Raw genomic sequence first — 144,179 nt, 5'->3', positions numbered from 1 at the left:
AAAATAGGAACATGATTTAAGTTTTATCTAGGTGTGTATAATGACAAGTGTGTATAAATAAAAAAGTGTCAATACTAGTATAATTCTATACTAATAATGACAAGTGTGTATAAATATTAATATAATTCTATACTAATATTCACCTTTTCGAATTTGTCCAAAACTTCTCCTCCTTTATAGTAGAACATCATTCTAATACTATTATGGAAATAATCAAGTAAATAATTTAAGGTTTATCTCCAATATTTATGAGTCATATAATATAGTATAAGTATTGGAATACTTATATTATTTTCAGGCTACTATAAAGGAATAATAACAACTAACAAACTTCAACTCAATAGGTTTCCATGATATATAGTATTATGGAAACACAACAAATCACAATAAGTTCTACAAAGGATTATTTCCGTAATAGTATATTTTTGGTGCTATTTGTGATTATTAAAATTTTAGTTGGTTTTAATGAATTTTGTTTAGTCAAATAAAAATATTAAAAATGCCCAAACAGAGGATATATACAATATCTGTGCACGTATAACAATGGCTTTGGCCTCATGGCACAATGCTTACTGCATAAACATAGAGCTTTGCTTTCCCCTTTGGTCCGAGGTTCGAATCATTTTAAGCGCGCTTAAAATAATACTATACTTCCCTTTTATTATGTGAAAATACATTCAAGTGTTCACTTTTGATTATTGATTAATCAATTTATACCCTATGGAAACATATCATTAAAATTGTTGGAACAATTTTCTACTAATAAAAATACCAACATATGATCTTGTAACAATTGTAATAGAATACGAGATTATGAGGCGAACTTTCCTTCAATTTCAAAAAGGTGAATATTAGTACATGAGATAAAATAACAGAAACACAAGTTTGAAAAAATAAGAGAATAGATTTGGTTCCTCGTATTTCAGGTTATTACAAGAAATATCTAAACACCAAAAATCATATGAGTTTTAATAATAGAATCGCAAGCTTACAAAATGTGTCCAGCTTTATTCGGGAGAAAACAATCAACTTTGGAAAACAAATACTACTTGTACATGGTTTAAAATACTACTTATATAATTATTATTCATTTATAAAATCAATAGACATTCTTGCTTTGTTAAATTATTGGAGATAAAACTTATATTATAGTATGTTACTTGTTTCTCCATGAAATCATGCTAATTTCACATGAAATGTCAAAACAAAACAAATCATATTAGTTTGAATAATAGAATATTAAGCTAAATAATTAAATGGATTAAAGTTTATTGCGGATAGGAATAACTTACTGACTGCTACGAGTACCGCTTTATTGGGTTTAACCTCTACTAGTTAGATTATACTCAGTTATAAACCATTTGTAGAGTAAATAGACACTCTTGTAATTCTTATATATTGGAGATAAACCTTAAATTATTTTCAACTATTGTTTCTCCCATAAAGGTTATTTCCATAATATTATTGGAATTATTTTCTACTATAAAGGGATAGTAATAACAATACCAACATATGATCTTGAAACAAGAGTAATAGAATACGAGATTATGAGGCGAACTTTTGGACAAATTCGAAAAGGTGAATATTATCATAGAATAAATTAGGCTCTTCGTATTCCATGATATATTAATGGAATTAAAAATAAAGGTCGAATCACCACAACAAATCACACAAGCTAAAGAACAATGAAATGGATTAAAGTTTCTTCGTGAAAGAATTATCTTACTGGAGCACAATCGTAACTTGTTGGTTTGGTTTTAAACCGTATGTCTTTAATTATATATAGTAAATAGAAACTCTTGTTGTTCTTAAATAATTTCAACTATTGTTTCTCCCCTAAAGGTTATTTCATAACATTATTGGAATGATTTCCATAACAATACCAACATATCTTTCATCCTGAGGAAGTATGATATTGTAACAATTCTAATAGAATGCGAGTTTATTAGGCGAACTTTCCTTCAAATTCGAAAAGGTGAATATTAGTACATGAGAACAAATTCGAAAAGGTGAATAATAGTTGTTAGGGGGGAAAATACCCTCTTGATGACGTGGTCAGATATGCCAAGTGGAGCATGCGTGGCTGCCAGCAAGGCATGACAAAGCACCCTTCCATCTTGCTCCCAACGGCTACGGGAAAGGCGACGGTTACAAGCCGTTCCCAGCAAGCCCTAATTACCTACTTAATGCCCAATTATGTACGTTTAATGTTATACGTTACATTTTATTGTGTAGTGCCTATAAAATGGCTTAGCTAGATCAGTTTACATATACGAAATACTCACTAATAATAATACTCTCATTTCATGCTTCTACGACTTACTCTCGTTACTCTAAATTATCTTGCTCAATCGATTATTAGCACCATCATCAAGGCAAGTTCATCTCTAAGTAGAATTTGCCCAAAATAATTTGGCGCCCACCGTGGGGCTGACAATCAAAAGCAGCTCGATAATACCATTCCAATCACCATGGCCGGCAATGGTAGCTCATCCAACGATATCACTCGTCGTTTTGAAGCCATGGAGCAGCGCATCAATATCCTCCAAAAGGAAAATGAAGCAGTGCACTCCCAGGTCCGATTTGCTGCCTCCATCGCCACCGGGTCCAGGTTCCAGTACCGGCGAGACACCTCTGGGCTGAGCCGCCGCTTAGACCTCGACGTTGCCCCGGATCATCCTCTCCATGTGCCCTTCGGCGAACCCGGAGGCCCAATCCTCGAGCAGATCCGTGAATTTGAGCCGCTTCCAAGTCAGCCCCGCTCGAATTCGAGTTGGTTGCCTCCCCCTCCAACTCAAACATCTTTTGCAGGTACATCGGCGACCGCCGCCGCTACAATGGCCGCCCAAGTCACGTCATCTCAGGTCGGCATGACGACATCTACCATGGTGTCGGCGCCCGTCTCCAATCCGACATCTCGTCTGTTACCTCCTCCAATGGTAAGCATGCATGTCAATGCCCCTACCCATCTCGGCTCCAGTACAGAGGCCAGTACCGACGACCCAAGTGCCCTGGGATCAACTCTTCTCCCAGCAAGTCGTCCAACCCGTTGTCAACCTAGTCACCTCGGCACCAGGAGCACCTCCCCAGATAATGGCCAATCCCTTGGCCAGTCAAGCACCACAAGCAGTGTTCTCACACACCCCGATGCGCCCGGATTCCTCTCGAAACTATTCCCTATACAAGACTCCTAACATGTCAGTTGTTCCGATTAGTCATGGTTTCGTAACTCCTTTTCCTTATGTTGCAGGTACCAGCGCCGCCCTGGGGACACCTCCCTTCATGCAACAAGTCGTACCGCAATTCACTCCTCATCAACCTCACAACATATATCCGCAAAACACCTATTACCAACATCTCCAAGCCAATCTCCCAGAAACGTTCAGCCCCCTCGTCCCAGTGCTCAACAACATCTGTGAAAACACCAACCACCAACTCCAACAAATCATGACCATGATAAACAAAATTCCAGGAGTACAAACGCCAATCATAGAAGCCAGCTTAGACAGCTATGCCGACTCACCATATGCCGACCCCATCGACGCAATTGACATACCGAAGCGGTTTAGCCCACCCAATATGCCCATGTATGATGGAACAGCCGACCCTAGAGAGCATATCTTAACCTACAAGCAGTGGATGATGACAATCCCAGTTCCCAAGCACATGAGGGAAGCTAGTCTTTGCAAAGGATTCGGCTCGACACTGATCGGACCCGCCTTGAAGTGGTTAACCAGCCTGCCAAACGGATGCATCACTTCCTTTGCCCACCTGGACAACATGTTCAATCAGCAATTTGCTAGCAGTAGAGGTTTGGAGAAGCAAACAAGCGACCTGTACCATCTGAAAGAATGTGGAATTCTATCAGAATTGCCTCCTCCCGGAACACCTCATTGAACGGTGTGTCAGAACGGAGGAACGGGATCTTGCTAGACATGGTTTGATCAATGATGGGTCAGGCCGAACTTCCAATAGAATTTTGGGGACATGCACTAAACACAACTGCACTCACACTAAATAGAGCTCCTTCTAAAGCTGTCGAAAAGACTTCATATGAGTTATGGTTTGGAAAGCATCCAAATGTGTCTTTTCTTAAGATTTGGGGTTGTGAAGTATACGTCAAACAATTAATTTCAGACAAACTTCAACCGAAATATGACAAATGTATCCTTGTTGGCTATCCAAAGGAAATAAAGGGGTATTACTTCTACAATACATCTGAGAACATGGTGTTTGTTGCTCGAGATGGTATCTTTTTGGAAAGAGATCACATTTCCAAAATGACAAGTGGGAGAAAATTAGATCTCGAAGAAATTCGAGTTGAACAACAAACTCTAGAGAATGCTCAAGATGACATTCAGGTTGAAACTCAGATATCTTTAGAAGTATCTGGTGAGAATCAAGAACCAACTAGAAATGTAACCCCGCGTAGATCGTAGAGATATAGGTCTCAACCGGAAAGATACTTAGGTATTTTGACTAATGAGAGCCATGAAGTTCTATTGCTGGAAAGCGATGAACCTGCGACTTACAAACAAGTTATGACAAGCCCTAGCTCCAAGCAATGGCAAGAAGCCATGCAATCTGAATTAGACTCCATGTCTGAAAACCAAGTTTGGGATTTGGTCGATTTGTCAGATGGCTACCAAGCCATAGGAAGCAAATGGGTTTTCAAACTGAAAAAGGACAAGGATGGGAAACTAGAAGTTTTCGAAGCTAGATTGGTTGCAAAAGGTTACAGAAAAGTCCACGGTGTGGATTACGATGAAACCTTTTCACCAGTTGCGATGCTAAAGTCTATTCGGATAATGTCAGCAATCGCTGCATATTACGATTACAAAATATAGCAGATGGATGTCAAAACCGCTTTCTTAAACGGCGTTTTAACATAAACTGTGTTTATGACACAGCCTAAGGGTTTTTGAGGATCCAAAGAATGATAAAAAGGTATGCAAGCTTAAGAAATCCATTTATGGATTAAAGCAAGCATCAAGGAGCTGGAATATACGTTTTGATTAAGCAATCAGTGACTTTAGCTTCGTCAAGAACGCAGACGGATCTTGTGTATACAAGAAGGTAAGTGGGAGAAAAATTGCTTTTCTAGTATTATATGTCGACGACATATTACTTATCGGAAATGACATTCCTATGTTGAACTCTGTCTAGATTTTTCTTGGGAAATTTTTTCGATGAAGGATCTAGAAGAAGCACAGTACATACTGGGCATCAAGATGTACAGAGAAATATCTAAAAGGATGATTCGACTTAGTCAAAGCACTTATATCAATAAGGTGCTTGAAAGGTTCAATATGGCAGATTCCAAGCAAGGCTACCTACCCATGTCTCATGGAATGACTCTAAGCAAGACTCAGTGCCCAAAAACACTAGATGAGCGTAGACGAATGAGTGGGATTCCGTATGCATAATTGATTGGTTCAATAATGTATGCTATGATATGTACACCCTTGGATGTTGCGTACGCACTCAGTGATACGAGAAGATACCACTCAGACCAAGGAGAGGCGCATTGGACTGCCGCCAAGAATATTATGAAGTACCTGAAAAGGCACAAATATGATTTCCTGGTATATGGTGGAGATGATGAATTAATTGTTAAAGGCTATACGGACGCAAGTTTCCAAACCGACAAGGATGATTTCAGATCACAGTCTGGGTTTGTCTTCTGCCTCAACGGAGGAGCAGTAAGCTGGAAAAGTGCTAAGCAGAGCACCATTGCGGATTCTACAATTGAAGCGAAGTACATTGCTGCCCATGAAGCAGCAAAGGAAGCTATTTGGCTAAGGAATTTCATAGGTGAACTTGGTGTAGTCCCCTCCATTAAAGTACCAATAGCTCTATATTGTGACAATAACGGAGCTATTGCACAGGCAAAGGAGCCTAGACACCACCAGAGAGTCAAGCATGTACTTCGTAGATTTCACCTTCTACGAGAATTCGTTGAAAGAAAAGAAGTCGAGATAAGCAAGATTGGAACTAACGACAATATCTCAGATCTATTAACTAAACCTCTGCCGCAAGCGAAGTTCAACTCGCACACTGCAGCTATGGGAATCAAGCATGTTGGAGAATGGCTTTGATATCCTTAATTAATGTTTTAAAAGTTTTAGAGTTTAATACTTTGTAAAAAGTTTTGGTTAACCATTCATATAAATGAATAGAATTCATTTTCCATTTAATTTTGTGGTTTATTAAATGATGAGTCCTTTCAATTTGACGATATATTCAAGATAGACTGTCAGGACCAGTCCTGTGACTAAGAAATGTCTATCAAGTGAACTTGAATTTCAAAAGTTGAAAATGGTCCCTGGTCGGAAGTTTTCTATAAAGATGGACGCATAGAAAACGCTAGACGACTAGAATGCAAGATGACTAGTAGTTCTGTTTCTTGAACTATGTGGACATGGCATTGTCGTAATCATTTGCATAGATACTTACTTTGAGAAAACTAGTATCGCACAGACCTATGAAACTTTACTGTAAGAGATGAAAATCTGTCATAAGTAAATTTCATTACATTATTAGACACTAATCCTCAATACCTAAGTGATTTGAGATTACTTGTTTGAGAACTGGTTACTTTGACGTTGTAAACCGTCGCACCGTAAAAGGAGACCATAACGGCAACGCTCAGGTAATCACCTATCAAACGAATTCTAACCTCAAAATCACAAGATTGGGATTGTCCTCCCACAAATCGGGATAAGATGCTGAAAGTTGTACAAGGCCACTTGGAGAGCTAGAAACTGAAAATGCATGGTCGTGCTCAGATGAATCATAGGCTATGATTATCTGTTTATTTGATCAGTTGAACTTTGAAACCGAGAAATACCTCTGGACATAATAAGGATGACTACTCTTACCTTATGTTCATGAGCAAGCATCAAGCGACAAAGGAATTAGGCAATGCACACTTGTCCCTAAGGACAAGTGGGAGACTGAAATGTCCTTTGTCCAAGTATGCATTCAATGCTAAGTCTAATAAATGCGATTCAGTATTAATTAATGAAACAAGTTAATCATTCAGTGAGATCAAGTGAACTGAATGCCTAGCTAGAGGTCGGTTCAGTTCGAGTGGAATTAATAATATTAATCCACAACTTACTCTTGACTGAACCCTTAGGGTCACACAAATAGTACGTGAACAGATCAAGTATTTAAGTGAATTAAATACTCTATTTATGAATATTCGGAATCGACAGATCTCGGTTCCAGTGGGAGCTAAAATCGTCAAAAGGCAAAATATGAATACTCCGGAAATGATGATATTGCCGGAAACGGAAATATGGATCATAACGGAAATATAAATATTATCCAAGTCGTAGATGTTGCCGGAAACGTAAACATGGTACGTATCGGAAAATATTTTCGGATATAGAAATATTGTTGGAATCGGAAATATTGCCGGAATCGGAAATATTGTCGGAATCGGAAATAAATTCCGGAATCGGAAATATTAAATATTTGTTCGAATCGGAAATAAATTCCGGATTCGGAAATATTAAATATTGTTCGAATCGGAAATGAATTTCGGAATCGGAAAACGAATCGGAAAACGAATCGGAAGCGTGACGTACGAAACGATCGACGAACGAGCTTGCTAGACGCAAGGCCCCGCACGAAGCCAGGCCCGCGCCTAGCGCAGCCTGCGCGCAGCGAGCAGCAAGGCCAGCGAAGCCCGCGAGCAGCGAGCAAGGCAAAGCTCAGCGCGCAGCAAGCGAGCAAGGCAAGGCCCAACAGCAGCGCCCACGATGGGCCACGTGCTGCCAGCGCCTGCCTTGGGCCGAGCAGCACGCGCACCAATGCCCCTTGTGGGCTGTGTGGTTGCTTTGCTACGTACGACCGAGTCCTTGGTCGTTTGAGATTGCTTAATATCATTTTCCTAATAACTAAGCTTTCGAATAAACATAATATCTTAGAGAATATCCTAGTTGGTTGAATCTAAGGCGGATCCGAACGTGCTGTGGACTATCTACGGAGGGACGAACATTTGGAGTCCTAAACTTGTTCTTGTTCGGTTCGGGAGCAGCTAGGGAAGGCACGCATCACATGTATGTATCCTAAATTATGCTAATTGATCGACTATGTGGAAATTAATTTGGATTCTTAGCTTTATGGTTTTTCCGCATGAAATATATGATTTATATTTGTAATAACCTAACACCTTGTTGCTTGTTTGCATTATTAGAATTAAAGTTGAGAATAGATGCTTCACGCTTGAATTAAGGTCTTTTGATGTAAGGTTGAATGTTGGAATGGAGGAGATATGTTATGTTGCCCAAGTAATGTGAATCTATCATTTTAAATGGTCTTAAAAATTCTATGTACAAACTTCGAGGATGATACTTGTTTTAAAGTTTGGAAAACATATTTTACCTATACAGTTATTTTAAAAACAAAAATTATATTTGAAATCCTTCTCCAATGACCTTAAGAAATGTATATATATATATTTTTTTTTTAAATTCTACCCTCGAAAAGAAAATTCATTCCCTTCCTATTCTCGTTAATTGCCTTGTGCTTTAAGATGTCAGTGTATTGTTTCATTGTTAATCTATTTAGCTTCCTCCTACTAAATGGGTTTGAGCTTTCCCATCTCCCATTTTACATATCTTGCACTGGTTCAATAATTATATTCTAACTTGAATATGTTCAGAGTGATTGAGTTCTCAATTATATTCTAAGGTTTAAAGATCTTCTACCGCGATGCATAAAATTGAGTAACTTTAGATTGTTTGCTATATGTGATTCCCAAATGTATTTTAAAATAAATATCTTAAACAAATGATTTGAAGTTTCGAGGACGAAAATTATTTTAAGGGTGGTATAGTGAAATAGCCTGGATTTTAAGCTGATTTAATCTGATATTAAAAGATTTTCTTAAACTTGGTCTTAAACTATCCTTTCAAAACTAGCTTGAATTTTCCGTTTAGCAATTTAATAACTTAATGCGTGAATGCAAAATTTCTATTAAATATTTATTGAAATTGTGATTAATTCTCGATTCATTCTACAAGTTGAATTGTGAAAATGTATTCGTTAAAGGGATTTTAGATTTCGTTATTAAAAAAATATATTTAATAATAAAACTAGTTTAAACTCAAGATTTATTTATGAAAATTAAGATTTTTATTTTAAAATAAATTAGTGATGTTATACCATATTTTCAAAAAAAAAATTGATTTTGTCCAAATGAATAATTGTTAAATTAAATTTATTAATATTAGTAAATTTATTGAAGTTAATTTTAATTAAGCTTCAACAAAAATTAAAATTATATATATATGACTCTTTAATTAAGTGGAAAGATCCAAATGCCCATTTTGCTCCAATGTACAAGATACATCCTTCACTCTTTCATGACAAGTGTTCCCTTTAAACTTGCTTGTTGTCACTTAATCAAACATGTTCCTTATTTTCTTTGACTGAGAAACCAAGACCCACAACACAACCCCTAAACCCACCTTGCTAATCACGCATCTCCCTCTCCCCTCTCTTCATCTCTCTCCTCTCTCGTCTTTGCTCTGTGTCGTCGCCGCCGCCGGAGATGCTACCCACCGTCGATCAATCTCTCGTTGCTGTTGTCCTTGCCGGCGATGTTGTTGGGATCTTACGAGTTGGTGTTGAATTGGTGTTGTTTCCATTGCTCTCCGTAGCTTTCTCCCCCCCTCGTCTGTGTTAGGTTATGATACATATGATATTACATAAATCATGCGGAAACAACCATTAACCCAGGATTACATATTATTTACACATAATCATATAGCATAATTTAGATGCATACTCTTTGTTGCGTGCCCTCCCTAGCTGCGCCCGAACCGAACCAGAACAAGTCTTTAGGACTCCAAGTGTCGTCCCTCCGTAGATAGTCCACAGCACGTCCGGATCCGCCTTAAGATTGACCAACTAGAATCGCCCTTAAGGTACTAGAATTTTCGGCACTTTTGAGCAAGATGTGTGGCTGAATTTTTCTCTCAAAAACTCACTTTGAATACTTTTTAAACTCATTATAAATTGTGAAACCTGGCCACATATTTATAGGGGTATGGAAAGGGAATTGGAATCCTATTCAGATACAAATTGATTAAACCTAGAATCCTACAAGAACTCTGATTTAATTAATTTATCAAATAGAATTAGGAATTTAATCATTAACCGAACTCTGCACGTTTTAGGAAACGTGCACGAACACAAACACTTACACACGCACACACGGCAGCCACGATGGGCCGCCCATGCGTGCGCACGAGCAGCAGCCCACGCAGCGAGGCCTGCGCGAGCTGCAAGCCCACGCAGCTCCCGCGCGCGCTGCGCGCGCTGTGCGCGCTGCCATGGCCTGCTGGGCCTGGCCTTGCGCTGGGCCTGGCGTGGCTGTTTGTGCGGCGCGCTTGGCTTGCTGGGCGATGGCCTGGCTTCGTGCTGGGCCTCGTCCGGCAGGCCTCGTCCGATGCTTTATTCGTACGATACGCTTCCGATTAAATTTCCGATTCCGGAATTCATTTCCGATACGAACAATATTTAACATTTCCGATTCCGGAATTAATTTCCGTTTCGAACAAATATTTAATATTTCCGTTTCCGGAATTATTTTCCGATTCCGGTAATATTTCCGATTCTGACAATATTTCCGTTTCCGGCAATATTTCCGATTCTGGTAATATTTCCATTTCCGATAATATTTTCCGATACGTACCATGTTTCCGTTTCCGGCAACATCTACGACTTGGATAATATTTATATTTCCGATACGATCCATATTTCCGTTTCCGGTAATATCATCGTTTCCGGAGTATTCATTTCTTGCCTGTGACGATCTCAGCTCCCACTGAAAACAAGATCCGTCGGTTCCGAATATCCATAGATAGAGTATTTAATGCCATTAAATACTTGATCCGTTTACGTACTATTTGTGTGACCCTACGGGTTCAGTCAAGAGTAAGCTGTGGATTAATATCATTAATTCCACTTGAACTGAAGCGGCCTCTAGCTAGGCATTCAGCTCACTTGATCTCACTGAATTATTAACTTGTTAATTAATACTGAACCGCATTTATTAGACTTAACATAGAATGCATACTTGGACCAAGGGCATTATTTCCTTCAGTCTCCCACTTGTCCTTAGGGACAAGTGTGCATTTCCTAATTCCTTTGTCGCTCGATGCTTGCTCTTGAACATAAGGTAAGAGTTGTCATCCTTATTATGTCCAGAGGTGTTCCTCGGTTTCAGAGTTCAACTGATCAAATAAACAGATAATCATAGCCTATGATTCATCCGAGCACGGCCATGCATTTCACAGTTTCTAGCTCTCCGAGTGGCCTTGTACAACTTTTAAGCATCTCATCCCGATTTATGGGAGGACAATCCCAATCTTGCGATCTTGAGATTAGACTTCGTTTGATAGGTGATTACCTGAGCGTTGCCTTTATAGCCTCCTTTTACGGTGCGACGGTTGGTCAACGTCAAAGCAACCAGTTCTCAAACAAGTAATCTCAAATCACTCAGGTATTGAGGATTTAGTGTCTAATAATTTAATGAAATTTACTTATGACAGACTTTCATCTCTTACAGTAAAGTTTCATAGGTCTTGTCCGATACTAGTCTTCCCAAAGTAAGTATCTATGCAAATGATTATGACATTGCCATGTCCACATAGTTCAAGAAACAGAATTACTAGTCATCTTGCATTCTAATCGTCTAACGTTTTCTATGCGTCCAATTTTATAGAAAACTCCGATTAGGGACCATTTTCAACCTTTGACATTCAAGTTCACTTGATAGACATTTCTTAGTCACAGGACTGGTCCTGACAGTCTATCTTGAATATATCGTCAAATTGAAGGGACTCATCATTTAATAAACCACAAATTAAATGGAAAAATGAATTCTTTTCATTTATTGTGAATGATTAACCAATAATGTTTTACAAAGATTTAAACTCTAAAACTTTAAAACATTAAACAGAGACATCAAAGCCATTCTCCAATATGCTTGATTCCCATAGCTGCAGTGTGCGAGTTGTGCTTCGCCTGCGGCAGAGGTTTAGTTAATGGATCTGATATGTTGTCATCAGTTCCAATTTTGCTTATCTCGACTTCTTTTCTTTCAACGAACTCTCGTAGAAAGTGAAATCTACGAAGTACATGCTTGACTCTCTGGTGGTGTCTAGGCTCTTTTGCCTGTGCAATAGCTCCGTTATTATCACAATACAGGGCTATTGGTCCTTTAATGTAGGGGACTACACCAAGTTCACCTATGAACTTCCTTAGCCATATAGCTTCCTTTGCTGCTTCATGTGCAGCAATGTACTCCGCTTCAGTTGTAGAATCCGCAATGGTGCTTTGCTTAGCACTTTTCCAGCTTACTGCTCCTCCGTTGAGGCAGAAGACAAACCCAGACTGTGATCTAAAATCATCTTTGTCGGTTTGGAAACTTGCGTCCGTATAGCCTTTAACAATTAATTCATCATCTCCACCATAGACCAGGAAGTCATCTTTGTGCCTTTTCAGGTACTTCAGAATATTCTTGGCAGCAGTCCAATGCGCCTCTCCTGGGTCTGACTGGTATCTGCTGGTAGCACTGAGTGCGTACGCAACATCCGGGCGTGTACATATCATAGCATACATTATTGAACCAATCAATGATGCATATGGAATCCCATTCATTCGTCTACGCTCATCAAGTGTTTTTGGGCACTGAGTTTTGCTTAGAGTCATTCCATGAGACATGGGTAGGTAGCCTGGCTTGGAGTCCGCCATCTTGAACCTATCAAGCACCTTATTGATATAAGTGCTTTGACTAAGTCCAATCATCCTTTTAGATCTATCTCTGTAAATCTTGATGCCCAATATGTACTGTGCTTCTCCTAGATCCTTCATCGAAAAACATTTCCCAAGCCAAATCTTGACAGAGTTCAACATAGGAATGTCATTTCCGATAAGTAATATGTCGTCGACATATAATACTAGGAAAGCAATTTTGCTCCCACTGACCTTCTTGTATACACAAGATTCGTCTGCGTTCTTGATGAAACCAAAGTCACTGACTGCTTCATCAAAACGTATATTCCAGCTCCTGGATGCCTGCTTCAATCCGTAGATTGACTTCTTTAGCTTGCATACCTTTTTAGCATTCTTTGGATCCTCAAAACCTTCAGGTTGTGTCATAAACACAGTTTCTGTTAAAACGCCGTTTAAGAAAGCAGTTTTGACATCCATCTGCCATATTTCGTAATCGTAATATGCAGCGATTGCTAACATTATTCGAATAGACTTTAGCATTGCAACTGGTGAAAAGGTTTCATCGTAATCCACACCGTGGACTTGCCTGTAACCTTTTGCAACCAATCTAGCTTTGAAAACTTCAAGTTTCCCATCCTTGTCCTTTTTCAGTTTGAAAACCCATTTGCTTCCAATGGCTTGGTAGCCATCTAGCAAATCGACCAAATCCCATACTTGGTTTTCAGACATGGAGTCTAATTCAGATTGCATGGCTTCTTGCCACTGCTTGGAGCTAGGGCTCGTCATAGCTTGTTTGTAAGTCGCAGGTTCATCACTTTCAAGTAATAGAACGTCATAGCTCTCGTTCGTCAAAATACCTAAGTACCTTTCCGGTTGAGATCTATATCTTTGCGATCTACGCGGGGTAACATTTCTAGATTGACCATGATTCTCACCAGATTCTTCTAAAGATCTCTGAGTTTCATCCTGAATGTCATCTTGAGCATTCTCTAGAGTTTGTTGTTCGACTCGAATTTCTTCGAGGTCTACTTTTCTCCCACTTGTCATTTTGGAAATGTGATCCTTCTCCAAAAAGACACCATCTCGAGCAACAAACACTTTGTTCTCAGATGTATTGTAGAAGTAATACCCCTTTGTTTCCTTTGGATAGCCCACAAGGATACATTTGTCAGATTTTGGATGAAGTTTGTCTGAAATTAATCGTTTGACGTATACTTCACATCCCCAAATCTTAAGAAAAGACACATTTGGAGGCTTTCCAAACCATAATTCGTATGGAGTCTTTTCGACAGCTTTAGACGGAGCTCTATTTATAGTGAGTGCAGCTGTATTTAGGGCATGTCCCCAAAAATTCTAATGGAAGTTCGGCCTGACCCATCATTGACCTGACCATGTCTAGCAAGGTTCTGTTCCTCCGTTCCGACACACCGTTCCATTGTGGTGTTCCAGGAGGAGTCAATTCTGATAGAATTCCACATTCTTTCAGATGGTCATCAAATTCATAGCTCAGATATTCACCGCCTCTATCAGACCGCAGTGCCTTAATCTTCTTGCCTAATTGATTCTCTACTTCACTCTGAAATTCCTTGAATTTGTCAAAGGATTCAGACTTATGCTTCATTAGGTAGACATAACCATACCTACTGAAGTCATCAGTGAAAGTGATAAAGTAGCTGAAACCACCTCTAGCATTTGTACTCATTGGTCCACATACATCTGTATGGATTAAACCCAATAGTTCATTTGCTCTTTCTCCAACTTTAGAGAAAGGTTGCTTTGTCATTTTGCCAAGTAAACATGATCCGCATTTACCATAATCCTCTAAGTCAAATGGTTCTAGAATTCCTTCCTTTTGAAGTCTTTCTAAGCGTTTCAAGTTTATATGGCCTAATCGACAATGCCACAGATAGGTGAGATCTGAATCATTCTTTTTGGCCTTTTTGGTATTTATGTTATATACTTGTTTGTCGTGATCTAATAAATAAAGTCCATTGACTAATCTAGCAGATCCATAAAACATCTCTTTAAAATAAAACGAACAACTATTGTCTTTTATTAAAAAGGAAAATCCCTTAGCATCTAAGCAAGAAACTGAAATGATGTTTTTAGTAAGACTTGGAACATGGAAACATTCTTCCAGTTCCAAAACTAGCCCGGAGGGCAACGACAAATAGTAAGTTCCTACAGCTAATGCAGCAATCCGTGCTCCATTTCCCACTCGTAGGTCGACTTCACCCTTGCTTAACTTTCTACTTCTTCTTAGTCCCTGTGGATTGGAACATAAGTGTGAGCCACAACCAGTATCTAATACCCAAGAAGTTGAATTAGCAAGTATACAGTCTATAACGAAAATACCTGAAGATGGAACGACTGTTCCGTTCTTCTGATCTTCCTTTAGCTTCAAGCAATCTCTCTTCCAATGCCCCTTCTTCTTGCAGTAGAAGCATTCGGATTCAGAAGTGGGTTGACTGACCTTCCTCTTTGCAGATTTGGCGCCAGTTTGCTTAGTTGGGCTGGCCTTGTTGCCACCTTTCTTAGCATTCCTCTTCTTTCCAGATTTCTTGAACTTGCCCCCACGCACCATAAGCACATCCTGCTTATCACTTTTGAGCGTCTTTTCAGCGGTCTTCAGCATACCGTGAAGCTCAGTGAGCGTTTTGTCCAGACTATTCATACTGTAGTTCAGTTTGAACTGATCATACCCGCTATGAAGAGAATGGAGGATGGTGTCTATAGCCATTTCCTGAGAAAATTGCTGATCCAGCCGACTCATATTCTCAATGAGTCCAATCATTTTGAGAACATGTGGACTTACGGGCTCGCCTTTCTTAAGTTTGGTCTCAAGAATTTGCCTATGAGTCTCGAATCTTTCGACTCGAGCCAGATCTTGGAACATGTTCTTCAACTCACTGATGATTGTGAAAGCATCTGAGTTGATGAACGTTTTCTGCAGATCCGCACTCATGGTGGCGAGCATTAGACATTTCACATCCTTGTTGGCATCAATCCAACGATTGAGGGCTGCCTGAGTGACCCCGTCGCCTGCAGCTTCGGGCATCGCCTCATCTAGGACATACTCCTTTTCTTCCTGCATAAGAACTATTTGCAAGTTCCTTTGCCAGTCAAGGAAGTTTTTTCCCGTTCAACTTCTCCTTTTCGAGAATTGATCGAATGTTGAATGAATTGTTGTTTGCCATATTAAAAACTACAATTGAAAAGAATAAACAAATAAATAACCATTCACAGTTTCTCTTAATAAACTTAAATTCTAGCATACATGCATAATTCAATGTTTATTAAGCATTTTATTCAAATTATGTGTTCCGGCAGGTGTGAATAAAATGATTCCAAGATCCTAAAATCATTGAAGAACTAAGCACAGTTTGTCGACTTAATCCTAGAATATCTTAGGTAAGCAAAAGCCTTTTGCTAATAGTCTAGAAACTATTCTTGGTTGATAGGTACGTCTAAGAACTTATTAGGTAAACCTATCGAATTTACCACGACATAAAAGGACTCCTTACTTATATCGTTGAGTTTCACCAAAACTAACATGTACTCACAATTATTTGTGTACCTTGCCCCTTTAGGACCAATAAGTAACACCTCGCTGAGCGAAAACTATTACTAGATTGATGTAAAGGATATCCAAGCAAGTGTATATTTTGGCATGGCACCTTATAACTCAATTTTTAAGTTTGGAACTTAAGGCTCTTACTATGTTGGTTAGATTTTAAGTGAACTAAAATCCTTAATCATGCAACATAATCAAGCTTTTGATCTCATGCATTTTAAGACATATTTAAAAGCAATAAATAACTTAAAACATGCATAAGATATTTGTGATCTAGTATGGCCCGACTTCATCTTGAAGCTTTAACTTCAAAGTCCGTCTTGAAAATCTCCGTGGGAGGCACCATTTTCTTCAAATAGGATAAGCTATAACTAATTACAACTATTTGATGGTACGCAGACCATATTTGAATTGAAAAATAACTTTGGTACTTCAGACCAATTACATTCAAATTAATGGTACGCAGACCATATTTTCTATCCTATTTGGGTCATACTAGTCACTTCATAACCTGCAAAACAGTACATATACAATATATACCATTCACCCATTCATTATCATGAATGGCCCACATAGCTGGTTAGTAAAACACATTATGCATCACGTAAACATTTGCAGCAATTAATCAAGGGCACCAATAATCTACCAATTATTCAGTCCTTATTAATTCTAATCAAGTTGTTTTAACCTTAAGGATTTGTAGACCTAATCAAGAGTTTATGACTAAAAAACGCTCCCACTTAAACCAATAAATTCATATGCTTTACTAATTTTAAACATAACAATGTATTTCTAGTCTAACCGGAAACATACAAATTTAATTAAAATTTAAAGCTCATATAAATTTATAATTGAATCCAAAAAGTTTAATTTAATTTCAGTCGTATTTAAATTAATTCATGATTTTAATTTTAGTAAAATAATTAGAATAAATAACATTTATTATAATTACAATATTCAAAATTAAAATCCAAGAAAATAATTTAAATTATTAATTTTAAAATTAATTAAAATTACGTGAACTGAAATTTTCAAATTAAACATTCAAAACGATCTAATCGTAACGCAAACACCCTACGCATTGCACGCCCATGGGCCGCCCGCACACAGCCATCGCTGGCCATGTGCGCGCAGCCCATGCGCTCGTCGCATAGCTGCTGCATTTCCATCGCAAGCCATGGCACGCTGCGCGCGCGCCAGCGCTCGTCGCACGCGAGCCATCGCTCGCAGTGCGCGCGAGCCATCGCTCGCTGTGCGCGCGACATCGCTCGCTGGGCGCGCGACATCGCTCGCTGGGCGCGCGACATCGCTCGCTGTGCGTGCGAGCCATCGCTCGCTGGGCGCGCGACATCGCTCGCTGTGCGTGCGAGCCATCGCTCGCTGGGCGCGCGACATCGCTCGCTGGGCGCGCGACATCGCTCGCTGGGCGCGCGACATCGCTCGTTGTGCGCGCGAGCAACGCTGGGCGCAGCGCTCGTGGCACGCGAGCTTGCGCTCGCTGCGCGCGAGGCTGCGCGCTCTTGCGCGAGGCAGTGCGCGTTGTGGCGCAGCTCGCTTGCTGCCCACACGCGACTGCCTTGGCTCGCCCTTCGCCCATGCCCATTCGTCCATTGCTCGTGGCCCACGACACAAGGCAGGGCTGCTGCCTTGTGCACGTGCACCATGCCTTGCTCATTGCATTCGTGCCGCACGGGCGACGAGCTCCCTTGCTCGTCGTCGCATGCCCGCACTATACAACACCCCTTAAGGGTAACACGAAGCGTCCATTGCTTTGTGCGTGCAAGTTATATGAACGAATCGCATAAAAAATTTAAAATTTATAAAATTAATGACAAATTAATAAATATTATTAATTTCATAATTTTAGGGCGAAAAATTGAAAATTTATTATTCAATTGATTTCCGATTTACATGGATTCAAGTCTAGGTCATAAAAATTTAAAATTTATCAAAAATTTACAATTTTTATGGTGGTTTTTAATCATAGGTTTCTAATTAAATTATAATTAATTATGAAAATCAAATTAATTCTAAATTATTCTAATTTTCAACAAATTAATCATAATTACAAATTAGATTGCATAATTAACAAGGCTAGGCATTCAAACTTGTTAAACATATACAGTAGGTCAATCAAAAATTCAAGATTTATCAACAAGAATCGCAAATATTTAATTTAACATCTTAAATTTACGAAATTTTGCATTCGAAAAACTAAAACCTTCGAAAAGTCATAGTTAGGCTTCGAATTTGAGAATTCTGGGTTCGGCAGAAAATTCCAATTATGTCAAAATTTTAGAATGCCTTTTACATGCGAAATTGACACAAAAATCACTCGATTTGGATGAGTAACGAAGAAACTGCCGAAAAACTGCGTACGTATAATTAAATAAACACAATTTGCAATTAATTAACAATTACGAAAATTAATCACCCCTTTTAATTCTTGCAAATTTGTAATATTTAACCATGTTCATGCAATTTAGATTATGAAAATAATAAGGGGCTCGTGATACCACTGTTAGGTTATGATACATATGATATTACATAAATCATGCGGAAACAACCATTAACCCAGGATTACATATTATTTACACATAATCATATAGCATAATTTAGATGCATACTCTTTGTTGCGTGCCCTCCCTAGCTGCGCCCGAACCGAACCAGAACAAGTCTTTAGGACTCCAAGTGTCGTCCCTCCGTAGATAGTCCACAGCACGTCCGGATCCGCCTTAAGATTGACCAACTAGAATCGCCCTTAAGGTACTAGAATTTTCGGCACTTTTGAGCAAGATGTGTGGCTGAATTTTTCTCTCAAAAACTCACTTTGAATACTTTTTAAACTCATTATAAATTGTGAACCCTGGCCACATATTTATAGGGGTATGGAAAGGGAATTGGAATCCTATTCAGATACAAATTGATTAAACCTATAATCCTACAAGAACTCTAATTTAATTAATTTATCAAATAGAATTAGGAATTTAATCATTAACCGAACTCTGCACGTTTTAGGAAACGTGCACGAACACAAACACTTACACACGCACACACGGCAGCCACGATGGGCCGCCCATGCGTGCGCACGAGCAGCAGCCCACGCAGCGAGGCCTGCGCGAGCTGCAAGCCCACGCAGCTCCCGCGCGCGCTGCGCGCGCTGTGCGCGCTGCCATGGCCTGCTGGGCCTGGCCTTGCGCTGGGCCTGGCGTGGCTGTTTGTGCGGCGCGCTTGGCTTGCTGGGCGATGGCCTGGCTTCGTGCTGGGCCTCGTCCGGCAGGCCTCGTCCGATGCTTTATTCGTACGATACGCTTCCGATTAAATTTCCGATTCCAGAATTCATTTCCGATACGAACAATATTTAACATTTCCGATTCCGGAATTAATTTCCGTTTCGAACAAATATTTAATATTTCCGTTTCCGGAATTATTTTCCGATTCCGGTAATATTTCCGATTCTGACAATATTTCCGTTTCCGGCAATATTTCCGATTCTGGTAATATTTCCATTTCCGATAATATTTTCCGATACGTACCATGTTTCCGTTTCCGGCAACATCTACGACTTGGATAATATTTATATTTCCGATACGATCCATATTTCCGTTTCCGGTAATATCATCGTTTCCGGAGTATTCATTTCTTGCCTGTGACGATCTCAGCTCCCACTGAAAACAAGATCCGTCGGTTCCGAATATCCATAGATAGAGTATTTAATGCCATTAAATACTTGATCCGTTTACGTACTATTTGTGTGACCCTACGGGTTCAGTTAAGAGTAAGCTGTGGATTAATATCATTAATTCCACTTGAACTGAAGCGGCCTCTAGCTAGGCATTCAGCTCACTTGATCTCACTGAATTATTAACTTGTTAATTAATACTGAACCGCATTTATTAGACTTAACATAGAATGCATACTTGGACCAAGGGAATTATTTCCTTCAGTCTGTACTCTGTGATGTTGCCGCCCTCAATTATCGGCGAACTCCATCAACTTTTTTCACTCTCATCCAACACTCAATTTCTTGCCGCCGACGTGTGTGGGGTTGCCGCCGGCTGCTGCTGTTGTGGTGATGTTTCCTCATTATTGTTGTTGATGATGATGTGTCCTCCTTTCTCTCTTTCTCACGCCTTACTCCTCTACTCTCCTCCTTAGTCGAGAGCTACGCCGGCAATGTTGTTGTTGTCATTGATCCTTGTTGCTGCTGCTTGTCGTTGTTGTCGATGGTTTCTTGTTGTTTGTCCTTTCCGCCTCTCCAATTTCCCTTAAGGGTATGAACTCAAACTCAATTTAGTTTTCATCTATTTAGTTATCCTAATTTAATTGTACTAGCTTTATGGAATTAATTTGAGATTGAATTATCATTTTGATGAAGTTGGAAATGATTTTTGATTACTGAATTAAGTTGATTTTGACACTATTTTGAGTAATTGAGATTAATGTTTATTGATGCAAAAAAGGGTTTTAAATGAAAATATGATTAAGTTTTTCCAAATTGAGTTTATTACTCAAATAATATTATAATTATGATTTCAATGCTAATCCATTGCGAGCAATCCATTTCGTTTTCTTAAAGAAGAATCTATGCCATCTTAATTCTAAAACCGAGTTTTGAAAATCGTTCAAGAAAAAGGGATTCAATTATGACCATGGGTAGCATAGGATGAAATTCTGAAAGGTTAATTTGGAAGATTTCTAAGAGAAATTGACTTGGTCTAAATTTTGAAATTTAGATGAATGGGCTATTCATTTCAGACATATGAAGTTTAATCTGGAAATAGTTGAGAAGAGTGTATGTCTTTATTAGTTCAACAAGTCTAGAGGATGATTAATCAGGGTAAAGAGCTATGTCGATTTATGAAGATTCGAGAAACCTTAAAGCCTATTATGTTAGTATCTAAATTGATGGTTTTAGACTGGTGAACAGAGTTACATCAATATTAGTGGCTGATCAAGGAGTTATGTGTCTGAGTGGAATTCAAGTAAGTTGTTCAATAAGTACATTGTAAAATATCACTTCACATGTTACCTAAGTTAAGGGGAAAGAAGCTGTGTATGCGTTGAGTACGACACTCACATACATCAGTGATGAACAAATATGTATGATTAGAGCATGGTGCTCTGTATGTTTGTTTAGAGCATGGCGCTCTGTATATAACGACATGTCCCGGTTAAGTCTTGCAAGCATATGATCTCTGGGAGGGTGACGACCCCCACTAAGATAGGGAGCGAGGTTACAGTAACCGGCCCTATCCATGTTCTCTTTCCCCAACGAATCTGTATTAGCTTTGAAACATCAAGAATACTTATTTTAAATTTTGTTATGAGAATATCATAATGTTATTGTAATGGCTCTCACATTAAGATATGAATTTCTCATGAATATGTGTTATGCATTTGCATTGTGTATGTGAAAATATTATGAAGTAAAATTATGACTTTGACAATGTTGTGGCAATGAGTGTTAAATTGAGTTAAGAATGTATATATATTATGAGTTTCAAATTGTGGCATAAACTATGACTCAGGAAAATATTTATATTGGAGAAACACTTGGACGATCGTTATGAGAAATTGCCGGAAAGGGTTATGTTCAAATGAATAATAGTATGAGAATAACTAGATGAATCGTAAGTTGCGAGTCTAGTTATGTTGGTTGTGAATTTGGATACTAGTAAGGTAGTAAGTGAGGTCTTTCAAATTATCTTGCTAATACTATGTTGTAAGGTTTCCTAAAATTGTGTTTGAACTATAAGAAATTTGTGAAATGGATTCAAAATAAATAAGAATGTTTTTTTTTCATATAATGATTATGTGAAATGAATTTCAAAGAAAATTAGAACGTTTTAATCAAACAATATTTTGTAGGTGTCCTGAATAAGTGATATGCTTTTCCAGAACAAAACATAAAAACAAAAACTTAAGCTATTTTGAGCCACCTATCAAATGCATTTCAGGTTGGATAATGTGTACTCAGATTTCCGCTGATTTTGTTCTTTGAACCTGTCCTGGTGGAGGCAGAGTTATATTTTGCGGGGTTAGATGATCCAGTTAAGTCGATGGCTAGCGATGCATAGTTGCTAATGCGAAGTTCATTGATATAAGGTGGGAATTTCTAAGAAGACGTGTCTTGTCTTATTGTTTAAGGTTCCTTATTAAGTTTGTTGTAACTTATACTCATATAAGGAGTTATGTGGATTATTATTGCGGTATTATATGTAATACTTCCTCCGTTCCCAAATAGTTGCATCATTTTGACTTTTGACACTATTTACTTGTCTTGCTTTGACCTCAATTTTCTACTAATAAATAAAATTAAAAATTATTATACAAAGTATTATTAGGTTCGTCTTAATATATATTTTTAAAATATCAACTTTTTATAATTTTTACTAATACATAATTATAAGTATTGATGGTCAAAGTTATGCGTTGTCAAACGTGAAAGTCAAAACAGTGCAACTATTTAGGAACGGAGGAAGTATATATTTAGGCCTTAAGATGTTGGTTTGAGTCGAGTTTGATTAATTAAAGACCAAGTGTGATAAACAAGCAACTTGTTAAGGACGGGCTATTACAGGAAGTTCGCCTAATAATCTCGTATTCTATTACAATTGTTACAAGATCATATGTTGGTATTGTTATTACTATCCCTTAATAGTAGAAAATCATTCCAATATGTTATGGAAATAACCTTTAATAACAAGAGTGCCTATTTACTATATAATAGATAAATAACTATATATAATTAAAGACATACGGTTTAAAACCAAACCAAGAAGTTACGACTGTGCTTCAGTAAGATAATTCTTTCACGAAACTTTAATCCATTTCATTGTTCTTTAGCTTGTGCGATTTGTTGTGGTGATTCGACCTTTATTTTTAATTCCATTAATATAACATGGAATACGAGGAGCCTAATTTATTCTATAATAATATTCACCTTTTCGAATTTGTCCAAACGTTCGCCTCATAATCTCGTATTCTATTACAATTGTTTCAAGATCATATGTTGGTATTGTTATTACTATCCCTTTATAGTAGAAAATCATTCCAATAATATTATGGAAATAACCTTTAGGGGAGAAACAATAGTTGAAAATAATTTAAGGTTTATCTCCAATATATAAGAATAACAAGAGTGTCTATTTACTCTATAAATGGTTTATAACTGAGTATAATCTAACTAGTAGAGGTTAAACCCAATAAAAGCGGTACTCTTAGCAGTCAGTAAGTTATTTCTATCCGCAAGAAACTGTAATCCATTTCATTTTTATTTAGCTTAATAGTCTATTATTCAAACTAATGTGATTTGTTTTGTTTCGACATTTCATGTGAAATTAGCATGATTTAGTGGAGAAACAAGTAACATATTATAATATAAGTTTTATCTCTAATAATTTAACAAAGCAAGAATGTCTATTAATTGAATAATAACTATATAAGTAGTGTTGAAACTATGTACAAGTAGTATTGTTTTCCAAAGTTGATTGTTTTTCTCCCGAATAAAGCTGAACACATTTCATTGTAAGCTTGCGATTCTATTATTAAAACTCATATGATTTTTGATGTTTAGATATTTCTTGTAATAACATGAAATACGAGGAACCAAATCAATTCTCTTCTTTTTTCAAACTTGTGTTTCTGTTATTTTATCTCATGTACCAATATTCACCTTTTCAAAATTGAAGGAAAGTTCGCCTCATAATCTCGTATTCTATTACAATTGTTACAAGATCATATGTTGGTATTGTTATTAGTAGAAAATCACTTGAATGTAATTGCACATAATAAAATAAATTCGAAGATCTTACAAAAGAGCAAAATGGGGGTGGGGGTGGGAGTATAGTATTATTTTAAGCGCGCTTAACAGGATTCGAACCTCGGACCAAAGGGGAAAGCAAAGATCTATGTTTATATTCTATTAGCTTTCAGTAAGGGGAATACTTAGAATTGTAAGCTTGAACACATTTCATTGTAAGCTTGTGATTCTATTATTCTATTATTAAAATAAAAATGTAATCAAATGTGGCACATAGTTTGAGCTGCTAATGAATCAATATCAATACATTAGAATGATGTTACCTAGAATGACATTAGTAATCTAATACAATTTCACATCCAACCTGATCGTACCACATACTATCTTGGTTGGCGTTCACCCACTGCAAGGCGTTGCGATCAATTAATGGATCACTTGTAAGTTGTTGGTTGTGTTCAAGGTCTACGCTGGTTCTTGTGAAATACTAAACACACTGCTTCCATGTTGTGGTATGCAGATTCCCCCTATCGACAACGGTAATTTAGCTACTACACCTTCTCTTGGTGGTATTACAAATGGCTCAATAGAGATTTCCTGTAAAATACATTGATCAATATAATGTATCCAATTGAGGAAAGAACGCATATCGTTTGAAATGTTGTTGAGAAATTACCTGAGTTTCTGAAAAATCCAATTTCTTTTTGGTCTTTGAGCCCTTGTTTCTGGTGACTTAGCTTGTTCTTCAGCAGGGGTTTCCTGTAAAATATATTGTATCATGTATCCAATGTTTATTGCTAACGTATCATTTGAAATGTTGAGAAATTACCTGCGTTTCTGAGAAATCCAATTTCTTTTTGGTCGTTGCACCCTTCTTTTTGGTTACCTGCTTTTTGGTTACCTGTTCTTCAGCAGGGTTTTCCTGTAAAATATATTGTATCATGTATCCATTGTTTATTGCTAACGTATCATTTGACGAATCATTTGAAATGTTACCTGAGTTTCTGAAAAATCCAATTTCTTTTTTGTCGTTGCGCCCTTCTTTTTGGTGACCTGTTCTTCAGCAGTAGTCATGAACCTCATACTACGCGCCCTGTGTGCTTTCCTCTTATTTTTAGGATCCAATTCTATTATGTTACCGGTAGCATTGGGTAATGGTAATACATCATCAGTGGGTAATACATCATCGGGTGCACGAAACATATCAGCAGCAGTATCAGTGGAAGTAGTGGGTACTAGTATGCTAAGAGGAGTAAGTGAATCTTTGCTAGGAGTATGCAAAGGCAGAACATTATCACCCGCATTAACAACGCTTCCTTGTGTGCCTGGAGTAAGTGAATCAGGAGTTAAACCAGGACAATCATATACAGTTGATTCCCGTTTTCTTTTAAGGGTTATTGAAGCAGAACCATCACCACCAGGACCACCATCGCCACCAGGACCACCATCTCCTACGCTGCTGTTTGGTGTTGACTCCAATATCCCCTTATCCAATTGGTAATTAATCTCTTTGATCTTTGTAAGCACCATTTTTGTACTCCCATCCTTAACCATTGCCTTTGAACATACATGTTCGAAAGCTAACGCCATCTTATCATACCTGTGTAAAAATAAAGTGTCATTTGAACACATAAAACTTTGAACACTCTAATAGATGATGTCACTAGGTTATACACATACCTCCAAACTTCAATAGTCTTAGAAGGATCATGATACGCAACCTTGATTCTCATGTGCTTCCTAGAAATATCATGTCGCCACCGGTCCAATATGTACTTTTTAGGTACATCAGTTACCATATGTAAATCATATACCTTAAGGGTATGCTTACACATTATACCATGTGTTTCAAATAATTTGCATTCACATTGTACATCATGTGATACTTTGTCAAAGGTCACTTTATCGTTCTTTCGAGTTTTCTCTAGTGGAACTTCTCTCCTTTCAACCAAAATCCAAACTCTGTCCTCAATGATGTGCTCTACAACGGTTTCTGACAATTCACACTCCTTCCTTCCATTATAGTATGCGATTCGTTGGCAATGTTTTTGCACATCTACGAACTTCCCATCTGTGTACACCCGTTGAAACACCCTCTCCACCTTCACATACTATACATCAAGTCAGTTTCAAACAAGGACAGTTATGGGATAAAAAGAAATACTCACTCTGAAAATAAAGAAATACTCACCCTGAAATCCGTTGCCAGCCTTCTTGTAGAACGGATTTGGGATACATCCGCTTTCGCCTCAGTACGACATCGATCCTCCATTGCAGTCATGTATTTCGTAGCAAATTCTAACAACGTTGTGCTCTTATGAAGGTATACATCAAAAAAATTATTTATGCTCTCAACCCGTTGCGTTGTTTTCATGCCTGCCCAAAATATATCTCTCATGTAAGCAGGAACCCACATATGACGTTCATTATATATTTTCAGTAACCACTTTTCTTTCTGGAGCTTGAACCTGTCAATAAATTCCTTCCATCTCTGCTCAAATTCATCAGGGCCGAGACTATCATAAATCACATTTAAGAGTTCTGCTTTCAGTTTTTCATACTCCTTCTTCTTTCCAAGTTTAACCCCGAATTTAGATGTTATGTGCCATAAGCACCATCGATGCCTACTGTGTGGCATAGCAATAGTCAATGCATTACGCATTGCTGCATCTTGGTCAGTTAGTATGGCATTGGGGGAAAAACCCCCATAGCAGTCAACAAACTTTGAAAGACCCAAGTATAAGTTTCTGTGTTTTCATGAGAAATCAAAGCGGAGCCTGACAAAATGCTCTGGCCATGGTGATTGATACCGACAGAGTTAGAGAATGGTAGATTAAATTTGTTAACGAGGTAGGTTGCATCGAAACAAACTGCATCACCATTCACCAAAGTCCTTGTATGCCACTCTACTTCTAGCATCAATCCATAACACGTCCTTCAAATATCCTTCCGCATCAAGTCTACAAACATGCTAAAAGTCCTGATTACATTGTTGCATTTTGTTGAAATAATCATCCATCGCTTGAGCATCTCCATCGGGTGTTTTTGATTTTCTATTTCTTGCTAACATATTGTGCATATCCTTTAAGGTTAATGGAACTTCCTCAAAACCATTTCTTTGCCGAGACATCTGTCTATGTATTTGAGGACAACTCATACCAGAATTGGTGTCTTCAGAGAACTTTTTTTCACAAGCGGTAATTTACCTAGCTCGTACTCCCTGTGCTGGAATATGGTCTTGGATTTACTTGGTGTAGGGTTGTGGTTTGTGTGCTCTAGTACGACTTTTCTAACTACCCACTGACCATCTGTAACACCAGCATACATGAGAGCCTTACATCCACATTTCCTAGACTTTCTCGGGTTTTTCAAATTTGTTTGATTCACAAACGTTTTAGGTTCTACGGGCCTTCTATTCCGTTTATCTGGTTCACCAAAGCAATCACATGTCCATGTGGCAGCTGTTAGATCTTATCGGGACCATTTCCTGGACCACTAGCACCATAACGGACAACCCCAAACCCTTCTTGCCTTCCATAACTTTTGTAGTAATCATTTGCATCATCCGTGGTGGGACCTAAAACCATCCCAACTGTTGGAGGTGGCACAAAATCAGCATCCATGATCCCTACTGTTGGAGTTTTTGGAGGTGAATCCATGATCCCAACAGTTTGAGTTTTTTGAGGAGTTTTTGGAGGTGAATCAACGATCCTCCCAATCCTCCCAACTGTTGGATCATCCATAGTTTGTACAATATCGTCCTCCGAATCAAATATCCTCCCAATCCTCCCAACTGTTGGATCATCCATAGTTTGCATGACATCATCCTCCGAATCAAATATCCTCCCAATCCTCCCATTTGTTGGATCATCCATAGTTTGCACAACATCATCCTCCGAATCATCATCACTTATTTCTTGCACAACATTACACCCCAAATCATGGTCACTTATTTCTAATATCTCACTCTTCATTTTATTACTGCAATTCAATTAAAACTAGTATAATTCAATTAAAACTAGTATCTAAAATCAGATTAACAAAAGTCAACAGAGGTCAACTTAGGCAATTCAACAACATCAACTGTCAAAACGAAAACAAATTCAACAACATTAAAAAGTCAAGAGGTCAATCTGCTCATTCAATTACCAATCTGCTCACATATTAAAACGCGAAATTTCATTAAATTATCAACAGTGCACCAAAATCGCGAAATTCCATCAATTACCCAACAAAACATCATAATAAAACGCGAAATTCCATTCAATTACCCAACAAAACATCATAATAAAATGCGAAATTCCATTCAATTACCAACAAAACAAGTTCACAAATTACCAATTATATTCAATTACAAACCCTGAAAACTGCGAATTGAAGAAAAATTACCTGACGCGCTCCAAAATTGCACGAGTTCTGCTCAATTCCGGCAACTAGGGATTATGTTCTTCCCCAATTCAATCTCTCTTTCCGCTCAATTCCGGCAACTAGGGATTATGTTCATCCCAAATTTAGTCTCTAATTCCGCTCAATTCCGACAACTAGAACTAGGGTTTATGTAAAGGATGATGAAGGAATTAGTTTTTCCCCAATTCAATCTTACTGAAACTTAAAGAACCGGTGAAGAATAACAATGGAGGGAGATTGGAACCGAGCCAGTAAAGAAGGAATACAAACTTTTGTAAAAGACGGTCTTACAGGAAAGACCAACCTTATTCAATACTCGCGGGTCAATTCAAACGGATACGGGTCAGCGCGGGTTTTTAATTTTCGGGTCATATAAGAAAAAAATTTCCACTCCATAATTCATTTTCTCTCTCCTCAAAATGCGTCTGCCCCCTCTCTCTCCTCTAAAACTCTCGCCTCTCTCTCTCCTCCAAATCTCGGCCACCTCCTCACCGCCGTCTCCGTCGCCTCCTTGCTGCCGTCTCCATTTTCTCCGACCTCCTTTGCCGACATCAAGGTTTTTGAAGCTGAATGAGGCTACGTAGGTCAAGGTGCGGCGGCGAATTTTAACCCGTGAAAGTCCCTCACCGGCGTAAGTGGCGGTGTAACAGATCGGAGGTGTGAGGATGATGTTCTGTCGCCATTCGATGATGTTGAGAATGTTGCCTCCTTGCCCCCGTCGCCATCGGAGGTTAGGGTTTTTCGAACTTCATCTCTCTCCTTCATTCATCTTTGATTTAAGATTCTTCATCTTTTCGAATACGCGCGTCTTCTTCTAATATTCTTTTCCAGTAGTTCTTCGGATCCATTAGCATGATTTGATTTTGGTTTCGAATTTGTTTCTGATTTGATTTTGGTTTGTGGCGTCGAATGCGGCGTTTCCTCCTTTTGTAGATCGAAGAAATGAATATATGATGGGCAGGAGATGAATCCTTGTTCTACTCTGTTTCTGACGTTGTTCTTCTAGTCTGGCTGGAGGTCGCCCCTGATTTTCGTCGCCGGAGCTGCTTCTGCTTCTGTCGTGGCTGCTGTTGATGTTGTTGGTTGTTGGTGATGTTTTAATTTCGGTTTAATTATAATATTCATGGTTTTAGTTAAGAAATGTATTGTTTTAGTTATATTTTAGGTATGAAATGAAATTTTTTAGTTGCGGTTTTTTGTCAATTATTATTTCAGTTATATTTTTGTTGTATTTAGTTAAGAAATAAATAGTTTTAGTTATTTATTATCTTATTTTAGAATTATTTCGTTTTAGTTGTGTTTTATTTTGTTACATTTAGTTATAATTTTGTTACATTTAGTTAAGAATAAATTTAGAATTTTGAAAATTTAGGTTTAGTTAAGATATTCTTAGTTATAGTTTAGATTCTTTTGGTTTTAGTTACGATTTTCTTGGTTTTAGTTAGGAATTTTTGATTTTTAGTTATGTATTTACGAGTTTTAGATAACGAATTTCAGAGTTTTAGTTAAGATTTAAATTTTTAAGCAATGAAATTAATTAGTTAAGAAATATAATGAATTAGTTAACCAATGTAACTAATTAGTTAAGTTCTGGAACTAATAAGTTTACATATATATAAAATAATGTATTTGTAGCTTGAAATTCAATTAGTTAATTATTGGAACTAATTAGTCAAGCGATGAAATTAATAAGTCAATTATTTAAGTATTTGGATCAATTAGTTAAGCATTAAAGCCAATTAGTCAACCACTGTAACTAATTAGTTAAGCACTGAAACTAATAAGTTTACAGATATGAATAAAGTATTTGCTAAGCCTGAAAATCAAATAGTTTAGTTATTGTACCAATTAGTTAAGCCTGAAATTCTATTAGTTAAGCAATAGAATCAATTAGTTAAGCAATAAAACCAATTAGTTAAGCAATGAAACGATTTAGTTAAAGCAATTAAACAAATGGAACCAATTAGTTAAGCATAAAATTCAATTAGTTAAGCGTGAAATTCAATTAGTTAAACAATGGATCCAATTAATTAATCAATTGAACCATTTTAGTCAAAGCAGCGGAACGATTTAATTAAATCAATAGAACAAACTAGTTAAGCAATGGAACCAATTAGTTAAGCCAGAAATTCAATTAGTTAATCAATTGAACCAATTAGTTAAACCTACAATGCAATTAGTTAAGCCTGAAATCCAATTAGTTAAGCAACGAAACCAATTTAATTTAGCACTAAAACTAATTAGTTAAGCAATAAAAAAAGTATTTGTTAACCTTAAAATTCAATTAGTTAAACAATAAAACCAATTAGTTAACCAATGAAAACAATTAGTTAAGCGTAAAATTCAATTAGTTAAACCTCAAATTCAATTAGTTAAGCCAGAAATTCAATTAGTTAACCAATTGAACCAATTAGTTAAACCTAAAATGCAATTAGTTAAGCAACGGAACCAATTAGTTAAGCAACGAAACCAATTAGTTAAGCAATGGAACCAATTAGTTAAGCCTGAAATTCAATTAGTTAAGCAACGAAACCAATTTAATTTAGCACTAAAACTAATTAGTTAAGCAATAAAAAAAGTATTTGTTAACCCTAAAATTCAATTAGTTAAACAATAAAACCAATTAGTTAACCAATGAAAACAATTAGTTAAGAATTGTCGTGTTTTAGTTAAGATTATATTATCTTAACTAAAACATCATTATTCTTAACTAAAACAAATATAATCCTAACTATAACAAAATAATTTTTAACTAAGACCAATTCAATGTTGACTAAAAGCAAATGTATAGTAAGTTCGTAACTAAACCAATTTTTTTAAACCTAAGACGATATTATACTTAACTGAATATAACAAATATATAACTAAAACAAAAAATGACTTAACTAAATATAATTATTAAATTAATACAAAATTTGATAGACTTTACTTTGCATACAACTATAGACATTTAGTATTTTACAATCATAGATGCAAATTACAAAATGCAAGTGTTGTTCCAATTGCTGAGGACTGCAGAGAGTTGTTTACAATTGCTGTTCCATACGGCCAAATCAAAGATATAACAAGGAACTCTAGAAGATCATTGACTATTATTAGTGTTGTTTATCTTTATCTCAATAAGCTCGTTAAACAGTTGACGACAAATTGGGCACTTGTTTGATTGCAGCCTCAGCTCTTGGGCAAATACACTGCAAATAGAATCATAAATTAGTCAAAGAAAAGAACAAAAGATATAACAAAGAAAAAACTTGTGAAAAAACTTTTACTCTCGATCTACAATCTAAAGCAGCTCCTTATACCAAATGCCAAGACTGACTAGGAAGAAATAATGCAGTCTTCAGACAACAACTAATGGATCCAAAGGAACTTATGGTCATCAAAAACCATTGGATTCACAGATGGAACATGGAACACAGGCCATATATCAGACCACCCCACAAATAAGCCAGAGTTGGATCTCAATCATTATTGATGCAGTATGGAAAAAACCGACACATAAAATCAAGAGCAGCAACAACATGGATCATTAACAAGAATAGAGTAACAATTCTAAAGGAGCACATAAAATGTGGGCGGCAACTCCCCTTCAAACAGACAGAAGCAACGACTTTACTACTAGGGATACAACAAGCGAAGACTTATGGAAATCAAAAGGTGCCGCTCAAGGACTGCAACAATTTAGTTACAGCATTACAACAACCTGGATAATTTTATTGACAAATTTTCCTTTACTATTTGCAAATTGTATTAGGACCTGATTACACACAGCTAGGTGAATCACACAGAAGCACCACAAAGCTTAACTAAACAACGAAAAATCATAACTAAATACTCACATTGAAAACTAAACACATAAAAAACATAACTAAATATGACAATGCATTCACTAATTCACATTGAAAACTAAACACATAAAAAACATAACTAAATTTGAGAAATCCTTAACTAATTTGATTCATAACTAAGCATGCCACATACTAGAGTACCACAAATCCAAACTAAAATTAACAAGAGATAACTAAAATGTAAATTTGATCAATAATTTCATGTGTACTGGAATGAATAATTTCAACAAAATCAGCGCAATTAAGAGAACTATGTATATGCGAAGGAACTGAAACACTAGATCTGTGAATTGAGTGTGAAATTGAATATGAAAAATATACTTACACAATCTGAAAGAAAGCGAAACGGTTGGGATTTCCGTCCGATATATTTCGTGCCATTGTTGTCGAGGTAGAGTGCGAATTTAGGATAGAGGAAGTTTGAAGTTGCAGATTTTTTTCACCGGAACCCTAGATCTGCAGCTCTTCCATGTGAGGCGGCGGAAAAGCTTCCAAAGAGGCGGAGGGTTTGAGGAGGGAGAGAGATCGCCGATGGCTTTGAGAAGTTAAAGAAGTCGGCGGAGAGATCGACGAGGTGACCAGGACAGTCGGAATCCATGTCGTAAATGGAGTTAGCCGGAGATTGAGGAAGAAGAATGAGAGTTTTTAGGGTTTTGAAAGGGATGACGACGAGTACAACGACGGCGAAGAGGGGACAATGAAGGCTGCAAAGATGGGACGGTGAGGACGGACGGCGACAGCAAGGAGGTGACGAGTCGACGACGTGCCGAGTTTTGGAGGAGAGAGAGGCAGAGAGCTTTGGAGGAGAGAGACTGAGAGCAAGAGTTTAGAGACGCGTTTGCAGAAAATGAGAGAATAGTGAAAAATAACCTATTTATACCGCGCGTGAAGTCACGCGCGCGTGATTTTATCACTCGGTCTTTCCTATACGCACCTATAAGGCGGTCTTACCGAAAAGTTACTGAAGAAGGAAAGGAGAGAGTTGGGAAAAAAAGGAGGGAAAAAAATGATGTATTCCTATTATATTCTTGTTAATATACGTATACGTATTCCATTTGCCATCTAAGCAATGCCACCCTAGCGCAGTAATCAGCCATTACCCAGTCATAAAATAATTGTATTTTTGTTTTTTTTGCTATATGGGCTACTGTAGACCCATATGGTATAAGGACTGATGCTTCCTCATTGTTTGACCACAATTCTTTACAAAACTCTCTCATTTTTTAATTGGTATACTTACAAAATGTTGTCTACTTTTAGTTTCGCTAAAGATTCTGTGATAACTGCAATTTTCGTCGAATCTAAAGGAAGTTATCGGAATCTTTTACGAAGAAAAATGAGGTATTTCGAGTTTGATTGCAAGTTTTTTCCCGTTAATTTAAAATCTTGTGAGTTGTTCTGAGTGAATTTGTTGCTGAAATTATGCAGGTATAATCAGATTTTGGTTTCGAGGATATCGAAAATTTGCTACAGATCAAAGCATAAGGTGGCGGGAAAGCTATTTGAGGAAGTAGACGGTTATGGCGTTGGAAAAATTTCTAATTTCCCTAAGTATCTTGACAAGGTCAATTTGATTGTTAGAGTAGTTATTTACTTTTATTAAATTTATGGACTTATATGGGATTTTACCTGCATTATGTTTTTTATTTCCCTAAACGAAACGAAAGTTTGAAGGCGATAAGGATTTTGTTTGTGCCAATCAGTTTGTTCCTTGAGAGTGATGGGTTTTACTTAAGATGATTTGTGATTTTAGGGATTGGAAAAGAGTTTGTTGGTATGCTAAAATTTGAGTTTGTCTCGTTAGTTTACTAGTTGAAGTTCAGTTTTTGCGAACTATATAGTGTAGAGTACTGTAAGTGGTGTATAATTTTGTCTAGGACCTATGAGTAATCAGTTGTTGTAATGATGAAAAGTCAAGTAATGTGACTAATGTGGGATTTGGGAGATGTAACCGTATGTTGGATCAGGGGTGGGATTTTGAGGTTTTGCGGCCAGAGAGAAATGGTACAATTGAAACAAGATGACTGTTTTTAAGTTTTTCTAGGATGATCAGTTTAACTTAAGTGTACTGCCATCACTACGTGATGGCTTTTTGGGTTGTTTTACATGGAAGGCCATATCGCATCTTATACTGTAGGCTTCAACTTCAATGAATATGTGAAATCACTAATGCTTTGCTCCAAGTTGAAATTGGATTTACTTACCATCAGTTTAATCAGTAAAAATAATTTTAGGTTGTCTGGGACCAACATGCACATCAGATTTTCTTACTACTATCAAGGACCAATAATGGGAGTATGCACGCTTGTACACACACAAACACGCACCTGTGTATGTGTCTAGTCTAAAATGGTAGTCTGAAAATTGTTGAACTTCTTTTGTTATGTGCCTTGTCACTAGGTTCTCTTTTCATCTCCTTTTAAAGATATTTCGTTCCCTAATGTTTTGAGTTTGTGACCATTCTCTTCCTCATGTCATGTAAACTTAAGCCCCCTGTATTTCAAGCAAGTTGTAACTGTCTTTGGATGAACCTATATGAAGATCTTATTTTGAGGGCTCTGTTCTGTGTGTGGAAGTGAAATGAGTGGTATATTTTGAAGGCATAGCTCAGTCACACTAGGTTTACAAGTCTCTCTTACGAGGCTTTTATGTTGTTGGAGTAATGCATTTCTTTTGGAGCATCACTTGTCCACTTTAGATTTTTGGGCACTAGGCCAGATCATATTTGATTCTTTTCCTTGGAAACATGTCCGTTTCTGTCTACAGCAGTACAGCCTGCTATGGTTTGGTATTTCTATGAGTTAAAATGGTTGATAAAACTGTCCTATTCCCTCTTTTGGTGAAAGGGTGACAGTGATGTCTTTCGGTTTATTTTACAGAATTTTTTAGTTCTTATCAGATACTATCTGAAGATCTTTTTTTGTTAAAAATACTTTTTTTTGGTGGATAAGGAGGCCTTCGAACCATCCTAGCATTGGCTCCTCTGCTAGGGGTATTGGTCACTGGTAATTTTTAGGCCTTTATTTTTACCAATTAAAGCTGATTCTTTCCAGTCATGTTGGGATATATGAGAGTGAGGAGTCTAACCTTATGGTTGCCAGAACTATCAGGAATAACTGTTCTTGTTAGGCATATATTGTGCTGTTTATTTATAGTATTATCGATATCCTTCATTTTTGGTTTTCAATATGTTATTTATGGATATCTATTTCTTTTCGTTTCGTTTTTGCAGTTTTCTGTTATGTTGGGGTACAATAACCTTGATTGTTTAGTAAACGGAACTCAAAAGGAAGCAGGTTTTGTTCTAGAAGACAAGATAGATACCTTTGATGTTTCTTCTATATGCAAAAAATTTCCTTCCATCTCTATAGGAAGTTCACCCGTAGTGGAACTGTATACTGATTCAGCTTGCCATTCTCAAACAAGGACTTGTTCTCCAGCATCAAGTTCTGAAGAAATTCAGCCTCTCTTGACCAATGGGAAGTGGATAATTCCAGAATATCTTACAGAAAAGTGCCCTGCTCTTGATTCTAGGCTTCCAAATACAAGTTCCCTTAGTGAAAAAGCTTCTTTGCATTCACCAGACCGATCTCAGCCTGATGGTCTGGAAGAAGCTTCTTTGCCTCTTGACAAACCTATTAGCTCAATTAAAGGATTGAGCAAACGACACTCAACCCAACTTGAAGATTGTGATTTTCATACGGTGGGCATTTTTAAGCTTTTTTACAGATAAATATCTTTTGGTAGTTTATCACAGAATATGTTCTGCTGGTGCAGTAGAATTATGGTAGTCACCACATCTTTTACCTTTTAACATGGTTCTTATTCACATCCGCTGTCATGTAGTTGCGTAAATTGTTGCATCACTTTCCTCGGACCTATGCTGATCTTCAGAACTCACATATGGGAATTGAAGATGGCCAGTACTTGATTTTTGTTGGGCGGATCTCATGTTCCAGGTATGTTGACTTTACCCACTTTGTTTATTTTTGGTGCTACAGTTGATTGAAAGTAAGGTAAGATGGGCTTTAGTATTTTCAATTGGTTATATTTAACCTAAGATTTTAAAAAAGTTCAAACCTATGAAGGCCGTGTTAAGTTCATCATCATTATCATTATCATAACCCCATTGCTTCAAAGAGGCTCCCGCAACAAGCGGGATAGGGCGGGGTCGGACGTACACAACCTTACCCCTGGTCCCCTGCAATTGGGTTGCTATTGACCCAAAAGCGATAACGGGACGTCGGGACGACCATCTTCTACTGCATAGAAAGGAAGCGAAGAGGTTTTAAGAGCCATCTTGATGTAGTCTATTACATTCCAAAGGCAAATGAACAAATGAATCTTTGGTTCCATCAGAAATTGACATCCCCTTAAAAAATTAATATTCGGTAAAATCAATTCTAATAAGTATAAATCAGTTTTAAGCAGTAATATCATATAATAAATACACTAGTAAAATCAGCAGAAATAATTTGTAATCTGCAAAATCAATTTTAAGTGGCAAAAATAATTTTTGTTTAGTAAAATCTGGTGAACTAAATTGGGTTGAAGTTAATAATGTTCATAAATGTAAGCATGCGATGTTTTTTTAGATATGGTTAACTATCTTCTTGAGATTCATTTCTACCTAACTACCGAGTTAGAAAAATGAGGTCCTGATGAGTTTTCTGTATTGAAGCTTGCTATTTGAGCAATGCATTATCCCAAAATGGGGATTTTCTTGTCAAAACAATACTTCAAAAGATTTTGCATATTTACGGGAGATCTGGGCAAGCGACCCAATGACTTTATCCCCCTGTTTCTCCCAAAATTGAATAGTTGCATTTCAAATTAATCGATCGATTGTGTATGACTCAGTAACTTCAAAAAATCTGTTCTAAATTGAAACAACAAGCTCCCGAAGCGCAAACTACACATAGCAAAGGAAGGACATTTACCATCTTCTAATCTATCATTAGTGTTGATTGTTGAGCCTTTTCAATTGAGTTGTCCACACAAAGGTCTTAACCGTTTTAAGACTATTGCTTTTCCAATGAATTCGGATAAAAGAGAAGGAGCTAAACATGCATATCTTTTAAGGTCCACATGGCTGTTTTAAACTTTTACGGGCTTGAGTGGCTTAACCGATTATTAAATCTTGGACCTCTAGAAATACATATCCAAAATTTTAATAACAACAACAAAACCATAGCCTTATTCCTAAAAGGAAAGGGCCGGCTGCATGAATCAAGAATTTATCTCGTGTGGTCATCCACAAAGATCCTCTTTCTCCATTCACTTGTATCTAGTGCTCCGTGCTCCTATACACCCACTTTCTTCATGCCCTTCTTAACTCCCTTCATCCTAGTCATCTTTGGCCTCCCTTGTCCTCTTTCGAAATCCATTATCATAATTTTTTAATAGAATATGATTATGAAAATTTTGGTATTTACTACCTTAAAAATACACTACTTTTGTGTTAACTAACTTATGAAAATTTTATTTTAATTTAGGAAATTTTGGTATTTACTACCTTTAAAATACACCACTTTTGTATTTACTACCTTATGAAAGTTTTATTTTAAATTACTACCTTAAACTTCCAATTTTTTTTTATTTACTACCACTTTACAGTTTTCTCATTTTAAAATTAAGATATCTCTTTCGTTTCTTAATCGTTTAAAGTGATTCAAAGTTCATTATTTTCCTTTTTCTATATTGATTTCATTGAGAACATCATTTCAAAAAAAATCGTTTGATAATTCATAAATATTTTAAAATTTTACAAATAATATTTATTTTGTTTAAACTTTTAAGAAATGTTAAAAAGGAAGATCCCTATGGAATCCTTACACATAAATGAGAAGAATGGGTTTTGAATCACCTAAAATGATTAAGAAACAAAAGAGATATCCCAATTTTAAAATGAGAAAACTGTAAAATGGTAGTGAATACAAAAAAAATGGAACTTTAAGGTAGTAATTTAAAATAAATTTTTCATAAGGTAGTAAATACAAAAGTGGTGTATTTTTAAGGTAGTAAATACCAAAAAATCCTTTAATTTACTACCGTAAATATGTTTTTGTTTTTTAATCATTACCACTTTACCGTTTTCTCTTTTTGAAATTAAGATATCTATTTTGTTTCTTAATTGTTTTAACTAATTCAAGGAACATTTTTCTCATTTTTTTAGAAGGATTTCATAGAGAGCGATATTTCAAAACAACTCGTTTGATCATTCACAAATATTTTAAAAGTTCACAAATATGCTTTAATTCGTTTTATCTTCTACAAAATTTTAAAAGCACAATCTCTTAGGAATCCTTACACATAAAGGTGAAGAACGTGTTTTGAATCACTTAAAACGTTGAAGGAACGAAAGAGATATCTTAATTTTAAATTGAGAAAATCGTCAAATGGTGGCGATTCCAAAACAAAACATAATTTAGGTTAGTAAACTTTTTAAGGTTGTAAATACCAAAAAAGCCTATAATTATATGCCATGAGTATAGTGATTCGCAAAACTTCTATCATCCCCAAGTTTTAACTATGGCAACTACTCGACTTTGTTTCTTTCTTTGATTTGAATCTAGGAATATTTTTTTTAAAGGATTACTTTAGAAGAGCAACAATTTTGCTTCAGACTTGATTTGAACCTAGTCATATGTTTGCATATGAAATCTCAAACAAGTGAAGAGTTCACAATATCCAACGTGCTACTGCAACTACACTAACAATTTGTCTCCTTTACAAAAAATGATCTTATCAAAATTGCATACCGTTTATCCCTTTCAAGTAATTTTCACCTTGCAAAGACTTCAACATTTTCTGGGTCATGGTTGCTCTGAAATTGTTCAGGAAGAATAGATGAAGAGTACAAGTCCATATAACTCTTGAAGTTTCACGCCAATCAACAACAATAAAAATACCACCAAAACCAAATTACCAAGTCGGAATTGGTCAATTGGGAACTAGAAGTATGGAATTCATCAATTGTTGGGGAATTAGAGACTAATTAATTTTCAACTAATCCCCTCTATATACGTCTTTACTGTAAAGAATCTTTGGGTACACTTTTTCTTTTTTTTTTCTTTTTCCGTTAGTGTTTAACAGAGATTCATTGAGTCTCTAACAACCTTGATGGATTGTAAAAGGAAGAAGAAATATCTGAGTGTTCCTTGGGAATGATAAAATCATAGAAGAATCAGTAACCTTAAATTTTGGTAAATTCAAAGAATGAATGAGAAATTAGTGGAAGTTGAATGGAAATTGTTGAAGGGAAAAGGAAAAGAATGTTGAAGAGAGAAAAATGGAGAAAGACCGTAATTAAGGAGAGCGAAACGAAGAGAGAACCTTTTCCTTTTTTCCCCATCTATCTCTTGTGAACTTGATGAGGAAATTCACAAATCAAAGGAATTTCATAGGTCGACGGTTACAAGATTTGCTACATCTTTCATTACTCTTGCTCGATTTCATAAGCAAAAGAGTAGCTTGAGTACTTCTCAAGAGTGGAATACCTCTAAATGGTCAAAGGATGGGGGAGGAAAGGAAATAGCGACATATTTTTTGCAGGACACTTTTTGGAGAAATGTCTTATATGCTCTTAAGTTAACCGGTCCACTAGCTAAGGTGGTTAGAATTGTTGATGGAGAGAAAAAGCCTCATATGGGATATATTTATGAAGCCATGGATAGGGCTAAGGAGGCTCTCTAAGAGTTTTGGAATGAAAGAGGAGCAATACAAAGAAACTTTTGAGTTCATTGATAAATGATGGAATTGTCAACTTCACCGACCTTCGCATGCGGCCGGTTAATATCTAAACCCCGAGATCCATTATGATAATGTTGAAAATGTCGAATGTGAAGAAGTGATGATGGATTTGTATGATTGCGTTGGAAGGTTAGTTCCGGATATTGAAACTCAAGAGAAGATTCTTTTGGAATTGGATACATTTCAGAGTGCCACCGGTCTCTTTGGTCATTTATGGCTAAGATACAAAGAAAGACCAAATCGCCAGGTAATAACTAACAACCTAAATTTATGAAACTTTAAGTATATCAATTGTTTTATACTGAAATTAATTGATCACTAACTTATTTTTATTATTTTAATAGCGGATTGGTGGTCTATTTATGGATCTTCAACTCCCGACCTCAAATTTTTTGCCATAAAGGTTCTTAGCCTCACTTGTAGTGCTACGGGTTGTAAGAGAAATTGGGGTGCTTTTCAACAACTTCACTCCAAAAAGAGGAATCGGTTGGCTCAAAGTCGTTACATGGTGTATGTGAAATCCAATCGAGCTTTAGAGCACTGATATAAGAGAAAAGATACCATTGATCCTGTCTTTTGAAAGAGATTGATTAGAGTAATAGATATGATATATTATTTTTTCCTTTTTTTAGTCTTTCTACTTGTTTTATGTTGGTTGTGACTTTTGTGAGCTTGTGACTTACTCTAAGTTCTTGGTTAGTACTTTAGCCTCTTAGACGTATTCCTGTTTGGTGTCTAGTAATGAATTATGCTTCTTTTTGTTAATTTATGCATTTATAATATATCATATTGTTTTAAGTACAAAATATGTTCTAGAAATTAAGGTTTTTGGCACTTAAGGTGCGCTTCACCTACGAAAAGTGTGCGTTTTCGCTTTGCGCTTTAGCTCCAGGGCTCTTGTGCGCTTCGATGCGCTTCGCGCTTTTTAAAACTAAGCTTTTAGACTTGGGTGTTCTTTAAAATGATGGGCTCTGTGCTATTTTTCTCTTTGCACATCTTTGGGTGTTACTTTTTTTTGTAATGTTAAAAGACGATAATCATGAAACCATAAAAAGTAAGCAATTGATAATTTGGTACCCTTAGAAACCCGATGAGTTTATACAATTGGGTATCCAACGAAAGAACATCAATTTCCAAACAAATGCCTAAAACATAGGACAAAAGGGGGAGATAAACTTCTATGGATTGAAGTAGGAGGGAATGAATACGTTCAAAGAAAATATTCCTGAATAGTAAATATCGTAACCACTTTCTTATTAAATCAATATTCCAAAAGGTTGTATTTGTGTACGTTTGTTGACTGAGTTTATGTGCCATTCACTTTATTTGACCTTTTATTTTCTTATGTTTTCCAAATAAGACCAGAAAAAAATCGTAATAGATGTGATCTGACCATATATCCTTATATTAGAAATTATCATTGTTAATTTGACAAAGAAAAAAAAAAGTACAAGTATTAATTTTTTATTCGGTTCGTATTTTTTTTATAGTAAAATTAATTTATTAATAAAAAGTCATACGACTTCAATCACTTCCTTATTCATATATAGTTTCCTTTTTTCTTGTGATCAATAGCGTTTCTATAACGTGCAGGGCTATTAAAGCCAGCTATTCCCTTTCTTTTTTGGAGGTGATTGTGCGTGGTGAGGTTGATCATGTGGAAAATGATGTAGTTGAACGAGATGACATAAAAGATGAAGGAAAGAAGATCATACATTTTCATTTGAAGAAATTTTTCCGTGGCACTCGTTTCACTAGTCAAGGTTTTCTTTGGTGCCTTCAGAAAAAACATAGAGAAGGTGATATTGTGTGTGTCAGTGGCAAGGTAAGGTTGCATTGAAGTCCTTTTCACTCTTTATCTGGTTGAATGTCCTTTTAGTAGTTCTTTAGTTTGTAATACTCTGTGTTTCTACAAACTCTGATATTGTTCTCTGTTTGTGAAGCTATTTGCCTATTTGACATACCTCATTCTCTAAACCATTTTTTGTTTAATAAAAAGACTTAGGGAACCTTTCTCTCTAAAGGATAGCCCCTTAGGAACTTCTAAACTTTTCTGTATATTGTGCTGCTATTTTTGATCTTCTTAAAAGCTTAATCAGCCGACCCTGTCAGGAAAATTTTATCATCTATTCTTTTACCTTCGAAAGCATGCGCTAGTATATCTAAACCTATTCAATACTTTTTTGTTAGCGAGGCTTTTCTCCAGAAACTTTCGGATCTCACCTTTGTATTTGATCTAGTAGTGGTTCCTTCTGCTTGCCATTCTTTTTTTGTAATCTCAAATCGATCTGGTTTCAACAAATTTGCAGCCGGTTTCTGACTCCCATTGCTTTCGCCAGTGTCAAATCTTCCTTTGTCGTCACTGCCGGTGAAGATGGCATGGCCTATCTATTTGAAAGTCTATGTAAATTTTGTGAATTTGTAAATTTTCATTATAGATTCTTATTTTTCTAATTTAGTTAGTTGTTATTATTTGAATTGTAATTTTAGTACAACTTAGATGTAGTTCTAACTTCTAAAGAGGTCATGGCTTTGTTTATGCATTCTTCAAGAGAGATTAAAGATTTTTTTTATTCTTTAAAAACCAGAATAGTCGTCCTCCTTTATAGTCTACTCACCAGGGTTGTGGTGTTGTGGTTAGCTTGTGGCCGGAGTTTGGTTCCATTTTACTATCATCTCAAAGACATTGTATTCCTGCTGAAGGAGTTCTTACCTGATTTTTTTTTGAAAAAAAAATCAACAATCTAAAGAATCTAATCATGGCGAAAATAATCGAACCATCTAACAATTATTTCAATTTATCGTGGTATAGAATAACACTTGGACTAATGGCATTATCAAAGCTATTCTTGATTCCTGCTACCGTAATTCTTTGTTTTTAGTCTTGTTTTTCTTCTGAATCTTCCTCATCCTAATCATTGTTTCAATAGGGGAGGGCATTGTTTCTATTTCTTTGTATTTTCTGTTGGGTACTTATCATAATTCCGGGCCCAAATATTTGCACGGAACCGATTGTCTTGCTTAGAATTATAGGTGTACTTTGCATTTTTGCGCTATCCATTGACAATGACATTGCTAGACTTCGCTAAGTGGTCCCACATCTAGGAGTCTTGAAGTTACTATATCTGCCTGGTTCTTAAAAGAAATCCTTACGCTATGCTCCTAACTAGAAATATGGTGTGTGGAAATCTTGACTCGAGGAAATTGTGATTGGCCAAGCCAAAGAAATAGAGAGACTCGAGAATGCGGTCGACGAGCTCATGCAAGAAAGAGAAGGACATCATGAGCAGCTGAGTTTTGTAAAAGGGCAAGCTGAAGATGCCCAAGACAAGTGCGCGACCCTGATGCTCGCTGCAAGGATTGACTCGAGTGGAGGTGGTGCGATGAAGATCAAACCTCCGAAGCTTCGAGACTACAGTGGTGCTAGAGACTCGAAGGAAGTTGATAACTTCCTCTTCGACATGGAGCAGTATTTCAGAATTTGTAACCGAGTGACAATCTAAAGGTGGATACCGCGACCATGCATTTGTCGGATGATGCGAAGCTGTGGTGGCGCATAAAGCACGCCGATATCGAAAAGGGGAAAATAAAGATAGACACCTGGGAAGAGTTCAAGAAGGAACTCAGAGATCAGTTATATCCCGAGAACACCGAGTTTGTTGCAAGAATGAAGCTACAGGATATCCGCCACAAGGGCTCCATACGCGACTATGTGAAGGAATACTCGGCCTGCATGTTGGACATCCGAGACATGAATGAGAAGGATTGGTTGTTCAACTTTGTTCACGTGCTACAAGAATAGGCGCACCGTGAAGTATTCAGGGCGAAAGTTGACACTCTTTCGACCGCTATGGCTGCTGCAGAGCAATTAATGGACTACTCCACAGGGAGGGGACATCGCTCGGAAGAAGGAACAAGGGGGACACCTACAAGTTTGGAGGGCCCGACTCCAAGCTCACCCAAGAGTGCGAGAAGTGACTCAAGGGTGTCGTCCAGCTCAGTCGGGGGATTCAAGAAAGGAAATGGGGGAGGAGATTCACAGAAATCCTGGTCATCACCTTTCGTATCAACAAAGGAATCCAAGATCAGCATGCCCTTAGGAAACATTAGTGGACTTAACTGTTTGCTATGTCGAGGCCCACACAAATGGTGGGAGTGCAAGCACAAAGGGGAGATCGACAACCTACAGAGGAAGTTGTCGGCCATGTCCGTGGAGGAAACCCCAAAAGAGACGGAAGAAGAAGCATGCAGTGAAGATGATGAGGCCCGCAAAATGAGATCCGTCTACATGATGTATGAAATGGGGAAGGAGGCCCTGAAGACAAGAGAGGGATCCACGAACATGATGTATGTGGACCTCGTAGTGAATGAGAGAAGTGCTCGAGCCATGGTCGACACCGACGCCTCTCACAACTTTGTGACCGAAGCAGAAGCCCGAAGATTGGGGTTGGTACTCAAGAGAGGAGGTGGTAGCATGAAATCCGTCATCTCTAAAGCCAAGCCGATCCTCGGTGTGGGAGAACAGGTGGAAACAAAGTTGGGAGACTGGGAAGGAAAAATGAATTTCACTGCCGTCAACATGGACGACTTCAACCTTGTACTTGGATTGGGGTTCCTCCGCACCAGCAAAACAGTTGTAATGCCTCACTTAAATTCTTTGCTTGTAGTAGGTGGACAAACTTGTCTGGTTCTAAGTACAGGTACTCCAACAAAAACAAAAGAGAAGGGCCGATACCTTTCGGCAATCCGAGTGATGGAGCCGCTCAGGAAGGCGACATCTCAGATGCCCCCTCGGCCCTCGCCAGAAACACAAGAATCAAGATACAAGCTCAAGCCAAACAGTTCCGAGCAAGAAACCAGAAACAAGGAAGACTTGGATTCACAAGAAGAACCAACCAACTCCAGAGAGAGACACTCATCAAGACTCCCACAAACATCTCAGATAGATACCCCCTCGCCAGAAACACAAGAATCAAGATACAAGCTCAAGCCAAACAGTTCCGAGCAAGAAACCAGAAACAAGGAAGACTTGGATTCATAAGAAGAACCAACCAACTCCAGAGAGAGACACTCATCAAGACTTCCACAAGAACCCACTAACCAACCAAGACACAACAAGATTCAAGAAGACTCCAGCAACCGCCATCAACCAACGACGCGAAAGAGATACAAAATTTAGAATAAGAGCTTTTTCTTTTATCTATTGTAACTCTTGTAAGTCGACGAGGGCGTCGACAGCTTAAGTGGAGGAGGATGTTAGAATCCAACCTTCCTTTACTTGTATTTCTCTTTTCTATTGCTTTCTAGGACCTTTCGAATAGTTTTCTAGGCTTTGGAGAGAATTATTATGTTACTGTAATTTTAGTGTTCACCGACAGTTTTTAGCTAATTCAAAATAAACCTCTATGAGGGGTATGAACCAATACCTCTCCATCAGAAGTTGCCTTTGCTTAATTACTTGCGTTGTTGCTAGCCTTTATAGATATTGTGCTGTCGCATGTTTTTAAGCTTTCTAAGACCCAACAAAGTCTCCCTCAAAACAGATATATTCTCGTCGACGGTCCCGCTCGTGCCTGCTGTGCGCACACAAGCGCCCCGTTCGACCCTCGACCCTCGCTCTTGTCGCCAATAGGTAAGAGTGCCCATTCTGAAGCAAACACCCGTTCGTGCCCCGAGCCTTGAGATTCACTTTCCGCACAAGACTTGCACCCTTGTCGCCCCATAGGCAAGAGCGCGCCGCACGATCCGGTGTCAAAACACTCGGATCGTGACACATAGGGATCATTACCTAAGACGTGAGAGATACTATAGCGTTAACATTCACGAAGGACCAAACTATTCATTCAAAGCGAGTTAATGTCAGATCTGGACAAGATGATGCTAAATGTAGCCCATTCATGGTCGTAACACATCAATTAGGATGTGAGTGAAGAATGGCGTCTTGAATGGAAGATGAGAGAGAAGGTGCATCATCGACAGTTTTCATGGAGGATGATGTGGTGGATTTGTGAGACATAATACAGTTGATAGGTTTAAAAGAAGAGTGCCAATAGGGAGATATACGAATAGGAGTTTTCCAGATTTGGTAGTGAGAGAGAAAGGAGAATGATGTTTAAAAAAGAATGTACCAGAACACTTTAGTGAGGAAATAAGAAATTAAAGGACCTGACTTTTCTTCCAATTTACCCAATTGCATTGCCTTTCTTTTTTAAATTGAACTAAACAAGTACTAAGTGAAAGTGTGAAACAATTAAGATTGACAAGCTCCCTTGCTATGGTTTGTTAATGAACTTATATGTGGCATACAAGAGCATCTTGGAACTTTTGGTTGTTAACTGATAGTCGAAAAGAGTATGGCATGGTAATTATGTGCTGTTCCAGTTTTTTGTGGGAGGCAACATATTTTACAGTTCTAGTGCCATGCTCTAGCAAGCAGCAGCAGAAAAAATTGTTATCATCCACCAAATATTATGCTCCAGTTGCTTTATGTGCTTGTCTGTTTGGATTCTGATTTTCTATGTTTTGTTAGTCGTGAACCAATTTGTGCTATATGCATTTCTAATTTATTACTTAATCAGGGTATGCTGTGTATTTTCTATGAATTTCTGAAACATTTATGGCTACAGGTGAAGAGCACTTCTAAGGAAGATCACTATGAAATGAGGGAATATAGCTTGGATGTAATTGAAAATGAAGATGATCCATCTGTTCCAATTAAGGGTAGACCATATCCGATATACCCTTCAAAGGGTGGCCTCAAGCCTCAGTTCTTCAAGGACGTTATGATGAGGTCAATTGCTACTATTTACACTATTTGTGCCATATGTTTTTGCCTCTTTTAATTTATATTTTCTGATGTATTTGTTATCATTTTTTTATCTTTTCATGACATATTTAAGCTCTGTTATGGAAGTTTATTCAATTATGTTGATAGGTTTTTTGATAGGTATGGTGGTACATTTCACACCACACCTACCAAATTTATGACAACAAGATACGCTTAATAGTTGTGATGCATCACATAATAGTGGAAGTTATGTGATACTTGTGGCGGTACCTTCGATAATTGGTAACACGTCATCCTTTGTACGCCCTCCATTTTTTTAATGTTCCCATTTACTGTAGACTCTTGTTTCGAGGAGTGGTGACTGGTGTAAGAAAAAGTTTGAAAAAGTAAGAGAGATGTGTAAGTAGGAGAGAGATGATGAAAATGTGTAATTATTATGGGGAAAAGGGGTAAGATGGTAAAAATTTATTGCCAAAAATAAAATAAAGTAGAAGTGGATACATAAAAAGAACCTCATTTTGGAAAGTGGATACATGAAACAAAACAGTGGGAGTATGAAGAGATAACATCATGATAGTAAGACCCTGTTCTTTTTGGGTTGAGTTTCAGTTTTTTCCAATTTAGTTTAATTCCATCCAGTCTAATTATTTATTATTTATGATTTATTTTTTATTCAATATTATTCAATATTATTTAATATTGTTATTTATTTATACTTATTACTTACTACCTCCGTTCTTGAAAGTGCTTTACACTTGTTATTTGCACAGACTCTAGTGTAATATTAAGCCACTAATATATTAAATTCTGTATGTGAAAAAAAGAGTTGATATTTTGAAAATGCATACGAAGACGAATCGGATAAGATCTCACATGATAATGTTTTAATGTATATAAAAAATTTACACTCAAAGTTTTCATACATTGGACACACATTCCAAAGTGTAAAGATCTTTCAGAACAGAGGTAGTATTACTTATTACTTATTACTTATTATTTATTAATTATGATTTATTAGTATTACTTATTACTTATTACTTATTACTTATTATTTATTAATTATGATTTATTATTTATTTGTTATTATTTATTACTTATTACCTCTGTTCTTGAAAGTTCTTTATGTTTTCCGTTTAAATCTGTTATTGAAACTTTTTTACCCTCTATTTTATGTCATTTTTGGATATGAATTTTACATTTATACCCATTTGGCCCAACCACTCATTTCCCTACTTCTTACCCCCACCATCACATGTTCATCAAGGTACTTAATTATCGTGCAAATAGTAAACATAAATATCTTTCGGGAACAGAGGTAGTATTACTTGTTATTTTTTTAATTTAATATTTATCACGGATTTTTCATGAAATACCCCTGCTTTTCACAAAAATCACCAAATACTCATCGAGTTTCCAGAGTTCACCTAATACCCTTAATGACGTCATCAACCACTAATCAACCCAGTTAAGATCTAATTAACCCACTCATTAACCCCCTAAGGGGGCGTTTGGTTCGACCACTTTTGGAATCAGGTATGGGTTTGGAATCAACCAAACTCATACCTGATGTTTGGATCAATGTTTTATAAGATTTGATACCTGGGGGCTCCACCCTCCAAACCCTCAAAGTATCGGGTTCTCATACCTTTGGGGGTAGGTGGGTATGAGCCAAACCTATGAGTCTGGATTAAAAAAAAAAGAATAAAAAAAAAAGAAAAACATAAATTAGAAATAAAAAAACTATTAATTGCTCTTTGTCTTTTTTTTCCTCCTCTATCAAGCATCAACACCGAAAACAAAAGAAAGAAGAAAATGGTCAACCATGGTATTTACCATTATAATGCTTTCATGTTCATGCTTTAATAATCATCATATTTTTTAAGGGTAATAACAATCACTTTAGACACTACTCCGTATATATTATGGTTTTTGGCCATTAAATTTTTTATTTAACAAAATGTAACAATTGAAGGTTAAAAGGTAACTCTTGATGGCAATTAGAAGAAGGGTCTATTGTTGTTGTTGGACGAAAGCATGTTTTGAGCAGCAATGTTTGTATGGAGGAAGGGAGGAGGATCGGAGAAGAAGAAAAGGGGCGGAGGATTACCTTAGATGGGAAAATTGTCCAAGGCTCTGAAATGTTCCGTTATTTAGGATCTATTATCCAAAAGGATGGAAAATTGGATGGCGATATCAAAGCAGGTTGGTTGAAGTGGAAAGGTGCCATAGGGTTCCTATGTGATTCAGGCATGCCCCAAAGATTGAAGAGAAAATTTTACCGCACGACAATTCGACTGGCTTTGTTATACGGCACGGAATGTTGGGCAGTGAAACATTGTCACGTGCACAAGATGAATGTGGCGGAGATGCGCATGTTACGTTGGATGTGTGGGCATACAAGAAAGGATCGTTTGAGTAATGAGATTATTAGGAAGAAAGTAGGGGTTGCACCGATTGAGTTTAAGATGATGGAAAATCGTTTAAGATGGTTTGGACATGTAAGAAGAAGATCAAGTGATGCCCCGGTTAGGAGGATAGAAGGGTGGTAAAGTGATAGAATTGCAAGGGGTAGGGGAAGACCTAAGAAAACTCGGAGGAAGGTGATGGAGCACGATATGAGATTTCTTGGGATTGAGGAAAATATGGTGTTGGATAGGACAGAGTGGAGGGAGAGAATATACATTGATGACTTAATTTGACTTATAAAGCTTTCATGTTTCTGTTTCTTTCTATTTTTTATTCTTATTTTTATTTTTTTATTTTATTTTTAAATTTTTTTAATTTTTTTTAATTTACATGCTATTTTGAAATGTACTTATTTTACTTATTCATTTATTTTAAACTTTAGTTATTTTTTATTATCTCTTACAATATTTCTTCTATAATGTATACATTTTTCTCTTGTCTTACTTTCATTAATTCCACTTTCTCTTCCTTGTTTTTTTTTTCTTTTTTACTTCCTGCTCCTCCTTTCTGGTTTGATTGGTGACAATGACGATCTCCTACGACGATTCATATTAGCCGATCCCAAATCATTTTGGGACTAAGGTTTTGTTGTTGTTGTTGTTGTAGAACTTTGAGTTTAAATTTTTTATTTTTTATGAACCAAACACCTGGTTTTAAGTATGGGTATGTAGGTATCACTCATTCTAAACCCATAGGTTTAATAACTAACCCCATACCTGATTTCAGAGTTGAACTAAACACCCCCTAAGTAACCCATATTTTTTTTTCTTTTCCTTCTTCTCTTTCCTCCATGTCTGCCATGGAAGCCACCTTCAACACCACCTAACCACAGTCTGGCCAACGCAACGCACCCTGCTGCCTCAGCACCCGCCACAACCTCTTCCTTCCCCCTTTACTTGTCGCTGAAATACCAAGAAAACCAGTCGCCGACGACCCTAACCACTTGGATAAGATTCATATCATCGATGTTGGATTTAAGAAAGGCGTATAGATCGGAGGGTGAGGGTCGAAATCAAACAAAAAGCTCACGGTTTTAGCAATGACAACATTAGAGTTTGAAATGTGTCATGTTGTGTCGGATTTAGGTCGACCTGTTTGTAAACGAGTTGAAATTTTTCCAACCTGAACCCGACATGATTTCTTAAACGGGTTGGGATTCTCAACCTAACCCCACTTGAAAATAAATGGCTCAACCTGATTGTGACCCATTTATTTATTTTTTTTTAAATAAAAAATTCTTCGGACTTGACATTTTACAAATAAAAATTAAATATTGAATTCTCAAGTTAGCCCAAAACAATGCACTGTCATTAGTTCCACAATACATACTCCAATCAAAATTAAAATTTATAAACTAAAATCCTATCCTCAACCTTTAATTTGATGCACATAACTCCTCCTTCACATTTAGTTTTGCTCCATGGAAGATTCAAGCGTTTAAATTGTTATTACCTTCTCATTAATACTTTTATTAAGAAAATAAGAAAGATGAGAAGTGGAAAAACACTTATGAGTTACGGAGTACATGAATTAGGATGATGGTTATGTAGTTGTTAAGGTGAAGGTGATGTGATTAACTTTTGATAAATGAAAAAAATTTCAAGGTAAGGTCTGATTTGAAGGAGTTAGAGAAATTGAGAGTTTGAGACAAGAGGGCAGAGGAGAGAGACTAAGAAAGGAATTGGGAGCCGGTGAGGGCGGTTGTAAACATGTAGGGGTTATTAGTTTCTATGGGCTAAAATCTAAAATACCGAAAGACCAAGGCCCAATTAAGCATTTAAACGGGTTAGTCGGTATTTTTAATTCAACCTGACCCAACTCGTTTAATTAAACGGGTTGGGTTGGTTGACTAGTTAACTAAACGGGTTGAATATTTTGACCCAACGCTTTAATATTCGGTTGGGTCAGCTTTTGTCAGCTCTAGATAACACCCCATCCTTCATCAGACGCCTTCTTCATGGCAATGTAGTTAGACCTTGGTGGTCCGGAGCCGATTACAAATGGGTTCGGCATCGTTAACTGTCAATTCGTTAACCTTGACGCTAATGTCCGTATGCAAGCACCTTGAACCCATCCCGACTCGTCCGGGTTAACCGAGTCGAATTATGATGGTGAATGGGCATAACCGGGGTTATTACTAGTCCCTCCGTCCCATAATACTTGTTGAATTTTCATGTGTCCCAGGACTCCCAGAGTACTTGTTCATTTTCATATGAGGAACGACCCCTCCAATATTTTATTTTTTCTCCCCACTACCAAAATTTTGGTCCCCACACCTTCTCTCATTAAATAAAAAATATATCCCACTAACTCTTGTCACATCTACTTTTTAAATAAAATAACAATTGATAACCAAACAACCACTTATCACCTGAAACTTTGTGCAAAGTGAGTGTAACAAGCATTTTGGGACTGAGGGAGTATGAAGTATTAACAGCCTAAAAACATGGGATAGAAGGGAGGTGATCTTGGGTGGCGCTGTGGGATACCAAAGTCCTCTAATGAGCTAATGTCAATCACGCTGCATATTATGTTTTTGATGTATCTACCCCATTATTTAAATCAATTTCATTTCTCATCTTAAGATAAATGTGCAAAGGAGTTTCATGGACCAGATAGGATATTAAGGTTTTCTTGTGTCAATTGCTTGGTCAGTTTTGTTTTCTTTACTGGATTTTCTATTGAATTTTCCCTTAGTTGCAGAAGTAATTGCTATTTGTTGCATGATCTTCTAGTAGTCACTTCACAGGCCCGCACTATTGTTGCATAATCAACTTAGAGTCTCGTCAGCGACAACACAATGAGAACTCCACTCACCTGTGTTTTCTCATCATAATGAAATAATCCCACATTTTACTCAAGCTGGCTAATCAATTGCCGGCCAATTATGGTTTAGAGGCATATTCCTATTTGAGTTTGTGTTTTATGCACTTACTATTTGAAATTTGTCTGTAAATTCAGAGCCTTGCAGTCATTGCCTACAAATATCGATCCTGTTCCTCAAGATATCACAACAGATGTTGGAATTCAGGGGCTCCACGATGTAAGCAAAGTTTTCCTAGCATGTATTTGTGATATTTTCATGCTCAAATATTTCCTTATAATGTGAAAAAAAAGAAATACGGTGTTCTTCCACATTTATTGTTCAGACAACATTTTTTTGGTAACAATAGTATGAAACTCACTACAGTCAAACACAAAAAATTTACATGATGTGCACTTCATAAAATTTTATTTTTCATTTGGGTGGAGGTGGGCGATGAATGCTTCTTTGGAGAATGAAAATCTACAGCTTCGTGTAATAGTGTTACTGCTTCATCTCTCTCAAGTTCTTTGTCATGATTTTCGTGAAAAAGTATTAGAAAGAAAGGCCATTTGCTTCAACACCCTGAGTACCCATTCTTATTTTGTGCACAAATAGACAAATAGTAACTTGACTACATTGACTATCCAGATCAAGAACCTTGTAATATACGTAGTATATGAACTTCTTAAGCCAATTCTCATTATTGCTAGAGGCCATAGTAAACATTAATTGTTTTTCCCATTGGCATCATACATGCATCACTGAACTAGAAGATATGATTTTCACGAGTGAAAGACACTCATGCAAGGTGCAAAGTACCCTTTTTCTGAATAAAGGGCCAAGGCTGAACCAGGGAAATATATTCGCAGCCTTGGCCTACCCCCTGACTGTTATTATGCCTCATCCAAGAGGAGTTAGGTGCCTACTAAAGTACTAAGGCTAAATACCATTTCCTTCATGGTCTTATGGAACTGGTGGGCCATGGATACCTTATGCATACATGATTTGCTTTCTGTCTGTATTGTTCAAATGCAGGAATAACTTACTATTTAACGTTCCTGTTCCTGTTCCGCATCTGCATTGTTTACTGCTAATTTTGATAATGGCAATGCAGGCATATATTGCAATTCACCAGCCTAAGGATTTGTGTGATGCTGATTTTGCTCGCAGAAGGTTTATATTTGATGAGTTCTTCTACCTTCAGGTGCTCTCAGTTTGTAATTGCTTTTGCTTCGGGTCCAGTTTTGAATTTGATTAATCATCTAACGGTTTGTATTGGATATCCCATATTTAATGTATCTCTCGAACGATAATTCCGTCATGGTTGTCGCTCATGTATAATATTAGATGATGAAAGATGCTCGAAGCGCTACTATTAGAATCAAACTATCTGATTGATGGCTTTGCCATTTATTTATCATTCCTTTGGTGACTTCTAAAGTTCTAAGGTTCTCACTTTCCCATTGTGGACAGTGTTGTCATGGCTGATGCTCATTAGCTCGTGTACAGTATTTGATGATGAAAGATACTCAATGTGTCACTATAGCAATGCCACTCTAATTGATTGTTTTTCCATTCATCTCACCGCTATGGGTCTATCTTTGCCACTGTGGACTATGTTGTGTATCGATTGCATGTTGACATCATACTGTTTTGTTGTGTAATGGCAGGCTCACTTGTATCTAATTTGTTAAATTTTTTTCCAGTTGGGACGAATGTACCAATTGCTTGAAGGTCTTGGTTCGAGAATAGAAAAGGAAGGGTTGCTTGAGAAATACAGAAATATAGAACAAAGTTCTATTTTTGCTGAGGAGTGGTGTAACCTCACTAAGAGTTATCTAGCAGCACTTCCTTATTCTTTAACTAAAAGTCAATTAAGCGCAGTGTCGGAGATTATTTGGGACCTAAAGAGACCAGTTCCCATGAATCGGCTGTTGCAGGTGTTGCATTTTATTGCTTAAAAGCTTCAATTTTGCTGTTTTGTATTCCCTTTTAGTTTGCACTTTTGTTTTTGATGGTGTTGAGTAGCCAAGACTTATCTTCATAGTAGTGGGAGCGTAGTGTATTAGTTACTATTGGCTGGCAGCAGGATGTTTAATCTCGCCTCATCAACGCATCCTGACCGAGGGTGAAGGTTTCTGAGTTTATCGCGATATTAGGCTGCAATAACTGACAACCATCTGCATTGCCTGCGAAAGTGGTTTCGTGAATGTTATCGCATCTGAGATTAAAAACATTGGTAGGGATTCAGGATTGACCTGCTGGTCTGATTATGAGCGTGAGAAGTGGATTTGATATTTAACGTCTTTGAAACACTCTGTGTTTATGGAATTGTTTGCTAAATTCTGGAGTTCTATAAAAGTGGTAAGTATCCTCTCATCACAGAATGCTTCTTTTAGGGGAAAGTTCTTAATATAAAGTTAAATAAGTGGTATTCATTGGGTCAGGATCATGAGGGGTTTAACCTAGTGGTTGTTTGGTTGGCATATGAATGCATAGACAGTTGAATTTCCTAAAGAGTAGAAATGTATGCAGTTGTTTGGTTGACAATAAAATGGGTAGTGGCCTCTGTAACTTCTTCGAAACTAAAACTTCCAGTATTCAACCATTTGGTGGAAAGTGATACTTCCTAAGTCGTTCCTGATGGTCTTGTGTTTGGTATGAGGTGATTGGGGTAGATTCTATAACTAATTAAATACTGAATCTTGCTTGCGAAACTGTTTTTATAAGACTTCCCATGCTCGAATCTGGGAGCAACTTCTGGAAGGTTTGAAGTTCTTGGGCATGATTCTTGCACTTAAATTTGAAGTTTGGAGACGTCATCTGTTTGGATTAATGGAGCTTGCTTTGTCAGCTCAGTGGATAGTCAAAAGGCAGTATATAAGAATGCCCGATTTCTAAAGTGATTTTTTTTTTTTTCAGATTAGGCTTCTCATAGAGAGGGTGATAACGTAAGAATACATAGTTATTAGGGCCATCAGGCCATGTTTATTAGAACTGAGTAAACTCATCTCTAAGGCTAGGAATTGTTTGAAACGGACAAGCATAAGATCTTAGATACCCTTGCAGGTATTCTTAATGACGCTGGGGCATATCACATATGACAAGAACACAAGGGCAACCTATCTGGTTGTTGAGCATCGACTTTTGGTTGGCGGCAAGATTAGCACCCATTGATAGTAGAATTTGGTTGGTGACTAGAACGGATGAAAAATAGAAGATGCTGACTAATATAATGAAGACATCGGTCAAAGAGATGTCTTCCAAAGTACTCAATATTGTGACTTGTGACGACTTGGCCGTCAGTTTTGTACAGACCGTACCATGGAGGATGTTGATTAATGGTGGAGATCTGAAGGACCTCATAACCATCCCAAAGCCTGTCTTGTGGGCCTAGTAACGAAGGTCGTTTTCAAGGACATGTCCAAAGGAAAGATTAAGGTAGTGCTCATTTTTATGGTGCGAGGTTGAGATTATGACGTCGATTCACCTGAATGACTAATAACTACTTATAGAGCATGTTATGTTTAGCTGTGGCATAAACCTGTTTGGAGTTCCTGCTTATAAGAGGTTTATTGTGATAACATAAGAATACATGTTATGTTCACCAGCACATATGCCCTGTTTGTTGTCTGATTCTGCTCGACACCTGTGTAGATTGCAGATCTGCGAAAGTAGCTATGGGATTTGAAGAGTTGCCTCTTTAATGTAAACTAGTAAAGCTTTGTGAATTATACTCCAGATACTAGTAGTTTGACTCTGGAGTTCACAACTAGTAGCAATGTGGGTTATTTTAATATCTTTTGAATATTATAAGGAACTGGGTCTGTCTGATTTCTGTTCTGTTTGATGGCACCCTGATCAGGCAATAAGCTAGTTATTTCCTTTTTTCCATCCTATTACATCTATCTTTCTATGATGTTTACTTCTGTCGAGCATTCCTCTCTACTCCCCCCCCCCCCCCCCCCAATGGAGAAACAGATAAAGCTTTATGATCTTCTATATTCTTTACTTATTTCAGGGTGATGTTGGCTGTGGAAAAACAGTTGTTGCGTTTTTGGCATGCATGGAAGTCATTGGCTCAGGATATCAGGTTAGCGCATTTTACAACTACGCCTTGTGTTATCATCCTATTCTATAATTTAACTCTTGAGGAATTTGATGTCCATGTAAAATGCTCAAAATTGACCTTTCCCTTTAATTTTTAAATTATTTAAATAATGATTAAAGATTAAGAATTTACCATAATTGACACGTATGTTAGGAGTATATAACACTAGTAGAAAGAACGCTATTTACAGCACGCATAAATGGGGATTTTTGCAGCGTTTTTGAGCGCTGCAATTGCGAGGGCTGTAAGTAACATACTTTTATTTGCAGCGAACAAAAACGCTGCAAAAAGACATTAATTACGACGCGCCTGGTTTCACGCGCGTTGTAAAAAGTGCCTATCACAACGTTTTATTGCACGTGGGCGTTGTAAAAAGAGGTTTTTAAAGGCAAATTTCTGACACAAGTTACAACTTTCCTTAACAATGCGTGCTGTAAATAGTCCATTTATTTTACAAAAAATAATAATGCAGTAATGCATTGGTACTAGGTACTAGCCTCTACAATGTCATCATCTAAAATCTGTAGTACACATTCACACTATCCTCCATAAATAACCTCCATAAATAACATCCATAAATAGAATTAAGAGTTACACCATTTACACATTTACTGTGGAATTGATTTTCACCCATCATTTTGCTAGGGGATGAATTAACTAGAAGAGTTACATTATCAATCCCGCCACTGTCCATTGACCATCCTTCATCCATAAATCCATTAACCGCTTCATTAAAACCTTGTGAAACAAATTTGTAGAAACAAACTTATAAGTATTTAATTAAGCATAACATACCCTTAAATCTCATGTACGATAAGGTAGTAAGATTGCATAGATGCTGAGATACATTGCAGAATATCTATTTAGTGAATATAACTGTATATGATCAAGTTAGGGAGACAAGAAAAAGATCCGTCATCATATGAGACGGAATAAGTTAGAGCAGAATAACAGCTAAAATCAGTTCATTATGTGCACACTACACTAAATCATTGGTCATTCTGACCAAGTTACAAAACATACCCTGAATGTGCACAATAAATGACAGGAAACAGCCGTATAGCAGCTCAGTAAATTCATTGGGAGAAAAGCACTGTGAAGGTACAACCCATGGGACACTTATAATGATCACATTAAACCAAAAAGCAACAGATTTTAGTTAACCTCAATCTATAATTTAACGACAAGATAGAAAAATAAACTAACGAGCAGCTAAAATATACTTGGATAACATAAAACCACATTCTTGAATCAGTTCACTTATTTGACAGAACAGATGTTAGCATGGCATAGTCGGTATACAACAAAAGGAAACAGAAGTAAAAGACCTTCAGCTACAAGAGCACATAGTACCTCAATAAACCCTCTACCAGTTACATTGGCCAGCCTAACTTGTACCTAGACAGCCTAACTTGTACCTAGACAGACAAATAGCATAAAGCTATTACAAATTAAAACTTTTCTAGTCGAGGAAGAAGACCAGCAGCAAATTGACGGTCATAACACCTGACTGCCAGACCTGACGCAATCCACGTAAATTCTATTGCAAGACTTCATTCAGAAATAACAACATCATTTAATTCTCAGTTTAACAGTAACGGCACTTAACACCCAATCAGGCAGAAGTAACAGAACCCAGGTTATCAAGAAGTAACAGAAGCACCCCAAGATAGCAAGCAATACAAAGCAGTAAGCTTAGACTAAACTGCAACTCTGCTCAAAGGCAGGGTACACATAATAGCAACAATAAGTTCAATGCAATAAAATGATGGCTTTACAGAAACCAAAATTTTTGTATCAGTTCTATACACTTACATAAGCTATATAGAACGTTGAAAACAACTTACTGTATTTTACGAACAACTTACTGTGAGTTCAGGGAATACACAGCACAGGGCACCAAGCATAGCCCACCTAGAGTTATTCACCTCGAGCTCACGGTTCCTGCGAAGGTTTCAGGGGACTGGCTGAGAGTACAGCAGTGTCCCAACCACAGTCACCTGGGAATTCACCAGTAAAGTATGACTATGAGAAGAGGCCCAAGAACTTGGGATGGTCAGGACAGTACCTGCATTTTAATCCCAGATGTTATTACTCTGCATACCAAATAAAGAGAAATCAACAAGCAGACAACTCTTTTTCAATAAAGTATGAAGCTCATTCATTATATTTTTATCCTTTGACAGCACTTGCCTTTTACCTAAACCAGTAGACTCAATGAAAACAAGTACTAATCAGCATGGGACTTCAGGAAAAAAATTTAATTACAAACTTTAACAGCGTAAAATCAGTGGTGGCTGTTAATGTTTTATGCTTCTTTCAACAAATTCTCAGATAACATCACATGTATGTTTTACTTTAATTATTAATCCGAACACTTAATTTAGAGAGATATAACGGGAGAATAAAGAGTAATTCGGTTCCCTTAGTAGGTAAGCAAATGAAAAATAGACATAGAAATAATCAAATGCCTCATAAACCCTCATAATATTCTCGTTAGAGGGGAGGTTCTAGGAATAAGAGGATATAGAGTTATAGACAATTCATCAGTGGAGTTTTATTTTTGACAGCAGGAGTTCATGATGAAAATAATATGAACACCATTACAACCAAAATATCCAGAGTCAATAACAAACCTGAAAAGAATTGACAGCTTTTCCTTTGGTGGCGCCAGACCGCCAGTTTCAAATTAAATCGAAAGTAAATATAAATGCAAAGTAAGATGCCAAACTGAACTAACTCTTTTAATTCACATGTCAAAGAAAGATTTAGGGGGATAAGCACTTATATTTTAACACAGACAAACCTTTCAACTTATAAAGTCAAGCCATTTCATTTGCTATTTTGTTCAGTCGGAAGCAAAGGCTATGCAAATAAAGATTGATGGAGATGAGAAGATTCAACAGAACTAACCATTCTCTCCCCGAGGAAGCCCGTGGGGGGGGGGGGGGGTCTGAAACAATGTAAAATCACTGAGTTAGCAAATGCTTTGTAATATAAAGGTAAAACCACCACAATTAGAGTGCATGACTGGGGGAAATGGATTTCTAGGAAGAAATGAACGACCATCTATTGGCTCCACTTGTCATCCAGAAATTATATAATCAAAGATTAGAATCACGGAGAACTTGCTGCTAAAGCAGCAGGGTTTACAGCAGACCCACCAGGGTAAGGGCAAGGTCATTAATTAGAGGACGGACTGCAAAAGCAAATGTATATACAACTGTACAAGGAGACAAAATTAGTGCTAATATGTAGAGAAAAGTTCAATTAATTTCATTTCTGCCTTGAATGAGGGGCTGATCTCAGAACCAAATAGAAGAAGTTGCTACCAGGATAATCATCTAATGTAGGACATAAGTGAAAAAGAAAAGAGAAGAAGAGAAACCAAGGAAGAGAGGGAGATGGATTCCCCTTCCGCCCTAGTCATAGTCTACACGGTTTAAGATTCTTTATTCTCTGTTTCTATCTTTGAATTCTTTAGTACATTGTTGTCTATGAAGAATGCAAATTTCCTATATGGGTATACTTTCTATATCAACTTATTTAGAAAATCCTATTGCAAGGCAAATCAGGTCATTCGCCTTTAGGAAGTGCTTTTAACGTGCCTTGAGTCGAAGTCTGAACCATAGTCAAACCTTAATGTAAAATAATATCCCTAGTAATATATGCATATACCAGTGTTTAAAAAAGCTCGAAGCTCTAGGGAAAAACGCTTAATTAGGTCTGAGCGAAGCTCTTGTGATTAAGCCCGCCGAAGCGCGCTTAAGCGCATGAAGCCCGCGAAGTGCAAAAAGCACGCTTTTGGCGCTTCATTGAAATTCTTTTTTTTTTAATTATTATTTTACGTTGAAAGCTTTTTTATATGTTGTTATTGTGTTTTGGACCACTCCCTATTAATCCTTAACAATAGAAAGTATACCAACAGTCCAAAAAAGAAGAAAAGAGAAGACAACAGTCACAACAGCCGACCCTAGCTTCTAGCTTCTGGATAAACACTATGTTATATGCTTTATTTTTGTTAAAGCAAGAAGTAATATGTTTTTGTTAAAGCAAGGAGTAATATATTTTTGGAAGCAAATCTGATGTTTATATATTTTTGTGGTTATTTTAGTAAGATATATATTCATAATAGTAAAAATCTTTCATTCTTAAAAAGTGCGCTTCACCTCGATGAAGCCCGCGCCTTGCGCTTGCGCTTTGCGCTTAAGCTCTAGGACTCATATCGCTTTAGTGCGCTTTGCGCTTTTTTATACACTGGCATATACTCTGAGCAGATAGATGATCATCCCTCATCATTTTTTTGTATTTTTATCAATCATTCAAAATCAAAATCACCCCATTATTTTACACTTATTGAATTCAATTTTCCATTTCTTTCCCTTAAGTTTTACCTCTCCCATTTTAGAGAGAGACTCCACCACCACTACCCACTTTTAACGCCGACCACCATCTTCTTCTTCAATCCCGACCAACACCTCAGCCCACCTTCACCCACCGACCACCTTCTTCTTCTTATTTCCCGACCACCACCACAACCCACGCATTTTCTTCTTCCTTCCCCTCTCATGCCAACCGCCGGAAATCGACCACCACCACAACCCACCTTCACTGGCTCACTGCCCACCTACTTCTTAACGTTTCTACTCTTCCTTCCCCTTTCCTGCCAACCGCCGGCCTCCCTCCACCACATTTTAAATTTGGTTACTAACTTACTATAATATTGAATGTAGTGTAACACATTGGTGCGATGATATTACAAATTTTAATTAGATTTATAAAGGAAACTGAAAAACATACTTAAGGATTACATTTTATGTATTTTCGTTTTAATTTTGATTTTCGACATCATGGTTAATTTGGAATTGTTGGAGCCATTTGTCTTTGACTCTTTGATTAGCCTGAAGCCGAAGTAGAACATTCCCATAGATGTCAAAACTCACAGTATTTGATTTGTTTGTGATTAAACCTAGTAATTTTAATTATCAATAAGTACATTAATCAATACATGAAAAAACTAATTTAATTTTTATGCCACAAACTTATACAGTCTAAGCTCATGCCATGGTAGAGACCTATGTAGTTTAACCTCCCACCATGGTGTAGACTTATGCAATTTTAGCTCCTGCCATGGTACGAGCTTAAAATTCATAAGTCTGTACCATGGTCGAAGCTAAAAATTCATAAGTCTGTATTTTTTTCCGGGCAAATTATTTCAAATTTAACAACAAAACAAACCCTTAAATAACATAAACTTATGCATATTAAGCTCACACCATGGCATAGACTTATGAATTTTAAGCTTCTTCCATGGTACGAGCTTAAACTACACAAGTCTATACCACGGTTGAAGCTAAAAACTCATAAGTTTGTACCATGGTACAAGTTTAAAATTCATAAGTCTGTACCATGGTACAAGCTAAAAATGCACAAGTTTTTGAATTATTTTTTCGGAAAAAGAAACTCTCTTGTGAATTCGTTGACGTTCCATTGGTAGACTCGGCCATGTAAAAATTGCTACAACATTTTGTCGCCGGTGACGTGATGGTGGCCGGTGGTGGTCAGATTTGGGGTGGAAAGGTAAGAGGGGAAAGAAGGTAAATGAGGATGGTAAATGTTGAAATGAGTGGGTAAATAAAAGAGGGTATATGGGTAAATAAATGGGGCGATTTTGAGTAATATGGGGCGCTAAATAGTAAGCCCCTTTGTTAAAGGTTGTACAGTTAAAAGAAGGTAACCCACAATTTCTAAAAGTTTCCAGGTGAATGCCACTGAACACTGAAGCGCACATGAAAAAACAAAACTACCAGAGACAAGTTTTACAAGTTCTAGTCGTAGAAAGGTCTATACCTGTATGCTTTCGCAAGTATTCTTGCCGTGGGACCAATAAGATTGTTAAATGACAAATCCTTAACATTGCGAATTTCGATTTCAGTGCCAACATTAAACACAAAGAAATTTTTTTAAAAACAAAAGTATCAGGAGACATAAAAGAACAAAAGACCTGTAAGATTTGCAACACGTTTAGGAACTTGTCCAAACAACTTAGTTCGGTTTAGTTTCGTGCAGGGAGAGCACAAGAATTATGTCAAAGGTCACAATAGAGGAAAGGTCAAAAGACACAACTTTAAAGCTATCTTACAGGTAACTTAGATGGCCTAGCTAACCAATCGAGTCAGAAATCTAACCACTAAACTGGTTCTTGGAGTTTTCCAATTTCATCTGGAATCAAGCCAGATAATTGATTATTTTGCACTCAACTGCTAATATGCAATGTAGTTAGACAATTTTGCCAACCAAATGCACGCTTATATTTCAAGACATGATTTTGCCCAGGAAATTACCCCTTAAAAATTCAGCAAACACCAATATTATTTAACACTTCTTTATGTTGTATTTAGCAACCACTCCAAGGGCAACACTTGTTCCTTTCACATCTTCTCAACCAATATCTATCCCTCGCCGTAGTTACTCCAACTCAACCACAACTACTTCAAGGCCTAACCTGCTACCTCGTCATCTCCTACATCATCTCCTACAGACCACACACAACAACAAATATCCCCCTCCAGCCATTTTACACATACAATACCAATTCAATACAACAAAAAAATGAAGCATAACACGGCACAAAATAAACCAATTCAATGACAACCTATGTTACTCAGACACGGGTGTCGGTGTCGTGTCCGACACGGGTGTCGGAGTATCTGACACTCCGTTCCAAATATTTGAAGACACTCCGAAACGGTCAAAGGAGTGTCTTGACTTGTTTTTTAGACACGACTAGTTTGCAAAGTGTCGGAAAAAAATCGACACTTTTAATAAAAACTGCAAAAATAGTGTTAAATAATATAATTTTATATATAAAAAAAAAGGTGAGAATAAAAATATTAATCAAGTTAAAGTTCCAAAGCAGGATAAAATTTATTTAAAAGAGTTTAAAAGTACAAGAATTTAAAAGTAAGAAATAAATGAAAATAAAATAAAATGCTGACTTTGTAAAGCTGTCACTCAGTGGGCACGTGGGTTTGTTCCCCACTTCCCACCTTTTCCTTTCTTTTATTTTTTATTATAGTGGTAGGCCTAGGATATTTAAAAAAAGGGTAAAAAAAAATAAGTTAGAAAGCTCAGTCCACCATCACCGAAAAATGACCCGAAGGAAACGAAGACAGCCATGGAAGACTCTCAAACAGTCAAATGCCGGTGAAAATCAGAATTGAAGAGTGCAATCTGGGCGTTTTTTCTCCAACAACAAAAGCCCTAATATAATTGTTCTTCTCTTGCTTCCCCCACCTTCAATTTCTAGATCTAGGGTTTCGAATTTTTCTTTCTCCTCCCGATTTCGACACTTCATATCGGACACTTTTTTGACACCGGTGTCGACACCTTCCCGGACACGTGTCGAGTGTCGTGTCGCGGGTCGGGTCGTGTCGACACCGACACCCACCGTCAGATGGAGTGTCGGAGTAACATAGATGACAACTGCATAGTAAGCATGATTGAATAACTGAAAAGTTAATCCGGAAATTGATATAAAGAATAACAGTGAACCAACCAACCAAAACATTGAGAACAAAGCGATAATCAGATATGAGTCGCACGGGATTCGATTACACAAAAATCAACCAAATAAAATCGAGTAAATTCCAAAAACTCAAACCAATTTGGCCACAAAAATCAACAAAATCAACCTAAATAACATCAAAAAAACAACAAAATTAACCCTAAAATGACGCGAATTTGTCTTCCAGTGAATAAAACAACCTAAAATTACATCAAATCAAACGAAGAAAAATAAATCAACCCTAAAATCAACAAATCACCCAAACATCATAAACCAAACAAAATTCCCAGAAAAAATAGAGATCAAGACTCGAACCCATACCGCAAAGCCAGCAACGAAGGTTGAACATCGAGCCACAGAAGGTCTATTTCTCTCTCTTCCGCCCTCTTTTTATCTCTCTCTGTAGACCGCGATTGAAATCTTGATGCAAAATCGAAAGATTATGAGATCTTTGGAGGAATATTTGAAAGAGAGATTCACAATCAGATTTACAAAGAAAGATGAATGATGGTTGGGGTTTTAGAAATGGGATTTGCGATGGAGAAGATCAAAGAGGAAGAGGAAGTAGTAATCTCCGGTGAGATTTGCGAAGGAGAATTGTAGATGAGTTTTGGAGATTCGGTAATTAGGGCTGCGATTTTTTTTTGAATTGTAGAAGTGATGAGCTACGGAGTATCCAAGGTTGGATGAACTTTGAAGGAAAATGTTGTGAGAAGTTCTATTGCAGCGAACAATAAAGGGCAAAACTGCAATTATTTACAACTTGCATTACCCCTGCGCGCTGCGAATTCCTTTTTTCTTTAAAACAATAGATTTTTCGCAATGCGCTGTTAATATAACATTGCGAGTAGTTCATTTACATCTTAACCCGCGTTGACCAAAGCCTTGTTGCAACGAGTGAACTTGCTTGAGTTGCAATTGGTGAGTTGCAAATGACGATTTCTCTACTAGTGATATCAATCTAGGATGCTCGGACTCGGCTAACCACCCCTCCGTACCGGTGCCGACACGGTGCGGCACGGAATCCGGATCGGACCCGCCGGAGATAAAGTAGACTCGGCACTCGCTAACCCTAGAATCTAAAATTGAATCTCAAATCCACCAAAACAAGAGCCGAAACCTTAGGGCTTTTATTCGGCCCGAAAAGATGTGTAGATCGGTACCACGGAGTTGTCTGTTTTCTTCTTCGGCGAAGGGAGGCTGTGTTCTTCACATCTACGACATTTTTTGCTGGTCAGAACTTCTGATTTTTTTTTAAAAAATTTTGTTTTATGTGGGATTGGGTAGGTGGAAGTAAAATTGGGACTGGCTAGGTGGAAGTAAAAGTGGGGTTGGGTAGGTGGAAGAAAACTCACGTGACTTCTTGTATTCTCCTCTTTTTTTGTTTTTTTTTTTTACTTTATTCTAAATATGAGCAATAAAGTATTGTCTTTTTCTGTGGGGCAATAAAGTATTGTCTTTTATTCTCCTGTTTTTCTGTGGGGTAATCTTTAATTTTATTTAGTGGGAATTGGGAAAGTGTTTGACTTAACAACCAGTTCTTTTTGTTAAAAAAAAATCAACTTTAACTAAATAAAAGTTAAAAAAATCTTTATTTTATTTTTGCATTGCCGTGTCCCCGAGTCCATATACAAGTTTTGGACCCTTTCAAAACGTGTCCCCGAGTCCTTGATTTAAAAATTTCTCATGTCAGACACTCGGATCCCTTAGTCCGACACCCGTACCCGAGTCCGAGCATCCTAGATATCAATTGATAATGCCCCAAATAAAGGGAAAAATTCAAAACATATTCAATAACAAAATTAAATTAGGAGCAAAGATTAAGATAGACAATTTTCGTACGTAACACGAGCACATAGGACTAGTGGTGTACATAAGGGAACATGTGGTTGCATTACATAGAATTTTGTGTTGCAATAAGCTGTGCCTATTTGTTTTAACAAGCTTCAACTGTGCCCATATCTTGGCATCTAGTTTTTATTTTGCTATTTCTCTAATTTCCTTTAATTTTATTGTTTAGGCAGCTTACATGGTTCCAACGGAGTTGCTTGCTATCCAGCATTACGAAGATTTATCTAATCTGTTGGAGAAGATGGAGTCTGCTCATAAGCCTTCCATTGCTCTTTTAACGGGTTCAACTTCAGCTAAACAAGCACGGATGATACGCAATGTATTGATATTAAGCTAAATCTTGATGAATCTACTATGCCACGATTTATTCCTCCATAGTCTATTTATTGTGTATCTTTCTCGGGGTTTTGCCCCTCTTTTGCAACAAAAAAACAAAACTATGATTCTTGTTATTATCCTCACTGGTTTCTTTGCAGGAACTCCAAGCAGGGACTATCTCTTTAGTAATTGGTACCCATAGTTTGATAGCTGATAGTGTGGAGTTTTTGGCTTTGCGACTTGCAGTGATAGATGAGCAACATCGTTTTGGTGTCATCCAGAGAGGAAGGTTTAATAGTAAGGTTGTCTATTCGTATTTATGTGTTACCATCTCCAAAATTGAAAATTTACAAGTGCTTATATTTTCCTTGAGTGTTATTGATGTCTTGTTAATTTTTTGCTGTAGTGTAATGGACTATTTCATATTATCTTGGGATCCTCTGTACCACGTGGCTTGCTTTGAGATTGAGTAGACTATTAAGCTTCCTTATGGGCAAGGCGGTTGGGTTTTTAGAAGTTATTCAGTTTTGCAGATTTTAAAGAGACTGGTTTCTTCGTGTGTGTGAGGGTCTAGGAGATTTTTTTATTTTAACCACCGTATGGTTTCTTTTGATTGTATATATGTATACATTTTTTTTAAACGCATAACTTTACTGATGTACTTTGAGGCAAGGAAAGTAACAGTCTAGAAAAGTTGTGAAAGCCGTCGTGGCCATTGTGACTTGCATTAGTGAATTGGAAATTTTTGGTTCTTAAATGTAGGTTTAGAGTCTTCAAACACATTTGAAAAATCTACTTGAAGATCAGCAGTTTAGAAACACATCATGTGTGGTGGCTCTCCTTCTTCAATGACTTTGTAGGTAGCTTTCAGGGTTGTTGGGTCTAAGGATTGAAAACTGGAACGTTACCCTGTTATTTAGTAAACAGTAGCAGGTCGTAATCATTTATTGTTTTCAAATGGGTTTATGCGGTAATATGATTTTAAAGTGCATGTTACATAACAGTCTTTTGTGGAACGGTAAGTTACCTTTACAGGTTAACCTTTACTTAATGGTCTTCTGTAGCTGTTTTCGAGGACACCTTGTCGTCTTTCTGTTTTCCTCTTTGTGAGTTTTTAGTGAAAAGTTGCCTATACAAACACACACACACACACACACACACACACACACACACACACATACACACACTTGAGAATAGAGGATCAAGGACACAGGTCCCTGTTTGCTTGCTTAGTATTTTGCGAAGCTTTATTGCTCCTTTTTCCTTATTAACCTTGTAAGTTTAACTAACGGGGTAGGTAATGTTTGCATTTTTACTTTTACATCGCTATATGATTTAATCCTATTTTTGCTGCATTGTATCTTTTCTTTGATTAATGAAAAGTTTCTTATCTTAAGAGAAAATGTTTTGGATTATCTTTCATAGATCATAGTTAAAAGCGTTGAACATTTATTCTAAAATATATGTCAAGAGTTCATCCTTGTATTGAATCCCGAGGTCAAAGAAATATGAGTCAAGAGCTCTTCTTTGTATTAAATTCCAAGGACAATGAGTAAGTTATGGGCTGTAAGCCGTGTAACTGCTGATGTTGTAATGGTGTTCCCTATACGAAAGCTTGCCACAAGACCCGGAATTGATTGTGGCTGTCTTGATTGATACAGAGACAAGAAAAAAAAGGTTCTTCTATTTCCCCTAATTGGCCTGATATGTGAAAAAAGACCCACTATGTTTTTTTTTAATTTTTTTTTGCATGTGTTTGTGATTAAGGGCATAAATTCTTTTATACACACATTTGCTTGAATTCAGAATATAGGGCTAAATTTATTAGTTGATTTTGACGGTAAAAAGTTTGCAGTTATGCTCAGCACCGACGATGTCTGGAACTGGTTCAGCTGCTGTTGGTGATGCCATGAAAGATGAGATTCAGATGGCACCTCATATTCTTGCAATGTCGGCTACCCCTATTCCAAGGAGTCTTGCTTTTGTTCTTTATGGAGATGTGTCCCTAACGCAGGTACCTGGACTTTGTTCCTTTAGAATTATAGTTCATTTAACTAGACATTCTTTTTATATGTGTGTGACTAGAGATTCTCTTAGGGGGTTTGCTATATTATTTACAGGACATTCTCCTTTTCCCTGCCGAACCCCTAACCATATAGTGAGCATTGACTAAATATAATTGACACAATCGAAAAACCGATTTCTCCTATCATCAAAGATGGCACACCTTACGCTGCTTTCAATTCTGAATAAACTACAGGAGCCCCTATAGACTTAAAGACTTGACTTAGTTTTGCCACTTTAGAATATATGTCAAATTGTCATCTTGGTTGCTGCCCTCCCAGCGGGTAAAAGTTCTCTGGAAGGGCTTTCGTTAACACTCACCCAACCTCTTATGATGAACAAGTCCTATCCAATTTCGCTTTTTCATCTACGAACTCGAATGGAATTAAGCAATTTCAAGCATCCATTTCTAGTGGCTGTGAGGTTACGAAGAATTTTTGTTCCCTTTCGTTAAGTGGTTAGGACAATGTCCTTTTCAACAGGATCACACGGGTTTACTTCAGGAAAGCTCTTGAGACAACCTTTGCATCTCTCCTTTTACCTGCCAAACCCCCTAAGAGAATCTGTAACCACACTTGTATGCTCAGTGAGGCTTGCCAAGCCTCACTAGGATTTGTTTTTCAGTTTTCTAGTTCCTAAGTAAGGTAGTTGATTTAGGATTTGTTATGGGTCAAGTTGCTGCTTTGTTTTTGTTGTTTTAGAATTCTTTTTAGGTGTGCTTGTAATGCCTGTAAACCGCTGGTTTGTTTCTTAATAAAAATTAGATTAGAGATTTGAGTTGGAAGTATTTTGATGAGCTTTGAGCTATCTAGGTTTAGGAATAAACCGCAAACAAGTAGAGTTGTGCGTCCTCGGCACCCAGAATTCTGAGTTATCTATCCGGTTACTTACAAAATTTTCGCGCTTTTCACATCACACATAAAGATCTGCATATCACAGTTTGATTGACATCTCTTTCTTTCTCCTTTTCCCCTTCCCTCTCTCCTCTAAGCTGCAATGAAGCCAACAAAGTTAACGGGCTTTTCTCTGGCAAGCGAAAAACCTTTTGGGATTTGGGTGATAGGCTTGTTGACTTGTTGAGCCAGGTAACAAGGTTCGGCAAAACGTGTCGCGTTCCACATGCTTTTCGGAAACGTAGAATTCGGTTCGCGGAACGGGGTCCGTACCACGTTCCTTTTAACACTGTCTATACTTTATTTTAGTTGATTACTGGTGAACTTTATGTTTTTGTTGCCAATAATCTACGAAGTGACATGTTCGGATTGTTTTAATTTTTTGGTCTATGTTGAATTTCTTTGTAGTCACATCTTGGAAGTATTTCTTCCAGTCCCTGTTTAAATTCTTTATCAAATTAGATTTCACTTTTTTATGGCAGATTACAGATTTGCCTCCAGGCAGATTACCTATTGAGACACGTATTGTCGAAGGAGACAAGAACGGTATTGAGAAGGTTTACAAGGTAATTTTGTTTCCTTTTAAGGGTCTATCTTTATGTTCAAAGTTTCAAACCGGTTTTAAGGGGGTGGTTGTATTTGTTTTGCTTTTATTGATTGTTTTACAGACTGATTTTGTTGCAGTGTCTGGTGCATACGAATGTTTGTTTTCTCTCCATTTTCTTGTTAGTTTAAAATTCTTGGGTAATTTAAAAGGAGTTGTAAGCTTCATTGACTTCAGAGAATCTAGCTAATATTTTGAATCCTATTCTCAAAGATCAATGAGGTAAGTCGGAGAACTTTAAGATAGGACGTAGAATGATAAGGATTTGATCTTCTCTGGTGAAGGGTTTCGAAATTCAGGAGTTCTTGGAAGAAAGATCCATTCACAATCTAGAAGTTCGAATTTGTGAACTATAAACTAGGTTGAATAGGTGGAAACAGAGGATGAATTCAAGCACCTGCTAATGGTGTATAACGTGTAGGATATAGATGGGAAAGTTCCGGTTTGAGGTTCTCTTGAAGTTGCAGATCAAGATGCTCAAAAGTCACAATCTCATAAACAACTTCTGAATATTGTTAAGCATGAATCAACTTTCAATAGGCTTATAATTTGGTTCCAGTGAGAACCTTTGCCTAAAATGAGAATACAGAACCAATTCGGGCCCAGTTAATCATAATCGGACGATCTAGGTGCTTCATGTGTTATTAAAGGCATTTTTTTTTGTAATTTTGCAATTTCCCAAGCTGATTCCCAACTTAAATCGTTTTGATTTGTTTTTACTAGTTTTTTCTCTACTTTTAAAGAAAAATGAATTAAAACTTGTTTAAAACAGTTTTTATCAAAACAATTTAAAAGTATGATGTCAATTGTCAATGCTTTACATTTAATGTGTATTAATGTTTTTTCAGCATTAAAAGATTAAAAAAGAATTAAAGATAAAAAATTGCATTTTTGAATATTTACTTGGAAAAATTAACAAAAATACTCTCTAACTATCAAAGCTCTTCTCATTTTAATGCCAACTATACATTAACCTAGAATAACCCCAATTATTACATGATCCTTCTCATATTAGACCCAATTATTCGATAACCCGTTGAATAGGTTGACATGCTCATGTGTGAACTTCTTATTCGTTCCTTTTGTCATTTTGTTTTTAGTTAAATCCATGCATCCCTTCCTCATTCAGGTTTCATGAGACCTTGAACTTCTTTCCTGACCTCTAGCCGCCAGGCCCACCAACCACTCACCTCCCTCTACATCTCCTTCAATGGAAACACCTCACCAGTACATCTTACTGCCATCCCCCCTTCTTTTTTCAGACAATCCAAACCCATTGACTAAGTTGACATGCTCATATGTCAACTTCTTATTCGTTCCTTTTGTCATTTTGTTTTTAATTAAATCCACGCATCCCTTCCTTATCCAGGTTTCATGAGACCTTGAACTTCTTCCCTGACCTCTAGCCGCCAGGCCCACCAATCACTCACCTCCCTCTAAATCATCCTTCAATGGAAACACCTCACCAGTACATCTTACTACCATCTCCCCTTCTTTTTTCAGACAATCCAAACTAAAATCTATATAATATACTAAAAGAGAGGAAATCAATGTGGTGATGACAAGTGTCACTCATTGATTCGCCTCTCTTTTAGTTAAAAATACTCTCTAATACATATATGGAATAATATCATAACTTGATCAAGCTGCAGAAAATACTCATATAATATCTTTAACTTTATTACTACTCATTTAATAAATCATGATATCATTGTAACTTTATGTAAAACGTGAATTAGTTCCAAAAAAAAAAAAGTGAAGCACAAGTATTTATTAAGTAACTATTGTAAAAGATATTTTTGACTTTTTTATTTTATATATACTTATTACTCATTAAAATACATCAAGATCTATGTATCCTGGCATAATTCTATTTCAATGTCACGAGTCACACCTAACATTATTCTTACATATTGTTACTATGTTTATAATTTATATGTGATTATCTAACACAATTTTATTATATTATCTTTATATATTTACATTGACTACCTAACATAATTATAGTATATCTACTATAATTACTTTTCATTAACATGCATATCTCTAATAAGAATACAATCTTTTCCAAAAAATATTTCGCAAAACGTGTTTGTTAGTAAATTTGAGTGCATATTATAACCATTTGTCATCATGCAAGATGTCATATGCATTACAATCTTTTCCACAAAATTATGGAATGCAATATTATGTGCTACTTTTGCAATTATCATTCTAATACGTGTTTATTTCATTTTATTACAATCTTTATTCAATGTTTTCCACAAAAATATGTATCCTTTCGTTCTTGAGTGTTAGTCCCTTTTGTAATTGAAAACATTTCAACAAAAAATACTATTGAAATATGGTATTTCAATAGAATCTAACCAATGTGTGTAGGGTAGAGAAAGAATTAAGGGGTTTAATGGTATAAATTTTAATTGAGAGTAAACAAGTGAGCCATTTGGATATTTATAAGGGTATAAGATGGATAATGTTGAACAGATAAGGAAAGACTCCAAAAATAACTAATAAAAAAGAACTCAATAAGAAAGGGGACTAACATTCAAGAACGGAGGGAGTATGTGTTATTCTGTGCAATTCTCACACCTTTATACAATATATTCATTAAAGTACATATATAATAACATGTCATATTATTTACGGTCAAATCACCAGAGTCAAAATTAGCTATTATAACATGCATTATGATACCCCGTTACATCATCATGGAAATTAAAGGAAACGAATGTGAGGTTTGAAAACAAACGAATTACAATGTTTCAACAATAACTAGCTCAATTGAATTATTATTGGTGGATGAGAAGTTAAATTATCACAATTTTACTTTATGATTTTGACATTTCTTTTACTTAGTAAAAATATTCTTATTATAATATGTTTGCAACAAAAAATTATTATTAAATGTTAATGTGAAGTGTTGCAATATCACTTATATATAAAATTTCGAGCAAAATTAATATTTTGACATGTAAATCGTGCATCACACCTTGGTGATGCATGGTGCGGATTTGGATTTAATTGACTTGGAAACAATCCTCACATCCTAAAAATGTGGTCATATTTAATTTTTTTTTTATCAATATTATGGTTAATAGTAAAATTATTTTTAATAATAAATTTATGTCAAAATTATCAAAATTTAGCTCAAAGGTAAGGTGGAATTTGACCAAATATATCAATATTAGGTTACCTATATACTATATTAAAAGAGAGAAAATCAATGTGGAGCTGATAAATATCGCTATCTGATTTGCCTCTCTTATAGAAATAAAAAAATATATAATATAGAAATAAAAAAATATATAAAAATTTAAATATTTGATTCTGTAATTATTTTAAACAGCGTAAGGCGATCGAAGTGAGGTTCAATCTTGATTGAATTAACTTGCCCCTCATAAAAAAATTGATTCTATTTTCCAAAAAAACAAAAAACATTCTACACATGGAGAATATTTTGTAAATTATACTTTATGTACTTTGCTAACAAATATGACCAATATAAGGTTATTTTTATATAAAAAAAATTAATCCATTATACTTAGTACCTAGGATTTTTATAAAATTTTAAAAGCAATATACAGATATTGGATAATTAGAATACAAATAAATCAGAAAATCAATCAAGTATATATGAATAAGAGTGTATTAAAAAAATTACTATAGTACTCTATAATATTTTAACAACTAAATTTGAAAACTGCAATTGGTTGTACAATTTTATACGTAGTATATTTAGTAACTAAATTCGATATTATCAAAGCCATTGATAGTAATATTTAACTATTTTTTTTTAAAAAAATGTAACTTTGTTAAACATGAAGAAAACTTGCGTAATCTAATCCACCTACTAATCTACTACTTAGTTCCTCAATTTTAGATGCAACTCTTTGATTTTAACATTATCTATTATATTTACTTATCCCTCTACTTTTTCTGTTTTTTTTTTGTGTGATTATTAATACTTTATAATGAACATAGTCATGTACTCTCTAACATTTTTTTTGGATTTGTCTAAATACTTACACAATATTACCATTTTTTAAAAATAATTTTTACTTATTTGATAATTTAAGATATTAACAGTTGAAGTTACTTATTAACAACCGTGAAAATAAAATTGCATTATCCAAAAGCATGGTAGAAGTAGTAAATAAGAAAATCGATATGCAACTAACACACGTTACTCTCTACTTAAAAAAGCTCCTTCATATATTTTAGGCTAAACAATTGAATGATAATTTAATCATTTTTTAACAACATTTGTATACGTAATACTAAAATAGTGACAAATTTATGTGGACCTGAAAAAATAATGTTGTCTGATGTGCCTCTCTTATAATAAAAATAAAAATCATATGATAAAATAATAATATAATTCGTATTTATTTTACCTACAATCTAGCTTCTAATTAGTTATGGTAATAATTGATTATACTACGAAGTACTATTTACTTATGACCAATAAATTTCTTAATTAAAATTTATACTCCATATCCATATCTATATACTTTGTACTATACCAAACGGAAGTCAAATCGATGTGGATATGACAAATATCGCTCTATGATTTGCCTCTCTAGCTTATAACATAAATAATGACTAATTGTAAACTACTGGATGCGGTATCAATTTTTATTTAGAAATTATGTCATACGCTAGATACGGATATGTATGACGAATGTTTATCTTTGATCGTTTATTATTTGAAATCCAATGAATCTTTGCATGCATTTTCTGATACCGGAAATCTTATAATAGTTGATCATGTACTATCAATTAAATTATTACAATGCTATCATCTTTTTAAGAATTAGTGTCATATATATAATGAATCCGGATATGCATAACAAATCTTAACTCTTGATTAAATATATTTTACAAGGTTGTCTCAAACATTTTATTGACCAATTTTAATTAACAAACTGAGACCCCTAGCCATTTTTTTTATGACGGGTCCTAGCCTGTACTTAATCTTAAATATGAAAAACAAAATTTTCCACATTGTTATTATCGTAATATTTTTGCCATATATTTAAAAGTTGGTTAAGGAAAGGATTATTGATCGAATATATATAGTGATGTCAGATTGTCAACGAGGCATATTTTTGGGAGACCCCCGTGCATCCTCCTCAAGTGGACGGGGATGGCGGAAAGTTTGGTGGATGATGGAGTTAAAAAATGTATTCGTCGTGGGAGACGGGACAAGGATAAATTTTAGATTGGACCCACCTGCGTTGCTAATCCTTCGTCTAATTGATTATGAATAATATAAAAAAAATTACTACTAACTTATTATAATATTTTATTTATTTATTCAGTTACTCTAATCAGACTAAGGAATTTCAAAAACTCAATAAGTTTTGAAATTCAAAACTATCTTACCAAAAACATTGAATCTAGGGGTGCGTTTGAGGCGGGGATGGATACATTGGAGGGGGGGTCATGAAGAGGGGGCTAAAGTTTATTTTGTACCTCTGGGATTGGAAGTGGTGGGTATCGTTTATGTCGTGGATGGAGATGAAAATTATAGGCGGGTATGAGTGTGCAGGTCTCACCTCGCCTCAAAGTTATCTCTGGCTGAATAAAGTAAATGGTATAGTTAGGTGTTAAGTGGTCGGGTAATGAATTTAATGGTCGACTGCGAGTAATAACTAGGTATTACTATCGATGTGAAGGGTGAATGAGATAATTAAGTTTATGCTTGACACAAGAGGTGAATAAGAAAGAAAATAAATTTATTTATGTACCCTTATTTGTTTTAACTATTTTAATAAATAAGACACCGAATGAGCAATAATAAATTTATCAATTATTAATTCTAATTTGGAGAATACAGAGTAGCTATAAGATCTATTTTGATGATAATCGTCTACCAAGTTTCATATAAATTTATGTTTAGATTATAAATCGTGCATCGCACGGGTATTATACTAGTTTTCTTCTGAAACACTGGACCCGAATCCAAAATCTTTTTCATTGTTTTTGAAGTAAATTCAGTTGTGGGTCTTTCCGTTGGGTTACGAATACACAACTCAGTCTTCATATTTCGTTTAAATTGACCTTTAACAACATTGTGGAGTAGAAAATATGGTAAAGTTGAAATTGACCTTAAACGACAACATTGTCAGGGGTGATTTCAATGTTGTGGGTGAGGAGAGAGAGATGATAGAGAGTGAAGGATGGGAAGTGTACCCATTGATGAAAGTAATCACCATTCTCACCACCCTCTGATTTGGAAAATAAAAAAAACAAAAGGATGAAGTACATGGTTGTTGTAAATTGGGATAGAGGAGACTCAAGAGAAAGTGGTGTTCACGAAGGGGTGGTTCTTTGGTGTGAGAGACATGGAGCATAGGGGAGAGGAGGGAGTAAATATTGTTTTTAAAAGAAGAAATTATCGATTCTTGAGGTTGCAAGTCAAACTAGATGTTACGGAAGGCTACCCTCATAGTTGAGATTATTTTAGAATAAACCGTAGTTGAGGTTAAAATGAGTATACCGCCCATAGTTGGGATTATTTTTGTTAATTTCCCTATTTACTTTTGAATTAATACGATTTACTTTCATGCGTTATTGCTTTACTTTTAAGAATGGAAATTGGTTCTCGTTTCACACTTGGTTTTTATCGGAATTTTCATCTTTACAAAAACAAATGGAGTGGGTTTATGAAACATCCATAACAAACGCCTGAAATCTTATCCTTCTTTTCTGATACTAATTAATGCTTGATTCACATTTAAAGAACATGAACAAAAACTCATAGTATATTTACACTGAAAATTATTTAAAAATAATACATACAAAAGTAAGGGCATTTTAGGTACTTTAGGTGGACACTATAGATTTCTTTTATTACGTTTTTCAATGCAAAACTTAACTTCTACTATAGTAAATTATAAAAAAACTGATACTTTGTAAATATACACTGATACAAATCTAACAAGATCTTACATTATTATATTTTATCTTAAGTATAAATCACAAAAGGTAGTCAAACTAGTGTATTTTGAATAGTGTTAAAAGTCAGGATGTCAAGTGTCAACTAAAAAAAGCAAAGAAATGACTTATACCTATCATATCCAGGGACCCACCCTTTATACATGTTTCTCATACCCAGGGGCCAGGGGATGAGGTGGATCTGGATGAAACCCCTGGAATGAAAAAACTATTTTTTTATATAAAATTACGGTAAAAAATAATCATTTTCATGGTATGCTTCTCCTATCTCTACCGCCTTCATCTCCAACACCCAACCCCTTCGTCTCTAATACCCAATCCCTTTTCCAACAACCTTTCCATCCCCATGATGAATGATACCTACCTTCAATCCTGCATCCATGAACCCCATCGCCGACCATTGACCCAAACTAGCAACCGTCGTAGCCGGAAAATAGAGATCTACACCTTCCGTACCAATTTAATCATTGCAATAAAATTTTTACGGAGTCTTATACGACAAGTTATTGTAAGCTTATCTTATTGTAAGCTTACATGTTTGATAGAAAAGTATGTATGGTGGAAGATATTGTTTTTTTTTAATTGAACGTGAGAAGATGTGGGGCCATAAATTTTGAATGTGGAAAGCGAGAGGTAATAAAATATTAGTGGGTCCATGCCATAAAAGGAAGTATGACAATATTGGGACGGAGGGAGTATCTTACCTCTCTCTTTGGACTTAATCAATATGGACCTTATAATAATTATTGTTTTATGCCATTAATTTCTAGATCATAACTTCAATGGATAAAAACAAACAAAATATAGTTAAATTAGAGTCTTTTTATTCATTGAAAAATGATTATGTTTTTATTGTTGACGATTGTTAAGAATTTGCTCGATAATTTAAATATGTGCGACAAAATTTTGATGGAAATATGTGCCGGGGGCGACAAATTTTATTTATTTATTTTTCAAATAGCGTGATTTTACAACAACGTTGGTTAAAAAAAATGAAGTATAGAGGGGAGGGAGGGAAATTTCTTTTTTATTATTTATTTTTCGGTCAAAGTAATATCTGAATTTGAAATTTATGCAACATGAATAAGAGTATGGGTTTACATGTATCACTTATTCCAAACCCATGGGTTTGATATCTTACCCCATACCTTATACCAGAAATACACCAAACGCCCCCGAAAAAACATCTAATAAAAATGTGTGGCATGCCTGGGGCACCGAGCTTACACACAAATAAGAAAAACTAACACTAAAAACTAACAAAATGCCCTAGTCAATCTCCCAAAGTGTACTTATGGCCGAAGTAAGCCCAGATTGCAACTTGCAACCAATTCCAACAAGTTGGCATTCAGACCTATATTATCCCAATCTCAGATGTCTAAACGAAACAACTTGGAAGCCTAAATGGCCCTTGTAACTAAATCAAAATCCAAATGTAAAATCTCCACTTTAATAAGGCATCAAAACCACATTGGTTTTAAGGAAGCAATTTAAATATGGAATCACATCAGGGAAGCACACTGAAATGGTATAGGCTATACGTGGGAAGTAGAACATTAATGCATGGTATAGGCACACTGAAATGGAGTGTGAATGTGTTATTAGTATTCCTAAATAAAAGTCCGAACACTCAGGCACTGATTTTTGTTATAATGCTTAGTCTACAGTTAAATGATGATTGTTGTGATATGCTTTTGAGTAATTTACTTGTCCTGATCCGGAAAACATCAGTGATTGTTGAGAAATTAATTTTGGTAAATTTGACACATATCTTGTACTTTGAACAATTCTACTTCGTAGATAATTTTTTTATTTTGAAATCTACATGCTTTTTTTTTTTTTGTAAGTATGACATGTTTAATGCAATGACCTTTTAATATTTACGTTGAATTTCCCCTTTCCTCTCCCCCGTCCCACCTAGCCAATCATGGTAATCACCTATTTCATCAAGGAAGCCAAACCGCTATTTTGACTATGTCCTCCTATCCTTATTTATCTTTTTTAGACGTATAAGGCTACAACAGCCTAACAGAGTTCGTTCTATAGCCAATCCCTGAACTTTACCTTAAATAAGGAGGAGAGTGGAAAGGGTAGGCTGGTAGATTTCATGGTGGGAGGTGTTACTCCCATAGTGTAGGTGGAAGGTTATGATGTGACATTTTTTTGAAGTTGATGGTGTGAAATGGGTCAATATGATAAGGGTACATAATTTTGTTTTAAAATAAATAACGGGTGTACCAGATAGAATTTTAAAAAGTAGGAGGCTACCATGTATATTTTCTCTTTTTAGACACTATAATTGTTTTTCTTCTATAAAATCATCAAAATACATCTCCTGTTTTCAACAAATGCATATATTAGGCAAATTATCTTTGAATTAAATTGAATATTACTATATAACTCTAGTCACCTCAATAAATTAAAATTCTCTTTTTACTACTTCTATGAGTAGTATTCTGAAATAATCCCTATCGTTAAACAAAGGGAGTTTTACGTAATCCGTTGCTCAATTTCAGATACTTGTTTTGCAATTAGAAGTCTGCTCTGTCAACTGGCTTTTCACTGAGCCACATTTGTGGGATTGAAATGCGTAGTGGTGTCTGGATTCAAATAAATCAAGGCATGCTCACTTGTTCAGCTGTATTAATCCCCTTTTCACTTCCACTGGTCAAGTTGGTTTCAAAAGCCTCATATTCGTAATTACTTACTCTCTTCTCTGCACATAGATGATGCTCCATGAACTGGAAGCGGGAGGTAAAGTGTACGTTGTATACCCAATCATTGAGCAGTCTGAGCAACTTCCCCAGCTTCGTGCTGCTTCTGGAGATTTTGACACCATATGTTCCGAGTTTCCCAATCATAGCTGTGGGTTACTACATGGAAGAATGAAGGCTGATGACAAGGATAAAGCATTAAAATGTTTCAGAGATGGGGAAACAAAGATTCTTCTTTCTACCCAAGTTATTGAGACAGGGATTGATGTGCCAGATGCATCCATGATGGTGGTCATGAATGCTGAAAGATTTGGAATGGCACAGTTGCACCAACTTCGAGGTCGAGTTGGTCGTGGTTCTAGAAAATCCACATGTATACTTGTTGCATCTACTGCAAGTAGTTTGAGTCGCTTGAAGGTGTTGGAGTACTCGGCCGATGGATTTCATCTGGCAAAAGTTGATCTTTTTCTTCGGGGACCTGGGGACCTGCTTGGAAAGAAGCAGTCAGGACACCTTCCAGATTTTCCGATTACGAGACTAGAAATTGACGGATCTATAATTCAAGATGCTCATGTTGCTGCACTGGTAGATACTCCCTATTATTCTCCATTTTTCTATTGTATTTTGACCTGTTGTTTCCATGCTTCTCTTACTCTTAGAATCTGACTTCATAGTGTCTTAAAAGATGACACATTCATTCATAGCAAACACACTACTACGACAATGCACATATACTGCATTGAGTAACGAGGAACATATGCAAATACTCTGATTCTTTCTCTTGCCAGCACCGTAGAATGATTGCAGTTTCTAACATAATCCCCCCCTTCCCATTGTTTGTGCAGAAAATTTTAAGCGCCTCTCATAATCTGGAGCAATATCCAGAGCTTAAAGCTGAGCTTAGTATGCGACAGCCGCTTTCTATCCTTGGTGATTAAGGTGCATGTAGTCAAGTTTACATTTTTGTATATGATATTTCGAAAATTTTAGCAATTTAACAATATTTCTGTCAGATAGAACCCCCCTCTCAATAGTTGTATTAAGTACAACTATCACCTATGTATGCCGCCGAGTGTTCATCTATATAGCAAATGTGGACATGCATTTATGTTTTCACGCCTATTATCTGTTTTGTTTCTGTAATGGACTGTTGTAATGGACCACACTAACCCTGGCACACCTACTTTGGTTTACAACAGGGGCAACAGGAAGGACAACACACACCAACAACTTCACCACCACAACACCAACACAGCAAGAGAAGGTGGAGCAGGCCTGAACTGACAAAAGAAGAGCAGCAACAGTAATTAGTAATTAATTATTGTACTTGCAAACTTTAGCTTTGTAGTATAAGTAAGGAAAGAAAGGAAGAAAAGGGGTTGAGAATTGTTGTGTATTGAGACTAGTAACCTAAAGTTACTGACTTGGAGAGTTGTAGCCTCTAAGCTACTGATTTTGTAACCGTTTACTCTCTTGAGAGTTCTTCAATCAATCAACTCCTTCCATATTTGTTGGATTCTTGTGTGTGTTACTGACTTGGAGAGTTGTAACCTCAAGCTACTTGCAGGTGCTTTACATTTGGTATCAGAGCAGCCACGATTATGTGGAAGAAAGACAACATGGTGCTCCTATATTCACAACGTTTTGAGGCTTTAGAAAGTGGACTTGCTGAGGTAACTCAGAAGATGAATGGGCTGGAGGGAATGGTGCAGGTATGGTTGCCTTCCAGTAGCTGAGAATTTCGTTGGAGGAAAGCCAGAAAAACCAAGAGTCGGTGGAGGCAGCCACCATATGCTTGGAAGGCAGAATCGACAGATTTCGGGAAGAACAAGGTATGCACATGGCTAAGTTGAAGCGTGACCAAGAGAAATTCCAAGATGAGATGAAGATTTTGTTGCAAGCCCAGAAACACCCACATCCACAACCACAACAGTAGATTTTTTTTGATAATGAGGTTGACCACTCCAACAACCAGAGTGAAATCAGGGTGTTTGAAAGAGGGCGGGGAAACAATGATGGCGGCGGTGGCCATTGGAAATACAGGAAGTTAGAGATGCCATTGTTTGAGGTCGTTGATCCTGATGGTTGGATTTTAAGAGGGGAGAAATATTTTGATTTTTACCGGTTAACAGAAGGGAGAAGATGGACGCGGCTGTGGTATCCATGGAGGGTGACGCTTTGAGGTGGTACACCTTTGAGTCTCGCCGGAAACCGATGAGGAGCTCGGCAGAACTGAAATTTAGGGTAGCAGATTATCAGCACGAGAAATGGCTTGCAATGACCCAAACCACCACGGTAGCAGATTATCAGCGTCGATTCATTGAACTGGTGGCGCCACTTGATGACGTGCCGGAAAGTATTATGATGGGGCAGTTCATAAATGGGTTGAAGGCAGAGATCTAAGCTGAGATTCAGGTTTTAAACCCTTACACGATGGATCAAACCATGGACTTGGCTCTTAGGATTGAAGACAGAAACAGGGTGAATGGCTTAGGAAGGAGCAATGTTGGGTCTAGCAAGAATGGGTTGTTTTCCTACTTTAGTAAAGGCCCACTAAATACTTCACATAATATAGTCCAGTCAAGAACCCAAAGTAATGATTTGTCCTCAAATCATTATAATCTGACTTCCCGAGGATAAAACCAATCCCCTCTGTTGGGTCTTACGGCTCCAACACCAGTGCCGCACACAAATCGACGGCGACAACATCAAGGTTCACAGGCGAAACTAAGCATCTAATGGAGTGCGAGTTACAAGACAAGAAATCCAAGGGACTCTGCTTACGGTGTGATGAAAGGTGGGGCATAGGACATTAGTGTAAAAGGAAAGAGATGAGTGTTTTGTTGATTGATGAGGACAGCGAAGTGGGCGGCGATTATTCTAACACCCCGACAATTCTCCCTTTTCTAAAACACCCTTTTAATATAAAACGTAGAGAATTATCAAGGCATTATCGCCCGTGTGAAAACGTATCATCTTATTCAGAATTTTGCAGCGGAAAACTAAAAATAACTTTAGGTTTATAAATAATCAACTACATAGTTAATCCCAAAACTAATCAACGAAAATAAGATCAGTGTAGCTAGTTCAACAAGTTTAACGTCCAACTAAACAAACCCAAGTCGACTTAGCAAATCAAAACTAAATACAAGCTCTCTATTCCCGATCCCAATGATGCAACATCTTCAAACCTGCAGATGGACAATGCTTATTGGTCCTTAGAGACTGCTCACCAAAATGGGTCATCACAGGAGAAATAAGGCATAGCCATGATCAACACACACAAACAAAGCACGTAATCAGCAAAGCTGAGTACTACATACTAAATCAATAATAATCCTAACATGATTCTATTAAACGAACAATCCTGACATGATGCTAATAAAACATAAGTAAGGACAACCAAAACATATTAACTTGAAAATCACATTTGACTAGACTAGACTAGACCGGACTAGACTTTTATAACATTTGTATTTTTCATAGAGAAATCTATGATCAAGGATAGAACAAAATCCATTTTGCATCATATCTAAGGGGTTCGAAGCGTTATGAATCGATTGACAAGTCCAACCCCGATATCTTGATTTCGGGTGGCAATGCATCGTGAACCCATATATATATCGTCTGCTAATACACGACCCAATATTATTTTAATTGAAATAGTCAATGGACCGAGTTGTCTAACTAGAAGCTTCACTAAGGAAGACGAGGGCGTGACTCCGTAACCTCAGTGACCTGCGATATCGAGGAACTTTTGAATAAAATAGAACAAGGTGATCAATCCGGTCCCAGAAAAGGCAATGGGCTACCACCATGAACCCCAACTCTTGTTTGTCCGTCACTTCAGACGTGCACAGTCTAAAGCTATTGCTATTCAGTTTCACTTTACATGATTTACCAATTAATACTTTGTCATGATTCATCAATCACATAATCAACAAGTATTCACAATTGTTTTATCTTGGAATTAAGTAAGCGATCACAAAGTTATCAATCAAGAACCCATTCCAATTAATTCAACCTTTCCTTTACCAATGGTTAACCACCTCTATATAGGTGTAAAGGATCAACTTACTAAACAAGGTCATCGGCCCTCATAAAGTAGTGAAATGCTTAAAAGGGGAACAACGATCAATCGATCTAAACCAATATATATATATGAAATAATATAATGTTCCCAACCAACATGCTTGCATCAATCATCCACGCTAACATGTTATAATTCTCATAATAAAATCCATGTTCAACACGTTCATCCAACAGCATTAAACATGTAAATCTCAACATAACCAAGTTCAAAGGCATAAGATAACCAAGTTCAAAGACATAACAACATGGTTTCAACATAAGCACACATCCCCAAGCACACAAGTATGTACGTACCTTGTGTAAACAAACTGATGGGCCACTTTAACACTTTCAAAAGTCGCCTAAAGAGAATTCTCCGCCTAAAACAACCAACAAGGATTCCCAATCAACTTGTAATCATTCACAACAATACCAACGCATTCTAAATATATCCTAAACATATTCAGAACCTTCCCCAATATCAAAACTTGAGTATTTGATTTCCTAGAATAATAATTATTGAATCAATGATTGAAATTCGTTGAAAACTCTTCGCAAACACCATACTTTAAATTTTCAGCAATATGCATTAATACCAAACTACTCCAAAATATATTCAACATACTTAAAATCAAGCCTTGCCTTAGTACATAAGGGCCGTTTTATTTATTTTTCGGTTTAAAACGATTTTAATTAAATTTAAATTCGTAATTTAATTTTTTTTCTCGGAATTTAATTTTGATTAATTTGATTATTATAAATTTATTTATACTAATTATTTTACTAAAATTAAAACCTTGATAAAATTTAAATTAATTAATTTTAATCAACTAAAAATAAAATTAAAGGATTTAAATATTATTTTGTATGAGCTTTAAATTTTAATTAAATTTGTAAGTTTCCGGTTGGACTAGGAAATACAATTTTTATGTTTAAAATTTTTAAAGCATGTACATTTCTTGGTTTTTGGTGGGAGGGTTTAGTCATTGAACTCTTGATTAGGTCTACATTCCTTTAAGGTTAAAACAACTCGATTAGAACTAATAAGGATTGAATAATTTGTAGATTATTGGAACCCTTGATTAGTTGTTACAAATGTTTAGGTGATGCATAATATGTTCTACTAACTTGCTACGTGGGCCATTCGTTGATAAATGAATGGTGAATGGTATATTGTAAATGTACTGTTTTGCAGGTTATGGAAAATGACTAGTATGGTCCAAATAGGATAGAAAATATGGTCTGCGTATCATTAATTTGAATGTAAAATTGGTCTAATGCACCAAAGTTTTTATTTTAAATATGGTCCGCGTACCATCAAATAGTTGTAATTAGTTTCAATTATAGCATATCCTAGTTGAAGAAAATGACGCCTCCCATGGTGAAATTCAAGACGGAGTTTCCAATCCATTTTCAAGACGGAGCTTGAAGTTGAAGCTTCAAGATGATGTCCGGGCCATACTAGATCACATTTATATCTTATGCATGCTTTAATTTATTTATTGCTTTAAATATCTCTTAATTATGCATGAGATTATGGCTTGATTATGTTGCATGATTAAGGATTTTAGTTCACTTAAATTCTAACCAACATAGTAAGAGCCTTAAGTTCCAAACTTTAAAAATTGAGTTAAAAGGTGCCATGCCAAAATAATATTTACTTGAATAACCTTTACATCAATCTTAATAATAGTTTTCCTCCATATCGAGGTGTTACTTATTGATCCTAAAGGGGTAAGGTACATATATAATTGTGAGTACATGTTAGTTTTGGTGAAACTCAACGATATAAGTAAGGAGTCCTTTTATATCGTGGCAAATGAGATAGGTTTACCTAAGAAGTTCTTAGACGTACCTATCAACCAAGAGTAGTTTCTAGACTATTAGCAAAGGATTTGCTTACCTAAAATATTTTAGAATTGAGTCTAAATACATAATGTGCTTAATTTTTCAATGATTTAAGGATCTTGGATTCATTTTATTCACACCCGCCGGAACACATAACACTAGAGGAAAAATCCTTATAGGTTGCTCATCAAAGGTTTCCCTTATCAAACAAGAGCAACCTTTAAGAACAAAAAAAATTAAAAAAAAAATTAATTAAAATCTGAATTTTCAGCCTTTAAACTAAAAAAAAAGTAAACCAACTCTGCTCTCTCGGTCTCTCCTCCTTGAAGCCAGTCTCTCACATGTGAACCATCTCCCTACAGTTGACTGGCGAAACCACGCTCACCGGCGAAGCCACCGGCTCTCTCCTCCTTCTCAGGTGACCGGCGAAACCACACTCACACACTTGCACCCTCTCTCCTCCTTCTCAGGCGACAACAGTGATTTCGATTGTCTTCTCTTCTTTGAGCACGCTCGCAAGTCCGCTGAAGCCGCCTACACCAAAAACCCTCTTGATGCTGAGGTCTCCACTTTATCCCCAACCTCGATGTTTTTTTTAAGAAAATAAAAAAAAATTGTGATCTTTGCTTTTAGGTTAATTGATTTATTTTGCATATTTTTGTTGCAGAATTTGACTAGATGATTTTGGTTGCCGTTTATTTTGTTTCTAAGTTAGTTAGGGGGTAGCGTCTGTTAGGTTGTTAGATCTGTTGAGGATTCTGGGCTGTTGTAGTTTTAATTGAATTTGATTTCTTTAATGTGGGATTGTTTGTTGTTAATTGTGGTGATATCTTGATTTTGAGTAGTTGGGTGTAAAATGGAATCTGCATTTCGAATCTAGGGATTGGTTTTTGTACTGATTGGTTTATTTGGGGTATTATATTAAACATCAATTAGTAAATACTTAAGTCTAAATTGTCAGATTGTTTAGACAATTATCAAATTGTCTAATTTGATTTTATCAATTATTTAGACAATTTGATTTTCACCTTATATAGCATGTACTTTTGTGAGTTTAATTACTCAGTGTTTACTTAGTCAAATTGTCTAAAGATTTCTTCTAAATTGTACAGGCTAAATAATATGACAATTTAGAACCAGGAGAGGCCAGGTCGCAATTTAATCTTTACACGAGTTACAATTTGACTTTAACAATAATACCAAATTTTCTTGCTTATTACTCAAGTCAAAATTAGTTAATATGTAATTGTTTAAAACTCTAGAAAGTTCAAATTTCAAATTCGAGTGAAGTATCGAATAGATCGAAACGAGGAACAAGAGAATTGTGTAAAGTGATGTTGCAATTATTTTTAAATTATGTTACTGAATTCCATTCTGATCGACTATTTGGTTGTTGTCGTTTTTGTTATTGTTCTGATAGACTATGATATTGTGAAATTGAAAATTTGTTTAACCTCTTTTCTTGAATGGTTTCTATGGATTTTGTAGGATAATAATTTGACGGAAGAGAGACGTGTGAAGGCACATTGTGATGTTCTTAAGCCGCAACTCAAGGCCTGTAATAACAAGGTATAGTTACTGTATTGCACTGAATTGATTCAGTTATAGTTTATGTGGGTTTTCCCATCACCTTATAGCTAAATATCCATGTTATTCTTCCTGTACCTTACTTAGAGAGTACTGTGTTTGTTATCCTTCTGGTAGGCTGAATCGTATATCATATAGCGAATATTATACGATACGACCTTGCGTCGGAATCGTATATCGTATCGCGAATATTATATGATACGACCTTGCGTCGGAATCGTAAATCGTATCGCGAATATTCGTAAGCTGGGCGAAACAAATAATCGTATCGTACGACGGTGATTCGTCGTATACGAAACATTAAATAATAGCCGTAAGGCGTTCGTCCCAAATACGAGCCGCATCGGAGCTGCCGGCCCGTCGAGCCAAGCGCGCAAGGCCCAACGAGCCAGCGAGCTCGTAACGCAGTAAGCAAGCCAGCCCGCGGGGCGTGGCAGCGCGCATCATCGCACAGCAACACAGCAGCGAGCATGCAAGCCCACGTCCCATGCTGCTCGGCTGCGCGCGTTGTGGGCTTCAGCCTGCAGTGTGTTGGCTGGGCGCGGGCATGTGCTCATGTGGGATGTGGCCGGTCATGGCCTTTTGGTCTTGTCCGGTTACATTAATAATATAATTAGGTTATTATATTTTACACACACAGCACACAATCAAATTTCCAGTTACCCTAAACCTAATTCCAAAATTACGTTCTTCAGTTTTTCTCTCTGCAAAAACTGTTCATCCCGAAAAGCAAAAATCGTGTGCATTGTCTAAGCTACAATAATCAAGACGGGTCTGAACGTGTCGGTGAACCAAATAGAGGAACGAAAAGTGGAGTTCTTTGTTCGTGTTCGTTGATACAATACTCGGGAAAACACGCTTCGAATGTAAGTTTGCTTAAACTGTGCTTTATACATGTTTTCTGGCTTTGGGGATGTTCCGCACATGTTATGTATGTTTAACTGTATTCCCCTACAAAAAGAGCATGATGAACACTTGAGGGTTATTTTGGAGACGCTTAGAAAGAATCTATTTTTATGTGAATGAAGTATAAAATCTTGAAGTCATGTTGGTATAAGTGACACTGGCGGAAAAGTGAAGGACTAAATTGATTGAAAACTACGTTACGTAAGGGAATAAAATTAAGAGAAGATCCGAGTGGTCCAGGATCGTTAGAAATCATTTGTTGTCTTGAAAAGATGGGAAATATATGAATTGGTGAAAGTGCTAAGAGTTAAGCCCAAGAGTTATACATCCATGAAAGGCGTAATGAGGTTCATTAGAAAGGGAAAGTTGAGCAGAAGGAGTTCATGTAGATCCTACTAAGATTCAAGTTGTGAGTGAGTGACCTACTCCAAAGGAACTTGTCTGATATCTGAAGTTTCCTAGGCCTAAATGACCATTATAGGAGGTTGTGAAAGACTTTTCGAAGAGAGAAAAACCAATGACCAACTTGTTGAAAAAGGAATCGAAATTCAAGTGGAGTGAGAAATGTGAGGAAGCTTTCCAGATTTTAAAGGAGTGTTTGACCTCACACTCGTTCTCGCGTCAGTTGAAACCTTATGAGGCTAATTACCCTACCCATGACCTAGAGCTAGTTGTAATTGTGATTCGCTTTGAAGATTTGGAGACATTATCTTTATGGGGCAACATGTAAGATCCTTACCGACCATAAAAGTCAGAAAATTTGGCAAGAGGTCTAGTTGAATCTTGGGGACAACATTGATGTTGAGTACGGCTTTACACCCTGCAACCGATGGTCAGCCTGAGAGGACTAACCAAACAATAGAATATATGTGGAGAGCCTGTACTATTGACTTTAAAAGATAGTTGGGAACACCATCTATATTTGATTGAATTTTCGTGCAACAATAGTTACCAGCAGTAAGATGTCACATGTTGAGGCATTGTATGGGAAAGAAGTGTAGAAGTTCCACTGGCTGGAATGTTTGAGTGAAAATATAGTATGGGGGATGGAATTCGTTGAACGGAAATACCCAGAGTTATTCCCTGAGATGAGTTATGAGGGCGTCACTCGTTTTCTTTAAGAGGGGTAGAATGCGATAGAAATTCGCGCCTTTTTACCTATTTTTAAGGCAATTTTATGCACTTTATGCTCATTTTTAGCAACTTATACATGTTGATGCAAGTAATAGATTCTCCGCATAAGGAAAAAAAGGTGTTCATGAGTAACAAAAGCAACTTTAAGTTTGAAAAGGAGTTCACATGAGTGGCACAAGTACTTCTCTAGTAAGAATAAGTTAAAGACTTTTGAACAATGTGCGAGTTCTCGTGTCAAGTTTCGGGACAAAACTTCTTTTAAGAGGGGTAGATTGTAATCCCCCATAAATTTATAAAGTTATTAATATATTTTAACATATAATTAATTATATTTAAATAAAATTTGTAAATTTTAGTAATATATATATATATATATATATATATATATATATATATATATATATATATTGAATGTATATTTATTTTATTTAAATGCATTTCAAATATTTTAATGATTTATGAAATCAAACATTTTTAGAATCATAATCCGAAAACTATTTGAAACATAGAAACAATTTAATTTTAGAAAAGTATTTCTATTCGGGTTTAGACTCGAACACTTTTAAAATTAGAAAAGGAATCCTAATCCTAGCCTAATTAAAATACCTAAGCCCAAATAAACCCCAAACCCAAAAGTTTACTCACAATGTTTTCTCTCTCCTCTCAAACCCTCATGAACTCTCACGTACTTTTTCTCTCTCCTTTCACGTGAAACTCACAAAACACACAAACTCACAAACCCTCTCCTCAATCCTTCTCCAGCCGCCGTGAACGCTGTCGCGCCACCGTCGTCCTCCGACGTCTGGTACTCTCCTTCTCTTGATCTTTCTTTCTTTCTTTTTTCTCTCCTTATTTCGTGTCCTCCTTGCTCACAGCCATCGTGCTGTCACTCGCCACCACCAACGATGCACACCACCGCCATTGTTGCAGCCACCCCCTTGTCGTGTCGCACCGCCCAACCGCGGCCAGCTTCCCTCTTTTCTCATCCACGTACGCAAGCTCATCGTTGCGCCGTGCTTCTTGCTCCGCACACGCAACCACCACTGCCTCCCACGACAGCAACCCAGCCCAGCCGCAACCGTTGTCGCGCCGCCGTGCCTCTGACCGCCGGCCGGCCGCCCACTCTCTCCTCCTTATTTGGTTATTTCTTAAACCCCACGTAAATTAAATGTTTTAATTATATGTTATTAATTTAATTTATGTTTGGATTGAATTAAATTGATGATTTTTACGATTTATTTATGAATATCAGATTTTAATGTTGAATAATTGAATAATTAATTTTCAGATTTCATAAATTGTTTGAAACGAGAATTTGAATTATTTAAATCATTAATTTTAATGTTTTAATATTTTAAATTCATGGTAGGATGATTTTAAGTTATTAAATTATTATTTTTATGAATTTAAGCATGTCGAATATATTTTGGAGTAGTTTTAAATCATCTTATATTGCTGGAAATTTATAAAGGGCATGTTTATTGAAGTTTATGATAATTGGTGATCATTAGTGTAGTAATCACTATGCTAGGAGGTTTAGTAGCTAAGTATTGACATTGGTGAATGTTCTAATTATGTTTAGGAAGGGTTTGAAGCTCCCTAATGTTGCTGAAAATTCAATATGAATTGATATGAGTCTATATTGGTTGTTGTTAGGTGGAGAATTCTCCGTAGGCGACTTTTGAATTATTAAAGTGGTCTCGCAATTTGTTTACACAAGGTACGTACATACCTGTGTGCTTGTGGATGTGTGCTATTATGGAAACCATGTTGAACATGTCTATGAACTTGATTATGTTGAAATTTACATGTTTAATGTTGTTGGACGAACATGTTGAACATATATTTTATTATGAGAATTATAACATGTTAGCATGGATGATTGTTGCAAGCATGTCAGTTGGGAACTTTATATTATTTTATATATAATGGTTTAGATCGATTGATCGAATTTTTCCCCTTAAGCATTTCACTACTTTATAAAGGCCGAGGACCTTGTTTAGTAGGTTGAAACTTTATACCTATATCACTATATCAAGGGGTTAACCATTGTTAAAGGAAATGTTGAATTAATTGGAATGAGTTCTTGATTGTTAATTTTGTGATCGCTTACTTAATTCCAACATAAAAACAATTGTGAACACTTGTTGATTACGTGATTTATGTGATTGATGAGTCATAACAAAGTATTAATTGGTAAATCATGAAAAGTGAAACTGAATAGCAATAGCTTTAGACTGTGCACGTCTGAGGTGACGGACAAACATGAGTTGGGGTTCATGGTGGTATAGCCCATGGCCTTTTCTGGGACCGGATTGATCACCGTGTTCTATTTTATTCAAAAGTTCCTCGATATTGGGGTTACGGAGTCGCGCCCGTACCTCGTCTTCCTTAGTGAAGCTGCTAGTTAGACAACTCGGTCTATTGACTATTTCAATTAAAATAATATTAATGTTATAAAAGTCTAGTGTGGTCTAGTCTAGTCTAGCCGAATGTGATTTTCAAGTTAATATGTTTTGGTTGTCCTTATTTATGTTTTATTAGCATCATGTCAGGATTGTTCGTTTAATAGAATCATGTTAGGATTATTATTGATTTAGTATGTAGTACTCAGCTTTGCTGATTACGTGCTTTGTTTGTGTGTGTTGATCATGACTATGCCTTATTGATCCTGTGATGACCCATTTTGGTGAGCAGTCTCTATGGATCAATAAGCATTGTCCATCTGCAGGTTTGAAGATGTTGCATCATTGGGATCGGGAATAGAGAGCTTGTATTTAGTTTTGATTTGATAAGTTGACTTGGGTTTGTTTAATTGGAATTTAAACTTGTTGAACTAGCTACATTGATCTTATTTTGGTTGATTGGTTTTGGGATTAACTATGTAGTTTATTATTTATAAACCTAAAGTTATTTTTAAGTTTTCCGCTAATTATTTATAAACCTAAAGTTATTCTGAATAAGCCGATACGTTATTCTGAATAAGCCGATACGTTTTCACACGGGCGATAATGCCTTGATAATTCTCTACGTTTTATATTAAAAGGGTGTTTTAGAAAAGGGAGAATTGTCGGGGTGTTACAGCAAAGCCCAGCGCGCTGCAAGCTAGCTAGGCAAGGCCCAGCAGCAACGCCCACAGATGGGCCGTGTGCTGCCAGCGCCTGCCTTGGGCCGAGCCGCGCACCATGCCCCTTGTGGGCTGCGTGTTTGCCTACGTACGACCAACTCCTTGGTCGTTTAGGATTGCTTGATTAATCGTTTTCCTAATTCTACAAGAATTAAATGTTTTCGTGTTTGATTAAACATTAAATTCTAAAGGATTAATTTAACTAGAATCCTAATTGATTGAGTTTTTTGAATCCTAGTAGAAATCTAAGTCTGTTATTTCCACCCTATAAATACGTGGTTCATAATCACAATTTATACACAACAATCAATAAGTATTAAATTAAGCTTTCGAATAAACATAAAACCTTAGATAATATTCTAGTTAATTGAATCTAAGGCGGATCCGAACGTGCTGTGGACTATCTACGGAGGGGCGACATTTGGAGTCCTAAACTTGTTCTTGTTCGGTTCGGGAGCAGGTAGGGAAGGCACGCATCACATGTATGTATCATAATTATGCTAATTGACTATGTGGCAATTAATTTGGATTCTTGGCTTTATGGTTTTTCCGCATGAAATATATTGTTTATATTTGTCATAACCTAACAGTGATATCACGAGCCTCTAATTAATTCCATAATCAATTATAGTTAACATGGATAAATTTTATAAATTTGCAATGAATTAAAGGGGTGATTAATTTCGTGTATGTAATTAATTGCAAATTCGTGCGATTATTTGATTATATGTTCGAAGGATTTTTCGACAGTTTTGTCAATAATGGTCGGAATCTTATAATTTTATAGTGAATTTCGCATGTAAACGACGTTTTAATATTTTAACAAAAATCATAGATTTGATGCCAAATCCAGAATTCCCAAATTCGAAGCCTAACTATGACTTTTCGGAGGTTTTAGTTTTCAAACGCAAAATTTATAATTTTTATGATGTTAAATTAAATATTTGCGAATCTTGAATCTATGATTGACCTATTGTATATGTTTAACAATTTTAAAGCATAATCTTGTTAATTATACAACCTAATTTGTAATTGTAATTAATTTGTTGAAATTCGAATAATTTAGAATTTGTTTTGATTTTCATAATTAATTAGCAATTTAATTAGGATCCTATGATTAAAAAACCACCATAAAATTTGTTAAAATTGAAAAGTTTTAAAATTTTATGACCTAGATTTGAATCCATGAAAATAAATATAATCGAAAATTAAACTGAATAATAAATTTTCGATTTTTCGCCTAAATTTATGAAATTAATATGAGCTAATAATTTGTCAATAAATTTAATTATAAAAGTTTTGATTCTTATGAAAAAAGTTCACGAATCTTGCACGCACGAAGCAATGGAAGCTAAGTGTTACCCTTATGGGGTGTTGCATAGTGCGGGCATGCGACGACAAGCAAGGGAGCTCGTCGCCCATGCGGTACTAGGCAGCGAGCAAAGAACAGGCACACGCGCGCGGGGGGCTGCCCTGCTTTGCGGTCTGTGCGGTGTGCAAGAGAGCAAGAGGCGAGACGAAGGCAGCAAGCAACCGAGGCCGCGCGCACGGGCAGCAGTGCTGGTTCGCACCAGCGAGCGCTGGCTCATCCAGCGAGCGACGCCTCGTCCTAGCTAGGGATGCCTGCTGCGCGTAGTGGATGGCTTGCTCGGCTTGCTGCGTGCTATGCGTGGCTTGCTCGATGCTTGCGCAACGACCATTGAAGTGGCAGGCCATTGGCGCTGCACTCGTGCACGGGGACCATGGGCGCTGCTACTACAAGGCCTCGACGAGGCATGGGCGCAAGCCTATGGCTTTGTCTTGGCCCGTTGGTTCGTTTTAATTTTTTGGTTGAAAACGATGTTAATTAAATTTAATTTCGTAATTTAATTTTTTCTCGGAATTTAATTTTGAATAATTCAATTATTATAAATTTATTTATACTAATTATTTTACTAAAATTAAAACCTTGATAAAATTTAAATTGATTAATTTTAATCAACTTAAAATAAAATAAAAGGATTGAAATAATATTTTATATGAGCTTTAAATTTTAATTAAATTTGTAAGTTTCCGGTTGGACTAGGAAATACAATTTTATGTTTAAAATTTGTAAATCATGTAAATTTCTTGGTTTTAGTGGGAGCATTTTAGTCATAAACTCTTGATTAGGTCTACATTCCTTTAAGGTTAAAACAACTCGATTAGAATTAATAAGGATTGAATATTTTGTAGATTATTGGAACCCTTGATTAATTGTTGCAAATATTTATGCATGTGATGCATAATATGTTCTACTAACTTGCTATATGGGCCATTCATTGATAAATGAATGGGTGAATGGTATATTGTAAATGTACTGTTTTGCAGGTTATGGAAAGTGAATAGGATAGAAATATGGTATGCGTACCATTAATTTGAATGTAAAATTGGTCTAATGCACCAAAGTTTTTAATTTTAAATTTGTGTGAGTACCATCAAATAGTTGTAATTAGTTTCAATTATAGCTTATCCTATTTGAAGAAAATGGCGCCTCCCATGGTGAAATTCAAGACGTAGTTTCCAATCCATTTTCAAGACGAAGTTTGAAGTTGAAGCTTCAAGATGAAGTCGGGCCATACTAGATCACATTTATATCTTATGCATGCTTTAAGTTATTTATTGCTTTAAATATGTCTTAATTATGCATTAGATTATGGGTTGATTATGTTGCATGATTAAGGATTTTAGTTCACTTAAAATCTAACCAACATAGTAAGAGTCTTAAGTTCCAAACTTTAAAAATTGAGATAAAAGGTGTCATGCCAAAATAACACTTACTTGGATAACCTTTACATCAATCTTAGTAATAATTTTCCGCCATAGCGAGGTGTTACTTATTGATCCTAAAGGGGTAAGGTATACAAATAATTGTGAGTACATGTTAGCTTTGGTGAAACTCAACGATATAAGTAAGGAGTCCTTTTATGTCGTGGCAAAACAGATAGGTTTACCTAATAAGTTCTTAGACGTACCTATCAACCAAGAGTAGAATCTACACTATTAACAAAGGATTTTCTTACCCAAAATATTTTAGAATTGAGTCTAAATACATAATGTGCTTAATTATTCAATGATTTTGAGGATCTTGGATTCATTTTATCACACCTGCCGGAATAATAAATTCGAATAAAATGTTAATGACTTGTTTAAATTGCATGATTGCTTTAATTTTCAAGATATTACTTATGATAAATGTTTAGACTTTGCATGCTTCAATGTATTTTTTAATTATTGTATATAATTAAATATCTTGCACTGCAGTATATCCTTTTAGAAAGGTAACAGTAAATTTCCTCGATTGGTAGTGAATCCAAGAACGATTTAAACGGAATATTCAACATAAATTAAATGGTAAGAACCTTGTTGGAGTGACATTGAACATGTCTAACAAAGTATAAAAGTCAACACTAGAGAAGTCAATTCTTAAGACTATAAGAAAGGGTACAAGAAATCACTAGTAGAAAAAACCCTTATTGCAGCGGGCTTTTAGACCCCTGTTGCAGCGTACATCGTATGCTGCAACTGGGGGGCCTGCAACAAGTCTGAACTTGTTGCAGCGTACAATGTTCGCTGCAAATAGTACCTTTTTGCAGCGTGCATATGTACGCTGCTACAACTGTCAAAATTTTGGCAAAATTCTTAACTTGTTGCAGCGTACCAATTAGTGTACGTTGCAAAAGACCCCACCTGTTGCAGGGTACATCTATTTGTACGCTGCAACAAGTCTGAAATTTGCCAAATTTTACACCCTTGTTGCAGCGTACACATATATATGTACGCTGCAACAAACCAGTTTTGGCGGAAAAATTTTAATTTTGTTTTGGGATACCTAGAGCGCCTTGCACCAAATATAGAAACATGTCACAACAATAATAGAATATCGCAACCTGTATAACAAATATAAAAACAATAACTGTTGTTTTGTATATTTAATATATCCCAAAACCAAAGTGTACTACATTTAAATATTTGTACGTTCCAATTTCAACGTACGCATACATTTTAATATCAAACAACTCGACCAAGCGCGCTCAGGCCAATAATAAATACTTGCTGGTAAAAACTTAGCCAATTGCTCAGGAACCACATCAATTTCCTCACTAGCATAATGCGCATTCCTCGGAGTATATACCTTCAAAAACAAAAATTTGTTGGGAGCATTAGATTAAATGTCATTTTAGTCTAAATATGATCTATAACGACCCAACGAAGCTTAAATGTGCATAAATAGATTGGAATAAGTATTGAAAAATTTAAAACTAATCATATTAATCATGTAATAAGTTTCAATTGAGTCCTTAAGTTCTTTAGTTCAAAGTAGGAAACGAAAATGTCATTTTAGTCTAAATATGACCTATAACGACGCAATAAGCCTTAAATGTGCATAAATAGATTGTAAGGAGTCTTGGAAACTTAAAACTAAGCATGTTAATCATGTTATAAGTTAATCATGTTAATCATGTTTCAATTGAGTCCTTAAGTTCTTTAGTTCAAAGTTGGGAGCGAAAATGCCTTATTTTAGCCTAAATATGACCTATAACCACCAAACAAGTCTCAAATGTGCATAAATCGATCACATTGAGTCTTAGAAACTTAAAACTAATCATGTTAATCATGTAATAAGTTGGAAGTGAGTCCTTAGGTTCGTTAGTCTAAAGTTGGGAGCGAAAATTTCATTTAAGCCTAAATATGACCAATAACGGCCAAACAAGTCTCAAATATGCATAAATAGATTGGATTGAGTCTTCGAAAGTTTAAACTAATCATATGAATCATGTAGAAAGTTTGAAGTGAGTTCTTAGGTTCGTTAGTTCAAAGTTGGGAGCGAAAACGTCTCATTTTAGCCTAAATATGACCTATAATGGCCAAACAAGTCTCAAATGTGCATAAATAGATTGGATTGAGTCGTGGAAAGTTAAAACTAATCATATGAATCATGTAATAAGCTTGAAATGAGTTCTTAAGTTCATTAGTTCAAAGTTGTGAGCAAAAATGTCATTTTAGCCTAAATATGACCTATAACGGCCAAACAAGTCTCAAATGTGCATAAATAGATTGGATTGAGTCGTGGAAAGTTAAAACTAATCATATTAATCATGTAATAAGTTGGAAGTGAGTCCTTACGTTCGTTAGTTCAAAATTGGGAGCGAAAATGTCATTTTAGCCTAAATATGACCTATAATGGCCAAACAAGTCTTAGATGTGCATAAATAGATTGGTTTGAGTCTTGGAAAGTTAAAAATAATCATATGAATCATGTAGTAAGTTTGAAATGAGTTCTTAGGATTCACTGTTCTTTATTCTTAATGTTCCCAACATCTTATTTCATCTACATTTATGATTTAAATTGAGATGATTTTCAACCTCAGTGAATATGCTGATCGAAAGAAGTAAAATACTATAAGAAACTTGGCTTGTTATATTCTATGAATGTCACTTTAACAAAGAGGAGAATCATTGATATTAAAATGAATTTGATCAGATTATGCTGACCTCCTGGCAGGTGTCGCTTTAACAAAGAGGGGAATGTCGCTTTAAAATGAATATGCTGACCTCTTCTTGGCTTGACTCTAAACAACTCCGCGTTTAGAATTTGATCAGATTAATAACGTGCAAGCTTCTTCCTAGCAGGTGTTTCGCTATTAGGGACCACCTGTACCAATTTAGAACCAGACCAAAAACTGGATATCAAACATCGTTTTAACCTTTATTCACAAGAATCAGTAACAGAATGATGCGTGTCTGATGGATGCTAAAAGAGAAACAGAAAAGATGTGAAAAAGCACCTGCTGCCTATAGCTGCATGGTACTAAATAATGAGCTGCTCTTCTTGTTCGGTAAAATCTTCATGCTTAAGGTCAGGCCTCAGGTAGTTAGTCCACCTAATCCTGCAACTCTTCCCACATCTATTGAGTCCTGTAAGGAAACTAATACATTAATAAGCGCAAACCTTGAATTAATAATCAGAGAAAAGATGCTCCCTCACAAATAATAAAACCACTCTAAACGGTATGGCATACCCATCACCAAATTTACACCTAGCCATGAGAAAGAAAAGACATATAAGACACCAATTTCCATAAATTCAGCTACTAATGTGAGTTTGCTCTTGCCCCAGACAGGTTTGAGGTTCTCATAATTTCCATAAATTCAGTGACTAATGTAGCCATGACTTTTCGAAACGTACATGAAAACATTTTACCATCTTGAATGTACCACAAAAGCTTTAATGAAATCACATTCAAGAAAAGGAAAGAGTCTCACCTGTACTCCCCAACCCAATCCAAATGAAGCAATGGCAGACGGAGAAGACCAAGAACCATCTTTCCTTCGAGCAATAACCAACCCAGTACCATCTTTCATATTCCATAGACTGGCTCCACGGAAAATTCAGCCAAGATCTCAAGGTACTGATATCAGTCAAATCATAGGTGGCAACTGTGCAGCACGACTAACTTGGTCCATCAAATACCCCTGCAAAGACTCCAAACGCACACAGCAAACGTCACATACTCGATGTGGATCTGAAATACGGAACTTTGCAGGCAATAAACTCCTCCCCTTTGAGCATTTGCTGCAGAACAATCCCCCACAAAAGTTATCTGGAACAAAGAATCGGCAAAATTGAAATTGCTAAACAAAGAATCGGCAAAATTGAAATTGCTAAACAAAAAAAGAAGTTTAAGAAGCCATTGACAACAGCAACAGCTCCAGTTTATTCCAGAGATAGGAAGGCCTGCTTTTTGTTTCCTTGTCTCTAAAATAAACAAAAACAGCAACAACTCAAGCATGTATACATTTATTCCATTGGCAGGATCTGTGCAAGCCAAGTAAATACAGTTTTACCTCTAACCAACTAACCCAAAAATGACACTAAAAGTGCAGTAAAATATATTATAATGATGCTACGTAATAATGACATGAGAAAAGCTTATACCGAGTTACTGACTTACACCCCTGTACCATAAAACTCTGATAGGGGGTGGGGGGAGATAAATTGTTCCAAAAGAAAAAAGGTACACTCAGACAATTCAGAAGATTGAACAAACAAGAGTCGGGAGAAGTAACAGCAGAAAAATGCAGAAAACCTCACCACACCAATGAATCACATTAAAAAAACGTTACTGCCACACCACTGCACAGAAAAGCAGCCACACGAAAACCCAGCATAGGAAATATTTAATATTTGTTTCAAAAACAGGAAAGTCAAAGGCTAAAGGAGTTGCATTCTCTTCCTTTTTCAAGTTCCTAAGCCATTCAGCAATTAGCTTCGATTTTAGTCCCTTATCGAAACATATATCGGAATATCGCATCCTAAATCTATTTTAGTCCCTCAATGTGTCCAAACTAAACCACCAAAATCAGTACACCAAACCCCCAAAATCCAATCTGCAGCCAAAAAAATTTATTTCAAAAGCAAAGAATTCATACCAAGCATCATTTTAAGAGGGGGAGGGGGGAGAGTATTCTACGCAAGTATAACAGAATATAATTTCAATCAAATAACTAGCACTTATCATTAATTAGACTAACTTGAATATTTGACTTAGGAATGGAATATGGTCGTTTTACTTTGACCATGGGTCACTAGACATCTTGACTGCAAATACAGCAAGTATGGCTATAAGCCTATAACTACAAGGTTTTCAATCATTATTTTGATGACTATACATCAGTCACAGATGCATAGAAATAAAAAAGGACTAAAAGATAGCCCGTTAAAAAATACAATGTACAAAGGGATTCCAGTTCATTAAAGCCCTCCTCTTGTTCGGGGCAATTACTTAACAACAAGTAAACCGTTATGTGACTGCTTGAATAATCTGTTATCATCTTACTGGAAATAAAGAATACTACAAAGCTTAGTATTATCACCATGTAAATACTTCTACTACACTCCACCTATATATAGTATCCTCTATCAGTGTCATCTCAACATTATGTCATGAAAGTGTACAAAATTATTAAATCAATTAGAAAAAAGAAAACACCAGAATAAAGCATCTGTAAATAGCACTTAGATATAGAAATTGATTCTCCAAACTATGCAATGAACCTCATACATCAGACAATAAATAATATTCATACTCAAATATGAAATTTGCGAATAACTTTCCTTTACATAGTCTGTGAAACTAGAGGATCAAGATATACTAATATACAAAAGCAGAAATATTGTTGGAGAACTACTCCTAATCTTGATAACATATAAAGTAATTCAAACTCTCAACAATTTACTCATAAAATAGTAAAAATAATAATCAGATCATGAAAGAAGAGAGAATCAGTACCTGAAATGTGATGAAACTCCGATTCCAGAGGATAGATCTGTTAGGAGCCTAAGTAGTTCTTCATGAACTCCCTGATTGAATTTCAAATGCTGAATCTCATCTACATCGACTTCATAAAAATAATTTTTAGGGCAATTAGAAAACATGAATTCATATGAACAAAATGGAATAAAATTTTTGAAATCGATAATTGATGTTCGTTCAGCTGCCAATTCACACAAATAGAAATGCAAATCCCTAGTTCTACAATTTAAACCCAAAATATGAAAGAACGAATTTCAAACGAAAGATTGTTAACGGATAAATTAAAATTACGTTACCTAAAGCCAGATCTAAAACTGCAAACTAGAAGATGCAAAATCCACCCAGATGGTCGGACAAGGTATGCTACTTCCTCCCCCTCAGAGCGATTTTCTGGCGAAATCTGCCTCAGGAGAGAAAATCTCCTCCCATGGCGCCCAACCTCGTTCGACCCAGTTCCGCTTTTGGGCTTCTTCCTAGGTTTTGGTGTCTTTCGGGGCAAATTGCCCGAGGAATGTCTCGTTGACCGGGAATTCATCACAGCGTAGGATTTGGGGGGAATTGAGAGAAGGGGTGGAAATTAGGGTTATGGAAAATGGGAATTGGGGGTTTAAGAGGGGTTTTAGGGAGGAGAGAGAGTGGGAGGAAGTGAGAGGTTCATCTTCACTCTGTAGGTACCACCGGCGACGGACGATGAAAATGGCTTCACGCAGGGAAAGCTGAGGGAAGAAGAGGGAGTACTGAGTGCTCGAATTTGGTCCTGAGGTTTTATGACGAAATGTTTGTCTTAATTAACTTTGTAGAGAAAAAAATTTACATGTTATTGCAGGGGGCTTTTACCTGTACGCTGCAAAATAAAAGGGCTATTGCAGGGGGCTTTTATTCTGTATGCTGTAAAAAGCTCTTTTGCAGGGGGCAATTAATTTGTACGCTGCAATAACCCTTTATAGGGTTTGACCCGCGTTGACCTATTGGTTGTTGAAGCTTATTAATACATGTACGCTGCAACAAGGGGGTTGCAATAGGGGTTTTTTCTACTAGTGAATAGGAAAAACAAGGAACAAGTGAAAGGAACTTACAATTCTGTTTCTACCTATAAGTCTATGTTTAAAGAAAAGTGACCTATCATTCAAACTTCCTTGGTATCATACACCGCTTGAAGTTCTTACTTCGGTAATAACACAAACAATGGAATCTAGGATACACTAATGGCCTACAAGTGGGAAATGAAACATGGAAATGCTACATTAGTTGTAGGGTCATCTAGTTTGTTTTAAGTCCTTTCAAGGATGGAACTTAATGGCTATTTTGTTCTATAATCAGCATACCTAAATTTTTGCTTCAAACACAGAAAGACTCACATTTAAGAAAAACAAAAACTATGTTTGTTTGTTTATTTGAATAAAATGGTCATTTACGGGTTGAGTCATGTGTGCTTGATTAAAGACAAACAACTCTTTAACTATAAGAACTTTACTAAGTTCAAATCAATCTCTTGATTTGAGTTCCATAAACCTTTAGCATTGTTTCTTAGACCATGTCAACAAGTTAACATTCAAAAGATCTATTTTGATGGAATTTTGAAAGTAAATTGATTTCTAGATCATTCAAGACAAAGAAAGTCTTACTTGTTGAAAGTAACAAAGATATGAACTATTGTTAGAACACCTAGACAATAGAGTTCAAAGCTAAAGAAAGATTTAAAGACTTTATTATTTCACCTAGATTTGAGTGAATATTGGTTTATTTACTCAAAGTGATATAAGTTTGAATCTGTTTGGCTAGTTCAAAGATTCAGAAGTATAAAATCCACATGGTTAGAAATCATAAAGATATAGGTTAGATCATGACGATGATTACTTTAAGACCAAAAATGATCATCAATGATTGTGTGTTGTATTTCACGATCTAGCTCCATAAGATATGGCATATCTGCGTTGGAATGATCGAAGTCAATTGGTACTTGATTCGATCAATGATGAATCTAAAGATTTTTCCTATAATTTCTAAACAAAATGATCAACTACCACCAAACTAAACTAAATTCGTCAAAGCTATTTAAAAGTAATTTCAGAATATCTTTTCAAAAATACATATCTAAAGAGTTGCTAAACTCAGTGGGAGCTTAGTGTTTATTATTCAACAAACTAAGCGCCAAGTGTAGATATATGTTTAATTGTGATTTATTCAAATGAGACACAAGGGTATTGTTTCTACCACGAATTTTTGAGAACATAATGTTTGTTTGCTCGAAATAATGTCCTTTTGGAGATTCGTTTGCAAAATGACAAGTGGGAGAAAATAGACCTTGAAAGTCTTCGAGGCGAACAACAAAAATGAACGGACGTTCTGGAGGCTTTTAGAAGTTCTTTAGAAAATTCGAACATTTATTCTTTAAGGACATTAGAAGTGGCTTTAAAGAATAGACATCTCTTAGAAGACTTTACAAGTGCTTCAAAGAGAACAAAATAACCAAAAGACTTTCAAGTGTCTGTTGATATTCTATTGCTTGATTTTCTATACCCAAGTAGGCATAGAGTTCAAGTCACTGAAACTATGAGATTCTTCTATTAGATAGTGAAGAAACATATATAGAGTTCAGGTAACTGAAACTATGAGATTCTTCTATTAGATAGTGAAGAAACCTACAAATTGCAGTCAAACTATTATATGTAGATTAACGAGTTTGTGTCTTGTAAGAAAGCTATGACTAAACTTAGATTCCCTAAAATGGTTAGAGGCCATATATAGACTCAAATGTTTTAGATGGTTAAAGGCAATAAAACATAATCAATGTTTTGATGACAAAATTGAAATTTTGTTGATTTGCAAGAATGGTTTACATCTATTGGTTGCAAATTGGTTTCAAAGATAAAAACCATCAAACATGGAATTTTGTTCACAACACAAACTTAGATTAGTTGCTAAAGGTTACAAGCAAATTCACGGCATGGATTGTGTTGAAGCCTCATGCAAAATCGTAATGCTCAAGTCTATAAATCAAGCAATAATTGCATATAGGTACATATGGCGATTGGATGACAAAACGAATTCCTCAATCAAATGTTGGAAGAAACTATGTACATGGCATGTCATAGGATTTGTGGATCCAGATAAATACTTGAAAATGAAAGCTAGCTTATGAAATCTAAGTACAGATTTAAGCAAGCAATTGGGAATTGGAACTGTATTTTAGTGAAGCTAATAAGTACTTTAGTTTCATAAAATCTACATGATTCTTATAAATATATAAGAAGTTTAGTGGGAGTACGTAAAACTTAATTGGTCCTATGTGTATCACACACACATCTCTCTATTGTGAAATAACATTCAAATGCTAATGACTTAGATTTGAAATTATTCATCAATGATGGACCAAGGCGAAACTTAGTACATACTGGGTATTAAGATCTATTTACAAAGATCTTATAATATTGTTTTAGATTAAGTAATGGCATTTACTAAATCAAACACGAAAAACTCCATTGGAGATATTCGACCCGTGTGAATAAATCTAAGTAAAGAATGTTTGAACTATATATAAGCATTTACTAAGTTAAACATCAAAGGATTTAAATGAGATTCTTAACCTATATTATAGGTCAAAGAATTTAGCTGGATTTAGTATCCACTGAAACTAGATGAGCTAAAGTTACATGAATAGAATTCAATGGAGAATAATTCTGCAAAAGAATTTATCATGTATAATATAATATGAGGATCGCCAAAAACTTATCGTATGACTTTAGGCATGACGAACATATACCAATCTCTATTGATCTAAGTGAAGATCAACTAGATTGAGATCAAGAAAAACTTATGATACTTGAAAAGGTACATAGGAATAGTTCTTGATTCAAGAAAATGAAGATATGCTAAATATTGATGCTACACGCATAAACACTGGCAAAGGATCAAGAAAGATCCCTTTGGAGTTAACCATTGGTAAGGACGAGCTACAGAGCATCGTATTTTGAAATGGCAACATGGATTGGAGACCATGATTTGTTGCGTGGGAAATTAAGTATTAATTTCTATGTTCTAAGATATAGCTGGAAAGTCTTCCACATATCCGTGAACTTCTTGGATAAGAAAATCCAAACAAAGCATCACTAGCAACCTATATAGTTGAAGTAAAAGTAATTATTGCCTAAGAAGCAATGAAACAGGGTTGTTTACGTTAAAGAGTTCTTCTTTGAACTTGGGTGAATCACATGTCTGTTGGCTTGATGGTTCTTCATTGCAAAATGCGTAGAACTACTCTTGAAGCAAAAACGACTAGATCACAAAATAAACATACTCAAAAGATCTGATCATCCTATCTCGAAAGGCATTCGATGAAAAGGATATTAAGATTGGCAAAGCATGATAACTAAACCTATGCAACATGTGAAATACAACACTCACATTGTGGCACTGGAAGTCAAACATAGTTTTGAATTCCATTAATTGTTTTAAACATGGGTTTGAGGCCCATGGTTGTAAAACACTGGTGTTGAACATTTATCATATATGAAATGTATTTTCATATTCCATTTAATCTTGGTTTAGTATTAAATGATGAGTCCTTTCAATTTGACGATATATTCAATATAGACTGTCAGGACCAGTCCTGTGACTAAGAAATGTCTAACAAGTGAACTTGAATGTCAAAAGTTGAAAATGGTCCCTGGTCGGAAGTTTTCTATAAAGGTGGACGCATAGAAAATGCTAGACGACTAGAATGCAAGATGACTAGTAGTTATGTTTCTTGAACTATGTGGACATGGCAATGTCACAATCATTTGCAGAGATACTTACTTTTAGAAGACTAGTATCGGACAGACCTATTAAACTTTACTGTAAGAGATGAAAATCTATCATAGGTAAATTTCATTACATTATTAGACACTAATCCTCAATACCTGAGTGATTTGAGATTACTTGTTTGAGAACTGGTTACTTTGACGTTGTCAACCGTCGCACCGTAAAAGGAGGCTATAACGGCAACGCTCAGGTAATCACCTATCAAACAAACTCTAACCTCAAGATCACAAGATTGGGATTTTCCTCCCATAAATCGGGATGAGATGCTGAAAGTTGTACAAGGCCACTCGGAGAGCTAGAAACTGAAAAATGCATGGTCGTGCTCAGATGAATCATAGGCTATGATTATCTGTTTATTTGATCAGTTGAAATCTGAAATCGAGAAATACCTCTGGACATAATAAGGATGACTACTCTTACCTTATGTCCATGAGCAAGCCTCAAGCGACAAAGGAATTAGACAATGCACACTTGTCCCTAAGGACAAGTGGGAGACTGGTGGAAATAATGCACTTGGTCCAAGTATACATTCAATCCTAAGTCTAATAAATGCGGTTCAGTATTAATTAATTATGCAAGTTAATAATTCAGTGAGATCAAGTGAGGTGAATACCTAGCTAGAGGCCACTTTAGTTCGAGTGGAATTAATAATATTAAATCACGGCTTACTCTTGACTGAACCCGTAGGGTCACACAAATAGTACGATGGATCAAGTATTTAAGTGAATTAAATACTCCATTTATGAATATTCAGAATCGACGGATCTCGGTTCCAGTGGGAGCTAAAATCGTCAAAAGGCAAAATATGAATACTCCGTAAATGATTATATTGCCGGAAACGGAATTATGGATCATAACGGAAATATAAATATTATCCAAGTCGTAGATGTTGCCGGAAACGGAAACATGGTACGTATCGGAAAATATTATCGGAAATAGAAATATTGCCGGAATCGGAAATATTATCGGAAACGGAAATATTACCGGAATCGAAAATATTGCCGGAATCTGAAATAATTCTGGAATCGGAAATAGTTCCGGAATCGGAAATATTAAATATTTGTTCGAATCGGAAATGAATTCCGGAATCGGAAATATTAAATATTGTTCGAATCGGAAATGAATTCCGGAATCAGAAAACGAATCGGAAGCGCGACGTACGAAACGATCAACAAACGAGCTTGCTAGACGCAAGGCCCACCACGAAGCCAGGCCCGCGCCTAGCGAAGCTCGCGCGCAGCAAGGACAGCGAAGCCCGCAAGAAGCGAGTAAGGCAAAGCCCAGCGCGCTGCAAGCGAGCTAGGCAAGGCCCAGCAGCAGCGCCCACGGATGGGCCGCGTGCTTCCAGCGCCTGCCTTGGGCCGAGCCGCGCACCATGCCCCTTGTGGGATGCGTGCGTGCAATGCTACGTACGACCAACTCCTTGGTCGTTTAGGATTGCTTGATTAATCGTTTTCCTAATTCTACAAGAATTAAATGTTTTCGTGTTTGATTAAACATTAAATTCTAAAGGATTAATTTAAATAGAATCCTAATTGATTTAGTTATTTGAATCCTAGTAGAAATATAATTCTGTTATTTCCACCCTATAAATACGTGGTTCATAATCACAATTTATACACAAGAATCAATAAGTATTCATATAGTTTAATTTCAAGTACGAATTTAATAAATTGCCTAAATATATAATTAAGCTTTCGAATAAACATAAAACCTTAGATAATATTCTAGTTAATTGAATCTAAGGCGGATCCGAACGTGCTGTGGACTATCTATGAAGGGGCGACATTTGGAGTCCTAAACTTGTTCTTGTTCGGTTCGGGAGCAGCTAGGGAAGGCACGCATCACATGTATGTATCCTAATTATGCTAATTGACTATGTGGCAAGTAATTTGGATTCATGGATTTATGGTTTTTCTGCATAAAATATATTGTTTATATTTGTCATAACCTAACAGGACTAAGGAGAAGTAGAAAGCTTGATAAAGGCGAGATGGATCTACGCGTGGGAAATGGAGCACAGATTGCTGCATTAGCCGTTGGGGGTGACGGATTCAGCTTCAAACCCAATTCTTAATTTTCTCCACCACCCTCTTCGATTATTGTTATTCCTCCTACTCATATAGAGGGGGAAGAGAGAAGAAAATTAAAGAGGGTGTCTTTAATTCTTAATTAAATTATGGATAGCAATTGTAGAAGAGAACTCTGTAAGAGAGAGAGATTTGTTTTGGGTTTTGAGAGAGATAATTATGTTGGTGGTGTCCGATGCCGATCATCAACAACAACGAACAACAACTAAGGAGGAGCTAGAGGAAAACTTTTTCATTAATTTTTCTAATTATTATTATGAGGAAGATCGAAGACGAGTGTAAATTAAATGCGTTAACAAATTATGTAATGCCTACACTTGGGAACATATATAGATTTGTAATTGGAATTGTGTGAGAGAAAAATGTGAGATTTTAGAGGGGGGTGGCCGGTGGCACAACCATGGGAGGACATTGGGGGAAGTTGTCATGGAAGATGGGAGGATAGAGAATCTTAGCAATGAGGAATGAGAGAAAGAAAAATAGAAAGTTTTTTTTTTAAAAATAAAATTTAATGAATTTAGACCAATTAGAGAATGTCACGTGTCATATTAACTTGTTAATCCGGTTTCCAACAGGTCAAGACCTATTTTTGGAAGACACCCCATAAAGCTTAAATTATTCATAAATTACTCATAAGTGGGACTGATTTTAGAAGAATGACCAAAGATTGGATTATTTTTTACAAATTTTCCTAAAATTAATTATAATAATTAAACTAATAAAATTAAATTCCGACAAAAATTATAATCAAGAAATTAAAATTAATTAAATTTTTCGCTCGACGGAAAATCAAATCGCACAAACTTGCACAATGGCCCAATGACATATCACGAAATTGCGTGTGCCAAGACAAGGCTCATGGGCACAAGGCCCATGCCTCACAAAGGGAACAGCAGCGCTGCGCTGGCCCAAGGAACGAAGCCCCAAGCCCACGCAGCAGCAGCACACTGCCGCGCGTGGCCCTAGGCACGAAGCCTAGCCAACGCCACAGCGACATGAGCAGTGCGCAGGCCTTAAGCCTTGCTTGCTGCTTCATCTCGCCCTCGCCGACGCACACACTCGCACACAAGCATCAGGCAACATTCGAGCTCGCTCCCCACACCACACACTATTGTGCGCTTACACGCTGCACAGCACACCGCATGGGCGACAAGCTCATTTGCACATTTCCGCATGCCTGTGCCATGGCAGCAGTCCCTAAGGCGACACTAGCTTCCTTTTCTCGTGTGTATAAATTCATGAACGTGTTTATAAAAATTAAAACTTTCATAATTTTAAATTTCATGAAAATTTAATAAATCATATTATTTTCATAAATTTAGGAGAAAAATCTAAAATTATTAATTAAAATAATTTCCAATTACATGAATTTTAGGGATATAATTAGGGTTCATTAAATTTTAAAGATTCAAACTTTAACAAACTTTAGGTGGTCTTTTAAACATGAGATTCCAATTAAATTATCAATTACTTATGAAAAACAAAACAAAATCCAATTTATTCGTAATTCAACAAATTATAGTTACAAATTAAGGTGCATAATTAACTAATTTAAATCTTGAAATTGTTAATCATATGCAGTATGTCATTTATTAATTCAAGATTAAAAACAAGATTCGCAAATAGTGGTTTTAACAACATTGGAAAGTATAATTATGCATCCAAAAAACTAAAACCTCTAAAAAGTCATAGTTAGGCTTCGAATTTTAGAATTCAGGGTTCGTCTTCAAAATTTTAAAATGTCGTTTACATGTAGAATTAACTATAAAAACATAAGATTTCGATGAAAATTGACTAAACTGCCTAAAATCTTGCGAACATATAATTAAATAATCACATGAATTTGCAATTAATTAGCACGACATTAATTCACCCCTTTGATTCCTTTCAAATTTATAAAATTTAATCCATGTTAATAATTGATTATGCAATTAAACAAGAGGCTCGTGATACTACTTTTAGCTAATGAACAATCCAATGTCATGCGGAAGAACCACAAATTGCCAGAATCCATAATGTTATCCATTAGCATAATTCTAATTACATACTTTGTGATGCGTGCCTTCCCTAGGTGCTCCCGAACTGAAAAAGAACAAGTTAGAACGCAAAACGGCGTCCCTCTGTAGAAAGTCCACAACAAGTACGGATCCGCCTTAGGTTCAACCAACTAGGATATAATCTAAGGTGTTATGAATTGGGGATCTCACTTTATGTGATAGGAAAAGCCTATTGAATTAATGTATTCAATTCATGACCATAGGCCATGTATTTATAGGAAAATAGGAAAGTCCTAGGTAGTCATATCCAACTAGGATTGGGAAGGTTTGGTAGAATCCCAAACACCCTAGGATTATGAAAACCGGTCAGCACAAAGCTTGTGGCCCAAGCTACTTGTCGTGCAAGTAAGCTTGGCGCACAAGCCAAGTGCACAATCGCCCATGCATTGGCCAGCTGGCTCGGCCTGTCGATGTGCGCTGCGTGCTTGGGCTTGCTGCCTTGTGTGTTGGCCCTAGTGCGGGGCCTTGTGCTCGGCGCTGGCGCTACACTTTGCGGGGTGGCTCGTCGAGCGATGGGTTGGCCTTGCTTTCTGGCCTGTTCGCTCGTCGTGCTTCCGATTTGTTTTCTTATTCCATAATCTATTTCTGTTTCCGGTAACATTTTTCCGATTTCGACAATATTTTCGTTTCCGGCAACCGATTCCGGAAATAATTACATTTTCGATAATATTTTCTGATACGAACCATATTTCCGTTTCCTGTAATATCTTCGCTTCGATAATATTTATATTTCCGTTAGGAACCATATTTCCGTTTCCGGCAATATCTTCATTTCCGGCAAATATTCTTTGTTTTCCTTTTGATGATTTTTTTATCTCCCACTGAAACCAACCTTCATCATTTCACATTCAGATCACGTGATCTTACTGAAAAATTACTTGCTTAATTAATACTGAACCGCATTTATTTGACTTCGCATTAAATGCATTAAATGCAATCTTGGACCAATGGAATTATTTCCTTTAATAATCGTGACACATATGATGCTCATGAAGTTTGTGTGTGATGAGGGAACTGTCAACACCATTCACGGTAATCAACAGCAGGCTAAGAACTGTTTATCTTATCACACTCAACAACGAGGCTTGGGGCATGGGTGACGAGGAGAAAAATACTTCTAATGGAAAGCGAAAATGTACTGAAAATTTACTGAAAAATACTAAGTGTCAAAAACCATGGTGATTACAACAGCGCATCCAGAATATCGTCAACCTAAACTAGTAGGGGAAACTTATGAAATAGTGTTGGATGAGGCGCGGCCTGATCGTACCTTAATAGTTGGAATTTCTCCTAACGACCAGCTTGGGGCAGAACTAGTTCTCTTGCTAAGGGAGTTTGCTGATATTTTAGCTTTTACGGTCAAAGAAATGCCAGGAATCGACCCCGGTGAGGCCGTCCACAAACTGAATGTCTATGACTCAATGATATCGGCCTGTTCGTCAGAAGAGAAAAAAAAGGAATCATGGAGAAGAAAGGAACAAGGCGGTTGCGACAAAGTCAAGAAACTTTTGGATGCAGGCTTCGTCCGCCAAATCCATTACCCAGACTTGGTTGCTAATGTGGTTCTAGTTTCGAACCAAAATGGAAGCTGGAGAATGTGTGTTGATTACACAAATCTCAATAGAGCATGTCTGAAGGATAGATTTCCACTGCCAAAAATTGGCCGATTGGTAGACTCTACGACAGGCCATATGTAGACGACTACATTTGTCCCTAGGCCCGAAGCGATGTGTTCGATGATGAAACCAAACACTGCTAGTCTTTGCCTTCCTAAGTATGCAACGCAAGACCTGTGACTGACTGACAATCCCGAAAACCATATTTCCATTTTTAGTAACTGCTATTTATAGTAACTTACATGCTTAACCTCTACCCAGAATAGTAACTATATAAGATAGATTTCAAGTGATTCTTAAAAGAGATAAAACCGTGAATGAGAGTTGCACTACAGCTAGTATTCTTAAAAGAGATAAAACCGTGAATGAGATAGAAATTCGGAATAAAACTGGAAAGGTCTGGAAAAGTGGAAGTAAAACACCAGCGCTAGATATTTCTAGCGCTTGAAAACCAAGCTCTACAACATTTCTGGCGCACCAAAGCCAGCGCCAAAATATTCAGGCGCTACAGTTAGGTTCTCACCCAATCACTGCCGTGATAAGATTTTGAAATAGCTGTCAATGACTCAGCAGGCATTAGATCTGGCGCATGCCTTCAAACGTATATCCTGTTACACTATAATTACGACACCAATTACCAATTTACGACACCAATTACCAATTAAGATACCAATTACCAATTGCGATACCAATTACCAGTTACGAACCAATTGCCATCTTAAACACCTAAAAGCTTGACTATTAACCGAAGCTTCAATCCGCCCGTATCTAAAAATTGTCTTCCGCATTAACACACTATTAAGCAGACCATGCCCGTATAATTGCTCAATCCAACCCGAATACTGCCGAAGTTCTGACCAAATCCCAAGCCTAAACTAGGGAATTCAAAGGAAACTCTGGAAGAATCTAATCAAACAGTCAGTTAGTTTCCGGGAAGTTTAAAGTAGAAAAGAAAGGCTAGAAAAGACAAGTGGTTAGTCTTCTTGAGAATCGCAGTATAGCCTACGATATACTTTGATCTGAAGTCTACATTTTAATCTCTTTTCCCACCATTATAAATCTTCTCACATAATCTGCTGTATTATTCACGCCTAATAAGATAATTCCTGAACAAACTGGTATTGCTAAGCATCTTTAATTAATCTAAATTACTATTTTGACGATCGTTAGTTAATATTGTGCATTAAAACCAACTCAGATTAGTAATGTAGCATAACACATGTCCCTTTTGTCGTCACGTTTAACTAGTAAGGACAGTTGCATGGGCTAATGTTGGGCACTCCCGTATTAGTAAACGGCCCCCGAACTCTCAATCTCTACTCCGATTGATGTACGTTGAGAGGTCTCCATAATAGGGATCACAAGGGAACCTGTGGCCTTTGTGAGTCAAATATGTTTTCCCTTCCGACATGTCACGATAACCGGGTTTTGTCAGCTATGTTCAATGTAGTGGTAAAACTGAACGACGACTCCTAAAAATAGTAAAAAGAGGCTAATGCCCACAGTTAGTTCCTATTTTACTTAATATGATTGCCACATAGCGAGGGGAAAGTCGTTCGAGCCACTTTCTTAAGAAAAGTATGCTCGTCCTATTTTTTGACCTTCTCACAGTGGCGACATCGCTGGGGACAATATTGAAATAATTTGTGCAAGTAGTGCGTCGGTGAGGAAGCCGTATAACAGAAATCGAACGCTACGCCGCCATTATTTCCTTATTAAGTTGGGACGACCTGAAGTATTCAATGTCACGAATGATCGCGACAGAACCGCATACCAATATTGGCTTCCTTGGCATGTTACGTCTCGGAAGTTGGGAATAAGGACACCTACCAGCCCCAGGGGGTGCACGCGGGCTACCTCACGGGCTACCTACATAGATAGTCAGTCCACCGCAAAAGGTGCAGCGCCAACCATAAGGCAAGAAGCTACGACGCCTCTCAACGCAGTAGCAAGCCAACCTGCTTCAGCAAGATCTCTACTAGAAATGTTGCATAGTCTCCACCAGGATATCACGGCAAGATGGCAGATGCATCTTCAACATACACTCGCGGAGGAAATTGCAAGGTCTTTTAACAAAGTCGTCCCGATGATGGGACAAGACGAGATGGCCACTCTACAGGAGGACATCAATGAAGATAAACTACCCCACGGCCTCCAAGAGGAAAGTTAGATTGCGGACGAAGTGTCGGATATCGTCCTTACACCCAGCGTAACTTACTCAATTGAGACGCTCAGCTACCATGTAAGGGAAGAATGCCCAAGGCGGCGGATGAAATCAGTGCATCACATCCAACAAGGGTTCCCGCCTGCACAACTAGGCTATACATCCCCCTTATGTGCCGACATCATATCTGCACCTAAAGAGCCCAAGGTAAAAGCACCTCACATGAACGCTTATGATGGTACCTCTGCCCCTGACATCCACTTAATAGCATACCGGCATCATATGTATGTACAAGGGTTTAGTGAAGCAACCTAGTGCAAGTACTTCTCTGCAACGTTAAAGGGAGTCGCGGCTAAATCGTTTGAGAGGTTGTTGAGTGGGTCTATAACTTCCCTTGGAGAATTGGAAACTCTCTTTTCCTCCCAATCTATCGCTCACAAAGAAGAGAAAAGGACAAGTACGCACTTAGGACGCCTACAACAAGGGCCAAACGAGACACTAATAAGTTATGTGAAGAAGTTCAACATGGAAGCTGGTCAAATCCCAGACTTGCCGGACGGGACAGCTCTCGATAACTTTGTACGTGGATTAAAGAAAGGAACTTTCAAGTTCGACTTAATAAAAAATAATGTGAGGAATATGGAAGATGAAGGAAATAATGCCCTTGGTCCAAGTATGCATTCAGTGCTAAGTCTAATAAATGCGGTTCAGTATTAATTAATTATGCAAGTTAATAATTCAGTGAGATCAAGTGAGCTGAATGTCTAGTTAGAGGCCGCTTCAGTTCAAGTGGAACTAATAATATTAATCCACATCTTACTCTTGACTGAACCCGTAGGGTCACACAAATAGTACTTGAACGGATCAAGTATTTAAGTGAATTAAATACTCCATTTATGAATATTCGGAATCGACGGATCTCGGTTCCAGTGGGAGCTGAAATCGTCAAAAGGAAAATTATGAATACTCCGGAAACGGTGGTATTGCCGAAAACGGAAATATGGATCGTAACGGAAATATAAATATTATCCAAGTCGTAGATGTTGCCGGAAACGGAAACATGGTACGTATCGGAAAATATTATTGGAAATGGAAATATTGCCGGAATCGAAAATATTGCCGGAATCGGAAATATTAAATATTTGTTCGAATCGGAAATAAATTCCGGAATCGGAAATATTAAATATTGTTCGAGTCGGAAATGAATTTCGAAATCGAAAAACGAATCGGATGCGCGACGTACGAAATAAACATCGGACGAGCTTGCTAGATGCAATTGCCCAGCACGAAGCCAGGCCCGCGCCTAGCGAAGCCCGCGCAGCAAGCTAGCAGCAGCATCCCAGCCAAGCAAGGCAGGCCCAGCCGAGCACGGCGCAAGGCCAGGCCCAGCCGAGCAAGGCAAGGCAGGCCAGCAGCAGCAGCGCCCAAGTAATAGGTCGCGTGACTGCCAGCGCTGCTAGGCCGAGCCGCGCACAGCGTGCCCATTCGTGGGTTGCGTGTGTGTGTGTGTGTTCGTGCAACGCTACGAATCCTTAAACGCTTAGGATTGTCCGATTAATTGTTTTCCTAAATCCACAAGAGTTAGTTGTTTGATTAAACACTAAAAACCAAAGGATTAATTTTAGTAGAATTCTAATCGAATTAGTAAATTGAATCCTAGTGGAAATCTAAGTCCGATATTTCCTCCCTATAAATAGGTGATACATAATCACAATTTATAATACATCAATTACAAGTATTCATATAGTTTAAGATTAAACTAACTTAATAATTTGCCAATATAATTAAGTTTCGAATAACATAAAACCTTAGATAATATTCTAGTTAATTGAATCCAAGGCGGATCCGAACGTGTTGTGGACTATCTACAGAGGGACGACACTTGGAGTCCTAAACTTGTTCTTGTTCGGCTCGGGAGCAGTTAGGGAAGGCATGTGTCGCATGTATGTATCCTAAATTATGCTAATTGACTATGTGGAAATTAATTTGGATTCCTGGCTTTATGGTTTTTCTGCATGAAATATATGTTTTATATTTGTCATAACCTAGCAGTGGTATCACGAGCCTCTAATTAATTCCATAATCAATTATAGTTAACATGGTTAAATTTTATAAATTTGCAATGAATTAAAGGGGTGATTAATTTCGTTGAATGTAATTAATTGCAAATTCGTGCGATTATTTAATTATATGTTCGCAGGATTTTTGGCAGTTTAGTCAATAATGGTCGAAATCGTATAATTTTATAGTGAATTTCGCATGTAAATGACGTTTTAAAATTTTAACTAAAATAATAGATTTGATGGGGAACCAGAATTCCCAAATTCGAAGCCTAACTATGACTTTTCGGAGGTTTTAGTTTTTCGAACGCAAAATTTATAATTTTTATGATGTTAAATTAAATATTTGCGAATCTTGTATGTAATTCTTGAATCTATGATTGACCTACTGCATATGTTTAACAATTTTAAAGCCTAATCTTTTTAATTATACAACCCAATTTGTAATTGTAATTAATTTATTGAAATTCGAATAATTTAGAATTTGATTTGATTTTCATAATTAATTAGCAATTTTAATAGAATCCTATGATTAAAAACCACCATAAAATTGAAAAGTTTTAAAATTTTATGACCTAGATTTGAATCCATGAAAATAAATATAATCGGAAATTAATTTGAATAATAGATTTTCGATTTTTCGCCTGAATTTATGAAATTAATATGATTTATTAATTTGTCAATAAATTTAAATTATAAAAGTTTTAATTTTTATAAAAATCGTTCACGAAACTTGCACGCACGGAGCAATGGAAGCTAAGTGTTACCCTTATCGGATGTTGTATGGTGCGGGCATGCGACGACGAGCAAGGGAACTCGTCGCCCATGCGGTACGATGCAGCGAGCAATGCATGGCACACGCGCGCGGGGGGGCAGCCCTGCTGTGCGGTGTGTGCTGTGTGCACGTGGGCGAGAGGTGAGAGGTGAGAGCAAGGCAGCGACGAGCTAAGAGGCCGCGTGCGGGCAGTGAGCGCTGACTCGCCCAGCGAGCATTGCCCCGCCCTGCCTCAGCGAGGGAGCATGATGCGCGTAGGCGTGGCTTGCTCGGCTTGCTATGTCTACGCGTGGCTGCTCGTGCTTGCGCTATGACCAAAGCGAGTGGCAACCCATGGGCGCTGGTGCTACGAGGCCTCGATGAGGCATGGGAGCAAGCCTATGGCCCTGTCTTGGCCCGATTGGTTGGTTTTAATTTTTTGGTTGAAAACGATTTTAATTAAGTTTAAATTCGTAATTAAATTTTTTTCTCGGAATTTAATTTTGAATAATTTAATTATTATAAATTTATTTATACTAATTATTTTACTAAAATTAAAACCTGGATAAAATTTAAATTAATTAATTTAATCAACTAAAAATAAAATAAAGGATTTAAATAATATTTTATATGAGCTTTAAATTTTAATTAAATTTGTAAGTTTCCGGCTGGACTAGGAAATACAATTTTATGTTTAAAATTCGTAAATCATGTAAATTTCTTGGTTTTAGTGGGAGCGTTTAGTCATAAACTCTTGATTAGGTCTACATTCCTTTAAGGTTAAAACAACTCGATTAGAATTAATAAGGATTGAATAATTTGTAGATTATTGGAGGCCTTGAATAATTGCTGCAAATATTTATGTGATGCATAATATGTTCTACTAACTTGCTATGTGGGTCATTCATTGATAAATGAATGGGTGAATGGTATATTGTAAATGTATTGTTTTGCAGGTTATGGAAAGTGACTAGTATGGCCCAAATAGGATAGAAAATATGGTCTGTGTACCATTAATTTGAATGTAAAATTGGTCTAATGCACCAAAGTTTTTAATTTTAAATATGGTCTGAATACCATCAAATAGTTGTAATTAGTTTCAATTATATCTTATCCTATTTGAAGAAAATGGCACCTCCCGTGGTGAAATTCAAGACGGAGTTTCCAATCCATTTTCAAGACGGAGTTTGAAGTTGAAGCTTCAAAATGAAGTCGGGCCATACTAGATCACAGTTATATCTTATGCATGCTTTAAGTTATTTATTTCTTTAAATATGTCTTAATTATGCATGAGATTGTATCTTGATTATGTTGCATGATTAAGGATTTTAGTTCACTTAAAATCTAACCAACATAGTAAGAGCCTTAAGTTCCAAACTTTAAAAATTGAGTTAAAAGGTGCCATGCCAAAATAACACTTACTTGGATAACCTTTACATCAATCTTAGTAATAGTTTGCCGTCATAGCGAGGTGTTACTTATTGATCCTAAAGGGGTAAGGTACACAAATAATTGTGAGTACATGTTAGTTTTGGTGAAACTCAATGATATAAGTAAGGAGTCCTTTTATGTCGTGGCAAAACAGATAGGTTTACCTAATAAGACCTTCGACGTACCTATTTACCAAGAGTAGTTTCTAGACTATTAGCAAAGGATTTTCTTACCTAAAATATTTTAGAATTGAGTCTAAATCCATAATGTGCTTAATTCTTCAATGATTTAAGGGTATTGGAATGATTTTATTCACACCTGCCAGAACACATAACTTGAATAAAATGCTTAATAAATATTGAATTATGCATGCATGCTAGAATTTAAGTTTATTAAGAAAAACTGTAAATGGTTATTTATTTATTTATTCTTTGCAATTCTAGTTTTAACTATGGCAAACAACAATTCATTTAACATCCGATCAATTCTCGAAAAGGAGAAGTTGAGCAGGAAAAACTTCCTTGACTGGCAAAGGAACTTGCAAATAGTTCTTATACAGGAAGAAAAAGGAGTATGTCCTGGAAGAGGTGATGCCTGAAGCCGCAGGTGACGGGGTCACTCAGGCAGCCCTCAATCGTTGAATTGATGCCAACAAGGATGTAAAATGTCTAATGCTTGCAACCATGAGTGCAGATCTACAGACACATTCATCAACTCAGATGCTTTCACGATCATCAGTGAGTTAAAAAACATGTTCCAAGATCTGGCCCGAGTCAAAAGATTCGAGACTCATAGATAAATTCTTGAGACTAAGCTCAAGAAGGGCGAGCCCGTAAGTCCACATGTTCTCAAAATGATTGGACTCATTGAGAATATGAGTCGGCTGGAACAGCAATTCTCTCAGGAAATGGCTGTAGACACCATCCTCCATTCTCTTCATAGCGGGTATGATCAGTTCAAGCTGAACTACAGTATGAATAGTCTGGACAAAATGCTCACTGAGCTTCACGGTATGCTGAAGACCGCTGAAAAGAGGCTCAAAAGGGATAAGCAAGATGTGCTTATGGTGCGTGGGGCCAAGTTCAAGAAATCTGGTAAGAAGAGGAATGCTAAGAAAGGTGGCAAGAAGGCCAACCCAACTAAGCAAGTTGGCGGCACCAAGTCTGAAAAGAAGAAGGTGAGCCAACCCACTTTTGAATGTGAATGCTTCTACTGCAAGAAGAAGGGGCATTGTAAGAGAGATTGCTTGAAGCTTAAGGAAGATTAGAAGAAAGGAACGGACGTTCCATCTTCAGGTATTTTCGTTATAGACTGTATACCTGCAAATTCAACTTCTTGGGTATTAGATACAGGTTGTGGCTCACACTTATGTTCCAATTCACAAGGACTAAGAAGAAGTAGAAGATTAAGCAAGGGTGATCGAAGTCGACCTACGAGTGGGAAATAGAGCACGGAATGTTGCATTAGCTGTAGGAACTTATTATTTGTCGTTGCCCTCTAGGCTAGTTTTGGAACTGGAAGAGTGTTTCCATGTTCCAAGTCTTACTAAAAACATCATTTCTGTTTCTTGCATAGATGCTAAGGGATTTTCCTTTTTAATAAAAGACAATAGTTGCTCGTTTTATTTTAAAGAGGTGTTTTATGGATCTGCTAGATTAGTCAATGGACTTTATTTATTAGATCACGACAAACAAGTTTATAACATAAATACGAAAAAGGCCAAAAAGAATGATTCAGATCTCACCTATCTGTGACATTGTCGATTAGGCCATATTAACATGAAGCGCATAGAAAGACTTCAAAAGGAAGTAATTCTAGAACCATTTGACTTAGAGGATTATGGTAAGTGCGAATCATGCTTACTTGGCAAAATGACAAAGCAACCTTTCTCTAAAGTTGGAGAAAGAGCAACTGAACTATTGGGTTTAATCCATACAGATGTATGTGGACCAATGAGTACAAATGCTAGAGGTGGTTTCAGCTACTTTATCATTTTCACTGATGACTTCAGTAGATATGGTTATATCTACCTAATGAAGCATAAGTCTGAATCCTTTGACAAATTCAAGGAATTTCAGAGTGAAGGGGAGAATCAGTTAGGCAAGAAGATTAAGGCACTGCGGTCTGATAGAAGCAGTGAATATCTGAGCTATGAATTTGATGACCATCTGAAAGAATGTGGAATTCAATCAGAATTGACTCCCCCCGGAACAACTCAATGGAACGGTGTGTCAGAACGGAGGAATAAAACCTTGCTAGACATGGTTAGATCAATGATGGGTCAGGCCGAACTTCCAATAGAATCTTGGGGACATGCACAAAACACAGCTGCACTCACACTACATAAAGCTCCATCTAAAGCTGTCGAAAAGACTCCATATGAGTTATGGTTTGGAAAGCCTCAAAATGTTTCTTTTCTTAAGATTTGGGGTTCTGAAGTATACGTCAAACGATTAATTTCCGACAAACTTCAACCAAAATATGACAAATATATCCTTGTGGGCTATCCAAAGGAAACAAAGGGGTAATACTTCTACAATACATCTGAGAACAAGGTGTTTGTTGCTCGAGATGGTATCTTTTTGGAAAGATATCACATTTCCAAAATGACAAGTGGGAGAAAAGTAGACCTCGAAGAAATTCGAGTCGAACAACAAACTCTAGAGAATGCTCAAGATGTTATTCAGGTTGAAACTCAGAGATCTTTAGAAGAATCTGGTGAGAATCAAGAACCATCTAGAAATGTAACCCCGCGTAGATCGCAGAGATATAGGTCTCAACCAGAAAGGTACTTAGGTATTTTGACGAACGAGAGCCATGAAGTTCTATTGCTGGAAAGAGATGAACCTGCGACTTACAAACAAGCTATGACGAGCCCTAGCTCCAAGCAATGGCAAGAATCCATGCAATCTGAATTAGACTCCATGTCTAAAAACCAAGTTTGGGATTTGGTCGATTTGCCAGATGGCTACCAAGCCATAGGGAGCAAATGGGTTTTCAAACTGAAAAAGGACAAGGATGGAAAACTAGAAGTTTTCAAAGCTAGATTGGTTGTGAAAGGTTACAGGCAAGTCCACGGTGTGGATTACGATGAAACCTTTTCACCAGTTGCAATGCTAAAGTCTATTCGGATAATGTTAGCAATCGCTGCATATTATGATTACTAAATATGGCAGATGGATGTCAAAACCGCTTTCTTAGACGGCGTTTTAACAGAAACTGTGTTTATGACAGAACCTGAGGGTTTTGAGGATCCAAAGAATGCTAAAAAGGTATGCAAGCTTAAGAAATCCATTTATGGATTGAAGCAAGCATCAAGGAGCTGGAACATACGTTTTGATAAAGCAGTCAGTGACTTTGGCTTTGGGAGAAAAATTGCTTTTCTAGTATTATATGTCGACGCATATAACTTATCGGAAATGACATTCCTATGTTGAACTCTGTCAAGATTTGTCTTGGGAAATGTTTTTTGATGAAGGATCTAGGAGAAGCACAGTACATACTGGGCATCAAGATTTACAGAGATAGATCTAAAAAGATAATTGGACTTAGTCAAAGCACTTATATCAATAAGGTGCTTAAAAGTTTCAATATGGCAGACTCCAAGCGAGGCTACCTACCCATGTCTCATGGAATGACTCTAAGCAAGACTCAGTGCGAAAAAACACTAGATGAGCGTAGACGAATGAGTGGGATGCCATATGCATCATTGATTGGTTCAATAATGTATGCTATGATATGTACACACCCGGATGTTGCGTACGCACTCAGTGCTACGAGAAGATACCAGTCAGACCCAGGAGATGCACATTGGACTGCTGCCAAGAATATTCTAAAGTACCTTAAAAGGCACAAAGATGATTTCCTGCTCTATGGTGGAGATGATGAATTAATTGTTAAAGGCTATACGAACGCAAGTTTCCAAACCGCCAAGGATGATTTCAGATCACAGTTTGGGTTTTTCTTCTGCCTCAACGGAGGTGTAGTAAGTTGGAAAAGTGCTAAACAGAGCACCATTGTGGATTCTACAACTGAAGCGGAGTACATTTTTGCACATGAAGCAGCAATGGAAGCTATTTGGCTAAGGAAGTTCATAGGAGAACTTGGTGTAGTCCCCTCCATTAAAGGACCAATAGCTCTATATTGTGACAATAACAGAGCTATTGCACAGGAAAAGGAGCCTAGACACCAACAGAGAGTCAAGCATGTACTTCGTAGATTTCACCTTCTACGAGAGTTCGTTGAAAGAAAAGAAGTCGAGATAAGCAAGATTGGAACTGAGGACAAAATCTCAGATCCATTAACTAAACCTCTGCCGCAAGCGAAGCACAACTCCCACACTGCAGCTATGGGAATCAAGCATGTTGGAGAATGGCTTTGATGTCCTTAATTAATGTTTTAAAGTTTTAGAGCTTAATACTTTGTAAAACGTTTTGGTTAACCATTCATATAGATGAATAGAATTCATTTTCCATTTAATTTGTGGTTTATTAAATGATGAGTCCCTTCAATTTGACGATATATTCAAGATAGACTGTCAGGACCAGTCATGTGACTAAGAAATGTCTATCAAGTGAACTTGAATGTCAAAAGTTGAAAAAGGTCCCTGGTTGGAGTTTTCTATAAGGTGGATGCATAGAAAACGCTAGACGACTAGAATGCAAGATGATTAGTAGTTTTATTTCTTGAAATTATGTGGACATGGCAATGTCGCAATAATTTGCATAGATACTTACTTTGAGAAGACTAGTATCGGAAAGACCTATGATACTTTACAGTAAGAGATGAAAATCTGTCATAAGTAAATTTCATTACATTATTAGACACTAATCCTCAATACCTGAGTGATTTGAGATTACTTGTTTGAGAACTGGTTACTTTGACGTTGTCAACCGTCGCACCGTAAAAGGAGGCTATAACGGCAACGCTCAGGTAATCACCTATCAAACGAAGTCTAAACTCAAGATCACAAGATTGGGATTGTCCTCCCATAAATCGGGATGAGATGCTGAAAGTTGTACAAGGCTACTCGGAGAGCTAGAAACTGTAAAATGCATGGTCGTGCTCAGATGAATCATAGGCTATAATTATCTGTTTATTTGATCATCTGAACACTGAAACCGAGAAATACCTCTGGACATAATAAGGATGACTACTCTTACCTTATGTTCAAGAGCAAGCATCGAGCGACAAAGGAATTAGGAAATGCATACTTGTCCCTAAGGACAAGTGGGAGACTGAAGGAAATGATGCCCTTGGTCCAAGTATGCATTCAATGCTAAGTGAGCTGAATGCCTAGCTAGAGGTCACTTCAGTTCAAGTAGAATTAATAATTTTAATCCACAGCTTTCTCTTGACTGAACCCGTAGGGTCACACAAATAGTACGTGAACGGATCAAGTATTTAAGTGAATTAAATACTCTTTTTGTGAATATTCGGAATCGACGGATCTCGGTTCCAGTGGGAGCTGAAATCGTCAAAAGGCAAATTATGAATACTCCGGAAACGATGATATTGCCGGAACGGGAATATGGATCGTAACGGAAATATAAATATTATCCTAGTCGTAGATGTTGCCGGAAAAGGGAACATGGTACGTATCGGAAAATATTATTGGAAATGGAAATATTGCCGGAATCGGAAATATTGCCGGAAACGGAAATATTGTCGGAATCGGAAATATTATCGGAATCGGAAATATTAAATACTTGTTCAAATCGGAAATAAATTCCCGAATGGGAAATATTACATATTGTTTGAATCGGAAATGAATTCCGGAATCGAAAAATGAATCGGATGCGCGACGTACGAAATAAACATCGGATGAGCTTGCTAGACGCAAGGGCCCAGCACGAAGCCAGGCTCGCGCCTAGCGAAGCCCGCAGCAAGCGAGCAGCAGTAGCCCAGCCAAGCAAGGAAGGCCCATCCGAGCACGGAGCAAGGCCAGGCCCAGCCGAGCACGGAGCAAGGCCAGGCTGAGCTGAGCAAGGCAAGGCATGTTAGGTTATGATACAATTAAACGAATATAAATCATGCGGAAATAACCATAAATGCCAGGATTCCATTGGTTATAATACATATAAATGAATATAATCATGCGGAAATAACCATAAATGCCAGGATTCCAAATTAATTGCCACATAACAATTAGCATAATTTAGATGCATACACTTTGTAGCGTGCCCTCCCTTGCTGCGCCCGAACCGAACAAGAACAAGTCTTTAGGACTCCAAGTGTCGTCCCTCCGTAGATAGTCCACAGCATGTCCGGATCTGCCTGAAGATTGACCAACTAGAATCGCCCTTAAGGTACTAAAAATATTCGGCTATTTGTGGGCAAGTGTATGACTGAATTTTTGCTCAAATTCTTACCTTTGAATACTTGAAAAAACTCGTTATAAATTATGAGCCTTGATTTCATATTTATAGGCCATTGAATAAGTACTGGAATCCTACTAGGATACGAATTAATTAAATTAGAATCCTAGTAGAACTCTTATTTAATTAATTTATCTTTTAGGATTAGGAATTTAATCATTTAAACGAATCCTATATGCTTTAGGTTTCGTATGCGAACACAAACTCTACACGAGCATGACCCGCAAGCGTGCAGGCCATGCCCGCGCACAGCCCACACGGCCACACGGCCCACGCGAGCTACAAGCCCACGCGAGCAGCAGCATTGCTCGCAGCCCATTGCACGCAGCTGCGCGTGCAGCCACGGCCTGCTGGGCCTGGCCTTGCGCTGGGCCTGGCGTGGCCTTGGCTGTTCGTGTGGCGCGCTGGCTTGCTGGACGCGGGTCTGGCTTCGTGCTGGGCCTTCGTCTAGCAAGCTCGTCCAATGCTAATTCGTACGACGCGCTTCTGATTAATTTCCCGATTCCGGAATTCATTTCCAATGCGAACAATATTTAACATTTCCGATTCCGGAATTAATTTCCGTCTCGAACAAATATTTAATATTTCCATTTCCGGAATTTATTTTCCGATTCCGATAATATTTCTGATTCTGACAATATTTCCGTTTCCGGAAATATTTCCGATTCCGGCAATATTTCCATTTCCGATATATTTTCCGATACGTACCATGTTTATATTTTCCGGCAACATCTACGACTTGGATAATATTTATATTTTCGATGCAATCCATATTTCCGTTTCCGGCAATATCATCGTTTCCGGAGTATTCATTTAGTTTGCCTTTGACGATCTTAGCTCCCACTGAAACCAAGATCCGTCGATTCCGAATATCCATTAGATAGAGTATTTAATGCTATTAAATACTTGATCCGTTTACGTACTATTTGTGTGACCCTACGGGTTCAGTCAAGAGTAAGCTGTGGATTAATATCATTAATCCACTCGAACTGAAGCGACCTCTAGCTAGGCATTCAGATCACTTGATCTCACTGAATTATTATTAACTTGTATAATTAATACTGAACCGCATTTATTAGATTTATCATTAAATGCATACTTGGACCAAGGGCATTATTTCCTTCAAGGCAGGCCAGCAGCAGCAACGCCCAAGCAATGTGCCGCGTGACTCCAGCGCTGCTGGGCCGAGCCACCACAGCGCGCCCATTCATGGGATGCGTGTGTGTGTGTGTGTTCGTGCAACGCTACGAATCCTTAAACGCTTAGGATTGTCCGATTAATTGTTTTCCTAAATCCACGAGAGGTAGTTGTTTGATTAAACACTAAAAACCAAAGGATTAGTTTTTGTAGAATTCTAATCGAATTATTAAATTGAATCCTAATGGAAATCTAAGTCCAATATTTCCTCCCTTAAATAGGTGATACATAATCACAATTTATAATACATCAATCACAAGTATTCATATAGTTTAAGATTAAACTAACTTAATAATTTGCCAATATAATTAAGTTTCGAATAACATAAAACCTTAGATAATATTCTAGTTAATTGAATTTAAGGCGGATCCGAACGTGTTTTGGACTATCTACGGAGGGACGACACTTAGAGTCCTAAACTTGTTCTTGTTCGGTTCGGGTGCAGCTAGGGAAGGCACGTGTCACATGTATGTATCCTAAATTATGCTAATTGACTATGTGGCAATTAATTTGGATTCTTGGCTTTATGGTTTTTCCGCATGAAATATATGTATTATATTTGTCATAACCTAACAGAAGATGCTCTGAGCGAAGTAGAAGCTTTCATGCACGCCACGGAAATTTGTAATCACCCACATGACGTGGCGACCAAAAAGCTCAGTGAGAACACCAAATTCAAAAGTGATCACTTAGCGGCTCGAGATAGCAATATCTGGGCCATGAACGAAGACGTATCAGAGTCACTCAGGTCGAAAAGAGAACGGTCGGCAGATGGTAACCTGTTTGAATACAACACCGATCTCGGTGTCATCCTAATGAAAGAAGGACCCAGACTGCGGATAGAGTGGTCGTCTCGACTTAAGTCACCTATGGAAAATCAAAGTCCAAGCTTACTTTGCACCTTCCATGGGGAAACAGGGGATGACACCCAAGACTACAGGAAGCTAAAAAGAGCCTCGGACAGTTTTGCAGCCAGGGGTTATCTAAAATAGTATCTTCGCCCGGTAGACAATGACAGTGTTAGAAGACGCACGATGTAATACCTCGTATTTTTATATAAATATATTTTATTATATTTATAAAGCATTTTACGATTTTTAGAATTTTTTTCGCATTTAAATATTATTTAAATGTATTTTAATTAATTAGAATATTTATTATCTTAATTAATTGCGAAACGAATTTAATTTTCGAGTCGGGAAATTTAATGTGTCGCAAGTAATTTTAAAGGTTTGGGTTTTAAATGAAAAGTCCAACTCGTTTTATTAATCGAGCCCAATCAAAATAATTTAATTCTAAGCTTAAGGCTAGCCCAATCATTTAAAGGCTAAGCCCAATGTCAAACTTCCAAGCCTAGCCCACTAGGGATATGAGAGCCTATAAATAGGACTCTCCTCATTTAATGAACCCCTTATTTTTCATTAAGCCTTTCCTCTCTTGCTTGCCCCTCACTCTTCCTCTCTCCTCTCTTGCTCGGCTCACCCGCACGCACAAGCACGAGCACTCGTGCCCTCGTGTGCTGTCGTGTCCTCGTCCCTAGCCTTCGTGTGCCGCTGTGCTCAGCGCACACCCCTTGCTTGCCCTCGCCCTCGTGTGTTGCTGTGCCCAGCGCACTTTCTCACTCTCACTCGCGTCAGCGCCCAGCACTCCCTCACTCTCACTCGCGCCCAGCGCCCAGCACTCCCTCGCCCTCACACCCTCTCTCGCGCACAGCGCCCAGCGCCCTCGCCCACTCGTCCTGCGCGCCCAGCGCCCTGCTGTGCCGGCTCCTCGTCCCGCTCGTGCACGCACACGCACAAGGTGTGTGTGTGTGTGTGTGTGTGTGTGTGTGTGTGTGTGTGTGTGTGTGTTGCTTTGTTCCGTTCGTTCAATTCCTTCTCCCAATCACAATTTTCGTGGTTGTTCCGTGCTATAGGCCGGATTTGTATAATTCTCTTCTTCCTTACCTATTCTATTTCAATTCTGTATTTTAAATTATATTATTATTATTGTTTTGAATAATTAAAATGCTGGGAATCGGTTGTAAACACCGTATTTTGAGGATTTATATGTATTGATTCATGAGGCGTATTTTAATTATTAAAGTATGAATTTTCAGATTTGTTTAGTTAATAAAGGATTGATGTTTGTGATGTTAAATTGGTTTTATTGGGAAATTCAAATTAGGGTTTTAACCTAGACCTAATGGGTCAATTGATTAGCATAATTAGGTGATTAATTTAATTATGATAATCAATTATATTTTCAGATTTATAAAAAGGTCTAAAGTATTGATTTTTATTGATTTTAAGGGTGGAAAAAGTATGTTTTCATACTAGGGATTAGTTTTACGAATTGAGACGATTATTTTATTAAAGAACGATTGAATTCTAATTATTTAACAAGGTTTTATATTTTATAAAGTTGATGGAAATTTAATGAACATGGAAATAATTAAAGTTTCATTATTTTGATGATAGGAGGTGATTTCTAAGTAAGTGATCGTTTTGCAAAGTGGCCCCTACGCTTAGGTATTCAAGGTACGTACAAGTCTAGGGCGACCACACTTATTTGTCAAGGGACATTACATGATTGATGTTGATGTGAATTATATTATGTGAACTTGGTGGATTCATATGTGTTTTGATGAACGATCATGTGGATTATTATATTGGAAGTATTGATTTATTGGTTGAACAAGCATGTTGGGATTATTATGAGTATGGATTTCATCGTCAATCATGTTGTTCAATATCTATGCATGTATGGTTTGTTTCAAATGCAAGGGATGAATTATTTATTGTTATGCTATAATACGGGATGTCTAGCATGCTTTTGAGCCAATTGTTCGTACCACGTTGTACTATTTATTTTACCACATGTGAAGGGTTAGCTCACGTAAGCAACCGCACATGTAGGGTTCAGTTGGGAATATTTTATATGAAATGAATTAGGATTTGTCGTGCAAGGGCACAACCCTCATGTTAATAGGCATGATGTGGAATCTCACCTTTTGTGAGAAGGAACTTGGTAGTAATTTCACTACGTCTTAATTGATTGATCACAAGTCTTAAATGATTAAAATGAGATTGTTTTGGTTGTCGTTTATTAATGTATGTATGTATGTATGTTTGTTGAGTCTCGAGTTCGCCTTTAATAAAATATTAATAAACGTAAAGTGCAACCAGAACAAGCTTCAAAACTCTTGGAACGTATATACCTTGAGTATGAACAATGGGGGAAGACTTGCCGGAAATCTTGAATCTCCTACTAATGATACAAGACGTTGTTTCATTCAATTTATGCGCTGGAATTCCGTCGGTATGGCCCGACACTCGCTATGGTCCGTTATTTATTATTTATTATGGTGTTTGGTGGGCTCCCAACACCCTTCCTTTATGGAATATTCTTTTGGCCCGTTCAAAGCTTATTCTAATTAAATTGTGAGTCATGAGTCAAGTCAAGAGTCGAGTCTTGTATTCATGATTTACGTGTTGATTATTAAATGGCTTTTGCATGTTGATTAGTACTTAGTGAGTGATGCATGTTTATAGTTTTATTTCACTCTAGCCTTGTAAGTATTCAGCTTTTGCTGACTACGTGCTTTGTGTCTTTTGGTCATGGCCTTTGCCTTGATGACCCTATGATGATCCATCATTTGCACTTGCATTGTTGGGGAGTAGAATAATATAGCAGGTTGGTAGATCGAAGTACGATCGAAATCATGTGGCTTGGGATGATTGAGAGAGTTGCATTCTTTCGTACTTTAAAACTATTTTAAATACTTTATGCTTGTTTGGGTTTTGTTGGATTTTTAATACTTTGGTTTTTGGGCCGTTATGATTCCAACTTGTAGGAGGCATCAATAACTATTATTTATGTTGTTTGAAAGTTAGTTAACATTAATTTCCGCTGCGTAATTCTGGTACTAGCCTTAACCGTTATCACGGTTGCGGTAATACTTTAGTAATTCCTTTATTTTAAGTTGGAAAATGATTTTGTAAAAGCAAGGAATTATTAGGGTGTTACACGCGAAGTCACGGGCGTCTTTTTCCGATGATGAGGATATCCCTTCAGATGGGGAATTTGTAGCCATTATCTCAAGGAGGATAGCGTCCGGAGGACCTACTAACCTAGGGCGGCCAAACCTATGCGTATAGTTCCATCCACGAGCAAACGAATATGCCTCGAATAGAGATATCAGAAGATGATTACCGCAAGTCGGCAACCCCGTATGATGACGACCCATTGGTCTTGGAAATCAGGGTGACCAATATAAAAGTAAAAGGAGTTATGGTTGACACAGGGAGCTCGTCCGGCATAATTATTCTACAGTGTCTACAAAAGCTGCGGCATGACCCTAAAGCAATAGAAGACGTCCATGGTCCGCTGGTGAGTTTCGGGGGAAGCATCATCCATTCCATAGGTACAATTTCTCTCTCCGTTCTAATCGGCGAATCCCGTTGATTAGACAGAACGTCGTCCATGCCAGCCAGCCCTTAACAACATGAGAGTCATAATCGTCCCCCATTTATTACTGCTAAAATTTGTGGGAGACAATGGGGGGCGTCGGCACCATTTATGGGAATCAGCGGCTAGCTAGAGACTGCTATCTCACTACGCTGGACCCAATAGCCTGGGGTGCGACCGCGAAAAAGGCTGGATACACAAGCTTGCAGAAGAAAGAGCGGAGACCTGTATAATTGCCCACGACCCACAGTGCTGACGACCCGAGCCGGTAGGAGCACACTATGATGTGCTCCTCGATCTTAAAAGATCGTCTCAAACTGTTCTGATAGGAATTCCTCCGGACGACCCAATGGCTGCAGAATTCGTCCGCCAATTACAGGAATATAAGGAAATATTTGCCTTCACAGTAGAAGAAATGCCTGGCATTGACCCAGTTGTAGCGGTACATAAGTTAAACATGGACACCACATCGAAACCAGTGCGTTAGAAGAAAAGAAACCACGGCGAAGCTAGAAATTTAGCCATCGCGGCCAAGGTGCAAAAGCTAATGGAAGCCGACTTTATTCGTCCTAGTCAGTACCCTGATTGGATGGCCAATGTGGTTCTTGTCCCTAAGCCAAACGGAACATGGAAAATATGCATCGATTTCACTGACTTAAACAAGGCTTGCCCAAAAGACAGTTTTCCTTTACCAAAGATAGACCGGCTAGTAGATTCCACCGCCGGTCACGCAACGATGAGTTTTATGGATGACTACTCTGGTTTTCATCAAATTCCCTTGTGGCCTGAAGATCAAGAAAAAACTTCCTTTGTCACGGAACAAGGGTTGTATTGTTACAATGTTATGCCATTCGGCCTGAAAAATGCGCCGGCTACCTTGCAACGTCTGGTGAACACAGTCTTTGTAAAATAAACTGGGCAGAAACATAGAAGCTTACATTGATGACATGATACTGAAAAGCAAGCAACGAATATTTCACATCAACGACTTGAGGGGAACCTTTGAGACACTTCGAGCATACCAAATGAGGCTCAACCCCAAAAAATGCATCTTCGAAGTAACATCTAGCAAGTTCTTGGGTTTTCTTATAGACGAAAGGGGTATCGAAGGAAACCCTGATAAAGTGCAAGCCATCATCACTATGACTTCCCCGAAAACAGTTAGAGATGTGCATCGGTTAACGGGTTGTCTGGCCGCTTTGGGGCGTTTTATCTCAAGAGCAGGGGACAAAAGCCATTACTTCTTCAACACTATCAAAAAGGGAAATTAGTTTGACTGGACCCCAGATGCGGAAGCCGCCTTCCTGCGCTTGAAAGAACATATGCATACTTTACCTCGCCTCATCAGTCCCCTCCAAGGAGAAGCCTTATGCATGTATCTAGCGATCTCAGATCATTCTCTTAGTGTCATTCTGCTCACAGAAAGGGAGGGAATACAATTGCCTGTTTATTTTGTAAGTCATGTACTGCAGAATGCTGAGTTAAAGAACCCGATCGTGGAAAATTTTGGCCTAGCCCTATTCTTGGCAAGCAAGAAACTGCGACCTTACTTTTTGGCTCACCGGCTGATAGTCTACACTGACCAGCCCCTATAACGACCATTCACTAAATTGGAGGCGTCCGGAAGAATGCTAAACTAGGCCATCGAACTCAATGCGTTTGACATTTCATATGAGCCAAGGAAAGCGGTGAAAGGAAGGGCATTTGCTGATTTCATTATAGAAATGACCCGCCCTGTCTTTGCAAAGAATGACAAGACGTTGTGGATAGTTCACGTGGACGGATCCGCCACTCAAAATGGGTGCGGGGCAAGCATTATCTGTGAATCACCGGAAGGTGATATATACGAATATGCCATGCGCTTTAAGTTCCAAGCATCGAATAATGAAGCTGAATATGAAGCACTGATGTGTGGGATTCAAATGATCAAGGCTGCAGGGGCTGAAGAAATTTTAGCATTGTCTGATTCCCAGCTAATCGTCAGCCAAGTGAATGGCGAATATGAGGCTAGAGATGCCAACATGGTCAAATATCTGGAGGCCGTCCATCAAGAGATACGACCCTTAAAGAGCTTTGAGGTACGGCAAATACTAAGGGCTGAAAACAACAAAGTAGATGCTCTATCGAAAGAAGCCAGCTCAGCATCCTGTGATACCCCACGTCATGTGTTCTGGGTAGTAAAACATAGTAAAAGTATCGACGTCGTGGAAACAGCCATTTTGGATCGGACGACCACTTGGATGGATGAAATAATCAACTACAAGATGAATGGGGTGCTTCCAACAGACCAGAAATAAGCGGAAAAAATTGAAAAGAGAAGTTCCTAGTTTGAGATGTGGAACGGGACCCTACACAAAAAATCCTTCTCTCGTCCCCTCCTCCGTTGTGTGACACCAGAGAAGGGGCAAGTAGACTTGGAAGACCTGCATCAAGGATTGTGTAGCTCTCACATAGGGGGGTAGAGCCTTGGAAGAAAAAGCTCTTAGGACCGGGTACTATTGGCCCACCTTAAAAGAGGACGCACTCAGCTTGGTTAAACGATGCGACAAGTGTCAACGATTTTCCCACCTAATTCTCCGTCCTGCTCAACTTTTGACGCCCATCACTAGTCTAATACCGGCCATTTGCTAAATGGGGGATGGATTTGTTGGGGACTTACACAACAGCACCCGACGGCGTACGATATGTCATAGTAGCTGTAGACTACTTTACAAAATGGGTGGAAGCAGAAGCGCTGAAAAACACCAAGGCATAAGATGTTAGAACTTTCATCTGAAAAAACATCATTACTCGATTTGGCTTCCCACAATCCATTGTCTTTGATAACGGGCCAAAATTTAAGACACCTAAGCTAGAAGAGTGGCTGGCTGACCATGGCGTTACGGCCTATTTCGTGTCCGACGGTCGCCCACAAGTCAACGGGAAAGTAGAAGCATTAAACAAGATTATTTCCGAAGAGATGAAAAAGAAGCTAGACGAAGCCCAAGGTTTGTGGGAAGACGAGTTACCCAACGTCTTATGGTCGATTCGGACCACGGCAAAAAAATCACCAGGAGAAACACCGTTCCTACTAGCATACGGAGCAAAGGCTACGTTACCCATAGAAATGTGTGAACCCACTCTCCGCATCATGTTGTTTGATGAGAATGCTAACTTGGAGATGATGAAAGCCGCCTTGGATTTCTTACCTGAAACCAGAGGAAAGCTACGCATGTCCAGGGAATACAGCAAGAAATTCTCTAGACGCATTCTGAAAGTAGGAGACTTTGTATAAGGAAAATGGAGGCCATCGTCGGACGTGCTAATGAGCAAGGAAAACTCACCCCTACTTATGAAGGCCCGTATGAGATTTATGAGGAGGTCCGCGATGGAACTTATTGAATTCAAGACATGCAAGGGCGTCCTATTTTACGCACTTGAAACACGGACAACCTAAAGAAATACTACTTTTAATTAAGACTTTTGTTGTTTTCCTTTGCCTATAAAAACAAAAGACGTCTGATAAATACGCCCCCTGTAGTACGACTTATAGATTATTAATGAAAATATCTTTTCGCAAAAAATTTTGACGTACATGGCCTAAAAGAGGCCCCGGAATTATCTCATTCTCCCATGAGTGAACAAAAGACTAATCGTTAAAGGCCTAAGAAATGGCCCAGATTAGCACCCTTACTAGGCTGATCACCTAGAACACAGGGCATATTCCTAAAGGTTATATACTAAAATAGTATAGATGCTTCAGACCTTAACAAATGCATAAGGCACACTGTTCTCTTCCCTGTCTAGGGGGAAACCATATTGGTTGAATGACAACATATAATAAAACAAATAAACATGCACGACAAAATATATGGATAAAAGCGTCCATTCTAGGGTCGAAAATGTCCGACCACCAAAAATTAGTAGTAATTACAAAAATCAGTATTAACTACAAAGTTATGCACAAAATGGCTTCAAGAAGGCCTAAAAGCAATACATTTGACGCCTAAGCCCACAAAAATTAAAAACAACTTATTCGTCGTCATCCTCGGGAATAAACTCGAGGGAAGGACGTCCTTCCTTCAAAGCCTTCTCCACTTCCATGTGGTGGTCAATAATCCTTTCAAACCAGCAGTAAGGACACGATTCCGCAAACTCCTTATTCCATACCAGCTCCACTCCCCCCTTGATCGACTGCTCCCCCAAAGCGACAGACTGGGTTGCGCACCTCCTTGGAGCTAGTGATATGTGTGTTTTATATAGAGTTTTTACCCCCGTCCCTTAGTACTTTATGATCTCAAATGAGCTCTTCGGAGCGATTTTTAGTACTAATGTGCTCCTTGTAGTGTGTTTATAGTTTCAGGTTCATCATTGTAGGAATTAGCATATTTTTGTGCATTTCCTACTCATTTGAATCAATACAAGAGATTATGTACTTTCGAGAGCACAGACATTAAGTTTGAAGAGTTTTGAAGCAAAGCGAATAACGAAGGAAGTACAAAAATGACTATAGTCCACTATTTTAAGCATAACTCAAGTTCTACAACTCCAAATGATGTAATTCTAATTGGGTTTGATCCGAGACTTCAATATCTTTCCAACAAATGGTCACTCGCCTAATTCCGACGAATAACGAAGGAGATATCACGTTTTGAAGATAGAGGATCGTGCAGTTTCAACACGCGCCCGATCGGGCGGGCTTCGCCCGATCCGGATCGGGCGGTCATTCTGGGCGCTGTTCTGGGCATTTTGCAACCGCCCGATCGGACGGAATTTCGCCCGATCGGGCCGACTATCGAGCACATCGCCCGATCGGGCGAAGCCAACCTCCAGCGTATTTCGCGAGTTTTTATTTCCGATTTTGGGCTCTATTTTGGGCAAACTATAAATACTAGCCCCTTATATTTTTAGTGACATCTATTATTTTAGTTTTGAATACTTAGTTTATTTCTAGTTTTCTCTCCAATTATTCAAATACTTAGTTTTTAATTTCAAGTAAAGATTCAAGCTTTATTATTTATTTGTTCTTCAATTCGGTATTGCTTCTTACTTTAATTCGTTTTATTGCTTTAATCATGCTTTCCATTACGTTAATTACTTTGTTATTTATTATCATGAGTGAGTAGTTTAATTTCTAGGGTTTAGGGGATCCATGAATGCATGATTGGGATTATATGTGGACTTGATTATTGATTGATTGATTATAATTTCTATAGCTTATTATTATTGCTCGTCAATTCTGTTCGGCCGGACTATTTTGATTTGAGTTTGATTAACCTTAGATTATGCGCCGAGAGGTATAAATCTGATGTTTTTGGTCTGTGGCTATTAGATAGGAATTATTTCTAGTACGTAGCGAGAGCCCGCTAGTTGTTCTATCCTAAGGAATTCATAAGATTCGAGAGATGCATGTTTTCCTAGTTATGATTGTTAATTGATTGTTATTGTCCGTTGTCCAATCCCGGTCTGCATTTATGGTGAACCGCTGCCCTAGATTCCTTTAATATTGTTATTTTCCGATTTGATTACTTGTTTTAGTTTAATACACAAACCAATCCAAACTCTTGTTACCAGTAGTCTAGATTAGTAATTTAATAGTAGAAAGAACGCATGTTTCCCTGTGGATACGATCCCTGCTTCCCTTGCTATATTTTTAGTTGGTGAATGTTAGGTTTATCTTTGATAGGAGTGCGATTTAGCCTTTCAAATTTTGTCGCCGTTGCCGGGGAAACGATTTTATTTTCTGTTATTAACTGTTTTTCTAGATTATTGTTTGTTACTTCTCAAGGGACTCCCGTTCCTTGAGATCGGATCTCACGACTGTTTTCTAGTTTTTGCTTGTTTATGCCCAGGACTGTCCATACCAGCGATCTGACTTCGTTTGATCCTGAACCTGAACGGACCTTTCGTAGACGGCGTAGATTCGTTGAACAGTTGAGAGACTATTCTGACTCTGAATCCGACTATCTAATTAGCAATCTATTCCATACAGATTCAGAGATGGGTGACCAAGCACCACCACCGCCACCACCACTTGTGCCAAGGCTTACAGACTATTCTAAACCAAGTTTGTCTATGCTTCCCAAGGCAATCATGCCTTCCATTGCGGTCGAGAATTTCAAGATCGAACCCCAGCTGCTAAACATGATCGAGAGACACCAATTCGGTGGGGAAAAGGGTGAAGATCCTAATCTCCATATTCAGTCTTTCATTCAGTATTGTGCCACCATTAAGCAGAAGAATTTAACACCGGAGCAGACTATGGAGATACTCTTTCCATTTTCATTGAGTGGGAAGGCAAAGCTATGGATTAATAGTCTCAACCGCGCAGCTATGAAAATCACCGATTGGAATTATTTGGCCCTTGCATTCTATGTTAAATATTTCCCATCTGAGAAGACAGCTCGTCTAAGGGGCCAGATATTAGGTATCTCTCAACAAGAAGATGAGAGTTTGTTCGAGGTTTGGGAAAGATTCAAGGACTTGCAAAGAGAATGCCCACACCATGGTTTGGATGACTGGTTCCTGGTTCAGCAGTTCTATAATGGTCTGGGTAATGAGTCTAGGTGTCTTTTGGATTCAGCTGCCAGTGGGAGATTTATGCAACTGGAGGTGCGTAGAGCTTTAGAGGTGATTGAGGAGATGGCCATCCATAGTGCCCAATATGGGAATCCTAGAGGTTTTGCCGATCGTGGTGTTAAGCATGAGATGAACTCTATTGAACAGCTTACTGCTCAGCTAACTTCCCTACATCACAAGCTGGATAATATGCAAAACGCATCTTCCCAAGCCACCCAACAAGCTAGTGTCGCCGCAATGAGTGCTCAGTTGGCCAATGTCTGTAATAGTTGTGGGATGCAAGGTCATTATGCACCGGAATGTAGGAGCTCTATTGAACAATGCAATGCATTCCAGGCCTACAAGCAGAACAATCCGTACTCCAACTCATATAATGAGGGGTATAAAAACAACCCCCTATTATCATATAGGAGTACTAATGTTCAGAACCCCCACCAAATTCAACACCCTCCACCACCACAACAACCTTACCAACCACCACCACAGCAACCCTACCAACCGCGGAGTAACTACAACCCGCAGCCTAGTGGACCACCTGGTTTTCCTCCACAACCTCAACCCACACAACCTGATCCCATGCTTGTAGAGATGAGGAATATGATGTTGGAATTGCAGAGATCTCTGAGCGAAAAGGATGCCAAAATCGATGCCCTCACTGCTCATAACAAGATCATGGATAAACAGTTGGCATAAATGGTTACTACTCTTGCAGAGAGACCCAAAGGTCAACTCCCTTCACAGCCTGTGGGCCACCTATGACTATAGAGGAAGGGGTTGAAGTATCTGTAAGTGGTGTTGTGCCAAGAGAAAGTGAGAAGGTGGTCAAAGAGAAGGAAGTTGACACAAGGGTTGAGAAGAAAGTTGAGATACAAGTTCCACCTATCAAACTTCCCTTCCCTCATCATCAGCTAAAGAACAAGCTAGACAAGCAGTTTGGTAAGTTCTTAGAAGTGGTAAAGAATCTGCAGGTAACGGTCCCTTTCACTGAATTAATTACTCAAGTACCTGCATATGCTAAATACATGAAAGACATCTTGACTAGGAAGAGAGAATTTAGTGAGGTGGAGACTGTTGCATTTACTGAAGAGTGCAGTGCCTTACTACAAAATAAGTCTCCACCCAAGTTGAAGGACCCCGGGAGTTTCTCTATCCCGTGTAATATTGGCAACCTTTTTATTGACAAAGCCTTATGTGATTTAGGTGCCAGTGTTAGTGTCATGCCCTTGTCTGTCTGTACTAAATTGAACATGGGTGATTTAAAAGTTACCAACATAACTCTGCAAATGGCCGATCGATCTGTAAAATACCCCCTAGGTGTTCTAGAAGATGTTCCTGTTAGAGTAGGTAAATTTTTTATCCCTGTTGATTTTGTTGTGTTGGACTTGGAAGAGGACAGGCAGATCCCTATTATTTTAGGTCGACCTTTCCTACACACTGCGGGGGCAATCATAGATGTCAAGAATGGCAAGCTGACCTTAAATGTGGGGGATGACAAGGTTACTTTCAATTTAACCCATGTTGCTAAGAGCCCTATGGTAGAGGAGTCATGTTTTAGAGTCAATGTTTCTAATGATTATTTTAATACTAAATTGACTCATACTAACTCCAACAATCCTTCGAAAAAAGAGCATGTTTCAAATTATTTTGCAGGTGAAGGTAATCGGAGTATGAACTCTTCGGCATGGGTTCGAAGGGAAGCACGATTTGATGATGCTGAGACCCGAAAGGCCGAAAGTTCGGTGAATGGTGGGCATCACATTCATGATCGGGGTCGTGGTCTGTCAACCCCTGCGCCACATAGCTCATCCAAGGCAATTGATTTGACACCAGATGGCACCATCTTTGGTGCCCCCATTCGATGAGTTGTCGTGGCTCTCATCCCCTTCCTTTCGTTGTCTGTGCATAAACTGAGATTGTGTAATGGGGACATTACACCAATCTAATAGGGGATGAGTACTTAACTATCCATTTATTGCTTTCCGTAGTGTACTTTATGCTTTCGTTTTGTGTGTTTTAGTATAATTTTTTATCAAGTGTGTGATTCAGTGTAGTCCTTGGTATTGGAGAGGCGAGATGAGTGTATTTTACGATTATGGTGTTTAATGTTATGCAGGTCTAAGGCCCCAAGCTCGAAAAAGTTGAATCAAAGCCAAACGGAGCAGCTTGCATTTCGCCCGACCCGGATCTGGCGAAGAGCGCCCGATCGGGCGCGTGTCGATACAAAGAAAAATTTGGGAAATCGCCCGACCGGGCGAAAGTGGCCCGATCGGGCGAAAGTGGCCCGATCGACACAAAAGGCGAGTGAAATGCCCGATCGGGCAAAAATCCGCCCGATCGGGCGGTTGATGATGACGTCGTGGAATAGTCATGGAAGGGTTCTAGGCTGAGAAAAGTCAATAAAAAGGGCATTGCATTTCGCCCGATCCGGATCAGGCGATGTGCGCCCGATCGGGCGCGCACAGATTCAACGAAAAGGTTCGAAATTCGCCCCATCGGGCGATCTGCTGCCCGATCAGGCGATTTGCGAATCAGCGTCAAATAAGCCACGGGTTGCTCACTTTCCTCATGATACCCCTTGAGCCAATGAGGACATTGTCTGATTTAGCTTGAGGGGGGTGTTTCACTCACTTGTACATATTAGGTATGTTTTTCCTTTTATTTTTGCATTTACTTATTTTTGTGTGTTTATTTTGGTGTGTTTAATGTTTTCTAGAGTAGTTTATTGCTTTGAAAAAAAAATACAAAAATACGTTCCGATGAATACAATATCATGCTTCCTTGTGCCCCTTGAACGAAAACTGTTTTGATTCTTGGTATTTGATGATTGGCAATGTAGATGTGTTAGCCATGATTTGATATTCGATTGCTTTGATGCCTTAACATGAGTCAACTCCGACTAACTATTTGTGGACTTGGTGCTTGACTAGTTGATTTGGTTAGGATGTGTGATAGCTTCCTGGTGTGTCGTTGCTTTTGAGTATTGATTTGCAACTATTAGTAGTGTTTTATGACTCATATACATGCACATTGTGGAGGACGAAGGCATTTTTCTATTTAGGTAGCCTTCAGATGAAATTAGATACATTTGTCCCCTCCTTTTCTACCCATGTTGTTGCTTGTGCCCTTTTATTCGGTGACTAGCTGTGAGGGGGTCGAAAAAGCACGAGGCTAATGCGTGACCTCGTCCCTCGTGGGTGTGACGCTTCTTTTTGTCAAATCAAGTGTAATTGGATTTCCTGTGAGTTTACACCCAATTGACTAGTAATATAGGAGTCCCCATTCAGTTTTTAACGACAATTAGAAAAACTGACAAAACCCGGTTATCGTGGCATAAAGGGAGTGCAATTATGTTTGACCACGACGGCCGTAGGTTCCCTTGTGATCCCTGGTGGTGGGGATCGCTCAACGTACACCCGCAGGGTAGAGATTGAGGGTTCGGGGGACTGTAACTACCGAGAGGAGTACTCGCTCTTCGATAACTCCAGAGGCAGGATACTTACTAGCTCGGCATAAATAATTGAAGGGACATGCGTTAACTATTAAACTAATCTGAGTTGATTTTATCAATATGCAACATATAGTACTAGATCGAACGCGATTATCTGATTTAGATTGTTTTAAGGGACCTAGCATGATAATCCAATTTCCCAAAAATATCATATTTATTAAGCGTGATCGAACAATCAGATTTTAGTTAGTTTAACGTTCTCATAAAATGGAGAGGAAAGCAATTAAATCTTGGAAAAGGGACACATTACGACGCACCCTTGAGAGGTGCGTCACGGTTCTCAGAAAACTAACCACTTTGACTTTGCTATTTCTCCTTTTATTTAACGAATCTCAAATTATGGGACGGGATACGTTCTGTTCGATTTATGGATCGATTGCGACAGAACGCGTGATCAGTTTTGCAGCGTGAGGCTTAGGCTTAGGGGTTTAGAGTCAATACTCAGAATATAATTGTGTGTTGTGTGTTCTTTTCACATCGAACTTAAGGGTCTATTTATAGGAAAGAGTTCGTGGAAAGATAGAATTGCAGAACTCTAATCCACGAGGAATTAGGAAAAAACACGTACCAGGTATTTTCAGCGCCCAGGCCTGGGCGCCGAAGATTTCGGCGCCCAGAGCCAGGCGTTGAAAATAGGGTCTGGGCTGTTTTCCTTAGTCAGATTCGGATTCTTAGAATCCGGAGTATTTGAGATTTAATTGAGTCCTTTAGTGCGTATTAACCTTGTGACGGGATGCGTCTGGGCCCGTTACGAACTCTAGGCTCGTTAGGATTTTAATTAATACGTGACTCTTACTTTCGAATCATATTAGGAATAGGATTCTCTCGCAATTTCTATCTCATTTAGAATTTATGTTGGAGTGCAACACCTAATTCTGACAGGTTTCTATCTTTTATGACTTGCCACTTTTAACAACTACCTATTACGGAAGTTACTATTTTATCAGGTTTCCATAAATAGCAGGTTTCTATAAATAGCAAGTTTCGGGTTTTATAGGAGATGCGTTGTCAAGTGGAGATTTACGTTCTCATCATCGAACCTTCCCTTTCGGGAATGGGGACAAAAGTAGGTGTCTACAGTTAGCCCCCATTTTGACTGAGTCTTGGAATAAGACGATGGTCAAAGTACTAGACGGAGTGCGTCGCACAAGCCATAGCGACCTGTTTTGGCGAGGGTCTCACGAGCCCCCGAGTGATAACATTTGACTTAAGGGTCACCACTTGAAGTGTCGACATATCCCTCACGTGTCATTGGGATTTGTCAACGGATAGTATAGAAACTTCCTCACTTTGTCATTGGAAGGATCTAAAGAAGTGTAGAAACTCCCTCACTTTGTCATTGGGAGTAGCTACAGATGTTTTCGAAATCAAAGCTATAAAGTGTAATTGGGCCTGGCCAAGCCCAACCACGAGGTAAAAATGTTTTTTAAAGATTCTCATTTTCAAGGATAGTTAAACGAGAAAACCCCCTTGTTTTTATGGGACGTAAAACGAAGGAAAATACAGCACATCGTTCTTTTTTGGAAAAACGGAAAACCAATCCTTTAATTTTTGGAAAAAAGGGAAAACCAATTTCATCGTTCTTTTTTGGAAAAACGGAAAACCAATCACATCGTTCTTTTTTGGAAAAACGGAAAACCAATCCTTTAATTTTTGGAAAAAGGGAAAACCGATCCTTTAATTTTTGGAAAAAGGGAAAACCGATCCTTTAATTTTTGGAAAAAGGGAAAACCGATAAAGGTTATCGCTGCAGCGACTAAGGACCTGCGCGGTTAGTGACGCAGACCCCGACGGCTAAAGATGGCGAGCCTGTCCGCTAAGGGTGGACACCCCGTCCGATAGAAGTGGACAAATCTATTTTTGAAATTTGAAGATAAGGACCTACGCGGTTTGTGACGTAGACCCCGCCGGCTAAGGATGGCGAGCTTATTTTGAATTTAAAGACTTTATTTTTCGAAAACTGAGGACCTGCACGGCTAGTGACGCAGAGCCCGCCCGTTGAAGGTGGGCGAGCCCTGTCCGCTAAGGGTGGACGCCCCGCTCGCTGGAGGTGAGCGAACCTGAATTCGTCTTTTTGATTTGGGATTCGCGTGCCGCGGTCTTGCCTGATTGAGGTGGACAAGTCCCTATTTCATTTTTTTCTTGTGATTTCACTTGAGAATTTCTTTTTTATTCATTCTTGTAGGAGCGAATTCTTTCGAGTGATGCTCGGATTTAGTTGCAACCTGGATGTGGGTTGACAACGTGCTTAGACGGACCATTGTCTTGTGGTCATCATCTTCCATGGTTTTGAGCTAGTCTTTTCGGCTCAATTTTGCCACTACTGGGGTCCTTGATTAGGGGACTATGTATAAGTATCAACGGCGACCTTTGTCTTGAGGTCGTAAACCGGTTTTATCTTTTGAGACATCCAAACACGGGACTTCGTACAGCGTAGTTTGGGAATATTTTTTTGAACTTTGCATAATATATTTTCTCTCGAGCCCCCAAGCATTCGTGCTTGACGGTCATTTCTTGTCAAAGGGGTTCCTTGGGGATACGCAATTTGTGATGTCCTTGATCGTGTTTGGGATCGTGCTCGTAAGTGCGAGCGATCTTTGTAGTGGTGTGCTACTCTTGACAAAGCTGTGAGGTGCGATTTCCAGTAAAGAAATCAACAATTTTCGAGTCGAATGGATGTGGCAGGGCCCAATAGAAGTTAGGGATTTTTTTGAGCCTGGGTTCATTTTCGGCGCCCAGGCCTGGGCGTTGAAATAATTCACGCCCAGGTGGGGCGTTGAAAGTGTTGTTTGGGCTGGTCTTTTGATGACACAGTTGGCCTCTTGTTCATTCGTTTATTTCACTTGGAAGTTCTATGTATTCTCTTTTCTTTTGTTTTTTTTCTTTGTTTTTAGAACGTGATGATTTTCTTGAGAAGCCGTAGCCGATTGGTGGACTACGGTGCCTGTCGCTTCGGGGCGATTATTTTAAGGAACTGTTGCTCTTAAGGCGTACAGTTATTGCGATAGTTGGGCGAGTTTATATGGCCTAAGGAACATACCTTGAGGCGTAAGACTTTGACCGCTCTTGTTGTTGTATATTTTTCCTTTTGAACGCGTTCGTGAATGTTCGATACTTAGAATGATGATAGGTATGTGCGAACGAGCGTTCATAGAATGGCCGTTGTGTGCGGTCCATTAATCAGTTTGCTTGAATCATTTTTTGAGCAATGACTGATCTTGAATAGTTTGCTTAGAAGCTTGATAGGGTTCAGGCCCATTCATGAAGTGGGCTCAAACATCGTGCCCTTTCGATTGTTCAAACATTTGCTTCGAGATTTTTTATTTTGCTATGGTCGTTTCGTAGCTTGGAGCCCCCAAGTATGCATGTTGGGATGCTTCCTTTTGGCATACGATTTTGTAGGGTTTTTTTTTTGAGAAAGATGCCTTGGGGTTCCGCTCGTGTAGGTGCGAGCTATCCCTTCCGTGGTAGGTGATGTTTTGCTACCTTTAATCCTTAATGTAGAAGTCGTGTGACTTGCATTTTGAATTTGGTCGATAAGTAATCTTTGCCTCTTTTACACATGCTCTTTGGTCGTGCTCGCATTAGTGCAATATGCCTCACTCTTTTTTAGACTTGTACCGTGGGATGGTTGAGCTTATGGTGCGACGTAGGCTTGTGTGGCCTAACCGCATGTATTAGAACATTTCTCCAGGTGTTGGGATATCATTATTATTTTTTGCATTGGAGTACTTCATCATGCCTCGTTCAGGTGTCCGAACAAGTGTAGCACTTTCTGCGTGGGTGTTCATGGCTTATTACTTCGTTCGATGCGAGGATTCATAGATGTTTCTTTCTTATTTTTATATCTAGGCAAAACTTGGCTAGCAGAAAGATTCAGCGCCCAGGCTGGGGCGTTAAAGATATCGGCTCCCAGGTGGGGCGTTGAAAATGATTTCTGGGTATATTTTGACGGTTCTTATCCTTGATTTTTTCTTTCGCTTTTGCTTTGGAACGAGGTAGACTGTGTAACGGGCGCTTGTAGGGCGAGCGTTATGTGCAGTAGTTTGATCGGAGTTTTGGTGACTCGCGATTTTCAGTTACCCTTGTTAGTGGGGTGACTTTATATATTCTAAGTAGTGCTTAGAATTTTGGAGGGGTTGTAGCCATTCTAAGGTTCGTTTTACACGATTAAAGCTTAGGACTGTGCCCCTATGATGTATGTATAGCATTGGCGTCGAGAATTTGCGATAAAATCGTCATTTCGAGCATTTTTAGAGTGTTTTTCTCAAGCCCCCAATTGTAGCTACGGGATTGGCTTGGTGCTATAATACTTTGCATACGTCTTTATGCATTCATGGTGACATGGATCATGAATAGTTTGAACCAGACTCGTTTAGTGCGAGGTACGTTCGAGTAGTGACCTGCTACTTCTCTTGTAAATGTCGTATTATGCGACATCGCCATGGTCAAGGTAGTAACATGTGGAAGTGTGCCTTGACCAAAAGTTAGGTGCCTTTCTTTACCCATAATCATATTTAGAAATCTTTTTTTTGACTCACTTGCAACATCGAGATAAACGCATACTTAGCTTAAACCAACGACACTTTATTATGTTCGAAGAAGTCTTTGAAAATCATCTGAGTAGGGTGAGCCTTGGTTAAGTGCCAAGTCCTATTGACAATGTCTGATTTTTTCAAAGGAGATTAGCAAGCATTCGAATTACCATGAACGGGTGCCCTGAGTTCGAAGGAACGATGGGGCGATGCCGTAGAACAATCTTCTTCATTGCAAGCTTACTGCTTTTACTACTTGTTGGCGATCATGACTGTGTCTAGTAGTGAAAGAATGTCTAGTGGTGAAAGAAGGTCTTTAAGTGAGTTAGTT

The 144,179-nt window shown here is 37.4% G+C and overlaps 1 protein-coding gene, 1 long non-coding RNA gene, 1 other non-coding gene and 1 pseudogene across 8 annotated transcripts; 2 read left to right on the top strand and 2 right to left on the bottom strand.

The window, feature by feature from the left end:
- The first annotated feature begins 33,529 nt into the window (after positions 1-33,529).
- LOC110788480 (ATP-dependent DNA helicase homolog RECG, chloroplastic) lies at positions 33,530-91,706 on the top strand. Of its 5 annotated transcripts, none has more exons than XM_056840640.1 (17): positions 33,531-33,688; positions 33,776-33,911; positions 35,580-36,050; positions 36,194-36,306; positions 41,693-41,924; positions 46,726-46,889; positions 52,314-52,395; positions 53,273-53,362; positions 53,865-54,098; positions 56,180-56,251; positions 65,857-66,006; positions 66,164-66,307; positions 67,861-68,019; positions 69,445-69,528; positions 86,648-86,728; positions 90,443-90,506; positions 91,484-91,706. In XM_056840640.1, the coding sequence occupies exons 1-16, from the start codon at positions 33,591-33,593 to the stop codon at positions 90,458-90,460; spliced, it is 2,328 nt and encodes a 775-aa protein (XP_056696618.1). In that variant the 5' UTR covers positions 33,531-33,590; the 3' UTR covers positions 90,461-90,506; positions 91,484-91,706. The 5 variants fall into 5 exon arrangements, with proteins under 5 accessions (XP_056696616.1, XP_056696618.1, XP_056696619.1 ...); XM_056840637.1 differs by lacking the exons at positions 86,648-86,728; positions 90,443-90,506; positions 91,484-91,706 and adding exons at positions 79,253-79,825; positions 80,086-80,179; positions 80,440-80,747 and having other exon boundaries at positions 33,533-33,688; XM_056840638.1 differs by lacking the exon at positions 90,443-90,506 and having other exon boundaries at positions 33,530-33,688.
- On the top strand, positions 38,404-41,684 carry LOC130470458 (uncharacterized; annotated as a pseudogene).
- Positions 91,707-95,810: 4,104 nt separating the features above from the next.
- On the bottom strand, positions 95,811-100,998 carry LOC130469244 (uncharacterized). 2 transcript variants are annotated; one of them, XR_008929662.1, is made up of 6 exons: positions 100,546-100,998; positions 100,226-100,334; positions 98,199-98,536; positions 97,721-97,850; positions 97,428-97,587; positions 95,811-96,066 (listed from the first exon to the last, which is right to left on the bottom strand). It is a non-coding gene; the product is annotated as an uncharacterized lncRNA (long non-coding RNA). The 2 variants fall into 2 exon arrangements; XR_008929663.1 differs by having other exon boundaries at positions 98,199-98,408.
- Positions 100,999-135,631: 34,633 nt separating this feature from the next.
- LOC130471000 (small nucleolar RNA R71) lies at positions 135,632-135,738 on the bottom strand. The gene has a single exon (XR_008931703.1). It is a non-coding gene; the product is annotated as a small nucleolar RNA R71 (small nucleolar RNA).
- Between the last annotated feature and the right edge of the window lie 8,441 nt (positions 135,739-144,179).

Source organism: Spinacia oleracea, chromosome 3 (assembly GCF_020520425.1).
Source record: "Spinacia oleracea cultivar Varoflay chromosome 3, BTI_SOV_V1, whole genome shotgun sequence".
NCBI classification, from domain to species: domain Eukaryota; kingdom Viridiplantae; phylum Streptophyta; class Magnoliopsida; order Caryophyllales; family Amaranthaceae; genus Spinacia; species Spinacia oleracea.
Note: the sequence above shows the minus strand (reverse complement) of the source record. Positions and strands in the feature narration are given on the sequence as shown.

Excerpts from the sequence above, each read along its gene's own strand:
- LOC110788480 (XM_056840637.1), top strand. The coding sequence starts at position 33,591 with ATGTTGTCTACTTTTAGTTTCGCTAAAGATTCTGTGATAACTGCAATT. Across the intron at positions 54,099-56,179 it reads CCATGAATCGGCTGTTGCAG|GGTGATGTTGGCTGTGGAAA; the intron begins GTGTTGCATTTT and ends TACTTATTTCAG. Across the intron at positions 66,007-66,163 it reads AAGCACGGATGATACGCAAT|GAACTCCAAGCAGGGACTAT; the intron begins GTATTGATATTA and ends GTTTCTTTGCAG.